This window comes from Pezoporus wallicus, unplaced genomic scaffold (assembly GCF_028554395.1).
Source record: "Pezoporus wallicus isolate ANWC-B61680 ecotype Strahan unplaced genomic scaffold, APGP_CSIRO_Pwel_v1 contig_10711, whole genome shotgun sequence".
Taxonomy (NCBI): Eukaryota; Metazoa; Chordata; class Aves; order Psittaciformes; family Psittacidae; genus Pezoporus; species Pezoporus wallicus.
In genome coordinates, this window is record NW_026638325.1 from 1 (window position 1) to 107,500 (window position 107,500).

Here is a 107,500-nt window from a genome sequence, read left to right on the forward strand (position 1 = left end):
ATTCCTGCCCCCATTCCCAATAGATTCCCTCCCCATTCCTGCCCCCATTCCCAATGGATCCTTCCCCATTCCTGCCCCCATTCCTAATGGATCCCTCCCCATTCCCAATGGATCCCTTCCCATTCCTGCCCCCATTCCCAATGGATCCTTCCCCATTCCCGCCCCCATTCCCAATGGATCCTTCCCCATTCCCGCCCCCATTCTCAATGGCTCCCTCCCCATTCCCAATGGATCCTCCCCATTCCCCATTCCCAATGGCCCCCTTTCCCAGCGGCTCCCTCCCCATTCCCGCCCCCCATTCCCAATGGATCCTTCCCCATTCCGACCCCCGTTCCCAGCGGCTCCCTCCCCATTCCCGCCCCCCATTCCCAATGGATCCTTCCCCATTCCCGCCCCCATTCCCAATGGATCCTTCCCCATTCCCGCCCCCATTCTCAATGGCTCCCACCCCCATTCCCAACGGCACCCAGCCCTTTCCCAATGGATCCCTCCCCATTCTCAGCGGCTCCCTCCCCATTCCCGCCCCCCATTCCCAATGCCCCCCCCCCATTGACCGCTCTCTTCCTGCCCCACAGGTCCCCTTCGGCGAGGTGCGGGCCGTGCGGGACTGGCTGCAGGTGCGGGGAGGGGTGCAGCGCCCGCACCCGGAGCACCCCAAGCGCCCGGTGCTGGGGCTGAGCTGCACCCGCTCCGAGGTGAGCGGCGCCCGCTTCTGGGGCCTCATCCGGCGCCTGTGCCCGCAGCCCCAGCGCTTCTTCACCCACTGCTTCGTCCACAACCACTGCCCCCTCCTCTTCCTCAGCGCCTCCGGGCGCAACGTCCCCCCCAGCGACCTCCCCCCCCAGCACCGGGCCCCGTTACTGGAGCTCTGCGACCGGGCGCTGGTCGCGGCCGTGCGGGTGCTGAGCGCCCGCCTGGTGCTGGCCTTGGGCCGCTTCACCGAGCACCGAGCGCGCCGGGCCCTGGCCGCCGCCGGCCTTGCGGGTAACGGGGATGGGGATGGGGTCAGGGTGGAGGGCTTGCCCCATCCCTCCCCCCGGAACCCCCGCGCCAACCGGGAATGGGAAGGGATGGTGCTGAGCCGCCTGCGGGAGCTGGGGGTGCTGGAGGTGCTGGGGGTGAGCGGGGAGGAAGGGGAAGAGGGAGAGGGAAGGGGGGGGAAAAGCACCGGGATGGGGGGGGACGGCTTGGGAGAGGCTTTGGGGCACGGGCAGGGGATGGGGGGGGGCTCCGGGGTGCAGTGAACCCAAGGAGAGCCGGATCGGGATGCGGGAGGTGGGGTTTAATGGCTCCGGGGCTCAGATTCCCACTGGGAAACTGGCTTAGGGCATCTTTAGGGGATGGCTCCGTGCCTTGGTTTTCCCATTGAGAGCAAGGCTGGGATGCAGGAATTGGGATTTCATGGCTCCATGCCTCGGTTTTCCTACTTGGAAGCTGGTTTAGGGCATCTTTAGGGGATGGGGGATGGCTCCGTGCCTCGGTTTTCCCATTGAGAGCAAGGCTGGGATGTGGGACTTGGGATTTCATGGCTCCATGCCTTGGTTTTCCCACTGAGCAAGGCTGGGATGTGGGAATTGGGATTTCATGGCTCCATGCCTCGGTTTTCCCACTTGGAAGCTGCTTTAGGGCATCTTTAGGTGATGGGGGATGGCTCCATGAGAGCCTGGGATCTGGGATTTCATGGCTCCATGCCTCGGTTTTCCCACTTGGAAGCTGCTTTAGGGCATCTTTAGGTGATGGGGGATGGCTCCGTGCCTCGGTTTCCCCACTGAGAGCAAGGCTGGGATGCAGGAACTGGGATTTCATGGCTCCATGCCTCGGTTTTCCCACTTGGAAGCTGCTTTTGGGCACCTTTAGGGCATGGGGGGGGTGTCTGTGCTTCAGTTTCCCCATGCTCAGCCCCACTTCAACACTAAAGGAGCTTCCGGGCTCTGTTTCCCTTCAAACACACACACGCACACACCCTTTTTGGGCTGTTTTGGGGGGTTTGGGTGATTTAAGCCCTTTCTAAGGTGCTTTGCTCTCCCTCACCAGGGGAAACTGGGGGGGGGGCACCGTATGTGTGCCCCCTCCCCCGGTAATAAACGTGTCCTGGGGGACCCCATCCTCGGTATTGTCATTGGGGGGGCCCGGGGGTGGGTTTGGGGGGGGGGGGGTGTATTTAGTGCAGTTGGAGCCTGGCCACGGTGGCTCCTGTTCATGTTCCCGATGGGAATCGCTGGTGGATCTGGGAGTGAAGCCTCCTTCATCCCATCCCCTCCATTGCTTCCCTTCCTTCTTTCTCTCCTTCATCCCATCCGCATCCATGCCTTCCCTTCATCCCACCTTTCCTTCCTGTCCTGCAGTCTTGCCTCCATCCCATCTCCTATCCATCCTTCCACCCCATCCCCTTCATCCCTCCATCCCATCCGCATCCTTCCATCCCCTTCATCCCTCCATCCTTTTCATTGCTCCTTCCCTTCATTCCTTCCTTCTTCCTCCCCTTTGTCCCTCCATCCCGTTCCCTGTCCATCCTTCTGTCCATCCCATCCCCTTCATCCCTCCTTCTTTCCTTTCCTGCTCTCCAGCCTTCCCTCCATCCTATCCCCTCTCCAGCCTTCCATCCCATCCCCTTCATCCCTCCATCCTATCCATCCCCTTCACTCCTCCATTGCTTCCCTTTATTCCTTCCTTCTTCCTCCCCTTCATCCCTCCATCCCATTCCCTGTCCATCCTTCTGTCCATCCCATCCCTTCCCTTCATCCCTCCTTCTTTCCTTTCCTGCTCTCCAGCCTTCCATCCCATCCCCTTCATCCCTCCATTGCTTCCCTTTATTCCTTCCTTCTTCCTCCCCTTCATCCCTCCATCCCATTCCCTATCCATCCTTCTGTCCATCCCCTCCCCATTCATCCATCTATCCCCTTCATCCTTCCATCCCCTTCATTCCTCCATTGCTTCCCTTTATTCCTTCCTTCTTCCTCCCCTACATCCCTCCATCCCATCCCTTATCCATCCTTCCATCCCATCCTCTTCATCCCTCAATCCCATCCCCATCCATCCTTCCCTCCTTCCTCTCCATCCCCTGCATCCCATCCCCATCCATCCCTCCCCTTTATCCCTCCTCCCCTCCCTCCTTTCCCCCTTTATCCCGTCCTTCCCTCCCTGTCCCGATCCCGATCCCGATCCCGGCTCTGCGGGAAGGAGCCACTAGAGAGAGGCAGAGAGCCGCGAGCACCGCACCGGGGTGTGCGGGATCGGGATACGAGGAACCGGGATGGATGGGATGGGATGGGATGGGATGTGCGGGGTGCGATGGGCGTGATGAGGGAAGCTGCAGGGTTGGGATGAGCGGGATTGGGATGCTGATGGATGGGGATGCGCAGGACCGGGAGGTGCGGGATGAGGGAAGGAGCAGATGAGGGATGCTCACCCCTTTAGGCCCTTTTAGGGGGGAAATGCCCCTTTCCTGGGAGGAATTACCTTTTTAGAAGGGAAAAGACCCCTTTTAGGGGGAAAAGGGGCATTTGGGGGGGGAAATGCCCTTTTCCAGGGGGAAAATGCCCTTTTCCAAGGGGAAAAGGCCTTTTAGAAGGGAAAAACTAAGCCCAGGGTGCTGCTAGCATCCCTGGGAGGGGGTAGTGGCCATGGGAGCTGGGATGGGTCCTCCATGGGGGGGGAGTTTGGGGCTGGAGATGGGAATTTGGGGTTGGAAATGGGATTTGGGGCCTGGGGAAAGGGGTTTGGGAAGGGAATGAGAGGCTTGGGAAGGGATTTGGGAATTGGGAAAGGGAATGTAGGGCTTGGGAAGGGAATTTGGGACTGGTGATGGGAATTTGGGGGGGAAATGGGATTTTGGGCCTGGGAAAAGGAGTTTGGGAAGGGAATTTGGGATTTGGGAAGGGATTTGAGGGCTTGGGATGAGAGTTGGGGGGGATGGAGGTGATGGGAGTAATGGGGCCATTGGGGGGTGATGGGAGCGGGTGGGATCCTGCTTCCCAAAGCCAGGAAAACCGACCCCATGGGGGGGGGCGAATCCCCCTGGTACCCACCCCCACCCCACCCCTATCCCACTGGGAGGAAGAGGAAGAGGAGGAAGAGGAAGGAGCTGATGGGAGACAAAGAACTGCGATGGAGACACAATGTGGAAGCAAGGCCCAGACAAAGGGAAGCAGCGGGAGGAGGCTCTGGCCCCATTCCCATCCCCATTCCATTCCTTATCCCTATTCCCATCCCCATTCCATTCCTCATCCCCATTCCCATCCCTATTCCAGTCCTCATTCCCATCCCCATTCCATTCCCTATTCCCATCCCCATTCCCTTCCCCATCCCCATTCCCATCCCCATTCCATTCCTCATCCCCATTCCATTCCTCATCCCTATTCCCATCCCCATTCCCATCCCCATTCCATTCCTTATCCCTGTTCCCATCCCTATTCCAGTCCTCATCCCCATTCCCATCCGCATTCCATTCCCTATTCCCATCCCCATTCCCTTCCCCATTCCCATCCCCATTCCATTTCTCATCCCCATTCCATTCCTCATCCCTATTCCCATCCCCATTCCCATTCCATTCCTCATCTCCATTCCCATCCCCATTCCATTCCTTATCCCTGTTCCCATCCCTATTCCAGTCCTCATCCCCATTCCCATCCGCATTCCATTCCCTATTCCCATCCCCATTCCCTTCCCCATTCCCATCCCCATTCCATTTCTCATCCCCATTCCATTCCTCATCCCTATTCCCATTCCCATCCCCATTCCCTTCCTCATCTCCATTCCCATCCCCATTGCATTCCTTATCCCCATTCCCATCCCCATTCCCTTCCTCATCCCTATTCCCATCCTCAGCCTCCTCCACACACTGGGTTGAATCCCTTGGGATGGGCTCCCCCCCACCCCAGGCACCACCGCACCAGTCCCTTTCCCGATTTTATTCCATGAAATTCCAGACTCATTTTATTCCTACCCGAGATTCCAGGTGCAGGGTTCAATGTTGGGATCTTTCCCTATTTTGGGTTTGGGATTTGATTTTTTGGCTGAATTCTTAATATTGGCCTTTGGGAATATCCAGGTAAGTTCGGATCTGGAGTTTTTCCTATGGGAATGATTTTATATCCCAATTCTTCAATCTCTGTATCTTTTCAGAGCTGATTTTTTTCTATTTCTGAAAATTATCTCAAATTCTTAATATTTGACAAATTTCCATTGCAATTTTTCAATGTTTGAATATTTTGAAATCTGAATTTTTGAAATTCCTGACTTTTTCAACCTCAATTTTTCACCCTCTGAAATTTTTAAAATTTCAGGTTTTAATGTGAAAAATTTTCCACCTCAATTTTTTAATATCTGCATATTTTGGGATTCTGAATTTTTGGGGAATTTGAATCTTTTTGCGTCAATATCTAATTATTAATCCATTGGGAATTCGATAGCTGAATATTTCCCAGAGGAACGATTTTCACCGGAGATTTTTCCTTTTGGATCTTTTTCTCTCAGGAATTTTTTAGATCAGAATTTTTAGCTCTCTCCTAATTTTTAGATTTGATTTTTTTTTAAGACCTCCGAATTTTCAAATTGGAATTTTTAGATTTTAATTTTTTTTCCCATTTCAATATTCCCAGATGTGAATTTTTTAATATTTCAACACTTTTCAATGGGAATCTTTTTCTACCCCATTTTTCCCCACCCAAATCTTGTTTTTCTGTTTCCATCTTGGAATCTTTTTCCAACTTCAAATTTCTCCATTAAATCTTTTCCTACCTCAGTATTTTAGATCGGAAAATTTTAATTTCTGATTATTTTTATACCTGAATATTTGATATCCCAATAGATTTCAATAGTTCAATATCCCAATATTTAATATCCCAATATTTTGGTTTTCAATAGTTTAATATCCCATTATTTGATATCCCAATATTTTATATCCCTATATCTGATATCCCAACATTTGATCTCTCCATCTTTCGGTATCTCCACATTTTCTCCCCCTGCATTTCCCCATCCCAACCTCTCCCGTTATTCCCATTATTCCCGTTGTTACCATTATTCCCGTTATTCCCATTATTCCCGTCGTTCCCATTATTCCCCTTATTCCCACTATTTGCATTGTTCCTGTTGTTCCCGTTGTTCCCATTATTCCCATTATTCCCGTTATTTGCATTGTTCCTGTTGTTCCCATCATTCCCATTATTCCCGTTATTTGCATTGTTCCCGTTGTTCCCATTATTCCCATTATTCCCGTTATTTGCATTGTTCCTGTTGTTCCCGTTATTCCCATTATTCCCATTATTCCCGTTGTTCCCATTATTCCCGTTATTGCCCTTATTCCCGTTGTTCCCATTATTCCCCTCATTCCCCTTATTCCCCTTATTCCCATTATTCCCGTCATTCCCCTTATTCCCATTATTCCCGTCATTCCCGTTGTTCCCGTTATTCCCGTTATTCCCGTCATTCCCGTTATTCCCGTTATTCCGTTCATTCCCGTCGTTCCCCCCGTTCCCCCCCCATCGCTCACCGGCCCCTCTCCTCCTTCCCCTTTCCCTCCTGGCCCTCCCCTTCCTTCCCCCCGCCTCCGAGCTCCGCATTCCCGGGATGTCCCGGCCGGCAGCGGGAAGGAGCCCGGAAAGGGGCGAGCGCGGCCCCGCGGCGGCGCCGGAGCGGGACCCCTGGAGGTGAGCGGGGTCCGGCCCCTGGGGCCGCCCCTTCCCCTTCCCCTTCCCCTTCCCTTCCCCTTCCCTTCCCCTTCCCTTCCCCTTCCCCTTCCCTTCCCCTTCCCTTCCCCTTCCCCTTCCCTTCCCCTTCCCTTCCCCTTCCCTTCCCCTTCCCCTTCCCTTCCCCTTCCCTTCCCCTTCCCCTTCCCTTCCCCTTCCCTTCCCCTTCCCCTTCCCTTCCCCTTCCCTTCTTCCCTTCCCCTTCCCCTTCCCTTCCCTTCCCCTTCCCTTCCCTTCCCCTTCCCTTCCCCTTCCCCTTCCCTTCCCCTTCCCTTCCCCTTCCCTTCCCCTTCCCTTCTCCTTCCCGTTCCCGTTCCTTTCCCTTTCCCCTTCCTCTTCTCCTTCTCTGCCCCTTTCGCTCCCTTCCTTCTCCCCCCATTTCCCCCCTTCTTTTCCTTTATTTTCCCCTCATTTCTCCTGTTTTTCTTCACTTTTTAGTGCTTTTTCCCTACTTTTCTCCTTTCCCCCTTTCTTCCCCTTTTTTCCTTTCCTTTTTCTCCATTTTCCCCTTTTCCCCCTTTTTTTCCTTTCCTTTTTCCCCATTTTCCCCGTTTTTCCTTTCCTTTTCCCCCTTTTCCCCTTTTTTCCCTTTTCCCCTTTCCTTTATTTTTCACCCTTTTTTCTTGGTTTTTTTTCACTTTTTATTGCTTTTTCCCTTCCCCCATTTCATCCTTTTTTCTTTTCCTTTTTCCCCTTTTTTCCTTTCCTTTTTCCCCATTTTCCCCTTTTTCCCTTTTCCTTCCTTTATTTTTCACTCATTTCTCCTGTTTTTCTCTACTTTTTATTTCTTTTTCCTCACTTTTCTTCCTTTCCTCGTTTTTCCCTTTTTTCCTTCCTCTTTTTCCCCTTTTCCCCTTTTTTTCTTTCCTTTTTCCCCATTTTCCCCCTTTTCCCCTTTTCTCCCCTTTCTTTTTCTTTGCTGTTTATTGCTTTTTCCTCACTTTTCTCCCTTTCCCTGTTTTTATTTTCCTTTTTTCCCCATTTTCCCCTTTTTCCCTTTCCCTTCCTTTATTTTTCACTCATTTCTCCTGTTTTTCTTCACTTTTTATTGCTTTCCCCCACTTTTCTCCCTTCCCCCATTTCTTCCATTTTTCCCTTTCCCCCTTTTTCCCCATTTTCCCCTTCCCTTCTTCCTCCTCCTCATTTCCTCTTCCTCCTCTTCTTCCCTCCATTCCCCGCTTCCCATAGGGAATGGGCACCCATAACCCCCCATTTCCTCTCCCCCCCTCCATCCACCTCTAGCTGCGGGGGGGGGGGGAGAGGATGCTTGGACCAATCCAGGAAATCCGATTTCCATGGGATGCTCCAGAAGCATCCCAAAATCCAGCCCCCCCCCCAACCTTGCCTCCCCCTTGCTAAGAGCCACGGGCCTGATTTTGGGTTGAAACCAGGAGAATTCAGCTCAGACCCACACCAGGGCTCTGCTATTCCCAGCACGGAGCTCCTGGGCCGGCATTCCCACTTCCGGGAAGTATCCATCTAAATGCCTGTTAATACAGGGCTTTAATTGCCATTCAATTCCATTTCCATGTGTCCCTATGAAATGAGCTGCTTGAGCCATGGAGGGGGTTGAGGGATCCCAAAGCATCCCTAGGAATTCCCAACAACATTCCCATTCATTCCCTTCCTTTTCCCCCCACCACCACTGAGCCCTTTGCCCCCATCCCACCCAATTCCCACCCCTGTTGGAGCCTCTCCAGCCCCTCCTATCCCATTCCCAGCCCCGTATCCCGCTATTGATGGGCTGGAAAAGCGCTCCCGCTGCTGGAATCCATTAGGATGTGGGATCCCTGCCCGGCTGCGGAGCCCCCGGTTCCCATCTGTTTGCATCCCGTGGAGCCAAAGAGAGCCAGAAAAGAGGGATTTGATGGATGCGCCCAGGGCGGCGGCTGGGGCCGAGCAGGGGGAAACCGGGAATGAGGGAGGGGAAAGGTGGGGAAAGAGAGGGAAAGGTGGAAAAGAGAGGGGAAAGGTGGGAAAATAGAGGGGAAAGGTGGGAAAAGAGAGGGGAAAGGTGGGAAAAGAGAGGAAAAACGTGGGAAGAGAGAAGAAAGAGGTGAGAAAATAGAGGGAAACGGGAAAACAAGGAAAAGGTGGGAAAAGAGATGGAAAAGGTGGGAAAAGAGATGGAAAAGGTGGGAAAAGAGAGGGAAAGGTGGGGAAGGAGGGGAAAGGTGGGAAAATAGAGGGGAAAGGTGGGAAAAGAGAGGGGAAAGGTGGGAAAAGAGAGGGGAAAGGTGGGAAAAGAGAGGAGAAAGGTGGGAAAATAGAGGAAAAAGGTGGGAAAAGAGAGGGAAGAGGTGGGAAAGGAGAGGGGAAAGGTGGGAAAATAGGGAAAGGTGGGAAAATAGAGGGAAACTGGGAAAACAGAAGGAAAAGTTGGGAAAAGAGAGGAAAAGGTGGGAAAAGAGAGGGGAAAGGTGGGAAAATAGAGGGGAAAGGTGGGAAAAGAGAGGTAAAACGTGGGAAGAGAGAAGAAAGAGGTGAGAAAATAGAGGGAAACGGTGGGAAAACAAGGAAAAGGTGGGAAAAGGGAGAGAAAAGGTGGGAAAAGAGAGGAAAAAGGTGGGAAAAGAGAGGAAAAAGGTGGGAAAAGAGAGGGAAAAGGTGGGAAAAGAGAGGGAAAAGGTGGGAAAGGAGAGGGTTGCATCCCTCAAATCACAGCTGCATCCCCCAGGACAGGGATTTCCCTCTCCCTGTGGGGGATGCCAGGATGGAGGTGGGAGGGGGATGACCATCGTGCACCCCCTCTGCAGCCACAAAGGCGGGGGGGTCCAACCTCAATTTGGGGGTGAAAGTGGGATTTAGGGGGGGCAATGTGGGGATGGAGCTGCCATTTGGAGGTGAACCCCCCTTGGGCTCAATTCCGGCTTCCCAAGGGGCTGATCCAGCTGAAACCAAGGCCAAACCCATCCCATCCCGCTCCTCCCATCCATGACCCCCCCCTCATCCTCCTGCCTTCCCCTTTCCCATCCCAAAAAGAGCGGGATGCTTTCTGAGCCCAGATTCCAGCAAATCTCCTATTCCCCATCCCAAACCTCTTGGATTCCTTTGCTTTCTGAGCCCAGGAGCCCAAATCCCATCAAATCTCCTATTCCCCATCCCAAACCTCTTGAATTCCTTTGCTTTCCGAGCCCAAATCCCATCAAATCTCCTATTCCCCATCCCAAACCTCTTGAATTCCTTTGCTTTCCGAGCCCAAATCCCATCAAATCTCCTATTCCCCATCCCAAACTTCTTGGATTCCTTTGCTTTCCGAGCCCAGATCCCAGCAAATCTATTCCCCATCCCAAACCTATTGGATTCCTTTGCTTTCCAAGCTCAGATCCCATCAATTCTCCTATTCTCCATCCCAAACCTATTGGATTCCTTTGCTTTCCGAGCCCAAATCCCATCAAATCTCCTATTCCCCATCCCAAACCTATTGGATTCCTTCCTTTCCGAGCCCAGATCCCAGCAATTCTCCTATTCCCCACCCCAAACCTCTTGGATTCCTTTGCTTCCCAAGCCCAGCCCCTGCCAAGGAAGGGATCCAGAGCATTTTGTGGGGGGTAAAGGCATAAACTAAAGGAACATCCAACCCCCATCCCCCAAAAATACATCGGAAATGGGTCTTTCCACCCATAACGACTTCATTTTAGGAGGCAATTCCATCGAGGATGCTTGGGGCGGGGGGGGTCCCCCTCCTGTATCCATCCATTGCAGCTCCATTACCCCTAAAGCATCCTCAACGAATGGGTCCCCCGCCAGGAGGGAGGCCCCAACAGCTTCCAGGCGCCTGTTCCCGCTTCCCAACAGCTCTTCCCGCTTCCCTTAATGTTTCCCTGCTGCAGCATCATTCCCTGCTCTTTCCCATTCACTAATGAGGGTAACGAGGCGCCGGCTTCGTTACAACAACCCCATTAAGGGGCTCCGCTCGGTTGGATCCAGTCTGTGGCTGGGCCTGGGTTTTCCACATGGAAAACCGTGGTCCCCGTAAAGTGATCCCGGTGTTCGCTTTGCTCCTGTATCCCTAAGGGCTGAGCATCCTGTTTGGGAGCTGGGAATACCGGGGAGAGCTCGGAGCAGGTTCCAGTGGCCAAAGGGGGGTACAAGGATGCTGGAGAGGGACCTGCATCCGGAGCCATGGGACAAGGGGTGATGGGATCAGGCTGGAACAGGGGGAGTTCCTTGGAGATAAGGAAGCTCTTCCCTGTTGGGACACTGGGATGGGTTCAATGGAGAAGGTTTGGCTGCTCCATCCCATTAAGGCCTTGGAGCATCTTCCCCCTTGGCTCCGTGTTGAGTTGGGATGAGCACGCAAAGGGCTCTTCTCCTCCCTGATTCCCACTGAGCCTTCCATTGAGTGTCGTTTTCCATAGGGAATGCGCAAGCTGAAATGGTTCCCATTGGATTTCCCACACCCAGCATCACCCTGGGTGCTCCCACCCCCACCCCCCCCCCGATTCCCAACGGGATTCTGAGGGAACGATGCAGCAGCATCACCTCGGTGCCACGTTTGGTACCCACAGACCCATGGGGACTCCCGTTCGGCCGCTGAGGAGGGATTCGGAGAGCATCCCCCATTGGAGGTGGCTCGGAGCAGGATCCGTCCTTCCAGGCGGACGGAAAACCGTAAGGAAAAGGAGCCAGGGATCGGTGTATTTATGGCCTGGAGAGCCGGGAATGCCGGCGCCAGGGAGCTGGAAATCACTGCCCAGGGCAGCTCCGGCTGCTGTGGGGCTTGGTGGGGGGGTCCCAGCTTTGGGGGTGGATGAGATTTATAATGCCCATAGGATCAGATCCAGGCTGGAGAGGGGGAGATGGTGATGGAGGAGGGGGGACATGGAGGGAAAAGGGAGGGAGGGATGGATGGATAGAGGATGGATGGATGATGGATGGTGGGTGGATGGATGGATGGATAAAGGATGGAGGGAAGGAGGATGGGAGGGAGGAAGGGAGGGAAGGATGGAGGGATGAAGGATGGTGGATGCAGGGATGGATGATGGATGGAGGAAAGGAGGATAGGAGGGAGGGAGGGAGAAAAGGATGAAGGAAAGGAGGCAGAAAGGGAGGGAGGGAGGGATGAAGGATGGATGGATGAGTGGATGGATGAAGGATGGATGGAAGGAAGATAGAAGTGAGGGAGAAAAGGATGAAGGGAAGGAGGCAGAAAGGGAGGGAGGGATGAAGGATGGATGGATGGATAAAGGATGGAGGGAAGGAGGATGGGAGGGAGGGAGAAAAGGATGAAGGAAACGAGGGAGGGAGGGGTAGAGGCATGGAGGGATGGTGGAGGGAGGGAGGGAGACAGGGATACATGGATGGAGAAGCCCCCATTCACCTCCCTCCATGGGACCCAAATGAAAGCATCCTATCCACCCGCAAGCAGCGTCCTCAGGGAGTTTCCTCGGGCTGCCCCATCCCTGCTCCCCCTAACCCAAAACACCCCCTTCCCAGCCATGGGGACCCCCTCATCCCCCTATGAGGGGATCCAGGCTGGGTGCTTGAACCCGGAGCGCATCCCAAGGACGGGCATTCGGGATGGAGCGGAGGAGGAGGAGGCTGCAGCCGAGTTGTGCTTCACGGACCATCGCTCCCAGCAGAGAGGGAACAAATGGCAAAGCATCAGCAGGGGAAGAGCCCAGGCTCCATCCTTCTCCCGCATCCGTTTATGGAGCGGAACGGGAATATTAATATCCAGAGGAGCGGGAACATCTTGATCGTTCCCATTGGATGCTCCCTTGTCCGCGCTCTCTTTTATGGCTCACGACTGGTTGGCTCCCGTCCGCTATCCCCGCTCGTTGTTTGGCTCCGAGGAGTAGGAAAAGGCACCGGAGCAGCTCGAGCTGTGATTAGAAACCTAAATACAGCATCGCTGCCCCCCACACACCCAGCCACCCCAGCCCCATCCGACCCCCGGCTCCGATTGGGAAAGCTGGAACGCCGCGGCTCCGTCCTCTCCTGGTGTAGTTAATGGGGCGCTCGGCTTCACCCCCATGCTGGACATGAGGGATGCTCCGTGCAAGGGATGGAGCCCTCGTCCCGGGATGCTGCAGGCAGTGGGATGAGGGGGATTCTTATAGGATCTGTTCCTATCGGACCCATTCCTGTAGTTCCTGTTTCTCTAGGATGAGTTCCTACAGGATCCATCCCTACAGGGCCCATTCCTATAGGATCCGTTCCTACAGGATCCATTTCTCTAGGATCCATCCTTACAGGATCCATCCCTACAGGGCCCATTCCTATAGGATCTGTTCCTACAGGATCCATTTCTCTAGGATCCATCCTTACAGGATCCATCCCTACAGGGCCCATTCCTATAGGATCTGTTCCTACAGGATCCATTTCTCTAGGATCCATCCTTACAGGATCCATTCCTATAGGATCCATTCCTACAGGATCCATTTCTCTAGGTTGCGTTCCTACAGGTTCCATCCCTACAGGGCCCATTCCTATAGGATCCGTTCCTACAGGATCCATTTCTCTAGGATGCGTTCCTACAGGGCCCATTCCTATAGGATCCGTTCCTACAGGATCCATTTCTCTAGGATCCATCCTTACAGGATCCATCCCTACAGGGCCCATTCCTATAGGATCTGTTCCTACAGGATCCATTTCTCTAGGATCCATCCTTACAGGATCCATTCCTATAGGATCCATTCCTACAGGACCCATTTCTCTAGAATACATTACTACAGGATCCATCCTTATAGGATCCATTCCTATAGGTTCTGTTCCTACAGGATCCATTTCTCTAGGATGCATTCCTACAGGTTCTGTACCTCCGGAACCCATTCCTACAGGACCCATTCCTATGGTTCCGTTCTCTAGGATACATTCCAACAGGAACTGTCCCTATAGGACACATTCCCATGGGATCTATTCCTGTGGGATCTGTTCCCATAGGATCCATAGCAATAGGATCTGCTCTCATAGGATCCAGGATGCATTTCTTTGGGATTCATTTTAATGGGATACTTCTTATGGGATTTGTATCTATAGGATCCATTCCCATAGGAGCTGTTCCTATAGAAGCCATTCCTATGGGATCTATTCTCCCGTTCCCTACTTGTCCTCAGGCTCCTTTATTCCTACCCACCCAAGGGGGTGGGTCTGGGAGCTGATGACCTTCAAGGAGAGCAGGAAAAGCAGGATTTCACCCCGATTTTCCCAGGATTCCCATCGGAAAGCTCCATAAGGATCCACACCTTAGTGCTGCTCTTATTGCCTTTATTTAAGGGCCACGGCCAGGAGGGAATAACGTCGTTCCGGCGCCACAAACCATCCCGGTGCTCACGGCATCACCTTGACTCCACTTGGGAAGAGCTTCCATGGGCAAACCTTGCTCTTCCCAGCAACGATTACACCAGCACCAGCCTGAAACCACCCGGCAATGCCCCTTGGATCAAGGCAGGAAGTTGTTCGTTGGGAAAACCCCATCGTTCCTACACGGAATTCCCTCCATCCTTGGGAAATCTCTGCTTCTTTCCCTATGGAAAGCCGATTCCGGCGCCTGTTTCCCCACACCCCCCCCCCCCATTTGTCACTGTTTTTATTGTCACCAATTGCCCATAACTGGAGCGCGTTTAAAATGCCATTGATCTTGAGATGATGGTGTCATAATATGACAGTAATGGTTGTATCCTGTACAGAAAGCCCACTTCCAAAGATTGATGCCTTGCGCCGCACCAATTAGATCCTGTCCATCTCCGTGATAAAGGGAGCGTCGGAGGCATTCGATAGAGGAATTAGATCTCTTTCCAATTATTCCCTTTATTTTATAGGGGCCCGGCCTTGATTAACAACTGGGTTTTGCTTCTGGGCTTAAGCACGGGCTTGGAGATGCTCAAATCCCTCCTCCCGAGTCATTGGGCCAATAGAGCGCATCCCAGCTGCTTCCTGCCTCTGGGAATGATGCTGGAGCATTGTGGGGGTGCAAAGGGGTGAAGCCGAGGTGGGTGTGGGGCTCAAGGAGGGAGGAGGTGGGATGGGGAGCATCCAATGGGTGCTGGGAGGGGAGGACCACTGTGTCCCAAACAGAGCATCCTGCTTCCAGGCTTGGATCCACAGCATCTGCCAGCACCCCACCAGTGAGTGCAGCCTCCTGCAAAGGCTCTTCCTATGGGATCGAGTCCTTTGGGATCTGTTCCTATAGGATGCTTCCTTACAGGATCTGTTCCTACAGGACCCGTTCCTACAGTTTCTGTTTCTCTAGGATGCATTACTACAGGATCCATCCCCACAGAACCCGTTCCTATAGGATCTATTCCTATGGGATCCATTTCTCCAGGATGCATACTACAAGATCCATCCCTCTCGTATCCATCCTTATAGGAACTGTCCCTATAGGATCCATTCCTATAGGATCTATTCCTACGGGACCCATTTCTCTAAGGCACAATACTACAAGATCCATCCCTATAGGATCCATCCCTATAGGATCCATTCCTATAGGATCTATTCCTATGGGACCCATTTCCCTAGGGCGCATTACTACAAGATCCATCCCTATAGGATCCATTTCTCTAGGATCAGTTACTACAAGATCCATCTCTATAGGATCCATCCCTATAGGATCTATTCCTATAGGACCTATTCCTATAGGATCTGTTCCTATGGGATCCATTTCTCAAGGACACATTACTACAAGATCCATCCCTATAGGATCCATCCCTATAGGATCTATTCCTAAAGGATCTATTCCTATGGGACCCATTTCCCTAGGGCGCATTACTACAAGATCCATCCCTATAGGATCCATTTCTCTAGGATCAGTTACTACAGGATCCATCTCTATAGGATCCATCCCTATAGGATCTATTCCTATAGGACCTATTCCTATAGGATCTGTTCCTATGGGATCCATTTCTCAAGGACACATTACTACAAGATCCATCCCTATAGGGTCCACCCCTATAGGATCCATCCCTGTAGGATCTATTCCTAAAGGATCCACTTCTCTAGGATGCATTACTACAGGACGAAAGATGTTGAGGGCTTTGTGGAAGGCTCTGGAATTGTCTCCAGTCTTTCTCGCTCTCCCTGGCGGCAAGTGAGGGTTTCTCTCCTTATTTTATCCGTCAAGATTCCAGGAAAATATAAAGAAACCCCCCTTTTTTCCCTGGAATTTCTCCCGATCCGGGAGCTCTGCCCAGTTCCCCGCTGTTCTTCATTCCCTGTTATCTTAGAGAGAGCTTTGGAATGCGAAGCATCCGATGTCAGTGAAGGGACGAGCCTCAGGGGAGCCCCCAGACGAGCGTGGGGGTCACCAAACCCCCTCCCAAGCCAAGTGCTCGGCCATAGGGGTCGTTACGAGCCCCACGTTGCTGCTCCTGCCCCAGTTTGCATGGACACAAAGTGAATCAGCTCAAGCCCTCAGTGGGATGGAGCTGCCCCGGTCCATGAGTGGCCCTTTCTGGTGGGGAATGGGATGGGTTTCGGTGGGATTGGGTCAATTCTCTTTGGATGGGAAGATTTGGACTCTCCCAATGATGTTGTCGGGGAGAAAACCCCCCAACTCTCCATTGTGCCCACCCAAGGATGCTCCCATCTCTTTCCCTTGGCCACCACTTGGGGACCAGTTGACCCCAAACCCTGTATCCTCCATGGTCACAGCGAGGTGAGGCAGCTCCTGATGGAGTCCAAGGCATTGGGCTCGGCCACCAATGGAAGAAGCTTTGGCTGTGCCAAGCTCCCTCTGCTGACGTTGGGGTCCAGGAGAACCTCATCTTCTGGGCAGCCCAAAAGAACTCAAGGTCCTAAAGGCAATGGGAAGATGCATCCAACGCTGCCCTGATCACATCCCTGCTCCCAGCCTAGACCCTGCACTCCGGAGTCGTCGTCCTCAGGGTGGGCCAACAAAACCCATGGTTTCTAACGCATTAAATCCCCCCAAAACCACCTTTTTTTTTTGCTCTCTCTGAGCTCTGCGCTGGAGATGCTGGAGCAGCCCAAGGGCGATTCCATCCGCGCCCATCAACGGGAAGCATTCCCTGTTGGGTGCCAGTGGATCCTGCCTCTCCCCACCGGAGCCATCGTTCCTTCTCCTGCTCCGAGAAGCACACAAAGAGCAATTCAGGTGGAGTGCCCGGGCAGAGATTTATGGGGGCCGGGGAAGCACGTGGGATTTGATCCCGAGGCATGAAAGCGGGACAGCCTGGATGTATTTACATTCCTAGGCTGCACACATGGATATTGCAAGGAGAAGTCAAAGTCACGGAGGCGATGGAGCTTTTGGATGGGGGGGTTTATATGAGTGGTGGTGTCAATTTGTGGGTGAAGAGGGAATAAAGGGGGTGATGGCGAGGGTAAGGCCATAGGCAAGAGGGAAACGCTGGGATTTAATGGTTGCTGTGGATGGAGAGCCCGTGCCAAGGGCTGCTTCCATGTGCTGGGGGAGACCTTTGCTCTGCTCCTCCTTGAGCATCCCAATGGCAAACCCAGCTGAAAGAGGGAATATGGGAGAAAGGATCCATCACACCACAAAAGCCCAGAGCATCCATCCCAGCCGTGGTCCAAGGGAGGACGGAGGTGGCACCGTTCCCTCCTGGTTGATTTTGGGCTCATTCTGCCACTAAATGGTTCATTTCTGCGTGGAAACGGACAAACCATGGCCATGACCTAGCACGGATGTTCTTGCTCTCCATTGGGGCTTCATGGAAAGCAGCTCCTATGACAAACGACCTTGTAATGGAGAAAAATAGATCTTGCTGTTTAAGTGAGATGTTTAAGTGAAGCTGATGACTTTGGGCAACTTAAAGTGCATTAAATAAAGGGAAAACCAGGATCTTTAAGTCTCATTCGTTTTGAGAAGCGTCTGGCACGGGATAAACATGACATTAAGTGGCCTTCTGAGCATCGCTGAGCATTCATTTGCCTTTGGAATCCAATGGTTTTAAGGCAAAGTAATGGTCACCTGGAGAGAACTTCGTGTTAAAAACCCTTTGCTGAGATACTTCAGGAGCTGCCCAGGTACTAATGGAAACAAGCCATTGAGATGGGAGGACACCAGGGAGAGGTTGGCCTGATGGAGGAGAAGTGGGATGGCACAAGGAGCTCCGTGCCTCTTCCAAACCCCACATCTTCCTCTTCCTCTTTGGGTTGTGAAGGGGGGAGATGGAATGGTGGGGAATGGATGAGTGGGTGGATGGAGGGATGGATGGATGGATGATGGATGGATGGATGGAGGGATGATGGATGGAGATCAAAGCCAATTATGCCATAGGAAAGAGCTGATCAGCGATGTTCAGCAGACCTCTATGTCCAACAAGGACTTTGCTTCCCCACCAAGTGAAAGGAGGGACGTTAGACCGGAGCTTGCTGGGTTCCATCAACCAAACCTGAACGTGGTCCATCAAAGGTAGCGGAGCTGCTGAATTAACTCAGTTTAATACTAAAATGCCCATAGTTTGTACCAGCTTTGGTATCTGGGGCCTTCCTGACGAGTTATCAGGAGCTTCGTGATAAAGGCACCAGGTCCTGCCTGGACGCAGCACAGGAGCCTCAATTCGCCCTGCAAAGATGAAGTTCCTCCTCCCTTCATCTGCAGAAACCCCACCTCTAAAACCAGAGAGCCAACGAGCAGGGAATTCATGGCAGGGATTCGGAGCCAACCTCAGGATTCCAGTATCTGGGCTCAGCACTTTCCCTCCCCACTTTATCCATGGTGGGAGCAGAGCCGGGAAGCGCCGGGATGCAAGGGTTGGACAAACACATCTGAGGCCACCAGGAGATTGATGGGAGGGGAAAGGAGCTGCTTTCTTCTCTGTGATTAATAAGGAGAAGACGAGAAACCTCCTCAAAGCCTCGGTGGAGGCGTTTCCCCTCCTTGACGGGGTCATTGGCAGCCAAATTCCAGCACGATCCCAACCATAGATAGGGTTCCCTTGGAGGATTGGAGGCTCCATCCTGCTCGTGGTCTCCCGGGCCTGGAGCGGTCCAAATTGCCCCTCAATGGCCACATCTCAGTGGATGCAGGCTGGGAATGTCCTCTCCCTCCAGCGTTGGGTGACCCTATAGTCTCTTGGCTACGGATGGAAGTAATGACGTGATGGGGCTGGTGAGGAAGCCCGATAGAGTCAGGATCTGACCTCTGGAAGGGTCCTATGGGATGGTTGGTGCCTGCAAGGAGACCTGGACACCCATCCTTTAAGGCTGTTGCATCCTTTGCTCACCCTACCGAGTGATGGGGACCATCAACCCCCCACGCCACGCAACCTCTCCAAACATCTCCCCATTCTCAGGGCTGACAAATCCCACCACCGCTTCTTGGTGATGGATCACGAGGTGAAGCCAACCTGAAGGCGCTTCAAAGGGCATCGGGCTGCGTCCCGCTGCAAGGAACCACTGCGGTGGGCGAATGTGAGTTCACGAAGGCTTTGAGTTTCAAGTCCATCCATTCCAAGTGCGTTGAAAGAGCACGTAAAAGGCATGCAAAGAGCACTTCGGTGCGAAGGGAAGCGCTCCTCCAGCAGTGGAAGGTGATTTACTGCCTGTCCCCTGGTGCTCGGGTCGGGATCCAGCTCTCTTTGACCGCATGCTCATTAGCAGGGATGGGCTGCTCAGCTCCGCTCTTCCTGGAGAGCATCTCCCTCAGCGTGGGCCATTCCTGTGATCCGTGCCTTAAGGGATGCAGCAAATCTCTCCGTGCAGTTTCCCCCCCTCTTTCCCAGTTGAGGTTGGGAAGAGGATGGATGGACAACACCTCACAGCGGAGTAAGAAACCAAGGGCCACTGGAGCAGCCAACCCTTAGGCTGATTGCCCATGGAAAGGCCTCGAGTTGGCTCGCAGGGTGAGGAAAGGGGGAATCCATCTCGTTGGGAGGGGAACTGGAACGAGCAGCAGCCTCCAGAAGGCCAACGCTGCTTTGGGTTGCAATATGGAGCACATCCAATGCAGATGCATCCCTTGTGGGTGGGCAGGAGCATCCCCTGAGTCTGTTTTACGCCATCTCCGTCTCTCCCCATGTGGGTGAGGAGCTGCTGAGGGACAGGCTGAGCCCCTGCCCTCGACCCAGAGGCTTTGCTGGCACCACTGCCTTATTCACAGCAACAGAGGAGCTCACCAGCTGGGGAAGAATGCAGAGAAAGCATCTCCCCTGCATCCTCCCTACATCCCTTCTGCACCCTCCCTGCGTCCCCCCTGCATCCCCCCCTGCATCCTCCCTGCATCCCTTCTGCATCCTCCCTGCATCCCTTCTGCATCCTCCCTGCATCCTTCCTGCATCCTCCCTGCATCCCTTCTGCATCCTCCCTGCATCCTCCCTGCATCCTTCCTGCATCCTCCCTGCATCCCTTCTGCATCCTCCCTGCATCCTCCCTGCATCCCTTCTTCATCCTCCCTGCATCCTCCCTGAATCCCTCCCTGCATCCCTTCTGCATCCTCCCTGCATCCCTTCTGCATCCTCCCTGCATCCTTCCTGCATCCTCCCTGCATCCCTTCTGCATCCTCCCTGCATCCCTTCTGCATCCTCCCTGCATCCTCCCTGCATCCCTTCTTCATCCTCCCTGCATCCTCCCTGAATCCCTCCCTGCATCCCTTCTGCATCCTCCCTGCATCCTCCCTGAATCCCTTCTGCACCCTCCCTGCACCCTCCCTGCATCCCTCCCTGCATCCCTTCCGCATCCTCCCTGCATCCCTTCCTGCATCCCTTCTGCATCCCTTCTGCACCCTCCCTGCATCCCTTCCTGCATCCCTTCTGCATCCTCCCTGCATCCCTTCCTGCATCCCTTCTGCATCCCTTCTGCACCCTCCCTGCATCCCTCCCTGCATCCCTTCTGCATCCCTTCTGCACCCTCCCTGCATCCCTCCCTGCATCCCTTCTGCATCCTCCCTGCATCCCTCCCTGCATCCCTTCTGCATCCTCCCTGCATCCCTTCTGCATCCTCCCTCATCCCTCCCTCCCTTGCTCCAAGCTCTCCCCCGCCAGCAGCCGACCCCAGCTTTGTTTAGGAAAGAAAACTGATGTTTTTATGAGTCCCATGAATCTTCCCAGGAAGCCAACGGCCCTGCACAGGCGGCTCCGAGGAGCTCAGCCGGGGCCGCGAAGCATTGCCTTGCGAAAGGAAGGTCAAGCCAAGCCTCTGAACACCATTAAAGCCAAGGGCTGGGTGCCAAAATCCAGGCTTTTAAGCCCAAAGATGGGAGCTCGAAGCAAGCTGTCTCCTAAAAGCTTTGAAATCCCCCAGCTCACCCATCAAATTGGGGTGAAAATGCCTCTTTCCTTTCCTTTCTTGCTAGGGATTTCCGAGGGAAAGGCAGTCCTTTGAAGGGAGCAGCCGGGAATGCTGCAGGAGCATCCCGACTATCCCGGTGCTGACATGCGAGGCTTTAAAGAGATGAGCGTGAGGGGGAAACCAGCGGGGGTGAGACGCTTCCTACGGTGATGTAACTGAAGCTCCCGGTTTTCCAGGGCAAGGAAAAGGGTGGAAAATGGTTGATCTCTCCTAAATCCCAGCGCGTTCTGCGTGCAGTTCAGCGTGAAACTCAATGATCCTCAAACAGGGATACAGGGATGAGCAAAAGCCATTAACCCCAATGAGGGTGGATGCTAGGGAAGGGGTTTAAGCTTTGAGCTGCAGGTTTTAAATCAACTTTTTCCTAGTAAAGGCTGGAGAGATGAGGATGGAGCCGTTATCCATCAGCTGAGCCGTGGTACCCGCTCCCAGTGATGGGGATGCTGGTGATCCTCATACTTAAGCTTTAATTTCCCCCTTTTAATTTATCCAAAGCTTAAGCCAGGTCCCCGAATGGGAAGGGATTGGGTCATTTTGGGGGGTTTTCCTGTCACCTGATTTATGCCAATTCTCTCCACTGACTCCAGAGGGAGCCTGGACTAGGGATGATGAGGGGTTTATATCCCAGCCGTCACAGCCATACGAAGGGAATTCAGCTTCTCCAGCAAGGCCAGAAACAAAGATTCCTTGGGAAACACGGATCTGCCTCCATCTGCATCCCAAAGCATCAGCTTCAGCTTCACTAAGGATTTACCCATTCCAATCACGTGGAATTCCAAGCCCTCATCTCGTTAGAGGCACGCGTTCCCCTCCTCGGGATGCTGATGGTTGCATGAGGAGGGGGTGACCCCCACCTTCACCTCCTTGGGATGCTGATGGTCGCATCAAGAGGGGGTGACCCCCACCTTCCTCTTCCTCCCTGCTTCTTCACAAGGCTTGTCCCACACGGGATGAAGGCCACAGCATTAGGTCCAAGAGCACCCACGCCGCTGCCTCCAGCCCCCCAAAAGTCTATTTATTACTCGCAGTGATCAATAAGGAAGCAAAAGGGGGAGGTAGGGGGGGTATTGCTCCTGCCTGTTGCCAATCAGTGCTCTGCTTGGAGGGTGGGAGGCTGCAGGGAGCCCGTTGGCCCACGATGCTCAATGAAAGCAGCGCAACCCTCGGTGTTATTGAATGCAATCGGAGGATGAATACAGGGACGGAGGGTGCGGGCTTAGGGAAGGATGCTCCATCCATCTTGCTTTATCCCAAAGAGCATCTCAAAGGCGATCGGATTGGATTTAATAGGTGGGGGTTTGGGGGCTTTGATGGAGGTTTTGGGGGGGGGGGGGGAAGGTCTTCTGTTCACTTGGGGGTGATGAGGTGGAAGCCTCCATCCCTCCATCGCCCAGCAGCCGCAGCCTGGTTCCAGCCGGCTCCATCCGCTGATGGCGTCGCCCCATCTTCCTTCAATCCGGAATGACGAAGGCGGCCATAAGGAGCATCGGGAGGGCCGACGTGGGCCCGTGACAAATGGCTTGGTGACAGTAATCGCCCCATTAGGATCTGCACGGCGAGCCCCGGCGCAGCCGCCGCGCCGCGCTCCTCCCCGGCACCGGGTGCAAGGAAAGGTCAATGCAGCGGCACCGAGCGCCCGCTCCCGATGCCTTGCATGCTAATGCACCCCTGGGATTCCATTCGGATTCCGAGTGAATGCAGCTGAACCAATCGCAGTCAGGTGTTTCTTCCTCTGGTGCCCGTTGTTTGCTGGGAGAAAGCGCCAGGGATATGGGGGGGAACGGTCGGTGGGGGAAGGTAGGATGGGAACGATGGGGTTTGTTGATGCTTTGACCCCAAAAGACCTGCATCACCCCCAGCCAGGATAAACCCTTTGCCTTGCACGTTGCCGTCGTCTTCAGAGCGTCATGGAATGGGTTGGGAAAGCTCCTCCAGCTCCGACCCCGTGCCATAGGCAGGGACAGCTTCCACTTAGAGCAGCTTGCTCCAACCCGCATCCAACCCAATCGCATCCCCTTTGCCTTGCACTCTAAGACAAGTGCCCCCTGTGCAAGGAGCAATTCCCCTTCCTCCCCATGGATTTACAGTCTGGGAATGAAGGTGCACATCCAGCCTGGGAAAGGGATGATGGGCACAAATGGGGGGGGCATCGTGGTGCCTGCAAAACCTTTCCAATGGGAAGCAAGGGTTTCTTTGACCTTTCCACCCTCTGAGGTGCAATGGAGTCAGTGCCGGGTTGGGATTGAATTCCCGGGATGCAGCTGTGATTTGCAGCCATTTTCCAGCAGTGGGATGCCGGGATTTCATGCCAAATTGGGATGTTCCCCTCCTTGGGTGGCTTTTATCACACCAAATGGGGTGATTTAGGAGCACAAGAGGGGGCAAATCCTCCTACCCCGTGTAAAACTACACTTAGTGCAGTGCCTGGGCACGCTTACGAGGGTGCAAACGTGTGGATATGGGAAAACACAACACTGGGGCATCTGGATCCCATTTCGGATCCGTATCCCAGTCCGGATCCGTATCCCATTCCGGATCCACAGAGACACAGGCGGGATGCTCGTCTCCTGAAGGAGAGCAGAATACAACGGGAGGGGATTGATGGTTTTCCCACCCCATAAAGTGGTTGGGTTTATTTGCAGCGGGTTCCTCTAAACCACCTTCCTGGTCCAGGTTGGAACGATTCCGCCCTGGAAAACCGTCCCCCGAAGGGATAGCTCAGCCTATGTTAAATGCTAATCGCAACGGGAAGATGGACTCGTTTGGGAGCGAAGGAATCAATGGGAATCGGGGATCCCCATGCTCCAGCCCCCTCCGAGATGCTGGGGAGCGGGATACGGGGAGGGGATGCCCCGGCGACGGCGGCTGCACAGAAACCGGGAGATGAAAAGGGTGAGAGGCCTCGGCAAGCGAGGGCTGTCGGGGTGATGGATGGGGGTGAGCGGAGGGTGAGGCCCCTCCTTCCCCGGAGCCACGAGATGCCAAAGGGATTCCAAGAACAAGAGAGCACTGTTTCACCCCGAAAGCCTGGAAAAAATGGAAAATCCACTCTCTTCCCGGTATCCTGCAGAGCCGAGGGATCCGCTCCTTTCCCTGCTTTTTCTTTCGTCTTGGTTTGGGTTTTCCACCTTTTTTTTTTGGGGGTGGGGGGGTGTGTGTGATTTTTTTGCTTCCTTATTTCCATACAAATAAATAAGGGCGCCGAGGACGTGTCAATGGCAGCGCTGCCGGGTCCAATCCGCCTGGGAGCTGCTGGGTGTTCCCAGCTCTGTTTGCTTAGGAAACAATGAGGCGCAGGGAGGAAGAGGAGAAGCACGGGAAGAGCTGGGGCAAAGCAATTTTGAGGGGACCCCCCCCCCAATAACAACCCCCTGGGAGCCGAGGGAAGCGGGGTTCATTTGGCAAAGCAGCTCAATCCCGCGGGTTTCTTTCCCTATGGATGCTCTGCACCGGTGCTCGTTTCCCTTCCCTGCCCATGTTCCATCCCTAGGGGAGGAGGGATGGACACAGTGACCCCAAACCCACCCCAAATGGGATGGGGAGCAGCGTTGCTGTGCCGTGTGTCCCCCTAATGTAATCCCCAGGGCGCCAGAGGCACCGGAGTGAAGGGATCCGTGCGGGATGCTCGTGGTCGCACTTAGCCATAGGGTTTTAATGGCAAGAATAGGTTGGGAGCTCTTTTCCCAGCTCCCATGGCCTTCCCAGATGCAGAAGCCTCTCCCCAGGTGCAGGATATGTGTTTAAATCCCAGGGAATGAGCAGAGCTGGGATGCTGGAGGGGTCCCAAGCCCCAATGAGGGCTGCTTTGCTCCCTCCCATCTCCTTTGCCTTCCTTTCTCCTGTGTTTCTTGCCACATTCCCACATCCCGTTTGCCATCCCACTCCTCATGAATGCATAGGGAACGGGACTGACAGCAGGATAGAATGCCCAGGTCAAAACATGGGAGCTATGGAGTATCCGGGAGCTCGTTGCCGTTAAAACCCATCATTTTAAGGAATTTAATGGAGGTTGAAAAACAGGACCTGGGTGGATTCCCAATAACTCCAGGGGTTGGGAAAGGTGGGTGCTGGTGGGGCTTGCCAAGGATCCAGCATCAGCAGCATCGCGATGCCGCTCGGCTATGGATGCTTCCCGGGTACCGGCATCCCTGGGAACAGAGGCTTTGGGATTTGCCAAATCCCAAAGGCTCCCAAAATGCCAAGTGGGAAGAGCTTTGGGAATGCTGAGCGGTGGAAGGGGTTGGAGGGGACACTATCCGGGGGGGGGGGGGATCCTTTGGGATGTGCTCCTGCCTGTTAGGTTTGGGGATGAAGAAGCCTTCGATCGGTCCCTTGGGGGAGGTTGGGAGGGGAAGGGTGACCCCCTGCCACCCATGGGACACACAGGGATCGGGTGGGGGGCAGAGACACCCCCCAGCTCCATCCCGAGGTTTTCCCTTCCCAGTGCTCTCAGGGGGGATCATTCCCCTTTGGATTGAAGCTGGACACCCCCCTGCTGGTCCCCTTGGTGGGGGGACATCCCTCTGGCCCTGGGTAGCATGGAGGGGGACACGACACATCCCACTGCATCCGGCTGCATAAGGAAAACACATCCATGCGTGATAACAGGGACATATGGGATTGCAGACATACGGAAACGGGGATGTATGGAATGGCAGACATGGAAACAGGGATGTATGGAATTACAGACATGGAAACAAGAACGCATGGACACACACTCATGCTGTAGCTCCATCCCAAGGCATCACCCTATGACCCCCCCCATAGCTCTGTCCCTGCAGTGACCTGACCCACATCCCCACAGCCAACACATATATAACACATATAACAACGTGTGTAATACATATACCATGTATAACAACATGTGTAACACATACAACAACATGTGTAACACATATAACATACATAACAACCCCTATAACATATATAACCCCTATACACGAGGATGCTATTGCATCCGAGCAGCATAAAACAGGGCACACAAGGCCACAGCACATTTGGGGGGGCCTTTGAGCACCCACACAATACCCCCCGGATCCCTTTGGCTGCCTGCGAGCCCAGGGCTCTCCATATGACCATATACATGGATGGATGGATGGATGGATGGATGGATGGATGGATGGATGGATGCATGGATGGATGGATGGACGGACAGGCACATACACAAGGAGGTTGCGACACCGCGCGCACAAACCCAGCTGTTGCACCATGAACGGGGCCGCATCCTGCACCGGGTTCATTGCCTTGAGGCATCAATGGGGATGTGCACATGCATACATGTATATACACACGCGTGTACACGCGCACGCGTGCACTGGCCCCAGAAGGTGACGAGCTGCCGACGGGATTTGCATCCCATTAACAAGGGTTACTCCGTAAGGCAAAAGAGCCCTCAACCCCTCAAGGTTTGGGGTGCGGGAGGAGGAGGAGGAGGATGGCTGGAGGAAGGGCTGAGGAGGGGAGGAACGGGGCGGGGAGCCGCATTGGGAAGCGAATCACGTCGGGTAATTTATGGGGGATGCTGCGGCGGGAGTTGAAGACCTCGATGCCTTCCATAAACTATTCCACTTGTTCCAAACCCGCGGGGGCTGGGAAGGAATTTGGGGGGGGGGGTGTGGAATAGTTGTATTCCCCTTGGGAATTTCACCTGGGAGCGACCCTGTCGCATCTCCCCCAGCACCCAGCATCCCCATTGAAGGTAAAGGTTGGGTTTTAGGGTGCTGCATCCCTTCCAAGAGCCCCTTTTCCAGCGCCATCATCGTCGTGTCCCCCCCCAGGAGCCTCATTCTCCATTCGAATCCCTTTGACTCCCGGGAAAGGCAGCGGCTGGGAGCGGGAGCGGCCTTTGCAGCAGTCACACTTGTCAAGGGAGCCCATCTTTTAGCCCTCAGGAACAGCAAATCCCCGTGAACTCTGGGTGAACCAAGATTGAAGCCATAAATCAGCCCCACAAAAGCCCTGCTGCTGCCTGCGCCTGCCGGGCTCCTACCTTTAACGCTTTCACGGGCGAAGGAGGAAAGGACAAGGAGGAGGAGGAAAGGGGGGGGGGAAACGTCCCCGTCCCCGTCCCCCCCCCTCCCCATTCCAAAATGAATCCATTACAATAAACCCACCCAAATCCACGTTATTGATTACGCGGTTTGAGGATGAGGAGGCAGCAGGATGCTGGTGCCTTCTTAAGGTGAAATGAAGGCTCCCCCCCCCCCCCCCCCCCCCCCCCGGCGATGGGTTGAGGCTTGTTGGGGTGCTGCAGTTTGGGGGTGTCAAGGAGAGGGGAGATGAGGAGGCTGCGGAGGAAGGGAAGGGGTGGAAAGGGGCGATGGAGGAGAAGCGAGCATTGATTAGCGAAAGGAAATAGCTGGCGTAATGGATCTGGGAGGGGAGGGCTCTGTGGTGGAGGGGCATCGATCCGCTAATGGGAGAGAGAAAATGGGAAGGGGGGGGGAAGAAATGCATATATATATATTTATATATATAAAAAGCCTATTAAGGAATAGCAGGCAGCGTGCGGTGCATACAGATGGGCAGCGCTGCCTGCTCCTGCCTCTACCTGCAGCCGGCAGCATCCCAACCCCACACGTGGGGGTTTCATCCCTTTGAACCCCCCCCCTTCCTTCCCTTCCCACGAACCCAAGGGCTTGGAAACCACAGGGAAAATCAAAACACAGCTTCATCCCGGGGCGGGATGCTCCAGGGATGCTTCCCCCCCCCCCCCCCCCCCCCGCAACATTCCCTCTTTCCCGGCTAATCCAAGATGCCAAACAATCTGATGGATATGGGGGGGGGAATGATGATGTTAATTCGCAATGCCCTTTTCCTGCCGAATTTAACTGGGAGTTAATGCGCACCGGAAACGCCGGCTCTCCTCCTGCCTCGCTAATGGGCTGAGGTATTAGCTTGCTTCTAACGATGCATACAAATGGGCTTGTCTCGGGGGGGGGCTGCCCTAAGATTTATGGCTCTTTTGCCTTCTGGAGCTGTAAACAAGGCAAGGGGAAGGAAAAAAAACCCACACCCCCCCCCTAAATCCCATTCCATAAACCGCTTCCTACCTGCAGGAGCCGGGAATAAAAGAGAGGAGGCGGCAACCGGGCGCAAAAACTTGACTTTATTCCTATTTAGGGGGCATTTCCCATTAAGGGGGGGGCACCCGGGAGCAGGAAACGCGCTGCTTGGATGTGGGGGCTCAACCCGATGAATTGGCACCCCTTTCCCCCAATGGGCCTGTACTGGGGGGGACTGGAAGGGATTTGGGGGTCGGGAAGGGGAGTGATGGAGATGCTGTAAGGGTGGGAAAGGGGGGGGGGGGTCCGCTCGCGTTTTCACTGTTTTAATGGGGTTTTCCGTTATTCTTCTCGTTTTAATGGTGGTTTTTTTTCCCAGAGGCAAGCGGGGAGCGAGTTTGGTTCCCCCCTCCCCCGGGCATCGCCGCTGTTCCCGGAGGGAATTCCCAGCTAAACCAGAGAGGAAAAGAAAGGGAAAAGAAAGAGGGGGGGGGGAAAACACCCGAAATGGAGCCAAAAAAAGAACAGAAAGGAGCAATCCCAGGGAAATCCTCGCTTCTCCGCAGGTTTCGGAGCCGCCGGAGCGGGATGAGGGGGCCGGAGCTTGGGAGCGAATGGCAAGGATTTGGGAAGAGTTGGCTGGAATTAGCGGTTCTGGTAGGTGCGAAGTGCGGCCGTGTCCCGGGGGGTTCCTGCTGGGGGGACTCCGAGAGGCCCCCAAAAAGGCGATTTAAAGGGGGGAAATAAACCCCAAAGTGGAAGAGGGAGAAGGTTTGGAGTGGGAATTCCAAGCTCCAGGAGTTTCTCCTCGCTTTCCTTGTGGCTGTTGTCGGGGGGGTGAGGGGAATAAAGTCCGTTTCTTGGGAAGTAGCATTCAGGACCGGGACTTGTAGCCATCACTGGGGGTGCATTAAATCACAGCGATCCTATAGATTATATAGACTATATAGATATTATCTATATTTATCATCTATATTATCTGTATTATTTTATTATATGCCTAATTTGTATTATATGTAATATATATTCAATATTCCAGATTACAGACTGCACCTTGTCTCCTTTATAGCTTTTATACCAACTTTATCTCTTTTGTATTTTATCTCGTGGTTATTCTATAGGATCTATTCTACATTCTTGGTTCTGTATTCTAGAATCTAGATTACACATTATGTATTCTACCTTTAAGCTATTTTATCTATTATCTATTCTATTTTATGTATATTTTTTGTCTATTTTATATATTATATACAATATTTTATATAGTATATATGATTATATTTTGAATGATCCGATATATATCTATATTATCCTTCTCATATATAGAACGTATTTGTTCTAAAAACATACATTTTACATATTAAAATGAATATATATATCTATGGTATATATAATAGATACAGAATACATATTATAATGCTATATAATGTAATTTATATTTTAAATATTGCATATCTTATACGTTCTACACTTTTTAATGCATTCTATAAGCTACATTATACGTTATATATCTTTATTAAACATTATGCATTCGATATGATTATTAAACCTTGTGCATTATACACCCTGCAGAATATTTCAGGTTTTATTCTAAACTCCATCTTTCCAACTGCTGTTATACAGGCAATTTCCTCTCCTATAGGTTTATACCATTCCATACGCTTTAGACACACACACTTCACCGATCCCCATGGAAAACCGGGCACCCGCTCGCCTGCCCCGAGGCAAACCCGACCCCGACCCCCAAAACCCCTCCCGCACCCCGGGGGGGGGGTCACCCAGCACCCCCCCGTTCCCGTTACTTCAAGAGGGGTTCAAGGACCCCCCCCCAACCCCCGACCCCGCTTTGTGAGGCCGTGAATGGGGGGGAGCAACCGGTAACGCTCCCCCCCCCCCCCCCCCCCCCCCCCCCCCCCCCCGGGAGCTCCCCGCGATCGCCCCCGCAGGACCCGAGTTCGAGTCCCCGCTCCGCCCGCCCGCTCCCTCGGGGGGGGGGGGGACACGCGGCCTCCAAGTCCCTATCCCTGCCCCCCCCCCCCTTCATTAATGTTCGTTCTCGTTATGGTGGATGACGTCATTAATTGGCGTTTTATTGGTGTTATCGCTGCCATTGGAATTTAATTTCATATTAATTAAATCGCATGGTAACGTAAATCTCATCCTATCCTACCGTTCGCGGTATCTATTGGGCATTATTGGTATCGACGTTATTATTTCCATTGCTTCTGCTATTATTTGACTTATTATTATACTATATTATTGTCCTTATTGCTATTTTCATCTTCTCCTATTGCTATCATTGCTACTATTGCTGTCGGTGCTGTTTCTATTGACATGGTTTTATATATTATTCCTATTATTGATATTATTCCTCTTCCTATTGCTTTATTATTAATTTATTCTTGTTCATTATTTTATTATTATTTTTAGTATTTTATTGCTTTTAGGATATTTTCGCTGTTATTGCTATTCTCGTTATTCCTATAGATATTATTGCTATTTTCCCTATCGTCGCCATCATTGATGCTACTGCTATTATTATGATATTATATTATCGCTATTGATATTATTATTGTCGTTAATAGTAGCATCACTAATTAATAGCATTAGCAATCCTATTGCAATGATTGTTACTATTATTATTGCCTTGTTCCGTCATCATTAACACTTATCGGCATTTATTATTGCTGTTATTATTATTATTAATATTAATATTGCTATATTATTAATATTAATATAATTACCCCCATTTTCCTCTCCTCAAAGCTGCTTCTTAAGAGCAAAACGTCCCCCTCTAGCATGTAACACGCGTGTTCACGTACACGGGCACACACGGGTGTCCACGTACATGGGCACACACACGCGTGTCCGACCTCCCTGTCCCATGATGGATAAAACACACCCAGGGAGACAATAAAACGCCGTTTTCCAACCCCAAAAAGCCTTGGCACAAAGGGGGGGAGGGGGGCTTCATAGGGACCCCCCAAAAAGCCCAGGGGCCCCCAACCCCTTGCATAGACCCGCATGGGAACACGTGTGTGCACGGAGCACATGGCTTGAACATAGAGGATGCCCCCCCAAAAAACACCCCTAAATGTGAGGGGGGACCCCCCCCTCAAAGGGTCCTCAGCACCCCAAAACCACCCCCAGGGCAAGGAGAAAACCTCATCCAGGGGGGTTAGGGACAGCTCCTCCCCCCTTTAAATGGGGGTCCCCCATCCCCAAGACACACCCCCCCCCCCCCAGTTAAAGGGGCTCCCCCCAAACCTGACCTCTGGATGGGACAAGGGGGTGGGAAGCAGCCCTCCAACACTGGGGCCTCAATGGGGGTGGTGTTGCACGGGGGGGGGAGAAGCTCAGCATCACCCGCTCCACGCGTGTGCGCACACATGTGCCAGGCATGTGGGTTTCCACCGGGCACACACAGGTACATGGGATGTCCCACTGGCACCTGCTCGTGAACACGCATGTGAAGGTATGTTCAAAGGCAGAGGCGTGCACACGCATGCAAAGGTATCACAGACACGTGCAAACGTATGTATGGGTATCACCTTCCTGTGTGCAGGCACACACATGAACACGTGTGTAAAGGTATCACGGTCACATAGATGGATGAACACATGTGTAAAGGTACCACCATCACACACATGCATGAACACGTGTGTAAAGGTATCAGGGTCACACACATGAACACGTGTGTAAAGGTATCATGGTCACACACATGAACACGTGTGTAAAGGTATCATGGTCACAAACGTGAACACGTGTGTAAAGGTATCACGGCCACACACATGCATGAACACGTGTGTCAAGGTATCACGGTCGCACACACATGAACACGTGTGTCAAGGTATCACGGTCACACACGTGAACACATGTGTAAAGGTATCATGATCACACACATGAACATGTGTGTAAAGGTATCATGGTCACACACACATGAACACATGTGTAAAGGTATCATGGTCACACACATGCATGAACACATGTGTAAAGGTATCACGGTCACACACACACACGAACACGTATGTAAAGGTGTCACGGTCACACACATGCATGAACACGTGTGTAAATGTATCACGGTCACACACATGCATGAACACATGTGTAAAGGTATTGTGGTCACACACATGCATGAACACGCATGTAAAGTTAACATGGTCACACACGTGAACACATGTGTAAAGGTATCACGGTCACACGCATGCATGAACACATGTGTAAAGGTATCACGGTCACACACACACACGAACACGTATGTAAAGGTATCACATTCCTCTATGCAAGCACAGGTACCACATATAACATCATATATGGGGTGGGTCTGTCCACCCTATAGCCCCCCTATCCCTATAACCCCCCCAGTGCCCTGAAAGCCAATGACGAGGTAATGAAAGCAACCGGCGTCGTGTCCCCCCCCCCATCACCTCCCCAAAACCCCCTCCGTGATGCCACAGCCCCGATGCACCCCAAAACCCTGCTTTCAACCTAAAAAGGGCCTAAAGGAAGGGAAGGGAGAGCGGGAGCACGCACGGAATGAAGTCCTCCCAGGCAAGAAATGACCTTTTCCGCTTTCTTTCCCCCCAAAACCAGGGTGTTTTAACCAAACGAGGGGTCCCATGGGGCACCCCCACTCCCCCACCCCTTGCTTTTACCACGTTTGGCTGAAGGAAAAGCCTCCAATCCCTGTTCTTTGGGGAGAAATACATCCAAACCCTTAATTCAGAGCATCCTTTATGGATGCTGCTTCGCCGGCCGGGAGATTGAGGTTGTAGCCGTGGCAATGGGGGTGATGCTCGGGATGCAGGGAAGGGAAAGGAAGGAATTTGCCCCCCCCCCCCCCTTTGCATCCAGGGCTGGGAATGCTCGAACAAACGCGCCCAGATCCCGTTGCTCGTCTCCAGCAGCAGCAGCGCTTTGGGGTCGGGGAGCGTTGGGATAATCAAGATAAATACGGGCGGCATGGCAGGAGCGCGGCAGCCGCCGCTAACGAGGGCGAGAGGGACCAGAGAAGGGCTCCGGATGCTCCACATCCCCATTGCCATGGTTACCGTGGGGCTGGGGACCGCATCCTCCAGCCGAGGGGTGCGGGGAGGGGAAGGGATGAGCCCACGTCCAGCCCCAACTTCCGTAGGGCAGCACCCGATGGAAAGCAATGCGTGTGGAGGGGGAAAAGGGCAAAAATCAGGCTTTTCCGATATTATTCATAGGGATTTTTTTGCTGATTTTTCCAACATAGAGCAAAAATCCTCTTTTTTAGCTATTTTTGGGGGGAAGCTATTCTAGGAAACAATGGATTCCACCTTCCAGCCCCTCGCTGGGTGAATATTCCCCCCTGCTGCACTGAAACTAAAGGACATAGAGGGAAGCATCGTTGCTCCCTTCCCTCATAGGCATCTTTCCCGATGGGCTTCCCAAACCCAGCCCTTTGGGATGCAGCGATGGGGGAATGTGGGAGCTGCTCAGCAGCGAGGAGTTGGGGGGGGGGGATTTGCTGCTCCGGGAGCTGCTTAGAGAGGATCCAAAGGGATTTAGTGGGGTCTAAAGGGGGAAAATTCGGGATGGGAGCGAGGAGAAGGTGAATGAGCCTCAGGCCTGGAGGGTGGGAGATGAACGGCGGTGCCGGGGCGGGGGGGAAAGGGCTTTAAAACAGCTGCTGGCAGGGCTATAAAGCGCTTGGATTTACGGCTTGGCGCTGCCAGACACCCGCGGGAGGCCTTCCCAAGGAATTCCCTGGCTTTCCAACGGGAAAAGGCAAGGCAGGAGCCGCGTGTGCCGGAGGAAAGGATGGACACGGCCCCTGGAGCACGCAGCGTGGGGCTGGGGGGGGGGGTGTCCCACACACGGGCACCCCCGGGGTGGATGTGCAAGGATGCTCATGTACGTGCGCGCACCATGGAGGTGATGGGGAAGAGGCACCCAACAGCTGGATGTGGGTAGCACCCAGCACCCGGGTGGGTAGCACCCTATATCCCAGCAGCATCCGAGGAGGCAGCCCCACATCTGGATAGCATCTTACAGTGACACCCCACATCTGATACTGCCGTTGAGGTGAAACCCCCCCCCCCAGTCCAAGCAGCACCCAAGGTGGCAACCTCCACATCTGGACAACATCCCACAGTGACACCCCACATCTGGGCAACATCCTATAGTGACACCCACATCTGGCACCCCCATCGAGGTGATGCCCCCTGGTATTCAAGCAGCAACCGACGTGTCAGCCCCACATCTGGACAGCATCTTACAGTGATACCCCACACCTGGACACCACCACCCCCCTCCCCATTGCATGGTGATACCCCACTTCTGGTCAGCATCTTAGGGTGACGCCCCACATCTGTATGCCTAAGCAGGCCTGCACCCCACAATCTGGGCACCCTCATCCTGCTGCATCCCAGACCTGAGCATCCTCAATGAGCAGCACCCCACAACTGAACACCCCCACCCACATCAGCACCCACACTTGGATGCCCCCCAACGTCAACGCCCCACATCTGGGCATTTCCCCTCATCTGAGCATCACCCCTCATTTGAGCATCACCCCACATCTGGCCAGCTTCCTACCACAGCCCCCCCACATCTGCGTGCCCTAGGACTCCATCCCCTCACCCCCTCCCCTTCACAGCCTCCTATGACCTCCCCCCCCCAACATGTGCCCAGCCCCACACCTCGACCAGGGCTTTCTCTGTCCCCTGACCTCTGCAGGGACCTTTCCCTCTCTTATCTCCTCAGATAAGGAGGGAAAAAGCCCTTTTCCTGCCGGAAAGATGCTCTCCAGCCCGGGGGGGTGGGTATTTAAATCCCAACCCCCTCAAACAAAAAAGGGGGGGGGGGGGGTGTCATTTAGGGCCCTGCCCTATTTACCCCCCCCCCCCCCCAAATCAGTGTGACCCCTAAATGCGACGAGATGCGAGAACAATCCCCCCCTCCCCATAGTTCTGCGATTCCCCCTCTTCCTACATCCCTCCTGCGCCCCATTCCCTATTTAACCCCCTTCCCGGGATCGTTTTTCCAGGAAGGAGAAGCTTCAACCGGGAATTATTGGGATGAACAAGTAAAAAGCAGGATTAAACCCATCACAACCTCACCATTATCCCTAATGAACCGAATATTCGCCTTTCTCCCCCCCCCCCCCCCCGCACCTTGGAGCAGCGGGATGCGAGGTCCAGGGCAAAGTACACGGGCGGGTATCGCGACAGGCACAATCACGACAGCGGAGCCGGTATTTCCAGCAGCGGTGTGATGAGCTCTAATCAGGTCTCGGCGCAATTAACACCACCGCAATCACTGCTCCCCATTAGCGCCATCAGGCCCCGCGTATCGTTGCTAATAAATACCCCGAAGAATTAAAGATGCTCCCGAAGGGTTGAAGCCGGGTTTTGACATCCCCAAACGGGAAAACACCCCCCAATCCCCCCCCATTAAACCCAATCTATAAACGTTATTTATGGCTATTATCACGGCCAAACTTGCTCAAAGGCCCGTTCGGCCGCTGTTTGGATGCTTCCCCCCGTCCCCCTTCCAAATCCAGCCTTAAATCAACCTTTTCCAGCCCCGATTCCGCAGAGGAATTGGGAAAAAGCGGAGTCAAAAGTAAAGGTAAAGGATGTTGGGGGGGGGGGGGGGGGGGCAATAAATCCATTTCCAAGGTGGAATTAAGACTTTAAGGAGAAGGAGGAGGAGGGTTTTTCTTCCTCCAAAAGGAGCTTTTTTTTTTGGGGGGGGGGGGGAGGAAGAAGAAGAGGGGGGGTTTAAAGGCTCCCAAGAGCAAGTTTTTACCCTGCCCCACCCCCAAAGTAAGGAGAATTCATAAATAGCCTTAAAATCAGAGTAAAATAATTGATATTATAAAATAAAAAGGGATGGATTCAAACACACACCCCCCCCCCCCGCCCCAGGGTGTTTGGGGCCATCAGAACCTGCGGGTTCCCCCCCCCCCCCAACCCCAGTCCCTTTTGTCCCTGTGTCCAAAGGCAGGGTCGTGACCCGGTTAATGTGGAGCCAACCTGGACGTAAACACTTTAGGGGCTCTTTAAACATTGGGAGGCACTTCAAGGATGCTGGGATGGGGCTGGGGGGGGGGCCGGGGTGGTCCAGGGGGTCAATGGAGGTGTGGGGGGGGGTGTCTGGGTTTTATCTCGCATCCTCCTTTGGGAAAGGAGCCTCCTCGTCCTCCAAAAATGAATCTGGGCATGGGAAAGGGGGGATAAAGAGGAGAAAAGGGGGATTAAAAGAGGGGGAAAGATGGGGGAAATGGGGATAAAATAGGGAAAAATAGGAGTAAAATGGGGAAAATGGTAAAAAAAAAACGGAGTAAAACAGGGAAAATGTGAAAAATTTGGAGAAAAATAGGGGAAAATAAGGCTGAAATAAGGAAAATGGGAATAAATGGGAAAATATAGGAATAAAGTGGGAATAAAGGAGAAAAAGGAGGAAAGACAGAAAAATAGAGAACTGGGAAGAAATGGGAGGAAATAGAAGAAATAGGAATAAAATGTGAATAAAATAGGAAATAAATGGCGGAAGTAAGGATAAGATAGGGAAAAATAGGAAAAAAAGTAAAAAATAGGCATAAAGAAGGAAAAATAGGAATAAAATAGAAAAATGGGAGTAAGTAGGAATAAAATCGGGAAAAGAAGAATACATAGAAATGAAATAGGAATAAGACAGGGAAAATAGGAATAAAATAGGAATAAGAAAGGGAAAATAGGGATAAAATAGGAATAAGAAAGGGAAAATAGGGATAAAATAGGAATAAGAAAGGGAAAATAGGAATAAAATGGGAATAAGAAAGGGAAAATAGGAATAAAATAGGAATAAGACAGGAAAAACAGGAATAAAATAGGAATTAGGCAGAAAAATAGGAATAAATAGGAATCAAAGGCTGGGAAAGGGAAAATGGGAATAAAATAGCAAAAGAGGTGGGAGAAAGCAATAAACAGGATTAAAATAGGGAGACAGCGGGGGGATCTTTAAACCCGGGGGGGGGTATCGTGGGGTTTGAAGCGGAGGATGAAGCAGCCTGGAGGGATTCAGGAGGAATAGGAATCAATGGGAAGTTGGGGTGGTCAATCCCGTCGGGATGTACCTGGGCCGCGAGTGGGGGTCCCCGCTTTATCCCTCCCCAGGCATCGCCGGCTGCGCTCTCTGCCTTGGGTGCCTCTAATTGTCCCTATAAACCCGGGGGATAATTATAACCTATCATTATAAATGCATCCCTGCCTGCCCTTCGAGGTCCCTGTCCATAAATCCACAGGCTCTGCTTCAAAACACACCCCACACCCCCCCCAGAAACACACTTTTGGGTTAAAAGGACCCCATTCGAGGCAGGCATCGATGCGTTTGGGCATCGTGCCCCTGATGCGCATCGCTCCGCAGGTCTAGGGGGGATGGAGGGGGCCGAAAGAGCAGGAGGGTTGGAATGCACCGGTTTGGTCGTTAAAAAGAGGATAAATAAATAATCAGCAGCATCAAAGAGCCCCGAATTCCCGGTCCGCAAAGCGCTTTCAGCTTGTTTAAGTTTCTGATTGCACAATCAAGGAATTAATTGGGAATAAAAAAGCGAGCGGCTCCCAAGGAGAGGAAGAGGAGGGATGGGGATGGGGAAAGGGGGGGAACGAGGGTGGAGCCGCAGCAGCAGCATCTTGGAAAAGGGGGGGAAAGAAGGATTTGGGGGGCGGTGGGAGATGCTCTGGCCATAAATCACCTCTCGTGTCCCACCTTCCACCCCCTTTTTGGGGCTAAAAATCGCTATTTTTATGATGGCAGAGCGGGGGGGGGGGGCTTCTTCCCTTTAGGGGTGTTTTGTTGTTTCTCACCCAAATGGAGGGGGTCTGCCAAAGAAATGAGGGGGGGGTGTGCTCCTTCTTGCCATTAATTCCCCCCAAATAAGGCAGGGAGGGGGCAGCAAGAGCCCCCCCCCCCGCCTGGGATGAGGCTGCTTTGATTGGCAGCTGTCAGAAAGAGCAGCCCCCAAGCAGGACAGGGGGAATAAAGGCTCAAAATCAGCCTAAACCCACCTGAAGTTTGGAGAAACCCTTTCCCCAAAGCCTCCTGCCGCCCCCGGCGGGAGAAACAAGCTCATTCCCTGCCAGAATTCCTTATTTTCCGGATGGGGAACCCCATCCTCTTCCTCGGAGGAAGAGCGAGGGATCCAAAAGTGTCATCGGGGCCGCAAACTCCTCGGGAAGCAGGAGAGAAGGAAGGGGATAAATGCACCAAAAGCAGAGTTTCTTGGGGGGGGGATAGAGCCAAATCTCCCTTGGGAAGCAGGGAGCGGTCCCAACTCTCCCTTTTCCAGCTTCTCCATTCCACGGCTCGGCCAATTTTGCCATGGATTAGAGAGCAAGGCAAAACGTTCCTGAAGAGAATGGGGAGGAAGAAGGGAATCGTCCAGCTCCCTCCGCTGCTTCATTCCTTTACCTCTTCTTTCTTTGGCTCACTCCGCCATCCCATGCGCGTTCCTTTCCCAAGCTGGGAAGGGAAAATCCCCTTCGAAAATCCCTTTTCCTCCCCCCCCAAAATAATGGAAGGGATGGAACCGCTCGCCCTGAAGCGAAGACGGCAGCGAGCAGGGGAAGGTGCTGACTGAAAACCCCAGCCAGCATCCTCACCGTGGCTGCTGCTGCTGCTGCTGCTTGGGGAGGAAACCAGGGGATTTCACTGCCCCCAAAAACCCCGTTTTAACACGAGGGACCAGGTAAAACGTTCCGCTTGGTCCCTCGCCCATCAGAATTAATCACGGCGACAGATGAGGAAGTCCATAAAACTCTATCTGCGCGTAATGATAGAGGAGAGCGCGATAAATAAACGCCGCCCGTTGGAGGTGCTGTCAGGGCCGGGGCGAGCCCGTAACTCACTCGTTTAACCCCAGGCTCGTGTTTTGGCTTTTAATTCCAATTAACGCCGGGGATGGAAGGGGTTCAACGGGAGAGGGCTGCGAGGAAAGTGCTGGAAGGAGCCGTAATGCGTGTGAACTACGAGCTAAACCCCCCTCCAGCTCAACAGGAGAGCCCTGGGGCGATAAAGGGAAGGGGAAAAGGGGGGGGGGGAATATGTGTTTCCAGCGCATCAAAAATCAAACGGGAAAGTTCAAACGGGGACCCCTCGCAGTTATCTCCCCATAGCATCTCTGGAGCTGTTATTGGCCCTGGTTCATCCCTTTTCCTTCCTAACAGGCAATACAGGAAGGTCAATCTCGCAGCCTGCTGATGTAGATCTAAGAGGGGTTACCAGCCCTCGCAGGCTCTGGATACAAAGACTTCCTCACCCTTTCCCCCCTCCCATCGCCCAGCTTTTATTGCCAGTTAAACCCTTCGTAAAGCGACTTTGGAGCCCTCTCAAAGCCCGAGCCCCTTTGCGAAGCTGCTTCGAGAGAAGCGGAGCTAAAAAAAGAAATCGCATAAAATAAAGAGGGAGCTGCGAAAGGAACCGGTAAAAACTTATCAGGGGAACTTCAAAACAAATTGGACTCGAAGAACATAAAAGAAGGGGGGAGAAAGGGGGGGGGGGGGGAAGCGCCCTGGCCTCAGATGTTCATTTGAGCCTCCAGAAACACGTTGTTGCTGGGAGTTTTATAGCCCAATAAGCAAAGTAAAGCGAATTATCCCAGCATTGAACAATGCAGCCCCCGGAGGGGGGGGGGGGTACCTCCTGCAGCCACATCTATAGGTGCTGGGGGGCACAGAGCGCAGGGATGAGCTCTGGGGATCGGGGAAGGGGGGGGGACATTGCTTCCTTGCAGCTCTGCATCCAGCCCTCTGCCTGCCCGTCTGTCCCGCAGCTCCATCCCGCTGGGGAAAGCCGGGGTTCTTTTGCATCGCCATCAAATCCCTGCTTCCCCCTCCTCCTGCACCCTGTTTCTCACCTCCCAAACTCCCAGGGTCTCCTTTTTTTTTTTTTTTTTTTGCTCTGATTTGATAATTTCTTTTTTTTTTTTTTTTTACGGATCTTTAAGTTATTTTAAGCTATTTTCATTTTTATTCGTCATTTTTGTTGCCTCAGATCGGGGTTACTTACGTGGCTGGGAGCGCTCCTGGACCAGCCGGGAGGCAGAGCATCTCTGGAGGAAAAGAAGGGAGGGAAGTTTGGCCGCCACTTCACCCTTCTCTCCCCTTGTTTCTCCCGGCTTATTTTGGCGTGGAGACAATGCCACAACACGCAGCGCATCTGCCCCCTCCCCACACAGCCCCATCCCTATGGGACCCCCCCCCAAAGCCCTTCGGAACAGCCTCGGGGCCTCTAAATGGGTGTCCGCGGACCCCGGGGGGGACACGGGTGGGAGGCGGCGGGTCAGAAGGGTCGGGGTCAGCCCCCACCGCTTTGCCCTCCCTGTGAACCCTCTCCGGCCACTCCCCCCCCCCCCCCCCCCCAAACTTCCAGAAAGTTTCTTTCCATGGAGCCTCTTCCCATGGAGGCGGCCGGAGCCTAAAAGGGAGCCTGGCTCCGGCTCCTGCAGCACCAACAGCCGTTTCCTCCCTTCTTTGCCCCCCTTTTCCCCCTACTTTTCCCCTTATATCCCCTAGTTTCCCTTTCTTCCTTTCCTTTCCTCCCTTTTTCTCCTTTCCCCCTTGTTTCTCCCCCTTTATCCTCCTTTTTCCCCTTTTTTCCTTTTCCCGCTCCCTTTTCATTTTTCCCATTTCCCCCATTTTCCTCGTTTTTTTCCAATTCCCCCTTTTTTTCTCCTTCCCCCCTTTCCCCTCTTCCCCCTTTTTCCCTTTCCCTTTTTTCTCCTTTTTTCTCCCTCTTTTTCTCTTTTTTTCTCCCTTTTTTCCCATTCCCCCCTTTTCCCCCTTTTTCTCCCCTTCCCCTCTTCGCCACATTTTTCCCCTTTCTCCCTTTTTCTCCCCTTTTTTCCCCTTTCTTTTTACTCTTTATTTCCCTCTTTCCTTCCCCTCCCCTTTCCTACTCTTTTCCCTTTTCCCCCTTTTTTCCCTCCTTTCTCTCCATCCCCCCCCTTTTTTTTTTACCCCCCCCCCAGCCTTGCTCATGTAATTTCCCCTCTCCCCCTGCACCACAGCCAAAGCGGGGGGGAGATGTGGGGTGAGGACCCTCCCGTAGGCAGGAGCCCACCCTGGGCACCCATGGGTCCTGCCACCCCCAGCGCCCCCCCCCCAAATTGGATACACTCAGCCTGGGGGTACAGCACCGCCCCCCAGAGCCCCTTCCCACAGCTCCAAACTCCAACATCCCCCATATCCAAGAGGGAGAAACCCAACCTGGAGCCATGCTCCTTCCTCCCACCCTCCTCCTCCTCCTCCTCCTGCCTCCAGCCCAGCCCGCAGCACTGCAGATGCCCAGCTCTGCCCCTCATCCCCGAGGTGATTTTGGGGGCTGCCTTGCCTCAGCTTGGGGGCATTGGGAGGCTCGGGGGGGGGGGGGGGGAGCACCCACATCCCAGCACCTGGGGCTGCCCCTTCCCCGCGGTTTTACTGCTTTTCCCTGCTCTAAACCTCTTGTTCTCCCCTTCCTGATCCCTTTCCCCCGATCGCCCTCTTTCTGCTTTGATTTCTTGCCTATATAAGACGACATTAAAGATACCCAACTTCCCACGGGATGGGCCGAGCTTTAGGTGCTGTTTCCTGCTCGTTATTTAATTTTGTTCTATTTTATTTTATTTTATTATTGTTTTTTAGTCTTACATCATCTTATTTTATCTTACGTTCTCTTATCTTATGATTTCTTATCTTATTTTATCTTGCTTTATCTTATCTCTAGGTTAGTATTCTATTTTGCTCTATTTTCCTCTGTTTTGCTCCGTTTTACTCTACTTTGCTCTACTTCATCTTACTCTCTTTGGCACTCTTTTACTCTATTTTACCCTATTTTGTGGTTTCAGGCCTGGGTTTTATCTGCCTTCTGCTCCTTAGCTGCACAGGCTGGGATCTCCCTTGGAAAAAGCCCAAATCCCAACTGGCTCCCAACACCTTTCCCTGCTCCGTAGAGGAGATGGAATGGTTCCGGGTCCTGTCGATATCTTTTCTCTTTCCAGCCTCATCCTTGTATTAATATCACTGAAGGAGGATGTGAAAGAGGGGAAGGGGAAAAGAAGCGGATGAGCTTTTCCATACAAACTCCTCGGGATAAATGGGAACCCTCCTCTCCCCCTCCATCCCCAGCGATCACAAAGGGGCCTGAGACCATAATTTGTTCCCTGGAAGCTTAAATCGATGGTGGAGAGGGGGAAAGCAAACAGATAAAGAGAATAAAACCCCCATAAAGATGCTGGCAAAGGCTCCCCTCCAACACCTCAAGGTCCCAGGCTTGGGGGGGGGGGCACTTCCAGCAGGCCTCCCTCTCCCAGCCTCTTTCCATGAGGATTTTTAAGCAGCGAACTTCCCAAACCAAGGCCTCATTCACCAACAAAGCAGGGAAAGCTCAAGCCCAGCGTCTCCCTCTGCACCCCCTGCCCTGCCTTGCTCAGGAACGGAGGGGGACACCCAGGTTTTACCCTAAAATCCCCCTATTGCTGGCAACGCGCAGGCCGCCTCCAAAGGCCAGGAGCAATGACTTGGGGTTATTAACGCTATTACTGTCATTATTCCCATTATTATTATTATTATTATTATTAAAGAGGCTTTTCATTACCGGGCAAAATTCAATGTGACCTCTTGGCTTGAATGAGTCGATGCGAGGGCACCACGACAGCAGGAGAAATAGTAATAATAATAATAGTAGTAATAATAATAATAATGATTAGTAATACTACTACTACTAATAATAATAAAAACTGCAAAAACACCACGAGAAAAAGTTCAAAGAGGACCTAACCCCAACCCATTTTCTGCGGGGTGGGCAAGAAAACACAGAGGCAAGCCTGGAAGCGACCCCCAATGCACAGCCCTTGCCTGAAAAGCCCCAATTCCTCCTTTTTTACCCCCATTTTTTATGTTCTGACATTCAGAAGGCAGTGGTGATGCCCTAAAAACCCTGGAGCTGAGAGTTATCTTTAGGCTTGCTTCAACTGAACTTAAGCAGCCGCTGGTGCACATGGGCTCCATTGCACATTGTCCCAGCGTTTTCTTATCCTTATTATGATGATTTTGGGGCGGGTTTGATGGGGGGGGGGGTGTTGGGGGGGGGTAGAGGATATAGGGGATCAAATAAGTCACCAGACATAGAAGTAAAACTAATTCACACTGACTGGTTTATTGAACACTGGGACTTCCACGTACACACTAAAACTCTTTTATTGCAAGTTTACAATGAGCAGGTCAAAATGGGTCCAAAAAACCACAAATAAGCACGACAAAAAAAGAAAAAAAAATATAATATAAATAAAGCCCTCGCTACCGACTGCTTCAAACCTTCTTCTGCTTTGATTTCTTGCCATCTGCCACTCGGGCTCTCTCGCACTGCCCTTTGCCTTCTCAGTTTGCCCAGCAAAGCCTCGTGTGCTGCTTCGTAGCGTTTTGTTTGCCCTTTATTTTCCCGTTTTCTAGCGATTTTAAAGCTTCCCCCCCCTCCCCAACACCACCTTGCTACAAAAGAACTTCCTTCGCTCATTGTGCATTTGTAATGCAGAGAAAAATAAAACGGGGGGGGGGGGAAATACCTACATTTCCCTTTTGTTTTGCTGTTGGTTCGTCTGCTTTTGGCGTCCAATATTCCCATCATTTCTCCATTTCCATTCAGCCAACAGAAGATTCCCTTTTGCCTTCTTTTCCCTTCCCCATACCCCCCCCCCCCCCAGCTCCCTCCCCATCCCCCAGCTCTTCAAAAAATAAATAAAACCCTTGAAACGGCGTTAAAAAAAAAAACAAAATAAAAGAAAACCCCGCAGGTACAGACACCTGGCCTCATGCTACCGGACATGCACCTAAAGCCCGTGGTCTCGGGGGTGGGGGTGTGAGGGGGGGACGACGACGACGACGACGGGACACCCGTTGGGTTTTATACGCACAGGAAAAAATCATCATCATCATCATCATATTATCATAAGAAAAGAACTACGAGGGGGAAAAAGAGGGGGGAAGGGAAAGAACCAAAATATATATATATATATATTAGATTCTATAAATAATCCAGAGTCATTTGTGTGCGGGGTTGGGGTTGGGGTTGGGGTGAGGGGGTTTATAACCTGGTGATATCCTCCGTGCGCGGGTCCTGCGCGGCGGCCGAGGGCAGCTCGTCGCCCGCGGCCGTGCTCGCCGGGGCGGTGGAGGCGGCGGCGGGGGCTGCGGGTGCTGCTCGTACTTTGGTGTTGGGCAGCCTGTGGTCTTTTTTCCACTTCATCCGCCTGTTCTGAAACCAGATTTTGATCTGGCGCTCGGAGAGGCAAAGCGAGTGGGCGATCTCGATGCGCCGCCGCCGGGTCAGGTACCTGTTATAGTGAAACTCCTTCTCCAGCTCCAGAACCTGCTGCCTGGTGTAGGCTGTCCTGGATCGCTTGGGTTCGCCTCCATTGTAATTGGGGTTCACTGGAAAGGAGGGGAAGGAAAACAACAACGAAAAAAAAAAAAAAGAACAAAAGAAAAAAGGCAAAAAAAAAAAAAAAAACAACAAACAACAAAAGAAAGGAAAGGAAAAAAAATAGAAAAAAAAAAAGGAAAAAATACAACAAAAAAATAAAAAACACACAAGGAAAATCAGCGTGGATGGAGAGAGGGGACTGGAGGAGCCGGGGGGGGGGGGGTGGGGAGGGAAAAAAACACAAAAGTAATAGGCTAAATAGGTAATAAAGAACTTTGGGCAGCTCAAGAGTTTCTATTCTAATAGGAAGGGGTTTCCCTGGCTCAAAAGACTGAATTATTTATGCACCCCTTACAAAGCTTTCGGAGTTTCACACATACATAACAGAGCGAGCCACATGGCTAAGGCTGCCCACAGTAGCTCGGCTATAAAATTTATGGTGGGTGTAATTACCCATTCGGAGTCGTAAATCCAGTTCAATTGTGCTAACCCAAAGCCTCTCATGGAAGGGAAGGAAATAAAAGAGAGGAAGAGAGCGAGAGGGAGCGAGCATGGTGTGAAAAGAAGAGCCGAGAGACAGAAGAGGAAAATAAAAGTTGCATACCAGTACTGACGTGGATTTTTTTCATCCAGGGATAGACTATGGGCTGTTTGGATGCTGTGCTGGTGGGATGCTCGGGGTTTGGCTGGCTGCAGGCTGGAGGGGCTGGGGAAGGAGTGGTGGAGGAGGAGGAGGACAAGGCAGCTTGCTCGCAGAGCTGCTGCGCTTTCTCTGAGAGGTGCTGCCCTCCTGGAGCTGGCCCCGGTCCCCTTTGGAGCGTGGCCGGGTTGCCGGGTGCCTGGAGCCCCCCGCAGCCGAAGGGCCGGTCGGGGAAGGAGGGTCGCGGTACCGGGTACAGCTCCGGGTGGTGCTGGTAGCTGGGCTCCCTGCCCCGGCTATAATACTCCGGACTGTGGTCTGGGATGTAATTATTTTGCGAATATTCCTCGCATGGAGGAAATTTCGGATCGATGTAGTTAGAGTCCATCAAATAAGAGCTCATGATCATTAATTTCTGGAGTGGAAAATAATTTTTCTCGCTTTGTCGTTTTTCTGCTCCATAAAGCCCTCCTACTAGCTGGCGACCCCGTAAAGTTACTTTCACCATGTGACAGCCGCGGCCAATCACACCCGCCAGCCCAGGCCCCGGATTAGGAACCAAAAGCTCCTGCAAAATGCACCCAAATTGGGGGGGGGGGGGGGGGGGGGGGGCTTGGTTGGGGGGGGGGAGGAATGATGATGATGATGATGATGATGGGACTATGGGAACGGGAGATGCGCATCAATGCGGCCGTCACCGCGCCTCTGGGTGGCTGGGGGGGGGGGGGGGGGGGGATGCACGCCATAGGGGAGACACCCCTAGGGAGGGGGGGGGGGGGTGTAAGGGTGAGGGGAGGGGGTAAGGGTTAATGTGGAAGAGGGGTGAACGGGGGGGCACTGAGCATCCCCCCGCCATCTGAGCTGGGAACAATGAGCCCCCCCCCCGGTGTAAGTGTGTGCATGGAGGTGTCCCCCCCCCTCCCAGCTGCATTGACCCTTCAGACCCCCCCAGACTCTTCCCCCAGTAGCCCCCCATCTGCCCCCCAATACTGGGGAGGGGGCCAGGGTACGTTGGGGCCCCCCCCCTCACCAACCTGGACCCTCCCATCCCGGAGGGGAGAGGGTTAAACACCAGCAGCACCTATTTGGGAGGTAGGGGGGGCGTTACCTGGAAGGTAGAGGCAGGTTTGCCCCCCCCCCCCCCCCTTCTCCCTGCCTACAACCAGCGGTACAGACAGGGCGAATCTGGGGCTCCCCCCCCATAGACAACGAGGACACCCCCAAAATGCCCCCGCTTTGCTTAGCCCCGGCCTTAAAGCAAAGCAGGAGGGATTGGGGGGGGTGCCTATGATTTGGGGGGGGGGGGCAGCACCCTGCATCTTCCTCACCCTGGTGCTGTAGGTGAGGTACCCATGGGGTGCCATGGCCAGGCGTGTGCAGCACCCCAGGCCGCTTGACCCTTGCTTTGGGCATCGACCTCCCCATCCTCAAGCTCGGGCGCGGGTAGGGGCGTATATATCTATATTTATATATGAAATTACATATATACACTCAAAAATCCATATATATGGGGGGGTATATACATATTTATATATGAAATTACATATAGATACACAAACCCCCATATATCTAGGCACTATAGAGCCGTATAGATGTGATTTGGGGTTAAAGCTAGAGGGACACGTTAAAAATGGCTCCCAGCACCCCAGCCCAGGTCGGGGAGCTGCAGATGGATGTCACCACTTTGGGCGGCTTTTCAGCTGCCTCAATTAGAGCTTCCCTTCTGATTTCTCCATCTCCATCTCGCCCTAAAGAGAGGGGCAGAGGAGGGAGGTGGGGTATTCCCTCCTTGTGCTTGATAACAATTATAGCTGAAAATCATAGCTTGCAGGGCATTGCCATATTTTACTTGATAACAATAAAAGTGACACATAAAGTTAACTGTTTATGTTTTATTTATTAGACTAAATGTGCCAGCGGTGTCGAAGGCTTTTGGCTGGTTGTTACAGCTTTTTATGGGGTTGTAAAACGCCATAAATCAGTCACCGCGAAATGGTCGGGGCTCTTTGTGCTCTTGGCTCAGAGTTGTGTTTGCGGTGGCTGCTGCTTCTTCTGGAGAGGAAAAGTAGTAATGGGGGTTTATTTGGATGATTATCAGCCCCCCCCCCCCCAATCATTTGCTTTTTCCCTTTTTTCCCCTCTTTTTTACCCCTTTATTTTTCTTCCCCATCTTCTTTCTATTATTATTATTATTATTACTATTGCTATTATTATGACTATTATTATTATCAAGCCCTGGCAAAGACCAAACCCCGCGCTTCCACTTTGTCTCCCCCCCCCGCCCCTTAGCAAGTGCCATCAGGAAGATTTAATTAGGAACGCCGCAATTAAGAGGAAAGCAGAACTTTCCAAGGCTCTGGCATCGCCCATATATTCCCCTAGAGACGAATTTGTGACTGGGAGACGCTCACACAAATTCGAGTCTACAGGGTACATATAGGCGACGGGGAGGGTTGCGGGGGGGGGACCCCCCCCCTGGACACCAGCTCCGCATCCCTGGGGGGACCCTAGGTGGGGTTTTGGGCTTAAATTGGCCTTTTTTAGGCCTTTTTTTGGGGGGGGGGAGGTTTATTGAGGGATTTGCAGGGCTTGGCTAATTGCTGGCCCCATTCACGGGCAGAGCTTGCTCCTTCCTAAAGTTGTAAATCCCTGTTTTACCTATAGAACCGCCTGTATATATCCCCCTATACAAAGTCAAACCCTTCCTCTTCCCCCTGAGCTTTTGGGATAGGGAGTGAAGGCGGATGGGAGCTGGTTGGGGCAAAAAACCAACCCGCCTCCGTGCTTAGAAACGTATTCCGGAGCCCAAAGCATTGATTTCAATAGATCCAATAAATTCCTTTTCTCCAGCTATACTTCATCCTGCCCCAACACCTCAGAGTCATGCAGGGCTTTGACATTTATAGTTGAGCCTGATGCAACAACTTTATTCCAAGGCTGAGGGAATATTGAATAAAGATGGAGAGTTAATAAAGTAATTTTTACCTACGCACATCCTTCCTTCTCTCCCCCCCTCCCTAAAATATATGGGTTTCAATAAGCACCAGTAGAATAAATAAATATCCACAGGTAGCTCTCTTAAAGCTATGCTAGATGTTTAAAAATATATATTATTATTAGAAGAAGAACAGGGAAATAAAGCACGAAACAAACAGGCACCAATCCAAGCACTGAATAATCCCAGGCGTGAAGGTCACAAACGGGGCGGCTCTGGACTCTGTCGCTTTCTTAACGGGGGAAACTCAACTTTATACCCCCCCTTCCCCTTTGCACCCCCTGGTTCCCACCTCGATAAATCTAATTTTAAGGACTCGCTGCTCCATCCTCTGCTCCTGGGGTTGGTTTATGGGGGGGGGGGGGCGTTTGTTATAACAAACAAAAAACCCTAAAAATCAGACAGAAATCCTCCGGATTTCTTACAAACGCACCCCCAAAAATGCCTATTTTCCTCTTTTTATTGTTTTTGCCTTCATATTTCCCCCCTCCCTTCGCCTTTTAACCAGAGTCAACCGGTGCCTCCTGTTAAAGTGGATTTTGTATTTATTTAACGCAATTCCCCCCCCCCCTTTTTTTTTTTGTCTTTTTCCCTGTAAAATAAGTCTGCAGGGACGTGTGAAGAATAGTTGTACAAGAATCTGGCTCTTTTGTCTATAAAGCAGCCCTCCCACCGCTCTCCATCCCTCGTCCCCCCACCACCGTGCCGAGAAACACTTTGGGGAGGGACAAAACCCAAGGAAACGCAGCACCTCGGCAGCGAAAAATGCAGCAAAAAAAAAAATAACCCAAACCAGGCAGAAAAACTGGGGGGAAAAACATGAAAATTGACTCATTTCGGGCTTTATTTCCTTCTCCTACCTAGGGCGAGGGTGGGAAATAGAGAAGTGGTTAGTGTCGCGGGGGGATTTGGAAGTACAAAGCGCCTTTTTGACAGTACTGAAGAAAAATCAGGATGCATTGTCTCTCCGGATTCATTGTGCTGGCTATTACCATACTGACCGTTTGGTAACCTGTACCGCGGCCCATTAGCAATCTGTGCTCTCCAGCAAAAAATGAAGTACCTATCTACTGGGGGTTGGTTATCCCGTGTTCCCTAAGAATAGGGAAAGCGAAGGGGAAAAGCTCGCCGAGGGTGAACCCTGCCTCCTTGGGATGCGGGAGGTGGCGATCAAATTGGGAGCGGAGTTTTATTGCGAGCTGGGTTTAAGGTGATGATCTAAAGAGAACTAACACACACACACACACACACCCCACGTCTATATTTGCTATTAAACAGTTGCGTTCTCCCTACCGCAATCAACGCCAAATAACGCTTGAAACCCCCATTTTTTAGCTCCCAACTCGAAAGCGGCGAGGGCGAAGAAGCCCTTTGGCTTTTTGTCCCTTCCCAACGCAAGCAGCAGACAAGGTCTAAGCCATGCAAAGGGATATGCAAATGGTTAATTGATTTTTGTGCTCCCCCCCCCCCCCAACCCCTTTAAATCTGTTGTCAGTAGAAGTAATGAATCGACCTCAAACGATTTTAATAAGCAAGGGCTGTCACCCAAACTCCTGGCCTGCCCATTTTTCTTTGGAGCCTCTTTGCTCTCGACCGAACCAATAACGTAAATATTTATCCCTTCGTTTTAACGCCTGCAAAGACGAATCCCTCCGCTTTGCCACCAAACAGCAACTAAAATATGCAAACCAGGTTCTCCCATCCCCTCCCCCTTTTTCTTCCACCCCCCCACCCCCCCCCCAGGAATTCAATTTTCCTCGAATCTCGTTGAAAGTGGCTTTTTAAAAAGTGCCCGCATTTTAATATTGGTGAGACAGCGTGACCTGAATTTCACCTCAACTGTTTGACTTGATCCAATAGGTCACTGCCAAGGAGTTATTGATGGGGGAACTCCATTGAAATTTCTCTCCTCACAAATGGCCTTTAGATCTTCTAGCGAGTTCAATAACTAGTTATAATGTAGAAGGGGAAAAATGAAGCCCAGAGGCAAACTAATTTGATGTTTCATTTTTATGCCGGAGAAATTGTTGGTTTTTGTTCCTCTCGGCCCCGTCGCCAAAGGAGAAGGGGACCAAAAAAGAAAGGGAAGGAGGTCGGAGCGAAGCCCCCTCCTCGCCGAGGCTTCGCTGGGCTACAAATGAGCCCAGATCTTAGTCCTCGTTTAATTGGTATCGGCGCATCAGCCCCAGAGCTCCTCGGGACTCGGTGGAGCAGGAGCTCAGCAAGGGTGAAACTTGCTGTTTGGTAGGAAAGACACCTTTTTTCCTCCCTTTTTAATCATTTTTTTCAATTATTATAATTATTTTATTTTTTTCCCTTTATTTTTCCCTTTTTCTTTATTCTCCCTTTTTCTTCATTTTCTTTATCTTTTTTCTCTTATTTCCTTTTATCCTTTTCCCCTTTCCCTTTTTGCCTCCCCCTCCCAACCCTTGTATCAGAAAGCGATCGTTTAAACCAAATCCACCAGTAACCAAGTGACACCGCTCCCCTCTCCATCTCCTCCTGCGCTTTAACAGGACCCCGCAGCTCTGCTCCCCATAAACCCCCCCAAAAAACAGACACCCCCTTCCCCCTTTATTCCCCAGATCACCCCAGTTCGTGTGACCGCATCTGGGCTCTTCCCTCATTTGTTGGCCTTGGGGAGGGTTTTCTCCCTGTTATTTCCTTCGAATCCATTTTATTCCGGGCTTAAAATCTTTGTTTGAGCTCGGGAGGGGGTTCTAGGAGTAGGGGGGGGCTCTTGGAGGCAGAGGAGAACCCGGCTGGAGGATGCTTTTAAGTGATGTATATACAGGAGCTAAGGTTTCTCCTTGACTTTTCATAGACAAAGACGACTTTTACACTGACCCACCGGGTAATTGCTGAACCCTGGGTTAAGTTGAAAAGAAAACATTGGGCTTGGATTGGGGAAAGGGCGTGTTTTGGGGGGGGGGGGGGGGGAAGAGAAAGTGAAAGTTGAAGGAGAAAGTGTCCAAGGGTTGCAAAGGGCCCATTAGCAGATCTAGAGATGTTATTGTATGGGGTGGAAACATACACAAACTTGAGCCCGAGCCCTCCTGTTGGAGAGAGCTTCTGCTTTCAGCGGTGCTTAATGCTCTTACCCCATGGAAATCTTCCTTGGGGATGACAATATGAACGATTAACATCATCGTGTGTGTGTGTGTGTCGTCCCCCCCAGACCCCCTCTGGTTGTAAATCCACTTCTGGGCTCCATAATCCTTCTGGATGGCTTAGGCCGGGAGAAGGGGATGGGAAAAGTTTCTGTGTAGGGACGGGGAATAAAAATGAAGTCGTTTTTCCCCCTAAAAAAGAGTTCATCCAGCCCCAACTGGAGGGGTTTAGGGGGGAGTTTGGGGAAAGAGAAGCCCTGGCCCGCTGTTGCTGCAGAAGGAACGTGGCAAAGCTGGCTCAGCCTTAACTCGAAGGGATGCAGAGCCGCGGGCCTGGCTCCAAAGTGGGGTGGAAGGGGATAAACCAAGGGGAAACTCCCTTTTCTCGGTGCATTTTGAGTCCTCCCAAGCGAGGACTAAGCCCAGGTTTTATCGCGCTGCACTCAGCCCTTTTTAACACCCTTTGCAACCCTCCGGGTACACCTCGGATCAACACCCAGCTCTCATTTAAACCTTCGGGTGTCCCTTCCTCTGGATGCAGGGCAGTGAAAAGTGGGCTAAAGAGGGATGGAGAAGGGGGTGACACGCGTGAGGAGGTGGAGGTAAGAGAGGGGTCCTGCCCCTATGGGGCCCGGCAGCATCACATGGAGGGCAGATCCCGGCCCCGCAGCAGATGTGGAAGGGACTGGATGAAGGGCAGGATGATTTAAAGGCCCGGTTTTATCGCCTCTCGGGCCGTGTTTTAAACTCTCCCGCTGTGTAAACACGCTCTTCAAACCCGACACGACCCAGATGCGCGCAGCTCCGCGCCCATGGGCGCAATCCAGCCCTGACAGCAGCCGGGCGGGGGAATGGGGCTTTACCTCGGGGTAACTCTGCTCCAGGGAAGGGGAAAGAGGGATGGGGAGGGATGTCCCCTCCGCACCCGCAATCTGGCAAACCCCTTGGCCGAGTCATCAAATAATAATAATAATAGCAATAATAATAGCAATAATAATATTAATAGCAATAATAATGATGCCCCAGGAAGGCTGCGCGGACACCCTGGAGCCCCTTGTTAAAAGTGGGAAAGACGGGATTGAACGCTTGGAAAAGATGCTCCCCGCTCCCTTTAATGTTTATTTATACTTTTTCTTTCACCAGGGTACTTTCAGTTTAATCTTTCGCAGTGCAATAAACTATTATCTTAGTTAATCCCCAAGGCGAATCCATCAAAACCTTTTAATAAAAACGTTTCCTGGCTTCCGCGGGGGCTTCCAGCAACAGGAGCTGAGAAAAGGCGAGCCCCGGGGTGGGATTTGAGGGGGTATCCCTAAAAATTCCTGCTAGGAAAATAGGGGGAGAGGGGGTCCACCCCCCCCCCCCCTACTTTCCTCGGAGGGGTTATTAGGATTCTGGAGGCATGGGGAGCTGCGGGAGCCATCACTCACGGCCCCCGGAGCAAAGGGAGCCGGGCTGGAACAAGAGGAGCCGTGGGGATGATATAGAGAAGGAGGCCGGCAGCATCAATCCCGACCTGATAAGAAATCGGCTGCTTCCCTGAAGAAAAAAAAATAGAAGAAAAGGGAAAGAAAGGAAAAAAAAAGGGGGATAAAAATAAAGGGAAAAAAAAAAAAAGGAGGGGGGGATTTTTTTAAAAGAAAGAAGGAAAAAAGAGGGGGGAAAAAGGGGAAAAATCGCTGCACCCACAGCCTGGGCCGTAGAGGTTCGGGGAGGAAAATCGCCTTTTCCCAATGCTAAAGGTGCCCCCGAGCCTTTAGATTTGCTGGGAAAACTGGGAAAGGTGAACTGATGGGGGGGGGGGGGCGGAAAGAGGGAAAGGGCAAAGCCCAAAGGGCACGGTGAGGGTCGCTGCAAGGAGCAGCCTGGCGAGAGCTTGTGCAAGCCGCAGGTCACACACACACACACAACCCCCCCCCCAAAAAAAAGGCTTCTTTGAAGTCCCACATCTGACCTGAAACCTCGCGCTCGGGGCTGGAGTGAAGGATGAGGCGTTCGTGCCGCCCGCTGAAAGCTCCCCATAAAACACAGGTTGGTTCGTACTCCGCTTCCTTCCCCCCCCATACACACACACACCCCCCCCCCTCAGCCCCATGACCCTGCCGAGGTTTTAAAGCTTCTTATTTCGCCACTATATGGCAGAGAATTAATGTCGACAAGAGGCAGGTAGCGGAGAGGAGCGGGCGCAGATGGGAGATGTCAGCTTGAGTCTGCAGGTAAATTTTTCCCCCCGTTTCCCAAGGCTTTAGCACGTAAGAAAGGGAAAGGAAACCAGGAAAAGAAAGGGAAAGGAAACCAGGAAAAACAGCAGGAAACAGGGATTTTTTGTTGTTCGGACACACGCAAGCCCAAGCACTCAATTGCTCCCCCCATTTCAAATCCCACCTATGAGCTCCAGAGGGAGAAGAACCCCCACCTCCCCCAAGAGGGAATACTTAGCCCTGAGAAACCCCTCAGGGCACCCCCAAAATGTCTCTTAGCACTCGGGGTGGCTCTTTTTTGGGGGGGAAGGGGATCCCAAAATCCCTTCGATCCCCAACTGGGGGGTTATCTGGGGGTGTTCTGTTGGATGCTGGATCCCAGTGCAGGGTGCAGAGGGGGGAAAGGGGAGTACCGGGGTGGGGACACACGAGCTCCACTGCTGTTACTTACAGGAACTCATCAAGCTCAGCCTGCACCCCCTTAATGAGGTCTCTAATAGAGGGACGCCCCCCCCTTTCCCCAAAGGAAAGGAAGGATCGAGCTATGCAGAGGCTCAAAAGCTGTGCCCCCCCCCCATTTTTGGTTCTCCCCCCCCAAGCTGTGGTCCCTGTCAGGTCCATACCGAGGAGGAATCTGCTGGAGGGGACGGGGGATTGAGGGGGGGTGGTGATGGAAAAGGCCTTCAAAATAATACCAGGATTCGGGGAATGGGGAGGAATTGGAGGGCTCCAGTGGGGAGAAGGGATGAGAGGAAGAAGAGGGAGGGAGGGAGGGAGGGATGGATGGATGGATGGATGGATGGATGGGAGGGAGGGAGGTAGGAAGGAGGAAAGGATGGATGGATGGATGGATGGATGGATGGATGGATGGATGGGAGGGAGGGAGGGAGGAAGGAGGAAAGGATGGAAGGAAGGAAGGAAGGAAGGAAGGAAGGAAGGAAGGAAGGAAGGAAGGAAGGAAGGAAGGAAGGAAGGAAGGAAGGAAGGAAGGAAGGAAAAGGAAAGAAGGAAGGAAAAGAAGAAGAAAAGGTGGAATAAATGACCTCAGGGATCGAGCTGTACTCGCCAAGCCCCCAAGTCTGGCAGCAAGGGACACCCCTCCTGTTTGCTGCCGGAGTTTGGGAGTCTGGTGAATGGGGGTGTCCCTGTTTCCTCCCCCACAGCAGATCCCTCTTGTCCCCTGTCACCCCCAATGCACGCTGGGGGGAGATGGGAAGCGTCTTGCAACCCAAATCACTTCTATAAAAGTCAAAGCCAGCCTCAGCCTCACGCTGCTGCCTCCTCCGAGTCCTGTTTCGTTCTTTTCCCTAAACCTACGGGAAATAAAATAGCATTTTTCCAAGCGGGAAGAGACCTCCCCCACCCCCCCCTTTCCCAAACTAACTCCAGCAAACTCAATTCCTGCCCTGGGCGTGAATAAATATCGGAGGTGAACAGTAGCCGCTCTCCTTTCCCTGGTGGTTACTTTACTGCTGAGAGGGAATCAGAGGAATCTGCTAAGTGCCAAGAAAACATTCAAATATCTCGGTGTCTGTTTATGGAAGTGCGTGTGTCTGTGTGCCCCCCCTTGGACCGCGCATCCATACATCCATACCCATCCACACGCATCCAGGCGCTGCATCCCTGTGTGGGGAAGAGCCATACGCACACAGGCACAGCTCAAGGAGGAAGAGAAGGTCTAATAAATGCTATCGAGATGGAAATAAATTGGGGGTGTTTGATTCCTGGTCAAACCGTGTTGTTTTGGCTGTAAAGCGGAGGGAAGAGTTGGGATAAGGCGATGATAGAGGATGCATCCAGAGGGAACGTGCTTGTTTTCTTTCTTCCTGCAAGCAGGGAAGGTGGATGGGGAGGATGGATATTCCCAGTTCCTGTTGGGAAAAGGGGTCGCGACTGCCGGGGATGAGAAAAATCGCAAATCAAGGGGAAGAAAAAGAGAAGGAAAAGGGAGGGGAACGAAACAGAAATCGATAACTCGGGATTCAACTCTTGACCGGGAAAACCCAGCTCAAAACATCATTTGATAGCAACGCGCTCGGAGGAGTGGATAATAAATCAATAAAATCAATCCATCAATAGGGTCTGCAGGGACAGGCCGGGGGAAAATGGGAGGTGATGGGCAGAAACTCCCTTCCCCACCTCGGGCAGAAGACAAAAAAGACCCCGAGGATGGGATGGAAACATCGGGTTGCACCTATTCCAGCCGGATTTCCTCCGGCCACCCTCCAATAATCCCTGTTTTTTCCCAGCACCCAGCTGGATGCGAGGAAATTCTATTCCCCACAGTCATTCTCTGGACTTTATTATTTGTTTCTCCCGTCCAATTACGCAGAAAAATCATTTTTTTGCTGTTACGAAGAGCGGTTTCTTATCAGCGCTGCATTGTTTTAATCCCGTCATTGACACAACAGAGGGCTAGGGAGGGATATTATGGCTATTCCCGGTCACACATAGGGACGCGAGCAGCCTCCACGTTCCAATTCAGTGGTATCTGAGCGAAAAACCCCAAATATCCGGAAGAAAAGGCTCCAACCCGGCATTTATTTCTCATGCCCCAACATCCATCACCCGGAGGAAGAGGTCGGAGGGGGAAGGAAAAGACGAGGTTTACATCGGACGCCAAGAACTTTCTTCTTTCTCCCCAATTCCTTGTGTCCCCCCCTTCTCCCCCCGGTGTTTCGGTCACAACCAGCCTCACACGCAGGAGAGCATCCCCTTCACCTCCAGCCAGCTCTTGGGGTCCCCCCAAATCCCCTCTTCCCGTTCGGATGCCTCCAGGTTTTGAGCGATTTCGGGTTATCCCAAAGCACGTTATTTAAATGAGCCTTCCAAGGACTTTCCAGGGGATTTGGGGTCATGGGATGATGGGATCCAGAGGTTCGGGGGGATCCCCAAAAAACCTCTGCGTGTTCCCAGCTCCACAAGCTTGGAGCTGCCCCATTTTTTTGCACCTTTTCCCACTATGAACGACCTTAATAAATGGGATAATTCTAATTTTTTAGCATTTTCCCCTTTTCCAAGCCCTCAGGACCTGCACAATCCCGGGGAGGGGGCGGCGAGAAGAAGATGCTAAGACCCCAGGGACACACCCCCCCCCAATAAGAGCCCTCAAGTGGGGACAGTGTCTTTATCCCACCATCGTGGGGACATCTTGCTGCTCGGTGGAGGGATGTGAACAAAATACTGATGATTTCTCACGATATAGGGCCCTATAGAGCCCTATAGATCCCCATCGCTCTATAGGGCTTAGGTAGATGGATCAGGTGAAGGGGGTTTGGGAGCACATTCCCAATGGGATTAAGGGGCAAAATTAATCTCCATCTCTGTGATGGAGACTAAAACGTGACCCCGGCCCTGGTACCAACAGTGGGGTGCTAAACGGGACAGTAAGGGCTGGGGGGGGGTGTCACAAGGCCTCTGCAGAAGAGCAGCCTTCCCCCCACCACTGACACCCACCCTCGGACCATGGCAACCCCCCCCCCGGACACCCCCAAATGAGGGTCCCTGAATAAGGCACTTGGAGAAAGGGTTCAAATCCCCACACTGGGTCCCCTGCCAAAAGGAGAAGAGGTCCCAAGGGGCCGCCTTAGGGCTGCTGCCTGTTTTTTGGGGTGGGGTGGGGGGTTGAACCCCTGAAGGCTCTGAAGAGGAAAGGATTGGGGGGTCCCGAGGTGTTTCCCTATGTCATTGCCTCTTATTCCATCCTATCCCCAAAGGTTGTGCCTGCACAGTGGGGCACAACACCTCAAGATCCCTGAAGTGGGGGGGGTCCAGCCTTGGCTGCAAGGGGGTCCCCATCCCTTCAAAGAAGCTTCTGGGAGGGGTTTAGCACCCACAAAGCCCCCCCCCAGCACCCACAAAGAGTTTGCACACACGGATATGTGGGTGTTTGCATGCGTGAAAGGCCTTGCATGCGCCCATGCACTTGTGACAACATGTGCGCGCATTCGCATGCTTGCTGCGTGCTGCACAGGTGGGCACACGCGTGTGCGTTTGCACATGTGTCCATGCCTATGTGGGTGCATCCGCGTGCTGGCCTGTGTGCACACACATACATGGGTGGGCTTGTGCATGGGTGCACACGCATGTGCATTCCCGAGTGGAATTCCCTCCAGACAACTCCTATCACAGTGGGAATCTGCAGCCTCTGCTCCCTGTGCTGCCCCCCCCAATACAACTCCTATGTCCCCCCCCCACCGTAGCATGCCCCCTAAGTGCCAGGCCTGGGATAACACCAGGATGAGGCCTTGTGGAATGGGGAGGAGGGGGGGGCACAAAGCTAAGCATCTCTTCACCCCTAGGAGAACAATAGAGGCCCGGCAATTGTCTAGATGGGATGGGAAGGGGGTGCCCCATTGTTTCCAATGGGTCACCCTCCTCATGGGGGGCACTCTGGGGTGGGAGTTCCCAGTTCCTAGCCAGTTGCACTCCCCATTGCCCCCTCAACCCCTCAACCCGGTTCCTTGGGGAGGTTTGATCCTGAAGGCCCTGCCGGGGTACAAGGTGGGTGTCCCAGCACCCCAAGGGGGTCCCTGGAGGGGGTCCCCCACTCCAACTGCCACGTAGACCAGCGAGATGCCCCTTTCCCATACGTGACCTCCAACTTGAGACACCCCCCACTTCACCACCACCCCCCTTAAGGCGATGATGGGGGGGGAATCCACCTTCTTCACAGATCCTCTTCCTCCCATCATGGGATCCCCCACGAGTGTCATTGGGTCCCCCCATGAGTGTCATAGGGTCCCTCACGGAGCCACCATTCCCCCCCCGTCACCTGCCCCCCCCCCCCCCCCCACTCAGGCCCCTTCTCTCTCCATGGACCATTTCTATGTCTCCCCCTTTATTTATTTCAGTTATTCCTTCCCATTTCCCTTCTTCCCATTGCCAATCCCATCTCTCCCCAAACACAAATCCCCCCCCCCGAAAACAACAACCCAACCCCAACAAACAACTCAGGGATGAAACTTAGGGATGCTCCCAGCCTACCCTTAGGCTGTACCCTGAAGGGAAGGGGCCGCGCTTGGGGATGAGCGGGTTACCAGTCAAACCAGTAACACATAGACTCGCCTTGGCCTTATCTCCGCTCCAGCAGCCCTGGGGATGCGAGGATGAGGCGGGGGGGGGGGGAGAGGAGATTGCTGCAGGATAAGATCCCCGCCTGCAGCATTCCCCTTTGGAAAATTCACATTCCAGCTCGCACGCCATCCCCCCCCCCCCTTTTCTCCCCGTTTTCCCACGCAAAAAGGGGATTTCAGAAAGGTTTCCTAAGAGAGGCTGAGAAATGGGAAATCACTGAAATAGGTGGGGAAAAAAATACTAAAGAAAGGGAATAAAAGGAGTTTGGAAGAAGCAAACTTACGCGGGAGGTGCTGCTCCGGCCGCCGCGCTCCGCACTAAAGCGCCTTGTCCCACTGTCCCAGCATTAAACAGCTCTAGCAGCTGCGATGGTGGACAGTTAAGATTATATATGATGTAAATATATTGTGGGTTTGTCAGCTCCCCCAAACCATAAAACTTAGTTTAATGACATCACGTGCTCCCTGAGAGCCATTCAGGGCTTTTGCTTAGGGCCATCCACATAAATAACCTTCAAAAGTTTTAAACTACTAAATTCGCATAGAAGGCATGAGTATTTCTGCTAATGTTCTGGTGTTCCCGGTGAAACTAAAAGAGCTTTGCTTTCCTCGAGCCAAAAAAAAAACCAAAAACCCATGCAAAACAAAGGAAAACAAAATAATATCGTGGATTTTTTACATATATATATATATAAAAAAAAAAGGAACTTTGGTTGGTTTGTTGTTTTTCTTTTTGGGCCATTTTAAGTTCTCACGGGGTTGACACGGATGGCGGGGCAAGGTAAGTCCTTTTCTATTTCCTTCTTGAGTCTTTGCGAAGGGATCGAGCAGCCGAGAGGGGAAATCAAAAGGCGAATCCCAGGCAGCACCAGCAACAACATCCACCAAACACCCAGCACCCCCCAGATAAATGTCCCTTAGAGGAGAGGGGGGGTGTGGGGGGTGTGAGGGGTGCAGAGACCCCCCCTGACCCCTCTCTCCCCCCCTCCCCGGGGCAGGAGAAGCCCGTAATTAATCATAAGAAGCCGCACTCCGCTCCGCAGGGTGGAAACGTGCAAGTTTGAGGTTTAAAGTGGGGGTTTAGGGGGTGTTTTGGGGCTGGTTTGGGGTTTCCCCCCTTGCCCTGGCAGCTGAAACACGCGTGGTCTGGAGCTGGTTAACCCTTGCCTTGACGATCCCGAGCTGCCTTGACAGCTTCGCGGTGAAAAAGGCTGAAGGGAAAAGGTGTTAAAGAGTGCGAAATGTAATCAGAATCCAAGATAATAACCCAGAGACGCTGCAGTCATCCCGGGGAGAGGGAAGGGAAGACGTTGCTTAAGAGAAAATTGAACGGAATAACGAGCAATTACCAGCACACGCCAAGAGGGTTTTTGTGCCTGAGCAACCAGGCAAGAGATTTACACAGCGTGGGGAAGGAATAAAACCCGGAATATAGATAATGGTCATAAAAAGAAGAGATGATTGGGATGGTTCCCCAGCCCCACTGAAATCACGCCAGGCCCTCCACGAGTGGGCAAGCACTGGTGTACAGGCAGCAGAGAAATACGCGAGGGGAACCTTGCTTGCTTTTGCAGTATTTCACCCCAAATGACAGTGGAGAAGGGGGGGGGAAATGGGTGAAAAGAGGTGGTTTTTTTTTCACTGTTAAGCGACACTCCAATGGAACATCTTTACAGCTCGCAACTCGCCAAGCAACCAGACCCCCACCAACCAAGGGTACCAACCATTAAACGAAGCCCCCGGAGCTGGGAGGGGTGCCCTACTTGAGCACGCTGTGCTAATTGTACCCCTAAAAAGCCCCCCGAGCCGCTGCTGGCAGCAGCAAACTTTTGTTTTGCCGGGTCAGGAAATTGTTCCGTTGTTTCCCGTGTGTAAAGGAAATCCTATAAAGTTTTATGGGGCTTCTTGGCTTCTCCCGGCGTTTGTTTTCGCCCGTAAAGAGCTGCGAGACACGGGAGGAGCCACCCCGCTTGTCTGGGAAAGAGAACATATAGGTTGAGCCCTATGCAAATCTCAGCTCGTAGAGACACCATAGACGCACCCCTCGGTACACGAGTGGGTTCGGAGGGGGTCCCCCCACCCTCTTCCTCTTCCTCCTCCTCCTTTAGACCCTCCACGATGGGGTTTTTTGTGTGGTTTGGGTTGCTTTTTTTCCCCTCAGCCCCGCGCCTCTGCCATATGGCTGGAGGTACGGAGGAGTCCATATGGACCCAAGTGTTAGCTCCCGGGATGTGTGGATACCCTATGGAAGCGTGTTTCCACCCCAGAGGTAGAGCCCATGTGTTCTGCATTAGGCCCCTCCACCTTAGCAGAGACAGAAAATAATAGATACGTATCTGTATTAATATATACATAAACTCAGATGTATTTCTAACATTATATATATAAATAGTATATGAAATTATATATAATGCTATATTAAAATAAAATATAATTTATATTAAGTAATACCTGTAGATCTTAAAAAGCAATATAGATATACTTAAAAGCCGAAAAGAGGGGTGTCCCTCTTCTCTCCCTGCAACCTCCTTAAGGGGTGGGATGATGATGGGGCCAACAGGGCCTGGTGCCATCACCCAATAGAGTCCGCCACCCCAATCACCTCCAGTCAAACACTGGGACCTCCTCCTCGCATTCAGGTGCTGCCCCGGTGGAAGATTTAGGGGGCAAAAGCGATTTTACCCCAAGTATCGGGGGGAAGAGAGAGGGGGAGGGGAGAGGAGCAAGGAGAGAAGGTCATTTTAATCCGATATTCCGATTTAAATGCCATCTGCCATGCGAGGAGCGCAGCCTGCAATGGAAACCCGCAGCTAAATAAAGGCAGATAGACGAGTCCGAGCTGGGACAGGGAGCAGCTCACCTTCCCCAGGGCCCAGCCAGCGCTATAATTAAATCCCCTTTCCCCCCCTCCTTTTCCCAATGCTCTGGGAAATAGGAAAAGCAGCACCTACCTTTTCCAGGGTGGGAGGAGAAGGATGCTCTAAGCTCAAGCATCCCTTCCCCCTCCCTGGAAGCTGCTTTGCTTTAAAAACACGACCTGATAACACTTTCAAAGCAACGCTTTGCCCAAAGCAAAGCTGCCCCAGGGCAGGGCGAAGGAGCACGGAAATCTCTGCCCGACTTTTGGAGCGTTCACCGTTTATTCCATATGAGCAAACGAGAGGTTTCATCGCCCTTTCCCAGGCGAAACGACAACTCATAAATACACCGCGTACACCATCGGGGAGGGTTCGGAAGGAAAAGAGGCTCCTGCGGTGGGACTGAATTTAGACAGAGATGTACAAATCGGGGTTTCGCCTTGGGCGCGTTTGGTTTCGTGTTTAATTATAGAGCTTAGCATTTAGCAGATCCACATGAATTACGCAACAAATAAATACACAATAATATGAAGTCCAGAGGGTTGGGGGTTTTTCCCTCCCACCCCCCCCCTCCCACCCCTCAATGCTGCATTTTCCTGCCCGGAGATTTCAGAGGATCCGTGCAAATCAGTGTCCGTGTTACCCCCCCCCCCCCCCCCCCCGTCCTTATCCCCCTCCTAAATCTATTCATTTCTTTTATATGCAAATAGTAATAAAATGATGCCATCAGTGTCCCAAGGGAAGCGCAAACACAACCCCCCACCCCACCCCGGTCCCTTTGCGGGGTTCAGAGGTGCTTTTTAGGGGTTCCCAGCCTCAGCTGGGGGCAATGCTTCCCCTCCCGAGCAGAGAGGGGAAAACCAGGGGCCAGAGCATCTTCCCTGCGCAATTCCCAGCAAAGCGAGCAGCGGTTTCCTTCTCCCATCAGGGCGAGAGGAGAGCGAAGCCGGGACTTTATAAACTCACCGGGTTTAGGGCTTTTTTTCCCCCCCCCCCCCCCTTTCCCTTTTTTGCCCTTTTTCACCAGCTCCTTTCTCATTTTCCCTCTGAAAATCGCGATTTTTAGAGCTGAGAGGACACCACCAGCCACCCCGCGGATTCCTCTTGAAGCTTTTTTGGTTATTTTGCCCTTTTCTTGGCAATTTCCCCCCCAAAAACCCAGCGCACAGGTTAGGACACTTAGTAGCAACCCAAGGAGCCATACACTAAATCTTCGCATGAAGCTAACAGCGGGGTTGGAGTTTTCCCCCCTCCCTCCTTATTTTTGCATACTAATAAGAGATCTCCTTTGTCTGAGGGATGCGTGAGGGTAAGGACCAGAGTCCAACAGCAGCTCCCTCTCTCCCCACCCCAAAAATCAAAGTTTCCACCAGAAGTGATGGGAAAAGGGGGGGGGGAAGGCGAAAAAAAGCATCAACAAGGGAAAAACCGAATCAAATCAAAGCAAGGACACCCCCCCCCCCCCCATCTTCTGCAATCCCACCTAAAGAGCCTCTTTGCTTTTCAACTTGGAATCTTTCTTCCACTTCATCCTCCGGTTTTGAAACCAGATTTTGATTTGCCTCTCGTTCAGGCAGAGGTTGTTGGCGATCTCAATGCGCCTCCGCCGCGTCAGGTATCTGTTAAAATGAAACTCTTTCTCTAGTTCCAGAGTTTGGTAGCGGGTGTAGCTGGTGCGGGAGCGTTTCCCATCCGTTTCTGAAGGGGGGGAAAAGACATAAGAATAAAGGGCAGACACCGCATGGAAAAGAGAAGCAATCTGGGGTGGCTTTTAAATCGGTTTATTTATGGTTTCTTTATACGGCAAAACCCGGTTACAAATCTAGAAGGTACAGAAGTTTGCTGCGGGCACGCAGGGAGTGGAGCAGCCTCAAATCCTTCATCCCCCAACACCTTCAGCCCCCCCAAGTCTTCCCCTTTCCACCTCCCAAAGCCCGGATCAAACGCATGTAGATGAGCCAGAAGTGAACCTGTTTCCTCTCGGACAATAAGGAAGTGGACAAAGGAGGGAAATATCTTTTCTTGGGGATCTTGTCTTTTTATTCCACCCCCCCTCCCCTCGCAGCCCTGGGAAGGTGAAGGGGGAAAATCTCTCCAGGCTTTCCCTTCACCTTCGCTTCTGGTGCCTCTTCTTTTTTAAAGCTCACCCTCAAAGAACATGTGTATTTCCAGTTATTTTTAACCCCCCCTTCCCCAAAAAAATGGAATATTGCCTTTTATACACGTTTTGTTTCTATGATCCAATTATGCCGTCATAAATTTGGGCGTCTATAGCCTCTAAGCCTTTTAGTGGACAGTTTTACGAGCAATTGATGCCTTAGTCGTAAAATTTACGACCTCAGGTTTTTTATTATTTGCCCCGTATGGCCTATAAAAACCCAAGGCAAAGGGAAAAAAAAATAAAAAAAGGGGGGAAAAAAAAAAGATAAGGAAAAAAAAAGGTCCTGTGAAACAAAAAATCAAGAAGTGAAAGTTTTACCATGGCTCATGTGCAGTTTGGTCATCCAGGGGTAGATTTGTGGAGGTTGGTGCTGCTGCTGCAGTTGGGGTCCTCCTTGCTGGGCTGTTTGCACCGGCTCGGCTTTGATTTCACCCGAGCTCTTAGATCTCTCCTCCAGCGCCGGGTTAGCGCTCTTCTGGTTGTAAATCCCGGGATTTAGGGATGCTTGCTCGTCTCTGGCTAAAGGATGCCCTGAAGAACCCATGACCGTGCAAGAAGGTCGCTCGGGGTTAGCTCGGGGGGCTGCAGACATATCCGAGCCCAGGGAGGCGGCAGCCCCGGCGGAGGGGAGGGCGATGCTCGGGTCCGAGCCGCTGCCGCGGTACCTGGGCGGCGGGACCCCCGGCACACTTCCATAATTTCCATAACTTTGCATGGCATAGGCAGGAACGGGGGGACTTTGCTTATAAAACGAATTGGCGACGTAAGAACTCATGGCGGAGGAGGGGAGGCAAAAGAAATAATAAAAAAGAGGGGGGGGAATTTGGGGAGGGGGATCTTTTCCCTCTTCTTTTCCTCTTTTTTCCTCTTTTTTTTTTTTTAAGTTTCTTCCTTTTTTCTTCTCTTGTTTTTTTCCTCTCCTTTTCACCTTCGATATTTTTAGCCTTTTTTCCCCTCTTTTTTCTTCTCTTTCCCTTTCTCTTCTCCTTCCCTTTCCTCTTTTCCCCTTCTCTCCTTTTTCCTCTTTTTCTAATCCTTTTTTTACTCTTTTCCCCCTTTTTTCTCCTCTTTTTTCCCTTCTATTTTTCTTTTTTTTTTTTCCTCTTCCCCCCCCTTTTTTTTTCCTTTTTTTTTTTCCCAACCGCTTTGATTTAGGGTGATTTGTGTCCCTTTGAAGTTCAGGGGTGGGGGGGGGCCGCGTTTTTTGTTCCTCCTAAAGTGCAGAATTTATAGGTGGGGGGATTCTTCCCTTCTTTTTTTTTTTCACCCCCCCTCCGGTTCTCTCCGCGCTGCCCAAATATGGGATATTTAAGTGGCGTCACGTGACGGCGCCGGCCACTCATCCATTTCCCGTGATGACCCCGGGGCGGGTTATCGATGGGCGCCCGCGGAAGGCGCCGGGGGTGCGCGGGGGAGCGCGGGCGGAGCGCGCTGCGGGACGGCGAGGCGGCAGCGGCACCTAGCGCTGCTCCGCGGCACCGCACCGCTCCGCGCCCCCCCGCGGAGGGAGGGAGGGAGGGTGGGTGGTTGGTTGGGGGGGGGGGGGGAAGGTTGGGGAGCTCCCTCCGCGCAACTCTTTGAAAGCCTTTTTAAATAGACCGCGATTCCTGCGCGCGTTTTTTTCTTCCGTCTCAAAATAGCAGCTGTAAGGGAAAATTAACTCCCCTTTTTTTTTTTTTTTTTTTTTTTTTTGGTGTTTTCGTTTATTTTTGCCTCTCTTGCCCCTGCTGCAGCCAGGAGGGGAGGCAGAAGCAGCGCGTTCCCTCCGCGGCATCGCGGATCCCTTATATTTGAAATGAATTCATTCTCAACCGCTGGCTGGGCAGGAGGCAGCGCAAATCCCCGCGCTCTTTGCCGAGCTTTTGGGGCACGGTGGCGGCCGGGGACGCTCCCGAGGGTTCCGCAGGGGCTGCTTCTTGGATGCGCCAAAGTTTACATTCCTGTTACCTTTCCCCCCCCCCCCCCCCTTTCTGTTTTTGGGCGATTTATTGCTGCCAGAAGCCTGGATCTTCCTTGTCTGCTGCTGCCTGGAGAAACCAGCCCCTCTCTTCAAAGGGCACGGCGGAGGGGAAATAAATACCTTCAAATCTCTATTTCCAGCCCTCCCTTCTGCTGCGGATTGGGGAGGGGGTGCGTGTGTGGGGGGGGTGGTGAAGGGAGGACGGGCCCCCCCCCCCCCCCCCCCCCCCCCCCCCCCCAGTCCGCTCTGCGCTTTGCCCCGCGGACCTGAGTGCGGTTTCTTTCTATTCCGTCTCCATTCACCAGCCAGAGAATGCCTTGAATGCGCTGGGTGTTACATATCGCCTTCCTCCTTGCTATAGGCGCTGAATTATATACGTGTGGCTCTGGAGATATGTTTGAGTTTGTCTTTTCTTTTTTTTTTTTTCCCCATTTCTTTTTTTTTTGTCCTTTTTTTCCTTTCATTCCAACTGGTTTACACTCAGGGAGCCTCCTGCTCCCTGCCCAGGTCGTTACCCTCTTGCAAAACGCTCTTGGCTGCTGCTCGTTGCTGCTGTTTGCTTGTTTTCTTCCCTTTCAACAGACATTTTATGGGGTGTTTTTTTGCCGTCTTTCCTGCGCCTTGCAAAAATCGCCTGCACATTCCAGGCTGGAGACGAGCAAAGGATGGGCTGAAAAACCTCCCCAGGCTGCTTTTTTTTTTTGGTTGTTGGGTTTTTTTCCTTCTTTTTTTTTTTTTTTCTTTCTTTCTCCTTTTTTTTTTATTTTTTTTTTCCTGGTTATGGCCACTTAGCACCAAATCCTGGTTGTTTCATTCAAAATATCTCGAAGGGAACTAAGCTGCTTCCAGGGAAATATCACCCCTGGTTATGCGCTACCTATTGAACAGCCCAGTAAATATGAGAGCAGTGACAAAGAGGCGAGAGAAACGCAGATTTCTTTCATCCAGCCTTCGCAATGGTTTATCCGAGCCTGCGATCCACAGCAGCAGGGTTTGTTTCCCAGCGTTATATCCACAATTTCCGTTCTCCTAAGGATGACTTTCTGGATTAAAGTAACTCCCCCCCCCCTCCCGGAAAGGTTTATTGGGTCGAAATCAGTCGGGGGAGAGGAGGGAGGCGCGGAGGTGGGGGGGGAGATGTGGGTCCTTCCGCAGAGCTGGGGGAATCTCAGCTGCGTAGAGCTCAGATGAAATCAAAATAGCCATCATAAAAAAAGAAGCAGAACCTTTGACCTGGTGTTTGACTGAGGAGGGTGCAATAAGAAATATATACTGGTTTGAACTTTGGAAATCCATTTTTAATCATGACGCGAGAGGTATGGCATAGATTCCTGATGCCACCGAACAATACAGTAACAAGACCAATTCAAGGAGACAAAGCAAAATGTATTTCCCCCACACCCCCCCTTTTTTCTTTCTTTTTTTTTGGGGGGGGGGGAATACTCTTGATAGAGAGAGGGACGAAGGAGGGAGGAAAAGGAGAGAGGGAGCTGATGCTTGCTTTTTCAGGAACAACACACAGAAGATAAGTGAACTTTCTAACAGGCTGTTCTCAACACGCAAGGTTTCGACTGAAGCTCAGAGGCCATTCTATAAACTTTAAAAATAATATTCAGCTTTTATTAAATACTCAACATAGTCCTCTGGACATGACCTTTGTACATGAGGGTGTAACACAAGAATTGATTTAATTCTCCTTTTTTTTTTTGTCTCTTTTATTATTTCTTTATTATTTTTGTTTCCTTCCTTTTCTACCGCTATAGAACTCCATTCACTTTATACCGTGGAACATTACAGTGCTAAACATAAATATAAATACAGGTACCACAAACACAGTTAAAAATATTCACACAGAAACTGTCACAGTTTGTAGTATGCAGCGATGAGCCCAGGTATCTGCTTAAATACAAGGAGGATGCTCTTGAAAATGCGATATTTAGGTGGAAAAGAGCTTTTGGCAGGGAAAATCTGATTTTTCACCAGGGGAGGAAGAGCTGCTCTGCCTGGGGGGGAAGGAGAAGCGACTGGGCAGGGGCCGACCCGGCGCAGCGGAGGGTGGATGCCCAATTTTTTTTGGGGGGGGGGGGTGGTGGTGGTGGAAGGAAGGGATGGGAGAGGAGGAGGAGGAGGAGAAGGGGGGTGTGGAGCGTGTGCGGCTTGAAACAGTCTTATCCCGAGATAGATAAATAGGCGATGGCGAGATGGGTGTGCGGGGGATGGGGTCACTGGGAGGGGGCTGTGTAGCGAGGGGGGGGGTGTCCACATTTCCATCTTAGACCTTAATTTTTTAACACCCCCCCTTTAATATTATTTTTTTAATAATTTTTCTCCTTTTTTTTCCTTTTTTTTTTTTTTTTTCTTTTTTTTTTTTTTTTTTTTTTAACGTAGCCAAACATTGTGCCAGTGATAAATACGGGTCTGGAGGGGGGGTTGGAGGGGAGTGTGTGTGTGGGGGGGTGTCCTGCCGCCGAGCTGTCACTTTTTCACTCCTTCTGCTTCTCCTCCTCTGTCTCTTCTCGCTTCTCCTCCTTGGCCAAGCTGTCGGCGGCTGCGGCGGCTGCCCCCCCCCCCGCCCCGGAGAGGGTTGAACTCAAATTACTCTCTTTTTTCCATTTCATCCTCCGGTTTTGGAACCAGATTTTGATCTGCCGCTCCGTCAGGCACAGAGCGTTGGCGATCTCGATCCGCCTTCGCCGGGTCAGGTACCGGTTGAAGTGAAATTCCTTCTCCAGCTCCAAGGTTTGATAACGGGAATAAATCTGGCGGCCCCGCCGGCGGTCGGCCCCGTAGCCCACTCCTAGGGATGCCGAGACAAAACAGACTAAAAATCGTCAGCCCGGGAGAACGCGGAGGGCGGAAAGGGGGGGGGGGGGGGGGGGGCGGAAAAACCACCCCGCACCCGCGCAACCCCTCCGCCCCTGCGCAGCCCCGCGCCCGCCCCGCTCCCCCTCCCCCCCTTTCCCAGCACCCCCCCACACTATAAAAAAATATTAAATATCTCTTTTTTTTTTTTTTTCCCCCAATTTAATTAACGCAGCGTTTTCTCCCGGGTCATTTTCTCCGGGGATGCTGCTCCAACACCCTCCCCCCCACCACCTTTTTCTTTTTCCCACATTATTCCTGCCAATTGGAAGATTTGAGGGGGGGGGAGGTGGGGGGGTGGATGGGGGAGCTCCCCCCCGGCCCCACTTTCGTGCGGGGACCCCTTCCACCGCCGCACTGCCCGCACCCGTCATTAAAACTTCTTTTTACCCCGCTAATGCATTAAAACTTATTTTTACCCCGGTAATATTTTGTGCTTAACTCCCGAGCAGAGCTCGCTGCACTTTATTATAGATATTTTACACTCTCGAAGTCTTTTAATTAGAAAGAGCATAACAAGCCATATTTGCTTGCAACAACTTAACAAATAAAAGGCCTGTAGCTGCAACTGTGAAGGAGCTATATTATTGTTTTTATGGGGCCATAAAAAGTCGCTCAGCCTGTTCTGCTAGGGAGAAGGTCGTAAAGATGGTTCAGTTTATTTAATTTATATCTCCGAGCTGTAAAACTTACCACTGTGGGAGTTCATACGCTGCATCCATGGGTATATTTGAATGCTAGTTTTTTGTTCTTGCGAAGTGTTCCTGTTTTGGTCACTGGTAAAATCCTGTGCGATTGATGTCTGTGTATTATGTCCCATAGAATTTTGCCTGCAGCTAGAAAGCATGTCTTTTTCTTGGTAAAAAGCATTAGATCCATAGTCATAAGGTCCTCGGCTGGAGCTAAACACAACATTATCTTGCGGTGAATAAAAAGGAGAAGAATAAATCCGGTTTTGAGCAACGGCTGCTCCATAAGTAGAAAAATGCCTGACAGGGTCATAGGCAGTTGAATTGAGGGCTACGTTGGGAAGCACCTCTTGGCCACTGGTTAGATGGCAGGATAAAGATGGGTTTGTAAAATAGGAATTCATATCGTCCTCTACACCTGGCTGTGTGATTTCTTTAATATTTATTTCTGTCTCCAGTTTGTAGTCTGAACTAGATTGTTATAGGGAAGGCTCTGCTCCAGGACAGACAAAATGACAAAGTCAGCTGACCCGGGGGGAGCCAATGGGGAGGCGGGTGTCAAAAAGGGAAAAAATTGCTTTTGCTTCTGTTGATTCCCTAGTTGAAACTAAGTGGGCATGGAAAGTAAGTCCTGCACCCCCAAACCCCCCCCAGCACCCCCGGGGCGCCGGGGGTTGGGGAGGATGCGGTGGGGAGGGGAGCGCTCCTGGGCTGGGGATCCTGCTTGGGGCTGAAGGGGGGAAAAAGGAGGGGGGGGGGGGCAAATTTCTTAAGCCAGGCTTAACTTTTCCCTCCCCCCCCCCTTTTCTCCTTCACCCCCCTTTTCTGCTAATGGTCACTGAGGTTTGGAAGCACCGTCTGTGTGCCTGAGCGTTATGGGGCTTGCGCTTTGGGGTTGTGGTGCGTGTGGTGGTGGTGTTGTGTTGGGTGGGTTGTTTTAAGCAATGTTTGCTTAATATCTTGTAATAAAATAGCTCAGAATTCACAGTAATAAATCTCAGATGTCCACAGAATATTAAGCCATAAATTACCCTCTGGGTTGTTTTGGGTTGTTGTTTTGTGTTGTTTTTTTTTTCTCCTTCTCCTTCTTGTTCTCATGTAGCATTGGTCAATATTATGGAATCAAACGGTTGTGTTCCTGATGAGAAAATATTCCATAAAGAGAGGGGGGAAAACATGGCGACTTCTGAATTGATAACGTGTTTCAGAGCCTTCCCAAAGTGTGTCTTGGGGAGGGGAGAAAGGGGGGGGGGGAAAGAAAGACATCCAGCAAAGCAACACCCAACACTGCAAACTCACGTTTAGCCTGGAAGTTAGATTTCTCCTCGAGTTTGACATTTCTCCCCTCAAACGTTTCCCTGTTCATTCTCAAAGCTGGAGGGTATTTACATTTTCAACTACAACAGCAGCAAAAAAAAAAAAAAAATACACCAAAAGAGGAATAAATGAAATAAAAAAAAAATAACCAGAGCGTTTCTGTTTGGAATGGGGAGCCTGGGCTGGGGACGCAACCTCGTGTTGGTGTTTGCAGCAATTTATAGTTGCAGATATTTACAACTGATTGGGAAACTTCTCCTGCAAATATTTAGTTAGATGAAAGGGAGGATTCCACCCTATCTTCTCCTGGTAGATTGCACCTAGACCTAATTGAAATGAAGACAGCTAATCTAATTTTAATTTCAATCCAGAGCCATAAATTGCCCCTTAAATGTAAAACATACCTGCTGATCTGTAAATATTGCGAGGTATCTTTATCATTCTGGTGGCTTGCTATTTAAAAATGCAATTATGGCAGGGAAACCCTGGCCTCCTCTCTGTTGTTGCTGGGGGTTTTCTTTCAACCTCCATCGTGTCCACGTTTTCATTTTAAGCGGGGGGCTGGGGAGAGGAAGGTTTGTGGGTGCACACTCCAATTCAAACCTGGGAGTTATTTGTGTGTCTTCCTCTCAATCAATAGCCTTAATTCCTTTGATTTTTTTTTTTCCCCTTTTCTTTTAGCGATGTATCCCTAAAAGATTTTAGCTGACAAAGAAGGGTTGGGGGGCGGTGGGTGTATATTTTTTTTTCCCCAGCTATAACAGGAACCCGGATGCCAACGGATTTTATGCTCTTTTTCCTCTGTGTAACAAAGCAAAGTAATCAATGGTAGCAATAAAACCATAAACGAGACTACAACTGAAAAAAAAAAAGCTCGTGTATTCATCTTCTATAACGTTAAGGCTTCCCCTGAGTGTCACTAGGGGAAAAAAATAAAGTTTCGAACCAAAAAAGGGGAGAGCTGGAAGTGTGCACCATCTTCTTTAGCATGGGGAGCTCGCTGGCTCCCACCTAGGGCTGCCCAACCTGGAGCAGGCACAAGACTCATCTGCATGGGGGGAGATTTACAGGCGGTTCCCCCTCCCCAAAAAGCGAACTTCAGTTTGCTTTCGTTTCCCTTTTCTCCTTCTCCTCTTTCCCAAGAACCCGCCCGGGCATTTCTGGAGTCAAAGAAAGGCGAAAATAAAGAAACTAAGAAAGAAATGTGATTACTGGGGGGGATTATTATGGCTATTTTGATTTTTTACTGCTTTCTGCTGAGATGTGAAACCCCCACCCGATGGGGGGGGGAATGGACAGAGCTGGGGAGCAAAGGGGCTGCTGTAAATACAAGTAGCCATGGGCACCTCTCCTCTGAGCCCAAGCCCTTTCAGAGCTGGGTTTCTTTGGAAACCACTGACCAGGCAGGCTCCTTCCAGATATTAAATTGTTCCAAAGGTCCAACAAATGGGCTGGAGGCAGAGGAGAATGGATGAGGGCTCTACAGTTATTGGCGTGTTGTCTTACCTTATGTATTGCTTACAGCCCGATGTAATTTGGCGAGTAAATTAAAAGGAGCTACAGCTGGATGGGTTGGACCTTTGGCTGGGGGGAGTTGTACCTATGGAAGGGTATTGATACCCTCGCCAAAGTTTGGAGGAGTTCCTTTGAGGGGGGGTTCTTTTTATTTCTCATTTTTATTTTTTATTATTATTTTTTTGCCCCCCCCCCCCTTTTTTTTCTTTTCTATTTTGTGTAGGTGCTCGGGGCTGTTGTATCGAGAGACCTGTGTGATAACCGTGTGACTAGGAGTCGAGAAAGTTAAGTGTTTTATTACTTCTCTAAACAGAGGGCAAGTCTTAAAAGTCTGGTCGATTTATAGTGAACAGAAACCAGCTGCCGTAAAGAAACTTAAAATAGAATCCTCTCCCCACGCTAAAACCCAGGTTTCTGGGGAGAAAAGGCAGAGAGAGAAGAGGAGGGGGCTGAAAAACAAAAATAGAGCAGAACCACCCCAAATACAAATGAGGCATCATTAAAGTATGTTTTCCTCATTGCCTCACGTTTTGAATGCACTGGATCTGTATTATTTTTTCCCCCCATTGATATTTTCTAGCAGTTTGGGGATTTCTCGAAAGTATTTCATCAAGCTGTGTCACTACCAAAAAGGTATTTATTTTCTCCCCCATGAAAACATGGAGAGGGAATATGTGGGGCGCTTTCTGGTTAAATTGGTCTGCAAACAATTATGTAAACTCATCAGCAGAAGCAAGAACAGATGTTTTATTAAAAGTGCTACACAGCAGTAGAAATATGTACAAGTCTTCGAGTAGCTCTTTAATAGGAGTTGCTCTTTGTTCCCAGAAAAGAAAAGCGCCCATAGAAATCCGAAATAACATTCACCACTCATAAGCTATATTCTTCCCCCTCCCTCTTCTTTTTCTTCCCTCTCCCCCCACTGATGCTCACACAGAGAAAAAAGGGGGGGGGGCGGGGAATAAAATAGAAAGAAAAACGTGTCGGGAGATTTCCTTCCCCCCCCCCTCCCGCTCCCAGCTATAATTTGCGAATTGATGAACTGATTTAGGGGAAGAAGAGGGGAAAAAAAAGGGGGGTTAAGAAAAAAAAAGCGATCCCAACACATGTGTTTTCTATCCCTCAGTAATTACTGAAAGGAAACAAATCCAAATCAGTGTGTGTCCCCCCCCTTTCCCCTCCCTCTCTGAACCGCCTGCAGACACCGCTACTGGCAGCGGGGGGGGGTGTGTGGGGGGAGCCTCTTTTCTTCCCTTCCCAGCCACGTTGCCCACTCGGGGCTGATCCCTGCGTGGGGCAAGTGATGGGGCTCCACACACCCCCTCCCCACACGCGTGTCATAGTAGGGGGGTGGGAGGTGCTCACCCGCTCAGGGGGTATGGATCCATTAACACCCCCCCCTTAAAAATTCCAATTATTTAAGCAGGATGAGTGGGTTTTGCTGTAAACTGTCGCAAAAATGCATCTTTGGCAATGCACTGAAGGGGGAACACCCTTAATCTTGACCCCCCCACCCCTAAAATACCCGCACCTATGCGTGTGCAAGGCCCATGCACACACACACATACATACACACATACACATCCCCCCATATGGCCCTAGGGCTGCGCGCTCCCATCTGATTAAATCCTCGAAGCTCTTAGAGGTAAATACAAGCGATGCCATTAAAAGCCTTTTTATTTAAACTGATTTCACCTTGTATCTGGGATCTCTGCCTCCCCCCCTCCCTTTTGCCTTCCTTTCCCCCCCCCCCCTTTTTTTAACTTGACATTTATGGCACACGTGAGTCCTAATTATTTATTTGGGTCTTTCGCTGGGAATTTATCCCTGCTCTTTACAACAGGGTTTTCCTCCTCAAATATCGCTCTCCTTTTTTTTTGCTGGAAATAGGGCTTCCGAATCAAAGAAATCCAAAATAAAATAGGGGTAACAACACCCCCCATAAAAAAGGAAAAGAAGAAAAGGGGGGGGGGGGGAGGAAAAAGGGCAACAACAAACTCGTGGTTTATTTACCTCTCCCCAGCCTGAAATGGCTTCGCATTGTTTTGGAGCCGTCTCTATTCTCTGTAATTACAAGCCCGGAGTCAGAGTCTGGGCAGCTCTTAATTAAAAAGAAAAAATAGGAGATGAAATCTCCCTTTCCTCTGGATATTCCTTATCCAGCGCTTCGGAGCCTATTTAAAGTTTGATCCCTTGCTGCAGACACCGCGTGGGGAAGAGGGCGGCCTATTCGGGGAGCTTTATTTGTTGATTAAAAGGCATTTTCCGCAGCGAGATGCACAGGGCCATAATTCGCGACAGCACCCACTTTCCCCCTAGAGCTCCCCAAGAAAAGAGGCTGCAAAAAGCCACAACCAGCGATTTTTTTGGTATCCCCCCAACGCAAACCGCAGCAACCCCCTTTTTTTTCGCCTAGGTGAATAAAGAAGAGTATTAACCACCCCGTGCACCGCCCGTAGGGTTGCCCAGACGAGTCATTCCTTCGCCTTTTCCTATTGTTGTTGTGGTTTTTTTCTTAGCTTTTCTTTTTTTTTTCCTTTCTTTCTATTTTTTTTTTTTTTTTCCCCAGCGTGGTGAAGGGAAATGGCCTTAAACGTGTTCTTGTTGCCTCGATTTTATTCCCCGAGTTGCTTTGGGGAAAGTGCACCAAAAGTTCAGGGCGACTCCCTTCAAGTTGCCAACGCTTAAGAAAAAGGGAATATAATAATGATAATAAAGGGGGGAGGGAAAACAAAAATAAAGGGGGGGGTTTCTCGCTTGCGAAGCCTCTCCGTTGCTGCGCACGTTTGCAGGGCTTGGAAGGGTGGAAAAAAAAAAGGAGAGAATTCTGGCAATTGTCAAAACACATGTCTGCTAACCAGGAAACCGGGAGGTGTGTGGGGAAGAGAAATTAATCTGTTCCTACTTCTGAAATGTATCCCTCTTCTTTCTGCCCAGGCTTGAAAGCGCTTTTTGACCCTTTCAAGCGTTTATTTGCGTTATTTCCCCCCCCCCTTCGCGTTTACATCGCGAGGAGTGGAGGGGTTTAATCCCCAAATATTCTTGTTTTTTAACGGAGTGGGGTGGTGGGGGGTGGTGGGGGTGGTGATTTATTTCATGATTTTTCTCCTTCCCAGATTTATTGGCGAATCTCAGCCCAACAAAAGAAGGCAGCACCGAAATCTCCCCGCCGAAACGGGACTTCGCTGGGTCTTAAATTACCAAGTAACCACGTTGCGAAAAAGTTAACAGCAGCGGGGGAAAAAAGCCGGGGGAGAACCCCCTGGCCCCCCTTGCCCCGCAACACCGCCTCGATTCTGTTTAATTCTCTGATTAAATGCACTTCGGAATAAATCTCCTCAGGGCTGGGAAGGGAAACCCCCCAAAAAAACGAGGAAAATAAGACTAAAAATCATATTTTAAGGGGATGCAGACCCGCGGAGCGGTGCTTTGTTTATAGGGAGGTGTCTGGCGGCTGCGGAAACATTCCTGGTGGCTCCTTGGTTAAAAGTGGGAATAAATGGGGGTTTTTCCTTCAACCGCATTCAGGAAAAGAGCTTTTTCTCCCCTAAACCCGGGCTAAAACCTGCTCAGGTAGCAGGTAGCAACTTTCCCTTGGAAAATCTGAAAGAAATAAAAATAAATCTCTGCTTTTCCAGCTTTTAATGAATGAATGTGTATATATATATTTTAAAAGTGTCTTTTTTTTTCACGCTGGAGTGAAAATATTCCCTAAAATCCCTAAAATTCAAAAGAAGGGGAAAAAGTGACGCAGGCGCTCATGACGTCATACCCATCACGGACACGACTTCATGGCATAATACGCTAGAAAGTGACGTTTTGCTGCATCCAGGGGCACTTCGGGGGTGGAGGGTCTGTACGTGAAGATACGCGGAGGCGCAATTACTTCTGCGGGGTGTTAGAGATTAAAAATCAAAAGGAGTGGGATGTTATTGCGTTCTGCAAGGGTAACTCAGGAGTGAAGAATTGTTGTCATTAACTAGAGGCAGTTTTATCCTTTATTCGTCGCAGATATGAAGGCAGAAATTTAATCATAGGTAGCTCGGAAAAAAAAAATAATTCAGGAAACAATAATAGTTGCCTTAATGATGGTTTTTTTAGAGGCGATCACTTAGGCAGAATTAAACTATATATTTGGAGACAACCTCTGGAGCACTTTGCAGAATTTATACGTTCGCATCGTCTTTAATCGAGCAACAATTTAATGTTTCAGGATTTGCTTAAATACACTCATATTTTCAGGGGGGAAAAGACCGTTCCCGGGTTGATATGCCTTATCTATTTTTATGAGTTCACGTACATTGGGATGATTGAAACCCCGGGAACACGGAACGAAAGGAAATAAAATATGTGTGTATCTATAGAACAAAAACAACCCCCAAACCGCCTTGAATTAGTCGAAAGTGTAAGTGAGGAGTTTCAAACGGCTTCGGGAAAGTTTGGGGCTGGGGAAGGCGGGGTGTGGGGGGGGGAAACACGTCTCAATGTTAAAGGTATTAAAAGTTCTTTGCGAAGTGATTTGGTTTATGGCAGGAGAGGCTTTTGCAGGGCTCCGCACCCCTTTCCTTGGTGGGGGTGTCCTCCTCCCCCCGCCTTGGCCCTATACCACTCCTTCCGTCGCAATTACATCCAGACAGAGGGAAAGGAAAAGGGGGGGGGGGGGGGGGGGGGAGGCACCAAATTGTGAAGAATTGCAAGTTTCTGTCACTTGGTGGCAGTATACAAAACAAGTAAACAAAACCGGGCTGAAATTTAAACACTCCAAGGGGGTGGAAAGGCGAAGGGAAAGGGGGGCCCCACCTGTGGGACAGACCCCCGGCCCCCCCCTTCTCCCCTTGGACCTTGTTTGGCGCGGATCTTAGGGGGGTTTAGGGTGGGTTTTGGGTGGGTTTCAGTGGTTTTTTTCCTTTCGCCTTGCTCCCTGTCTTCCTCCTTCTCCTCCCCCCCCCTTTTTATTTTTCCCCTCCCCGCCCCCCATTGAAACGCGGGGTCTTTAGTCTGGGGACAAAGACTTTTACAGCAAGGTGTGTCCCCCTGCGACAAAAGCGACCCGAGCAGCCTGTCCCCTGCAGACTGCGGCCAGACACCGCAATTTCGGCATTTCTGCCTTTTATTGTGTTTGTGTCTGGGGAGGAAAGGGCGAGGGAGGAGGCGGGAGGGGGGTGAGGGGGAGACGGGGCCGCTTTTCGCCTTCCTTGTCCTCATCGCCTTCTTCCTCCTCAGCATCTTCCTCCTCTTCACCACCTTCCCCCCCCTGTCCGAGGCTGGAGGTCACACCGTCCCCCCCTCGAGCCTAATAAAATCCCCCGCTCAAATTTTAAGGTGCTTCTGTCCCATTTTCCTCCCAAATCCCTCTCCGCACTTCATCTCCCCGCTGCCTCCTCAAATCCGATGGGGAAAGGCCTTATATTTTTAATTATTCTTATTACTTTTAGCCCTGACCTCAAACACCACCACTGAAAATTTAGTGTAATTTTTTTTTTGTTCCCACCCCTTTTTTCTCCATTTTTTTCCCCCGGAGAGGGCGCGCTGCAGAGATTAACCCCCCCGGCAACAATAGTAACACGATCTGCAATTATCCCCAAAATCAAATTCTTAATCCCACACTGTTACGCATCGTCTCCTCCCGAAATACATTTCCCCCTTCTATGACTAATTCTGTTATCTCCTCTCGCCTCTTCCTCTCCTCCACACGCCGAGTTCTGCACGTTTATCTCTCGAGGAGAAAATAAAGAGAAAACTAAAGGAAAAAACCACCCGAAACCCAAACCCTTTTGCTACACAAAGCTCCGGGTAGAAATACAGCACACCCCACACCCCCTCCAGTCATATATACTGGGGAGATAACCACAGGGATCTAGCTTTAAGCATTAGCACCTACCGCCGTGGCGGTTGCCTCTATATATCATATATTATTTCTGGTGGGTTTGGTTAATTCGTTCCCCAAACCGAAATTCCTTGACACGACAAGTTGGGAAATCGCTTCTTTCTAATCATTTCTTTGTAGTTACAGGTTTTTCCAGGCTCTTACAACACGGCCGATTCGCCAGAATAAACCACCCACACGTTCCTGCTCTGTATTTAGATATATTTGATCGGAACACGCTTTTATAGACGAGGAGATAAACGCCCATGCGTGGGGCAGATCGTATCAAACGGGTTCACGGTCGGGAATAAACGTGCGAAATGTGGCCGCGTTCGAAGAAAACGTGAATTTTCCCCTGTTGCATAGATGGTATTTATGTCCTTCCTAGGCTCGTACTCAACACCTCGGAGTAAATCCCCTTCTAAATAAATTAGGAAGCGCTAATTTCATTGAAATTTTCCCGTAGTATCTTGATTTTATTTTGCTTTTTCCTCACCGATCCCATTTGTCCAAAGAAAAGATCTGTTATGTCCTGAAATCCGTGTCAAGAACACGCGGCGCTTTCCCTTTAATCCCCGATACAAACAGCAATTGATTTCCTCTGCTTTAAGCCAGGGTTTAAAAATAATACTAAATAAATCTCGGAGAAGATAAATCATTCTGTTATTCCCGCTCTACATCCTAAAAATGTTTCTCAGCATTACGAGGGTCTGAAGGGTGGCGGTGATGGAAGGGAAAGGAGAAAATCAATAGATTTTAAAGTTGATTTGGGGGGTCCGGGCCTGGCGCTGGAGGTTTAAAGGCGGGAGCCGGGGCTCGGAAAGGGGAAGCAGACGGATTTCAGCCTGAAAACAATAAAAGATCCCATTTCTGTAATCATGTGGTTCCAATAAACACTCATTGTTTGCTCATAAAATGTCTTTACGACTGGCCGCGGTACAGGCAGCGCCTCCACACAACGGGCTCCCGGCGAACAAAACCAAGGCAAACCCGGCTCTTTTCCCCCTTTATCCCCCCCCCAAGCACCCCATTCCTGATCCCCTATTTATTACATGCTCGGAAAATGAAAATATACGGCGGGTCCGCACGTTGTTTCAAATGCAAAGCCGGAATAAATCTATGTATATATATAAAAAAATCCCTTTTCTCCAGTCGATAATTTCCAGCCCCAAAGGCAGGGCAGGGATTTACCAGATTTCTTGAAAGAAAAGGGAAGACAACTTTGGAAACTTGGCTTTCTCTTTTATTTTCCTTCCTTTCCCCCCTCCCCCCCCGCCCCACATATATATATATATATATATTTGTAATTAAATTTAACGCAGCGCCACCGGAAACCACCCCAGAACTTCATCAACAGCGTTCGCTAATTAACCTCTGCCAACGCACGCTGGAAATTAAAATCGAGGAGGCCATTTTCATTTAAAACCCACCAGAAAACAACAACCACCACCAAAGAAAAGGGGGGGGGGGGAAACAACAAGGCAGAAAATGAGGCCCCCACCTCCAGCACCCCCCTTGCCTCTCCCAAATCCCCCCTCCCGCAGACGGCCACACACTGAGAACCCCCCAAAATCGCTTATAATAAGCCAGAAAATTGCCATCGACTCTGCCACCCCACCCCCACGGGGTTTATTTAATGTCCGTCCCTATATATGTGTACATCCACCCTATACGTGCACAGGCATCACCAGCAGCAAATCTCTGCTCCTACACACCCTCATTATTATAATATATACTTTTTATTATTTTAACACGGCGAATTGATCAAGAAAGACAAAAGAAATACAACCTGGAGAGGAAATGAAGTCACTACATTAAATATATATACGTATCTTTACACGGCACGGGTGTATACAGGGAGATAGATAAGATTAGATGATGGATGGGTAGGTGGATGGATAGGTAGAGGGGGAGGTTAGCAGGGGAAGGGTCACGCTTTAAATCTCACCCGTTAAACCTGAATTAAAGTTGCTGGAGGAGAAGGGGGTGGGGGGGGAGAGAGAGAAAAAGAAAGAAAGAAATAAGACTAAAAATCAGGGAAAGGGGTGGGACTTGCATGTAAATAAATTACAAAAGCCAACACAGTGTTAACCACTTCGCAGGAAAACCAGAGCGCTCCCGAGCATTAGCACCGAGATCAGTTTTTACGACGTGGAGTCCAATTGCTCCTTTACAAAGCGGCGGTGGGGGATTCCATAAAACTTAATCAAATCCAATAGAATTCAATCAAATCCCATCAAACCCTATGAAACACACACACACACCCTTCTTTTTTTTTGTTTTTCCCGGAGAACTTTACACCCGCCCGGCTGGAAAAGGGAGTGGGAAAAGGGGGAAGCTCTTGGGATGCAAAGAGTTGATTGTTAATCACCTCGCGCTTAATATTAATTAGTGGCCGCGAAGCGCGCAGCCCCGCGGAAGCCTCGCAGGCCGCGGCCGGGGTTGGGTGATTGTTACCGGGGGGGGGCTGGGTTGTGGGTTGGGGGGGGGGGGGGGTGATGAGATGCGAGGGGGATGGGCGCGTACACAATTAGCACCGCAGCTCATTAAATATGGCACTGCCAGCAGGCTCGGCAGCCCCACCCGCGCAGCGCCGGGCCGGCCCCTCCGCGCATGCGCTTCCCCCCCCCCCCCCATTATTATTCTTTTAAGGGGAAAAAGTTACAAGGCTTATTTTTCCATCGTTCCATATATATATATATATTTATTTTTCCCTTTCCTCCCCTTTCCTTCCCCCTACCCCTCACCCTTCCCCACGCCCCAGCGCCCCCCGACCTGCCTCCCCGCACCCCGAATATGACATCAGCAACAGCAAATCCCCTTTTTTTTCTCCCCCCCCCCCCCGAATTAACTGCATTTCTGCCGCCCCGCAGCAGCTTTCCCTCATATCCAAGCTACACCCCTCGCTCGCACAACGATGCATCATTATCCTTAACACCCGGGCTATGGATCATTAGTTACACATTTTAACCAATAAGGGAACACTTACCAGAGGCTCCTGTCTCCCCCTCTCCCTCTCTCTCACACTCTCTCTCTTTTTTCTCTGTCTCTCCCTCTTTCTGATCCACTGACGCTGCAGCTCAGCTCCACAGAAACATTAAAAAAAAAAAAAAGGAAAGAAAAGGAAAAAAAAAAAACCGAAAGAAAAAAAAAACACACACAAAAAAAGGGGAGAAAAAATTATGGAAACAAAAGCAAAACAGATCTTCTCTGGTTGGGCAAGAGATGGGGGAAGCTGGAGGAGGAATCTGTCTCTCTCTGGGGTTTGTTTTTTTTTTTTTTGGGCTGAAAAAAAAAAAAAAAGGTATTTACAACTGCTTGTGCCCCCTCATCATCGCATCCTGCAAAGGAAATGCATTGCGTTTTGCCCCTAGGGGTGGGGAAGAGGAGGCGGCAACCAGACGCAGCAGTAAACTCATTAATGCCAAAATGCCCAAAGCAACCAAGAATTCCAACCCCAAGGAGACGGGGAGGGGGGGTAAAAAAAAAAAAAAAAAAGAGGAAAAAAAAAAAAATCTCGATTTTTTTTTTTTTTAAGCCGAAAAAAAAAATTTAAAATAATAAAAATCATCATCATCACGCTAATAATTAGGGGGGGGGAAATACCATCCTACCCCTGGCACTGCTTGGACTGTTAAAGGAAAGACTACTGCGAAAGAGTCATAAGAGAAACCACAATAAAAAGTTCACGTTCATGGATGGAGTCCACATGACTTCCTGTGGCCAATCCAACTTGTGATTCAGTCGTAAACTTTTATTGCTCAGCTGTAAATTTTCTGCAAACAACCAGGAATGCGTTGCATTTTTTTGTGACGAGTGCAAATGCTCTCGTCTGTCGCCATGTTTATACAATTCCCTTCTAATATTCCCATTTTTTCCCCCCTCCAAGCCCCCCCCCCGCCTTTTCCCCGTCCCCCCCTCCTTTTTTTAATCCTTTAAGCCACCGCGTTAATATAAAGCAGGGTGCAGTCTGATTTTTTTTGCCCTTTTAAACATAGATTCGGTTTAATTTGATGATTATTTGCAGCTCAGGTTAATTCTCAGCGTTTATATTTTCTTTAACTAATGGGATTTGGCCTTTAGCGCTAAGAATTATTAGTCTCCGTGTTCATAATTAATTTGGGGGGGGTGGAATAGGAAAATATCGAGGAATAAGGGTAGTGGGGGTAAAACTAGAGCAGACTGGCTTTGAGAAAGGAATAGATTAAATGAGGAGAGCATGTTAATTTGAAAAGCATTTAATTAATAATCAAGGACAATGCGCTCGAGGGAAAAAAAACAGGGGAAATGGGAATTTTGGAGCCCCCCCCCCCGGGTTTTCCTGATGGACCCTCACTGCAAAGGGTGTGTCCGCTGCAAATGAAACCGTCCCAGGGCAAAAAATGTCCCGTATGTCCCCCCCCCAAATACCCTTCCAACCCCCCCGCCCCACTCCATTCCCCCCCCTGCAACGCTTCGTCTGCCCACCCCAGCCCTGAGGGGGGGCACCTGGAACTGCCCGAATTACACCCAAAACTTGAGCCAGAGGCGCGGTATTGACCCCGAAACTCTCGCATCCCCTTTACCAAATCCCCCACAACCCACCCCGCTTTACGATTTGCCGGTGGAACCCCCACGTCCACGATTTTCCAGCATTTCAATCTTGGTTTTCCATGCTATTTTTTGCCCCCCCAAAACCCCCCCCCCCCCCCCCCCCCCGCCTTTTGTTTTCCCATGCCACCGTGTCGGGGATGCGATGCTAAAAGGCGGAATTTGATTTGATTCTATTTTGATTTTGACCATCTTGATTTTTGCCCACTCCCCACCCCAAGCCGAGGGAGGGGGCCCTGTAGACGGCTGGAAAATATGGATTTGGAAGGGAAGCGACATTTTTCCACCGTGTAGAGGCCTGCTTTTGGAGGCCCCCCGCGAACCACAACTGGGGGAAAGAGGCAACCGCAGAGCCCAGCCTACTCAGATGGGCTCCTCCACACCAAACCCTGCGAGGAGCCTTGCTGCTCCTCTTCTCCTTCTGCAAAGAGAGGGATATCTTTATTTTCCCCCACACCCCTCCCCATCCCGAAATATCAGCTCCTAGGGCTGCGCTCCCGCATTCAGGGAAATAGATTTTACCGCATTTTGCCCGCTCTTTTCCACACACAGAACCATTATTTGCAGGTATTTCCACGCCTTAATTTCATTTTAATTGAGGAAAATAAACCAAAAGGGGGAGGTGGAAGGGGGGGGGGGACTCACTCCCTGCCTCTTTAATTTATCTATTTTTTCTGCCCCTGGCTGGATGCGTGTCTGTCTGCCCAAACAACACAAAGGTTGTAATACAACCGGATGGAAGGGAAATTACTTTATTCACTTTACAAACCACCAATAAATTTTATAACAGGTAGTTAAAAGTTACGAGGGGGGAAACTACGACCACAACAGCTTCCCAAACACAATGGAGATCCCATTTTCCAGCGAGCAGACAAGATAATAAATTCCATAATGTGAAGAGGAAATTTTGATCCTGGCAGGCAGAAAGTAACCTGGGCGCACATTTGCTAAGGGAGGGTTTGGGATGTTCGTTTCGCCCCCCCCCCCCCCAAACCCCCTCTATAAAACAGCCTCCCTGATATTAGCGAGGTTATTGGGGGGGGGGGGTAAAATAGGTTTGGATTCGAGGGAGGGGGGAAGACCGGGAGGAAAAATAGGACGACATTAAAGATATATATATATAGGATAGGAGAAAATTGCCTTTTGTGTTACAAATCCAGCTCACAAAGTTTCCCCCACCTCTGTCCCCGCGCATCTTCCTCCACTCCCTCCTTCCTCGCCTCCACCAGCGCAATACCCCCCAAAAATTTAATGCCCGAGAAATTCGTTGTCTCTCAAATATAATCCGTGCCCATTTCGGAGTATAAAATCTAAACGAATTTTTTCGCCTAATGGCTGCATTATCGCGCGGCGGCGGCTGTGATTAGAATAATAAATTAAGGGAAAATAAGCAATATGCTCAAACTCAGCTTTTCGAGGAATTATATTTTTCACAAATCACAAATGGAGATCCGAAGGAAATTTGATTGGCTAATAAAAAGCCTGGAATAGGACGATATTTCTTACTTCAGGCGGGTAGATGAGTCTAATTTCAGTAATACCGAAGCTATGATCATTTCTGAATAAGCCACTTTGTGGAGAGCGAATCTTCTTTCAAATTACTTTCCCCCATAAAATGGTCTCTTCTCTTTTTCTCTGCAAATGATGGAGTGATTACAGAAATAACTGGATGTCATCTGAAGATGCGACTCTCTTGTGTTGACTACAGAGCATAAACATTTACCCCAAAACTAACTGCTGCCGCTGTAGTTTCAATAATTTAACTCCAGACCCTTTTGATAGATAAATGTCATTCCGTAGTATTCGTTCCGATAAAACTACTTAGATTTGTGGATTTAAATATGATGGATAGAGTGCGGATGCAGCTTCTTTTTTTTTATTATTATTAGTATTTTTAAACACTTCGATAACTTCTCCCTCTCCCCCCGCTCCCCCCCCCCCCCCCCTCCTTGGGAGGAATCTTTTATCCCGATCCTTTTTTTTTTTAATTTTTATATAGTAACATAACAGAAAATATTTTATTTTCATTGATTTCTGCAATTTTTCGCATCGTTGGAATGAAGGAGCATATATCCATCCTATGAGGAGAGGGGGGGGAAAAACCCTCTTGTTGTAAAATCGGGGTAAATATTCCCTACAAATAAAAAGCTTTGGTAGAATATACCGATTTTATGACTAATAAACCCGCTTACCTTCCGCGCCTGCCCTCGACATGGAAAAGTCTAGAATAAACCTTATTGCTGGTTATTTTTATGTATTTCTGGGGGATGAAAGTGGGTTCGCGGAGCCATAACAGGCTCCGCACCCCTGGGAATTCTGCCCGCCTTGGGGTGTTTTGTGCAATTCGGGAGTGGGCACCCACGGGAGCTGCATCCCCGAGCAGGATCCGACCCCGCTGATGCCATTTGCGGTGCATCCCCCACCTCTCCAATCCCCTTTTCCCCCTGGCATCGCAGGGCGCTGCAGATGGGGGGGGGGAGTGAATAAAAGGGTGAAAGCCCACCCGAGTCTCGTTTTCCTGCGCGCTGTAAGCCCTCCTTCTGCGCATTTATTTTAAAATTTCTATTATTTTTCCATTTAATTTTCATTATTATTAATTTTCGTCGTCTTATTTTGTTGTGGTTTGGGGTTTTTTTTGTTGTTGGGGTTTGTTTTTTTTCTTTCATCTTTTTCCCCAGCTCTCCTGGGCAGCGTCCAGCAATTTCAAGCCCCGAGGCATTTAAATCCTTTAAGCTTAGTGGGGTTTGGGTTAAGAATGTCTGAAGCCCACGGAGGAGCCTCCAGACACAGCTCCGCGCACCAGGCTGCGTGCGAGGAGCCTTGAGCTCCCTTATCTGCAATATCTGGGTAAACATCCCCTCTCCTTCTGCATCCCTGGTCTCGAGGTTTATCAGCAGAGGGGGGTTAGAAAGAAAAAGGGGTAGACTGGGTTTTACAGATCAATAGACCTCGCTCAGGGAAATGAAGCTGGTGGGGAGAGAAATAATTAGAAAGTTTATCTCCCATCCGAGGTGCAGAAGAGAGACCTGAAGGCATCAAGCCAGGTTTTGCTCTAAATGTAATACAGCATGATACAATATAATACAATATGATAAAGTATGATATGATATCATGTCATAGGATAGGATATAATAGGGTAGAGTATGATATGATGTAAGATTATAAGATATAACATCATAGCATATCATATACAGTATAATACAACAAAATATATTGTTATTATTAATAATAATAATAGCAGTAGCCGTAGCACTAGCAGTAATAGTAGTAGTCGTAAAAGAAAAGGACGTGGGTTTTAGGGATGGTGTCCATGGGGAAGAAGGTGGGAATTTGGGGGGAGAGGAAAAGGGACTTTACACCTGGGGAAGAAAAATAGAAAGGATTACGCTGTTTCCTTGCCAACTTTAATTTCTTGAAGGCGAGTTTGGGGCTGTTTTCCCCCGGGACTGCGTTGCCCCCGACCCCCCAGTGCCTCGCACTCTTCCGCGGGTGCGGGTGGGTTTCTGTGCATCCCGCATCCCTCCAGCCTCGCCACCTCCCGCGGACGACCGCCGGATTGTCCTTAGAAACCGGGTGGAAGGGGGGGGTGGGAAACGACGTCTCCTCCTCCCAACCCTTAAGGAAGGGGTTTTCCTGCACCCTAGAACCAGTGTGGGGTTTGCAATTCCCAGTAGAAACCCAACGCACCCCCCGTCCCCCTTTTTCCACCCCACAAAGAAACCTCTCCCGCAGCCAAGAAACACTTCACAGCTCCGGAGTCTTTGCAATATATGATTTTATTCGTGTTTTCTTAGCGGACCTACAGCTTCAGACACACAATTAGCAGCAGGGTTTAAGGAGGGCTTTCTTTTTGCCCCGCTCAGGCTCTGGCCGGGGAATCCTGCCCCCCCATCCCGCCCCAGCCACCTCCGCTGGTGCTTGAGCCAAGATATTCTGATTTCCTCTCAAATAAAAGATGAGCCTTGGGTTTTGAAGCGTGCCAACGATGATTCCAAGGATGAACTATTCGTCAGAGCCCACTCTGAGCGATGGGTACGTGTGGGTGCTTCGAAATAGAGACATAGCACTGGAGGCAACGCAGTCCTTTTAAAATCCTTTTATTATTCTTATTATTATAATTATTATTATTTACGTAATGTCTCACGTATACAATACAAATCCACGGTGTCCAGAGGTTGGGTATTTTTTTTATTCTTTTTCTTTTTTTTTTTTTTTTATTTCCTGGCGGTAATTGCTACATTCAGAGTTTGAACACGCAGAACTATGCTTTTACATAAAACAAATGACGAGGGATTTTTTTTGTGTGTTTCGAGCATGTTGCATTAACAGATAAGTCAAGACAAATAGATAACTATACATTCAGTGCAATTTAGTTCTACACTACTTTATAAGCACAATAAAATAATACAATACTGTGCGTTCTCAACTAGGCAGTTTCAGTTGTTGGGATTTTTTTTTTTATTATTATTTTTTTTTTTCCAAGAAAATAAGCAGCAACAAACGACAAGAAAACCGCATTACAAATACTTCCAAAGCATGACTCCTTCTATAGGTAGTGATAAAGTACAATACAAGGTTGGTTGAGATTTTTTTTTTGTATTTACTTATTATTATTATTGTATTTTTATTATTCTTTTATGCTACTTAGTAGCTTGCATCAGGGCAAAACCACAGCTCGCTCTCTCTTAAATAAATTCTGACCAAGTAAAATTTAGGATGCGTAAGCCCCTTGTTGATAGTAGATTCGATAATTATTGCAGGTTTTCCCTTTAGGTAGTACATGAAGAATTTCGAGTGCTCACACAGGCAAAGGGTAAACAGCGCCTATAGAAATAAGGAAGGAGGTGGGTTGCGTCTTTTGGCCTATCAAGGTATATACAAGCCTCAATCCTATAGGAATGGGGGGGCTGGTGAGGCGGGGGGTGTGTTTGAGGGCGCTGCCAGGTATGCTCACCCTCCAAGCTGCTCTTCTTATCTAGCAGGGGCTGCAGGACTGGCCCCTCCGAGGGGATTGATAAATGGCTGGTAGGAATGGAGATCTCCACAGATAGACAGACACTACACAAACAAGCTAAGGAAGCTGGAAGCACCCTCGCACTTCCCCTAGGGTCATTCGGGAGAGGCAAAACCAAGCTTAAAAAAGTTCTTTCCCCCCCCCCCCCCCCAAAAATATAGACAAAGTCAAAGCCGTTCAAATAAATACATATTCTGCACCCACCCATGTGTGCAGCCTCGCAGGCGGGAGCGGAGGGAGCAAGGGACGAGCAGTGACATTTGCTTGCAGGGTTTAGGGCTGCTGGGGGTTGGGGATGGTTTTGCTCAGCTGGATCATTTCATTCTTAATTTTTTTACGTTTTCTTCCCTCCCTGCTCTTGCAGTCAAGCCAACTATGTATTTATTGAGCTAAAAACGCAGCTATTAAAAAGAAAAAGAAAAAAAAGGGGGGGGGTAAAGTAGGGGAAGTTTCTATGACAATAAAAAAGGCTACAACTGTTTGACAGGTAGTTACTGCTGTGTGAGCCTCTCCATTCTATACTCTATAAAAGCAAATGACCGTCGTAAACATCTCGATTTATCATCTGCCATAAAACGAGACTTCAAGGGGCTGAGAACTCAGTCCTTGCTTTCTTCTTTTTCCTCCTCTTCTTTTTCCTCTTCTTCATTCCCTTCTTCTTCCGTTTTCTCCTCGTCCCTGGCCCCCGGCAGCTTATCTTTGTTGTTTTCTTTTTTCCACTTCATCCTCCTGTTCTGGAACCAGATCTTCACTTGTCTCTCGGTCAGTCCCAGGGCGTGAGAGACCTCAATCCGCCGCTTCCGTGTCAAATACGGGTTGAAGAGGAACTCCTTTTCTAACTCCAGGGTCTGGTACCGGCTGTAAGTTTGTCTGCCACTGCGTCTTCCGGGAGCTGTAGGACACAAACATCAGATAACTTCTTAATTCTCCTGCTTTGGAGGCTCTGTTCCCCCCCCCCCCCCCCCCCCCAAACCCCAGCCCCTAGCCTCAATTTTCCTACAGAAACTACTGCCTCTCTCCACAAAAAAAGGCCTTTTCAACCCTTTGCATATTAAAGGAGAGAAAGGAAAGTGGCTGGGTTATTATTAATAACCATTGGGCTGATATTGCTGTTGATACTGAGAGCCAGCTGCCCTGCCTGGCTGTCCTGGGGAGCGCTAAGCTCTGGCTGCCTGGCTGGGTGCAGGGAGGTGTGTGTCAAGCTCATGCACAAAAGAGACCTTTCCAGCTTCCTAAAAGGTGGTTCTAGGTGGGGAGTCCTGGTGGGCAGCTCCACTCCATGAAAAATAACTATTTTCCTAGGAAAGGTGCATTGTTCACCATAAAACCTTCTCCAGGCTTTCTCCTGTTCCCCATTGTTTTTTCTTTCTTCCTGTTATTTCCTTCTTTATTCCTTTCTTCCTTTTCTTTACTTCCTTTTTTCTTAATTCTTTATTTTTAATCTCTCAACTATTTCTTTCTCTCTCTTTCTTTCTTCCTGTCTTTCTCTCTGTCTCTGTCCTTCTTTCTTTCTTTACCTTGCTCCCTTTCTCTCCTTTCTCCCCCACTCTTCCTTTCTTCCTTCCTCTCTCCCTCTCTTTCTCTCTTTTCCCCTCAAAATGCCCAATTCTGGATTGCTTTTCCAAATATTCTTCCCAAAACACAGGCTCAGGATCCTTCTGTTTCCTAATATTTACAACCTTAGACTCCGAATTTCCTATTAACTCCCCGTCCCTTCGTTTAGGGCTGTGTGGTTGTAAAGCACACACAGACAGAGATGGGTATTTGCCTGTGCAAACACAGAGACTGTATTTTAAACCAACTCGAGATGGTCATTTGCAGCAATAGCCTTCCCCCCCCCCCCCCCCCAAAAAAAAAGCAAGGAAGAGGACAGAGGTATAGGCAGCTGAGTCCCTGCACTTCCTTCTGCACCGACCTTTCTTAATGAGAAAACCAATCTATTTGCGAAAGAAAAAGGGAAAAGCTCCAGTTTGAAATGATTGCATCCTTGAGACTACCTCTAGGTCAAAGCATGTTTTCCTCTGCGTCTATCTCCCAGCCTGTGGGCCACATCCTCTCTGCATTAGCCAGGAGTCCTTTCTATTTGCTTTCCTTGTTGTTGTTAAATTCGCGTGGGGGTAGGGGAAAGGAACCACTTTGGGGCTCTGATTGTCCTTAAAATTAACACTAACCTTCACATGTTTTGAATTAACAAGGCTTCGAGACAACCTTGGTCCTTAGCTGGGGGAAACTTGTACTTTGAAGTATTTCGCTTTCTGTGCAATTATCTGGACTTCACATGAGCAAAGTTCCATTCAGCACGAATTATTTTGAATTTCCCACCCCCTTCTTCTTTCTTAACCCAGGACAGCAGCCTGCTCTCCTCCACCCCACCCCATAGCTCCGAGCTAAGTTTCCTTTTCTGTTTAAACTTTTATCTCTAGGCTCTACGAAACAGATGTAAAGTATTAGTAATACTTATACAAGTTCCCACCTTTCAGGCTTCGTCTCCAAGCGGTTATGAAAGGCTATATGACATTTTAAAGAGCAGTGTATTATCAACATGCAAACAACCTCGTGGGAGCTGTATCTTATTGCCTATCCTCAAGGCAAGCAATAAAAAACAAGTTTTACTTTATTGTGATTTAAGCCTTTTGCAGGGAATCACCTTGCTGGCTCTCTAGTAACTGCTGTCGTGTTTGCTCTCAAAGGTCTTCCTAAAAAGAAGAAACATTAGCACAAAACTGCTCATTTCTTTCATATTTTACATCTATGCCTCTTATATAGAGATTCTTTTATATATATATGTATGCATATGTGTGTGTGTGCATGTTTATATAGCTATGCATATGTTTGTGCTTCTATATGCATACATATATATATATATAGACAGACAGAGAGAAGAGAGAGAGACAGAGAGAAAGAGAGAAAAATAAAGGAAAACATTTAAGGAGGAGGAAAAAAAGGTCCTAACCGTGAGGTCTCATCCATGGGAACATGAGACTGGGAGACGAATTTTGATTTAAATGCCCTTGTCCCTCGCTAGAGTTACTGTTGGAAGACGATTTACAGTCAGGATATTGTACAACAGTCGTCTCTTGCTGAGCACCATAAAGCGATTGCCTCGGTAGAGCTTCATATCCATAGAATTTAGAAGCGTCTCCGTGACACGCCAAGGCGCATGGGTTTTGCTGGTATCCAGAGTTGGAGATGCTGGAGGTTCCGTGGTGGAAAAACTCTTGGACGTGGTGTGAAGGGTGCTGGAAGGTGGGAGCAGTAGTGCCCGGACCATATACGAGAGCATGGCTCCTGCTAACACTTTGTGGAAATCTGCAGTCGTAGTAAGTTGGCTCCAGCGATTCACCGCCTTTGTACTTGGAAAAAAGAGGATTTACAAAGTAGGAACTCATGACCCTCGCATGCAAAAAAAAAAAAAAAAAAAAAAAAAAAAAAAGAGAGAAAAAAAAAAGATATATTTACAAAAAAAAAAAAAAAAGACGCTTTAATTCGAGATTAGAGCGAGGTTGTCCCTGGACTGTCTCAAGTCCTGCTTTTTAGTGGCTTTTTTTTTTTTTTGGTTTTTTTTTGGTTGGTTTTTTTTTTTTTTTTGGTTTTAATGCGATCTCAAAGGCGTTTCATGGTGCCTCTGTGTGTCTGTACGCTTGGTTCGCGGTGCTCTTGACTTCTCTTGTAATCTGTCGGTAGGTAGAGCTCTCTCTCTCTCTCAATTTCTCTGTAACTCTGCTCCTTCCCTTTAACACCACAGGCAAATTCCTCAAAATCCCGGTGGTGTGGCTTTTTTTTTTTTTTTTTTTTTTCCCGGCTTTTTTTTTTTTTTTTTTTCCTCCTTCTTCTTCTTCTTTTTCTTTTTTTTTTTTTTCCTTTCCCCTCCTCTCTCCCCTCACACACGAGATGTACACATCCCTCCGCCACGCCGAGACAGCCTGCAGCCAAATGACAGCGTTTTGGGGCGCTTTGCTTTGGGGGTGGTGGTGATGATGGTGTATGTATGAAGCAAAGGAGGTGTATACCGCAAGGAGGGGGGGACGGGGACGGGACGACGACACCCACACAACCCTCTAAAGAGGTGGGGGCCCACACCTAATGACTAGAGGAGGGTGAAGGTGCGCATTAATATCAAACATACGCACACCCCCCCCCCCCCTTTCTTTTTTTCCCAGCAGCAGCCTCTTCACTGATGGCAGCAAATACATGCGCTGGGAGGTCAGCCTAGGTAACCTCAACAGGTAAAGGGAGCCCAAGCAGCCCCCCTTTGCCCTCCCCATCACCACCCTCCACCCCCCCCCAAACAATAATTCGGGGTGAGCTTCTTGTAGTGCTCAGCACCGCCTCCCATGGGGTCACCCCATAGCCAGGGAGGATGGTGAGGGTACCCCTGGTGTTGTTGTTGTTGTCATTGTGTTGGGGTTTGGGGGTTGGGGGGGGGGTGAGAGGGTGGGTTTGGTCCCACCTGGGGGGGGGGGGGGGTAGAAAGGGGAAGGAGGGGGGTATTTGGTGTGCCTGGAGTCGCTGAGCCCAGCTTCTTCCTTTATTTATCCGGCTTCCTTTGGGTAGGGGGGTGCGTGTGTTGTTGTTATTGTGGTGATGGTGGTTGCCAGATTGGACTCAAACAAGCAAACAAAAGCAAAACGGGGAGCGAGCGGGCGAGGGAAACGTCTCCGTATTGATTGGCTGCTCCTTGGCTGTCCTTCTTTAAAGGAAATAAAGGCAGAAAATTATGGGGAGTTATTTGTTATTTTATTTATTTATTTATTTACTTATTTATTTATTTATTCCTCCCCTTGCTTCCTTTCAAACCAACCACTGAAAATCCACGGCTGGAAATAGCAGGGAAGCGTCCTTCCAAGGGAATAAAGTAGACCATTGCTTAAAGAGAGCTACTTTGGACGAAAAGAGAGGCAAAGTGAGACAGAAAGTATGTACTCCCTTTTGTGCATGCCTGTAAAATATCACCACCGAGCTTCTTTATTTCTTTTTACCGTTTCGCTACCCCACAGAGTGATTTTTTCCCCCCATCTTTTCCCATTGCCAGTGGCATTTGTGCCCCTCGCCCCCACTTTTTGCACTCTAAGTGACCACTCACTGCAGCCTTTCACTTCGGACACTTCATTTTTTTTTGTTACGACTGCATGAAGGAAGTCAGCTCATTAAAAAATCACATCAAATCACCAGGATTCGTGTTAATTTTTCGGGGCGGGGGGGGGGAGGAGGAGACACACGCACTTCGGAAATGGCTATTTTCTGAAGAGCCGCAAAAATGGATCAAACCCCCCGAATGACACCGTGCTCTTAACAGTCCCCCGTGTTTCCTTCCAAAGTCTGCAGACCTCCAAATCTTTCCCTCATGTTCTTCCACCAAGAAAACCCACCCAGCCTAATTGTTTTCAGAAGAGACCTGGGTGACTCTGACCGATTTCAAGTGTGGAGGGAGGAAAAGACCATCCCAGCTCCCCTCGCCAGGCTGGTTTGAGGTGTTTTTCTGCCCAGCAAAGGTCACATTCTCGCTTTTTTTTTTGAGGCATGGAGTGGTTCAAACCTTTGGTGAGGTTGAAACTTGTATTTTATTTCCTCCTTTTTTTTTTTTGCAGACACCTTCCCAAGTGGAGGAAAAGACCCAGCAGCCACTCAGTCCCCAGTTAGATTTTTGTGATTCGAGGGTGTATTTTTCCATTTGGAAAGGCAACGTTGTAGTGTGTTTTTCCCTCCCCGTAAGCAGACAATGAGCGATGCAGAACAGTGATTTTTCCACTGCCTATTGTGAAAATACTGCTTAAAATCAAGCTGCGTTTGCTGTGAAGAAACAGCCTTCATACCCCAATAATCCCAAGGACGGCATGATGGCCATATTCATTTTTACAGAGCTCACCCATCTCATGCCCCCTTCCCCAGGTTACCCTTCCCCTAGGAAATCCCCCCAAACCCAATAAAAGAGCAAGTAGGGATAGAGACTCTTTAATTAACAGCTAATAATCGAGCTGAAGCATTTTCCTCCTCTAATCAATAGCATTTCTATTTTTAAAATCCCAGTGCCTTCCCGTGCAATAAAGGCAGCCGTGCAAATGGAAGTGCAAAAAAATAGCCGAGTAAAGTTGTGAGATAAGGGCAGTTTGGGCTGGGATTGGGAAAAACTGCTGTATTTTTCCAATCGTTATCCCTGGATGCAGTCAGCAAAGGTGCAGAGAATCTTTCCGAATCCTACCTTAGGCTGAGAAATAAATATTTGCCTTCGGTGTCTGTGAAAGAAAGGACCCACCACCCCCTTCCAGATTGCATGAAATAAGATATATGCAATCGCCTGCTTCTTTTTAAGGAAAATATTTTGACATTTACTGTCTGGGGAAAGTGCTGCTCTTTGTCTTTACTGTTTTGGCCGTGTTTAGATGTGGGGATGGAGGGGGGGGTGATGTGTCTTGCCGGTGCATGCGCTCCAATGCTGCTTTATCGGGGTGGTTATATTGTACTTTTAGGTGTTTCATTGTACCCTCACGAGTTTATTTTCTCCCCCCCCCCCCCGCTTTGCCCTGACCTTCACTGGGAAATGTCATTCCCTCCTTCCCCACCCCAAAATGAGGAGGTTTGGGAGAGAGACGTGACGTGCGTAAATAAAGAAAGAGAGGGGGGAAAGCGCTAAAGCTCACAACCACTTCAAAACAGGCGATTTCTCTGTGCAAGCATTTTTTATGCATTTATGCCCTCCCCGCGCCGTGAGATGTCAGCCCTGAGCGCTGCTCCGCGCTGCCCGCGGATAAAATATACTATTGAAGAAGAAGCGATTTTATGATGGGGTTCAGCACAGTGCGGAGTGTGCGCGTAGAGGGGGGGGTGTTAGGTAGTTCCGTGTCCCCTTCTTCCATCCCCGGGCGCGGAGCCCCGTCCGCGGGTGCGGAGCGGGGGGGGGGGAGCCGCGGGGCGCTTCCAGCTGCGCGCAGCCCCGCGCTATCATTGGGCAACAGCGCCATCTCGTGGCCGCGCCGGGGCGCAACGCCGCGGGTGCGGGCCTGGGGAGGGGGTGCACCCACCGGCCCCCACGGTGCCTTATAAACCGTAATCCTTTACCGGAGGTTTTGGGGGTGTGGGGGAGCTCCAGGAGCGGTCACCCCTATAGAAACACCGAGCACGGGCAGGATTTTTCCTGCCAAATATATATGTAATATTTATATTAAAAAAGCCATTTTCCTCCCTGTATATCTATTTTCTCCCCCTCACCCATAAAAATGACAAATCTAACAGCGCACACAAGCTGGACCAAACAAACCCACCAGATGTGTCACATCCCCCACCTCCAACCTCCGTTTTTATCAGTTTTAGCTTCGAGTTGGGGTTTGATTTTCCTTTTTGGGTGGTTTTTTTTTTTTTTTGGTGGGTGTTTTGGGTTTGGGTTTGGTTTTTTTTTCTGTGTTTTTTTTTCTTTTTTACCTCCCCTTGTCCGAGGGGGGTCTGTTGTTTGTAGCTTGTAGACAAAACATTCCAATAATCCGGTTTCAAAGAGAAGAGCACCCACCTTATTTAAACCATAAAGCAATTAAAGCCAGACGTCTAGCCAGATCTAGGGTCCTGTTTTGTTCGCTCCTATTCAGCCCCGCATAGCAGGGAGACAAACAGAGTTGTAAAAGTGGCATTTTTTTGGCTGCGGAAATGTACCTATGGACAGCTGTAGAGTCCTGTCGGTTTTGTGAGCCTTACAAAAGGGTAGATTAGAAACCAGGCGCACACACACCCCGCCACGAAACACCCCCAGAGCCTTATATTCACCCCTATATATATATATATATATGTTATTAATTACTTTTTCTTTATTCCCTCCGAGAGCTATAAGCGCATCTCTCCCCAAGCAGAAAGAGATGTGCATGGTCACAAGCGCCGGCACACAATAGCTGTATCAGTATGCGTCTGCACACACGCGCCATATGTCAAAGAATGCCGAAATTGGAGCATTTTGATACATTAATCCAGGGAAAGGCTGGCCACAGGGCGTGCTGCCGGGTGCAAGCCGCAGGATCTTTCTTTTTTTTTTCTCTTAAAATTATTATTATTTATTTTGAGCCACACTAAAGGCGTTTGGGGATTATTTTTTTTTTTCCCTCTTCTCTTCTGGCTCCTATGGAGGAGAAATTCAATGGCTGAGCCGCGCCAGCATAGCCTCCCAGCATGGCCAAATGGCATTTTATAACTGGTGTAACCCTTCACCGGGGGACGGGACGGAGGGGGGGTGGTGTGAGGATACCGGGGGCCTTGCACATGAACTAAAACTGCTGCAGGATTTTAACCCAACCCAACCCACCACCAACAAAAGAAAGCCCCAACCAGCAGCTCGGTGGAGACAAAGGGGCATCTCCTCCGCTGCCCGCCGGCGCTAAGGGGGGTCCGGCCGGGGAGAGGGCTGCGGCAGGGAGGGAGAGGGTCGAGGGAGGGGGGGGAAGAGGGGCTGGGGAGGAAAGGGGGGGACTGGGGAGGGAAAGAGGGGGGTCAGGGGGAGGGAGCAGGCTGTGGTCGCACTGGAAATGAGATCCGCTTGAATGAAAGGGGGGCCAAAATGAACTTCCATACATCATGTCTTTTCAACATCACTAAACGTTCCTGACAAGCCCCTCCAGAGAGACGGGTCCAAAACTGCCTCCAAAGTCCTGTCCGAAGGATGATCGGGATGCTGTTTTGTTGTTTAGGGGCTTATTTTCCTCTTACTTAATAATGATAAAGCGGGGAGATTTCTCCCCTCTCGCGAAGAGGACATTGGCGAGCCGCTTCCCAATCCTGCAGGGTTTTATCCTTTATTTGAGGCGGGATGAAGGAAGGGAGAGAAGCAGACGGGAGGAATAATAATAATAATAATTTAAAAAATTAAAATGACATGACTTAGATGGAAAGATTTCCCCCTTCCCTTTTCTTTTTCTTTTTTCCTTCGGCCCATAAATCTTCCTCTCTGCTAAAATGTTTTCTAACCTGACCATTTCATTGCGCTCGTTAACGTTTTCCCGAACAGACCTAGCACAAAACTGGGATTGTAAAAGGGCTTTTGAGCTTCCCCTGCTCCAGGGATGTCTCCGCGGACAGACCGCGGTGTGCCTGTCCCCCTCCGGTGACAAAAAATAGACCCCGGTTTAGAAGCGAGGACACAAATCAGGGCAAGGGAAAGAAACCTCCAAACGCTTCAGCAAGAAATATTAAAGAGCAATATTTTATGAGATCACCACAAGTAATCGCTTCCAGATTTTTTGATTTCGGAGGAACCGGGACGAGGGCGACAAACGTATCTCGCTCGCCTGATCTGGTTTTGATTAGAAAGATTAAAACGCTGCTCCACTCATTTCATTAAAGAAAGGGACCTATAACAAGTTTTTATGATTAAACATCCCTCGCTGCTCATTTTTTATACAATCTCCTGCCTCTTGTTTCTCATTCAGCAGCCTGGAAAGCGCCCAGAGAAGGAGCCAGTGATAAATTCCTGCTCCCTGCGCTGTGGGCAGCGGTTTCTCGCCTCTGCAGCACCAGACCCATCTCGCCCTGGCAGGACGGGGAGGAGGGAGGGGGGGGAATGTGTTGACCTTTCCGCAGCCAACAACCCTTTTCTCCCCCCCTCTTCTTTTTAATCTGCCCTTGTAGGGTGAAGGGGGGGGGGCTTTGTCTCTCTCCCCCCCTCGCCCCGGACCCCTGTTTTTTTCTTTTTTTTTATATATATATATACATATATATGTACATTTTTTAATCTGCAGTCTGCCGCATAGCCACTACACATTTATTTCTTTACCCTCTTGCTTTTTCTCTCCCCCCCCCACAAGCCTTTCTCCACCCCAGGCACTTCTTTTTTTCCCCCATTCTCCACCGCAAGCATTTCTTTCTTCCCCTTCTCCTGAGCTGTCTTGTGAGAAGCAGCACTTCCAGCAACCTTCCAAGTTTTGGCAGCCCCATCGATAAGGCAGAAGCTCCCCCTTGAGCGGATGGCAGCGAGCGGATCCTTTGCCAAGCTCCTCTATTCCCAGCATCCATATTTAGTCTTTTTACATATCCTTCGATTGCCTGGGGTCATAAATTAGTACAATTAATTATCCCAATCTCAAAATTGATGGCACATATAACCCTTACCTCAGCGCCTTTTTATTATGCTACTTTGAAATAGAAAAGGGCTGGGGAAGGAAGCAGAAAGCTCCGCTCTCGGCTGCGGGGGATGCTCGGGTCCTCCCCGCCGAGGCACCGGCACCGACACCGGCACCGGCAAAGCCCTGGGGCTGCTCCTTTGCAAAGGGCTTTAAAGAAAAAGACACCTAAATACTGATTTTTTTGTTTGTTTCTCTCTTTGTTGTGTTTTTTTTTTGTCTTTCCCCGTGACGTTAGGTATATTTACATAGAGCTGCTCTACAATAGCGAACATAACAATATTACAGAACGGTTCTGAGACGAGAATAAAATACACAAATAAGTACAGCAGAAACGTTCAACGCCATGACAGAACATCATCGAGCCATAATCCCTTCAGTCTTTTTTTTTTTTGTCTTTTTTTTTCTTTTTTTTGTCTCTTTTTTCCTCTCTTTTGTACAAAATATTCACTCACGAGCTCGCGGAATTAAAAAATAAAAATACTGGATAAGTTTAATTTATGAAATAAAATACTAAAAACAGCAACAACAAAAAAATTCAAGTACTTCTTGTGTTTGTTTTCTGAGGAGGACAAAACAAGGAAGAAGAAAGGAAGAGAAAACACCCCCCCCCAATCTCTCTTTTATTTAGTTGCATTTTAGAAAAGACTCGTGTCCCCAAACGCTTGCTGTGTTTGCCTATAACGCTAAAACATTCATCCGCACATTCAAAGTCAGAAATATTTCAACCCCCAAAACCAGCCTCTTTTTTATTTTCTTTTCTTTTTTCTCTCCTTTTTTTCTTTTTTTTTTTTTTTTTTCTTTCTTTCTCTCCACCCTCGTTTCTCATTGACTGGACTTTGCCAACTTTATTGCTGTTCTTTATCGGTTTTTTCTTTATTCATTTTCTTCATTTTCATTCGCCTGTTCTGAAACCAGATTTTGACTTGGCGTTCAGTGAGATTAAGGACTCTGGCTACTTCGTACCTTCGGTCCCGTGTAAGGTACATATTGAATAAAAACTCTTTTTCCAGTTCCAGGGTCTGATACTTTGTGTAAGGACATCTTTTCTTCCTCGTGGAGCGCGCATGAATCCAATTTGCGACGGGATTGTCTGAGAAAGAAGATTTTGATATTTTTGGGGGGTGGAAAAAAAAAAATCAATGTATACAGCTGGCCTTTCTTCCCTCCCCCCTCCACGCCCTGTGTATCTAGAGAAAGAAACCTGTTTAATTAGCAGATCTTACCTAAATATTTTAAGTGACCTTCAGAAGAGTTTAATCTGTTTATTTTGGAGGGGTCATTTCCTTTTCTTTTGCTGCTGTTCTCACATAAAAGTTTCAGTAAATAAAACTGTAGCAATGGGTTTAAAATAATAATTATCCACATGACTGCTACTAGCAGTAATCTAAGAACATAGTCATAAAAAGTCAAAATTCCCACCATTTCATAGGCCCATAAACTCTTTTTACAACCTCAGCTCTCCAATACTTTCCCCTAGAAGCTTTCCCAGACCTGGAAAGCCGAGTTTGTTGTTTTAATATCTTAAGGATGACACGCGAGATGTCCCACTGGCTGCCCAGAAATTGCCTTTTCTTTTTTATTTCCCCTAGACTACAGGGCTTTCCCCACTGCTGCTCCAGCCCCGTTGCTCAGGGGGAAAAAAACACAGTTCCCATCCTGGAGGAAAGGGTTTTTTCTCCCCTCAGCCGGTTTTAGGCATCTGCCTGCCAGCAAAGGGACCCTTTCGCCCTCTGATTCCTCGACTTATTTTTATCACGAGGGTGCCTGGCACCAGCCCGCCTGTCATAAATAGAGGTGTGAGCTTCTTGCCAGAGAGAGAGCGAGAGGCACCAAGGTGCTGTCACCCGGCTTTATCCCTCGGAAATCACCCCCATCTTAGGCCGGGAGAGTCCCCTCCCGGTTGCGGGGCCGAGCTGGGGCCCCCGCATCATCCCCCTATGCATCCCCCGCGGATGCGGAGCTGCTATCGGGAGGGTCTGGCGAGAAGGGCTTGGCTTGGGGGCGTTTTGGGGTTTTCTGTGTTCTTATTCATCTCAGGATCAGAGCTGACCTCCTGGCTGCACCACTCCGGAGCTGGTCCCCTCTGCAGAGCCGGGGTCCAGGCTCCCTACGCTGCAGGCTGGAGGTGAGGGTGATGGTGGCAGTTACCTGACTCCTGTCCCTACAATGTTCAAGGTTTCCTGATGCCTGGATTAGGTTTTCTTTCCCTCCTTTTTGTCTTTTTGAGTTTTCACTCCCCTCCCTCCCTCCCCCTCTCCCTTGGGCTGCAAAAGATGTTTCTTCAAGTGTATGGTCCAATGTCCTGCGCTTGCTGCCTTTTGCCCTCAGCTACCTCCACGCACTTACTTTATGCCTTTACAATTCCCAATTTTCCTCTTTCTCCCTTGCACACACACACACGGCCCCCACCCTCGCCCTGGGCACCCACCTTTTCATTTATTCCCACGTGTTAGAGCATTTTATGAATAATTGCACCGGTGGAGCTTTTATTGATTTAAAAAATAGATAAAGAGACACCTCTGCATTTATCCAGAGAAAGCCCTTAACCCTCCCCCCCAAAAGAAACAAACCCACATCAAGACGTTCACTTCCAGCCAGCTACAACTCTTCCTTGTTCTTTGAAAGTGGGAATATTTGAAAGGGAAGAGCTTCCTCCTCCTGCCTACCCCCCTCTCGCTGCCTCTCACACACGCACTCTCCTTTTTTATATATATATATATATTTATATATTTAGCTATTTTTTCATTCTCCCTGGTGGAAGGTGGTGAATATTTGACCAAAGAAGGCAACAGCCGCCCCCCTCCCCTTGCAAGGAAATCTTTAAAAGGGAAAAAAAAAAGGGAAAAAGGGGGAAAAAAAAAAGACTAAAGAGCCCAAAACAAAGTCGAGATATTCGCTCTCCGGCTCTGCTAGGCGGACTCGCCCAAACCCCCAGATCTTCCTGCGTATCTGGAGTTTTAGGGTCGGGCTCTCTAAGGTAATTTCATTTTATTGAGTAGGGTCCTGGAAGCCGTAATGCCTCCCCGGTCGTAAACAAGAATGACTTCGACTTACTAGGGTCTAATTCGTGCTTTTCTTCTTTGTGTTTGCTGGAAGCGATGGCTTCGGACTCCGGGGAAGGAATTGTCTGCGCTGCTCTGTCTCTCAGCTCCCCCGGAGCCGCGTACATGTAGTCCGCGTAGCCGCGGCCGTCGGCGGGGCCGCACTCTGCCCGCCGCCCCGGGAAGGCGTCGGGCTTGAGGCCGTAGGGGCGAGCCCCGGGGGCGAAGGCCGGGAAGGAGACGGCCCCGGCGAGGGGCTCCAGCCAAGTCCGCATGTACCTGGGCTCGGCCCCCACGGGCGCCTGCGGGGCGTAGGGGTGGTAGCCCACGGAGGACTGGGAGTGGACGGGAGCCCACGAGGTGGTGAAAACGGCCGGCTTGGGGGCGAAACTGCAGGACGGGAAGTCGGCACAGTCCGGGACTAATCCTGACGGTCGGGCGGCAGCCGGGTGGGAGGCAGAGCCGGGGAACCTGGAGGCCAAGAGCTCTTCGTTCTCGTGGCTTATCAAGGAGTCAACATAGTAGTTGCTTATGGGGCCAGAAGCCGACATGGTTCCCCCCTCTTTTACATTCATAAGATTATTGTATGAACTGTATGTGTACTTTTTATCTTCTCATAGAACAATCAGGGCAGGTAATTATTTTTTCAGCCTTTCCCAGTGTGCCATTGGCTGCCCGCCCTCACGTGATTGTATTTACCCAAAAATATAGCGTGGATCAATCCGCAGGTCTTTTTTTTTTTTTTTTTTTTTTTTTTTTTCTTCCTCTCTCCTTTTTTTTTTTTTTTAAATTTATTTATTTATTTTTTTAATAAGGCGACCCGGCTTTTCCTAAAAGCGCTGGAAACGGGGCGGGGATGGGGAGGAGGGAGGCTCGGCCGGTCCCCGCCGGGGGATGCTCTTTACGGGCTTGGAGGGTGGGGGGAAGCTTTGCCCTGGTGCTGAGGAAGGTGGAAGGTAATTGTGGAAGGTAGTCCAGGAACTATTTCTTGACGTAATTTGTCTCTGTCCTTTCCTTCTGCAGCTCCTAGCCTCTAATGGATACATTAAATTGAATATCTGTGGGAAGGGGAGAGGGGGGAAGTGAGAAGTGCGGTGGAGGTGGGCTCCCCACTTGGAGAAAGGAGCTGGGGCGGGGGGGGGGGGGAGGAAGAAGCTTTTAGCCTAAAAGCAAAAGGGGCTTTTGTCATCTTTTGCAGCGCTGTCTCATCGTCAGGCTGCTCAGCAGCTGAGAAGTCTGTGGGGCACAGGCACATCTAGTCCTGTTTTGAGCAATAAGTGTCTTCAGGAGGAGAGAAAATAATCTAGACACAGTATGAGGAGCATCTTTGCAAAGAGGAGGGGGAAATAATATTAACACCCCCCCCCCAAAGAAAAAGGGGGGGGGGGGAAGGAAAGACTGGGCTTTTGCAGTGAAAGGCTGCATTATTCGGCAAGTAGTCGTGGATGTTTTTATGTCCTTCAATAAAATTTTTACGAGGATCATTTGATTGTTCATAAACGTGTCGTTCATTAAATAAAACCGTAGGACTGAGTTTCAGCTGTAGAGCTGAGGATGGGAGAGCTTGCGTGTATCAGGAGGAAGCAACAACGTGTGGTGGGCACATGATTGTCCTGATATTTTTTTCTTATTTTTTTGTGGGTTTTTTTTTCTTTTTTTTCTTAACGCCTGGAAACTTTTCCTTTTTTTTTTGCACCAAAACCGCTTGAAGAAGTTGGGAGCATTAAAAATTCCGTGATAGCCTGCCTGCATTTTGAGAGAATAACCTTTCCTTTGTAAGGAAAGACAGGTAGGTAAATAGCTCACGCCCATTGGAGTCTGGAAGAAGGGAGTTAGGCGATTGCTCTGGAAAAAAGATAAAGAAGATGCCTAACAAAAAATAACCTCTCGTTATCATTTTTAGAAAGCGAGCCCCCCTCAAAATATGGCTATTATGGGCTCTCCAGGGCTCTCCATCACCTCGGGGTTCTAGGGCTGGGAGGACATGGAGGGAAATGGTCAAAATTCGGCGGAAGGAGGCAAAGTGGAGGCTGAGGACGCGCTGAGGGCTCCTGCCGGGGGTGGGCAGGGAGTCTCCAGTGAGGCAGCCTTCCCCAGTGACAGGCGCTCCGCACAGCCCGGCCAAGTCCCAAGGACGGACACGGCAGAAACCGCTTCTGGTCCTGGGAGTTTGGGCTTGTGGCTTTTTTCTCCCCCCTTCAGTAAGTTGCATGGGAAATGCGAGCAGGAGGAGAAAAGAGATTAAGGCAGATTCAGGGCTGAGCAGGCAAGGAGAAGTGATGCTGCCAGGAGACACCCCCCCCATCTTCCCCAGCCCCTACAAACTTACCCCCTCAGCTGAGCCAGGGTAAACCCCTGCACCTCAATCCATAGGGCTCCAGGAAAAAAAATACTAAAATAATGAAATAAATCCAAATGGAATGCCCAGGGCTGCTGGTAGAAACAGGGTTTCCCTCTCGAAAACCAGGGAAGGCTTTAGAAGAAAAATATGACGGGAGGTGTTTGCCAAGGGACTCTGGATTTTCCAAATTCGAAAAGTCATCGACTCGCTCCCCCCCCCCCCCCCCCCCCCGAATTTATTCCTCATTCCGTTTTAAGTCTCCTGCTTTATGTGAGCCCTTAAAGGGAAATATTCCTGCAGGAGCAGAATGTCTTCTTTGGCCTTTATCGAGACCCATTTATCTGTCAATCACCAGTCTCCAGTGACGCTTATTTTTATGTTCGAGAGGAAAAAAAATAATAATATATATATGTATATCCTCATCATTCTTTTATCTATTCCTCTTTTAAATATACTTACTCTGCAGGGCTGCTAATATAGTGGGCTGTGACATGTGGAGGGGAAAAAGCAGCGTGGCTTTCCTACTTTAGTGGGATATTTTAAAGAAAGTCCTTACAAAAGAAGGGTCGTCTGCAGATGTATATGCAGAAGGGGTGAGGGAGGAAGGAAAAAGAGGCAGAAAGGGAAGGAGGGAGAGGGAAAGGAAAGACTGAGCATGCAGAGGGAGAGAAGCACTGAAAAGCAGAGTCAGGGGGGGAGGTTTTCCAGGGCCACAAAAATAGTAATAATGTCAGAATATGCCACAGACGAACCGCAAAACGAGCAGAAAATACCAAAGCCACGCAGCTATAATAAGTAGCAGCAGTTTTTGTCACCTTAATGCAAACAGGCAAGGTCACTAAATTAGTCGTGGATGGTGTATGTTTGGTGCTACACAAAGGCAAACATATCTGGCAAAGATTTCTTTTATTCGCCCGGAAACCTGCAGCACACGGAATTACTCACTCCCCAGATAGTCGTGGGATCTTAAATAATAATAAAACCATAAGAGAGAGTTTGTATGGCAAAGCCCTTTCATTCAGGGGCTGCTGGGCTCTGAGAATTAAGCAGTACAAAGCAGAGATGGAGACAGTTCACCTTAAAGCGAACTAAAGACACGCTTAAGACTAAAGACACGGCTTAAGACAATGTTTCTCCAGGTTTAGCTGCAGAATCCCGCGACACGATGTGAACATTGCCCTCCCCTAAAATTTAAACACGATGTGAACCCCCATAAAATACTGTCCTTTCACGGTTATCTCGACATGAAACCATCCCCATGGATGAACGCAAAGTTATGTGAATAAAGTCCACTCAGAGTGCAGGGCAAATACAGCAAGATCCTGAAATAGTCTTCTTTTTCAGCAGCAGTGTCTCCAAGCAAATATCCAGGCTGGATTTAAAACAAGCCTTGCCATTGAATTCAGCAGCTACAAGGTTTTATGCACGCTCCAGCTAGACTCCTATGCCTCCACAAAAGCTCCGGTACTTGTTTAATGGGAGATTACCTCTTCTGAAATGATGGCAAACTATCACATCCCTTCCAGGCAGGCTAATATCTTTTCCTCTCACCTCCCCTTTTGAATCTGCGGGGGAAAGAAACTTAACTGCATTAAGCAAAACTGAACACTAGCAGTCCACAAGCCGTGTGAGTCTTTATATTGTTATTTTTTCCCCTGATGGAGAATTAAAATGGTAAATAAATGATTCAAATAAAAGGAAAGTCGAGTCGCAAATTAGGAGGTTACAGAAAATGAAGCCTTTGTCTGAGCACTGTCCTGGCTGGTTGACTTCTGACACCTTTTCGGAGCTCAAGGCTTCCCATATTCGCCCTGCTCCTTGCAAGTGCTGCGTGTGCTCAGCCCGAGCTGCATCCCTGTGCACGCAAACCAGGCTCTTTCCTCACTTCCAGATCTTTTGCTTTCGCTTTGAGAAATTCTCCCCTGATTGGAAGGAAGGGAGACAAAAAAATAACCCTAATAAAAAAAAAAGAAAAAAAAAAAGAAGAAAAAAAAAGAGGGACAGAAGAGGGAGGAAATTAAAAAAAAAGGGGGTAAAAATTCCCAAGTATTGGATAGCTTCCTGCTGGGTTGACACTGTTTTCTTGTTTTTTTTTTTCTTGCTTTTTAATGTTTTTATTCATGTTTTTCTCAAAAGGAGGTGGGAAGGGAAGGGCAGCCCGCGGTCCCCGGTCCTTAGGGGGGGTTCCCCGGCTCCCCGCTGCCGCTCCAGGCCCGAGCACCGCCAGCAGCCTGCCTTCCCCCGGAGCGGAGCGGGGCTGCGGCGCTGCTGCCCGCCGGGGCAGCCCAGGGCCGGAGCCCGGAGTTCCCGGTGGGGGCGGCCCCGGAACCGCAGACGGGCCGGGGGGTGGCGGTAGGGGCTCGGGGGGCGGGGGGGGGCTGTGGGTACGCACTGTGGCTCCGTCGTCGTGTCCCGTCCCGTCCCCCCCACCCCCCCAACCCCAGCCAAGCAGCGAAATGGAGAGGGGAGAAAAAAGACAAACCATCCGCATCCCCTCGGTTCAATTAACACTGTCAAGTTCGGATTAAAACAGAAATCGGTGGTTTCTCGGCTCCCTCTTCCCCCGCCCCGGCCCCGCCGCGCACCTCCAGCCCCTGCTTTGGGGGAGCAGGGAAGGGCGGTGCTGCCTTCATCTCTCTCCAGAAGCGAAACGAAAGTAACCCTCTGAGGCAGCTCCAGCTCCCACTCCCCGCCTGCATTTTCAGCCTTAACCCGGAATAAAGTTCCCTTTGCCCCCCTTTCTTTGTCCCTTTCCATTCCCTTCCTCTTCTCTTTCGCCTGCCCAAGTTCTTTCTCTCTTTCTTTTGTTCCTTCTTCACCCCTCCTTTCCTTAAAAAGAAAGAAGAGGGAAAAAAAATTGTACACAATAGATTGAATGAATCTAAAGCAGACTCTCCGAAGCGGCTGCGAAATATTTCCTGATCCCCCAGATGCCTCTGTTTATTCCAGGATTGTCTCTTAAAGTAAATAAATATGGGGAAAGATTCATTTGAGGCCAAATACCATCCGTGAATCTTGCAGCAGCGCGATTGCAGGCTATAAGCTTTGCCTTTCTCTCCCCCCTCCCCCCCCCCCCCCCCCCCCAATTCTTTGGCTGCTTGAAAATCGTATTTGCTTCAGCTTCCTTAAAAGTTATCATATATAGAAAAGCTCCTCAGGACAACAGCTGACCCCTGGAACTCGCACATCGCTTTCTGTCAACGTGAAAACTTCAATCGGAGTCAATATGGGAGAACTGAGGCAAAGAAAATCAGCATTCCGCTTAAAATGACACTGCAGGAGTTTTTTACCTGCTTAAGTGCTTCCCCCCCCTCCACGCACACCCCACACACCCCACACTCCCCCCCTTTTCTGTCTGTTGCTAAGAATTCCTGTCTCTCCAGTGCTGGAGGTACAGCTAATAGACAATAAATTCCGAGGTGCAATTAAAGCTCAGAACAATTTCTTTAAGTGTGTTATGGTCTCCTTTCCCAAAATTTCAGGTCTCCCCCAGACGAAGCCGGCTGCAGATGTTCACAAACCCCAGCAGCCCGCGAGGGTGTAAAATCCAAGCTCCTTTCCTCGCTGCTCTCCAGGTTAGCTCGGTTTTGGGTGTGATATGAAATGCAGGTCAACAGAAGGGGAAAAAAAAAGATTCCCAGCGAAGTAAATTGAAAGAAGAGCAAGAAAACAAGCCTGAACCCAGAGAGGCGAAGTGTATACTGCCTGAAGAAACATATTTCTATACTTCTGCCTTTACATTTATTATGTTTCTGTCAGACACCCTGTAATTAGCATAGATAACTATAGTTGCAAGCTCCAAGTTGTGTCTGCAAATTCTATTGTTTGGCTTCTCCAGTTGCACACCAGCGAGCTTGAAAGCGAGCACAAGGTGTTAGGAAGAGCCTGGTGCCCCCAAATAAGACAATAACCCCACGAAATGTAAGGGGGGGGGGGGGCGGAGGGGAGAAGGGTGATGCTTTAGGCAATGGATTCCAGCACAGTCTGCGCCGCAATATCTCTGGCCTGGTGCAAACGTCTCCTCCAGGAGATCAGCTCAGTCCTAAACCTGCCTTTATCTGACACAATTATGGCTTAAAATAAAGGATATTCAGGCAATACCCGGTGTTCTCTCTCCATCCACCCCACCCCCGCTCCAAGTAGTTATTTGTAAAGGTCATCTGCAGAGCCAATACCTGTGGAAATCCTCGGTGTCTGAGCCAGACACTCAGACACTTCAAGATAACAACCTTGAGCGGGGACATTTGCTACCATTTACACCAGCCCCAGTTTGTTTTCCAGCCCCGGAGCGGGTTCGTCTCGTAAGGAAGAGTTGAGCCTTCAGAGGACTGTCCCAAAATCCAGCCGTAAGAAGCCAGAACAGCTTTTATTTGGCGGGGATTAGAGGAAGGAGGCGGAATAAAACAAACCCCAAACATAATACAGCCCAGTTTTTCCCCTGCTGCAGAACAGGGGAGAGTTTACCAACAAAACCTCATCTCCTCACAGCCTCCTGTTCCACTCTGCCCCATAGGTTTTGCTAAGAGATCTTTAGGACATCCCCCCCCCCCCAAATTCTTCATAGCAGCAAAGGATAAACTTCATCTATGGGCGATGCGTGTGCGAGGCAGAGGCGAAAGCCTCCAGGTTTTTAAATTACACCTGCTGGGAGACGAGTATTATACAAAGAGACGCAAGAAGAGTTATGCAATCCACTGAATCGTAATACAGCTAATATTTTACTCCGATAACAGCAACCCAAAGTGCATGAGCTTGAGCAACAAACCAAACAATATTACGTGAAGAAAGATGAAGGCGAACAGCATGGTGTCTTTTTGACTACCCATGTTTTTACATAAAAAACAGGCACAT

At 50.2% G+C, this 107,500-nt stretch overlaps 6 protein-coding genes and 1 long non-coding RNA gene across 8 annotated transcripts; 1 reads left to right on the forward strand and 6 right to left on the reverse strand.

Annotated features, from left to right (window-relative positions):
* Nucleotides 1–575: 575 nt before the first annotated feature.
* Nucleotides 576–1,115, forward strand: SMUG1 (single-strand-selective monofunctional uracil-DNA glycosylase 1; the record flags this gene model as incomplete). Its single annotated transcript, XM_057410365.1, has 1 exon — nt 576–1,115. A coding segment is annotated over one exon (540 nt), but the record flags the coding sequence as incomplete, so codon positions are not given.
* Nucleotides 1,116–43,971: 42,856 nt separating this feature from the next.
* On the reverse strand, nt 43,972–45,491 carry HOXC4 (homeobox C4). The gene is made up of 2 exons (XM_057410348.1): nt 44,925–45,491; nt 43,972–44,328 (listed from the first exon to the last, which is right to left on the reverse strand). The coding sequence occupies exons 1-2, from the start codon at nt 45,466–45,468 to the stop codon at nt 43,982–43,984; spliced, it is 891 nt and encodes a 296-aa protein (XP_057266331.1). The 5' UTR covers nt 45,469–45,491; the 3' UTR covers nt 43,972–43,981.
* Nucleotides 45,492–46,837: 1,346 nt separating this feature from the next.
* Nucleotides 46,838–81,036, reverse strand: LOC130599681 (uncharacterized). Its single transcript, XR_008972280.1, has 2 exons — nt 80,559–81,036; nt 46,838–47,012 (listed from the first exon to the last, which is right to left on the reverse strand). It is a non-coding gene; the product is annotated as an uncharacterized LOC130599681 (long non-coding RNA).
* Nucleotides 62,667–64,213, reverse strand: HOXC5 (homeobox C5). Its single transcript, XM_057410356.1, has 2 exons — nt 63,679–64,213; nt 62,667–62,897 (listed from the first exon to the last, which is right to left on the reverse strand). Exons 1-2 carry the CDS (start codon nt 64,133–64,135, stop codon nt 62,683–62,685), a joined length of 672 nt encoding a protein of 223 aa, XP_057266339.1. The 5' UTR covers nt 64,136–64,213; the 3' UTR covers nt 62,667–62,682.
* HOXC6 (homeobox C6) lies at nt 67,778–69,923 on the reverse strand. Of its 2 annotated transcripts, none has more exons than XM_057410355.1 (2): nt 68,876–69,923; nt 67,778–68,117 (listed from the first exon to the last, which is right to left on the reverse strand). In XM_057410355.1, exons 1-2 carry the CDS (start codon nt 69,273–69,275, stop codon nt 67,804–67,806), a joined length of 714 nt encoding a protein of 237 aa, XP_057266338.1. In that variant the 5' UTR covers nt 69,276–69,923; the 3' UTR covers nt 67,778–67,803. The 2 variants fall into 2 exon arrangements, with proteins under 2 accessions (XP_057266338.1, XP_057266337.1); XM_057410354.1 differs by having other exon boundaries at nt 67,778–68,141.
* A 6,287-nt stretch (nt 81,037–87,323) lies between the features above and the next one.
* HOXC8 (homeobox C8) lies at nt 87,324–90,576 on the reverse strand. Its single transcript, XM_057410358.1, has 2 exons — nt 90,127–90,576; nt 87,324–88,065 (listed from the first exon to the last, which is right to left on the reverse strand). Exons 1-2 carry the CDS (start codon nt 90,560–90,562, stop codon nt 87,773–87,775), a joined length of 729 nt encoding a protein of 242 aa, XP_057266341.1. The 5' UTR covers nt 90,563–90,576; the 3' UTR covers nt 87,324–87,772.
* A 7,155-nt stretch (nt 90,577–97,731) lies between these two features.
* HOXC9 (homeobox C9) lies at nt 97,732–100,939 on the reverse strand. The gene is made up of 2 exons (XM_057410357.1): nt 100,322–100,939; nt 97,732–98,357 (listed from the first exon to the last, which is right to left on the reverse strand). Exons 1-2 carry the CDS (start codon nt 100,881–100,883, stop codon nt 98,113–98,115), a joined length of 807 nt encoding a protein of 268 aa, XP_057266340.1. The 5' UTR covers nt 100,884–100,939; the 3' UTR covers nt 97,732–98,112.
* Nucleotides 100,940–107,500: the final 6,561 nt, after the last annotated feature.

Bases quoted from the DNA above. Each gene is read 5' to 3' on its own strand.
- HOXC4 (XM_057410348.1), bottom strand. From the start codon at position 45,468: ATGGTGAAAGTAACTTTACGGGGTCGCCAGCTAGTAGGAGGGCTTTAT. The intron at 44,329-44,924 runs GTATGCAACTTT...CCTCCTTTCCAG, and splicing joins AAAAATCCACGTCAGTACTG to TGAACCCCAATTACAATGGA.
- HOXC5 (XM_057410356.1), bottom strand. From the start codon at position 64,135: ATGAGTTCTTACGTCGCCAATTCGTTTTATAAGCAAAGTCCCCCCGTT. The intron at 62,898-63,678 runs GTAAAACTTTCA...CCCCCCCTTCAG, and splicing joins CAAACTGCACATGAGCCATG to AAACGGATGGGAAACGCTCC.
- HOXC6 (XM_057410354.1), bottom strand. From the start codon at position 69,275: ATGAATTCCTATTTTACAAACCCATCTTTATCCTGCCATCTAACCAGT. The intron at 68,142-68,875 runs GTAAGTTTTACA...GACGATTTTTAG, and splicing joins GCGTATGAACTCCCACAGTG to TCTGTTTTGTCTCGGCATCC.
- HOXC8 (XM_057410358.1), bottom strand. From the start codon at position 90,562: ATGAGTTCCTACTTTGTAAATCCTCTTTTTTCCAAGTACAAAGGCGGT. The intron at 88,066-90,126 runs GTTAGGACCTTT...TGTGTCCTACAG, and splicing joins CCCATGGATGAGACCTCACG to CTCCCGGAAGACGCAGTGGC.
- HOXC9 (XM_057410357.1), bottom strand. From the start codon at position 100,883: ATGAATGTAAAAGAGGGGGGAACCATGTCGGCTTCTGGCCCCATAAGC. The intron at 98,358-100,321 runs GTAAGTCGAAGT...CTTCTTTCTCAG, and splicing joins AAAGCACGAATTAGACCCTA to ACAATCCCGTCGCAAATTGG.